At 39.8% G+C, this 138,262-nt stretch overlaps 1 protein-coding gene and 1 non-coding gene across 3 annotated transcripts; both read right to left on the bottom strand.

Moving 5' to 3' along the window:
• Nucleotides 1–26,989: 26,989 nt before the first annotated feature.
• On the bottom strand, nucleotides 26,990–107,161 carry IL23R (interleukin 23 receptor). Of its 2 annotated transcripts, none has more exons than XM_064282110.1 (11): nucleotides 106,942–107,161; nucleotides 105,564–105,635; nucleotides 102,489–102,785; nucleotides 93,640–93,712; nucleotides 85,406–85,566; nucleotides 79,954–80,099; nucleotides 66,388–66,544; nucleotides 51,587–51,655; nucleotides 40,017–40,122; nucleotides 36,750–36,840; nucleotides 26,990–32,750 (listed from the first exon to the last, which is right to left on the bottom strand). In XM_064282110.1, the coding sequence occupies exons 2-11, from the start codon at nucleotides 105,631–105,633 to the stop codon at nucleotides 32,094–32,096; spliced, it is 1,827 nt and encodes a 608-aa protein (XP_064138180.1). In that variant the 5' UTR covers nucleotides 105,634–105,635; nucleotides 106,942–107,161; the 3' UTR covers nucleotides 26,990–32,093. The 2 variants fall into 2 exon arrangements, with proteins under 2 accessions (XP_064138180.1, XP_064138179.1); XM_064282109.1 differs by having other exon boundaries at nucleotides 93,640–93,763; nucleotides 106,942–107,158.
• On the bottom strand, nucleotides 86,316–86,417 carry LOC111751025 (U6 spliceosomal RNA). The gene has a single exon (XR_002786090.2). It is a non-coding gene; the product is annotated as a U6 spliceosomal RNA (small nuclear RNA).
• Nucleotides 107,162–138,262: the final 31,101 nt, after the last annotated feature.

The following is a 138,262-nucleotide window of genomic DNA, read 5'->3' as shown; positions in this document are numbered from 1 at the left end:
TCCCCTGGCAGTGGTGATTAATTAACTTAGGGATAAGTATGTGACCCAGGTTATGCCCAGCAACCTAAATATTTCAATTTGTATAGGAATTACTCAGCTGAGACAATCTCTTTTTCCCTCGGACTGCTAGCAGTATGAGTGGTCTGAGTCTGAAGTTGCCAGGGCCGCTATTTGAGGATGAAAAATGAAGCCAAGCATTGCAGAAGGGCAAGTCAAGAGATGGGAGAAACTAGCTCTTGATGATATCATTTGAGCTCCTGGATCAAACTGTACTTGAAGTTAAATCTATCCCTGGACACTTTTTTTTTTTTAGACTTTATTTTTTAGAGAAGTATTAAGTTTACAAAAAAAAAATTGTTCAGAAAGTACAGAGTTCCCACTTTCCCCTTTCCCTATGCATACTGTTTCTCCTATTATAACATCTCGCATTTTTGTGGCATATTGGTTACAATTGATGAACCAATATTGATATATTACTAGTAACTAAAATCCTTAGTTTACATTAGGATTTACTCTTTGGAATGTCCAGTGGGTTTGACAAAACCATAATGTCATGTGCCTACCATTATAGTATCATACAGAATAGTTTCATTGCCCTAAAAAAGCCCTGTGCTCTCCCTGAGCCCCTGGGAACCATTGATCTTTTTACTATCTCTAGAGTTTTGTCTTTTCCAAAATGTCATGTAGTTGTAATCATGCAGTATGTAGTATTTTCAGACTGGCTTTCTTTCACTTAGCAATATGCATTTAAGGTTCCTCCATGTCTTTTCGTAGTCTGATAACTCATTTCTCTTTTTTGCTGACTAATATTCCATTGTATGATTGTACCACAGTTTATCCACTCACCTACTGAAGAATACCTGGGTTGTTTTCAATTTATGGCAATTATGAATAAAGCTGCTATTAACATTTGTATACAGCTTTTTTTTGTGGACTTAAGTTTTCAACATTCCTGAACTTTTTAGTTACTTGATCCGATAAACACCCATTTTCATTGAAGCTAATTTGCGTCAGGTTTTCTATTCTTGGATACTAAAAGAGCCATCTTGGCTATACCCCTTTTCTGTTCACCATTTACATAAGGTGACTCAGAGACATGTTTTGCTGCCATATTCTGTATGTACCCGTAGATCCATGTTTTGCTTGAATTATCCAATTGGATTATCAAGCTCCAGAAATTCATGAAAAATTAACAAATTTCCACTTCGTTTTATTTTAAATGATACCAATCCTTGATGAAGGATATTTTCCTTTGCGTGTTTTTATTTTCTTCTTTTCTGTACGTGCAATTCAATTGTAACTATTAAAGGAGCGCCAGTAAATTCCAATGTGTAATAACGCGTTTCCTTCTGGGTGTAACTTCCTCAGTTGGTTCACTGAGCCAACAGTGCTAAGAATGAAAAGCTCCTGTTTTCACATCAGAAATACATGGCTAAAAGCGGCCATCTCTGACCAAAGTTCCACAGCCCCCACCCATGTTCAAAGCTTCCTTTTAATTATACCTGAAGTTTTATTAACTCAAGGAAATGATTAACCATGCTTTTTAGAGATACGTCAGACTCCTTTTCCCTTCAAAGCATTCCAAACCATGTCTTATCTCTCTCTGACTGTACCGAAGGTAGCTCGATGGCCTGTGTAGAGAACTTTCTCATTGCCTGCTTGTTGAATTTTGTTAAATTAAGTCTACAGACACTCATACGCAAGGTAAAAGTTATAAAGTTTTTTTTTTTTTTTTGAGATTGCAAATCTAACTTGAATATAGACCATAAGGGGCCTGAGAGATTCTCTCGCTGAATCCCTTTATTCTCTGTCTCTCTCATTTTCAAAAGAAATAAAGCTAAAGCTCTAACTCTACCCTGTCCCTTCTTTCACTTCCCTCCCTAGAGGTAAGATCCATGGCAAAGTTATGTATCGATCCACTGTATGTTTTTGTGTTTTTATAATGTTTAAGTGTTTGAAAATTTACATAAAGGGAAACATTAAATGCATCTTTTTGCTGTGTGCTTTATTTTGTTGTTGTTGTTTTTACTCAGCATATGTTTTTGAGATTTATCCATGTCGATACACATGGATCTACTCTAGAAAATGCTTGCCCATGAGCACAAGGAAATATGTATAAGACTGTTCACCTTGCCGTTGTTTGTAATAGTGAAAACCTTGAAATTGTCAGTGTGGGGGAATGGATGAGCAGAGGTTTATTGGTATAATAGAATCTGATCTGCATTTAAACAAATAACTTCTTTATTTTAGGGAAGAGGGGCATGGTCAAGAGAGGTTATGTGAAATAACAAATGTCACTCAGCAAATAATGGACAATCTGAACCTCAGAATCCAGGACTCCTGGGTCTTAGCCTAGCACTCTTTATTTATTAACCTTGTATTTTGAAATAATTGTAAACTTACAGAAAAATCTTGAAAAAGATACAAAGAATTCCCACATTACCCACTTGTAACACTTTGCCACTGTTCTTTTATTCTTCCTTCCTTCTTTTCTCCCCCTCTCATTTTATCATGATACGTGTGGCTCACATACATTATGCCCCTTTAATTCTTCACGGTGATTTCATATCAATGAAGATTAGCACTTAAATTTCACAGTACAGGTATCAAATTCAGAAAACTTAACATTGATATGTATGTGTGTGTCTCTATATATATATATTCCCCCCTCCCCCAATTTGCAGTCCATATAGAAATTTTGCTGAATGTCAAGAATAGCAGTCTTGATAGCAAATCCCTCCTCTCACCTCCCTCTGGGGCACAGGGACTCAGTCCAGGATCATGTGTTGCATTTAGTGGCCAAGCCTAGTCTTAAAATTATTTATTCTTGCTGAATCTGAACACCAGTTTCACAGGTGTGCCCTTCATAATCGCTCTACTACACACACCTGCTGACTTTAATTAGCACCTACTCCTGGTATAATTGCTATATCCTTGGTGTTGTCTACATTATTGCTACTGTACTGGTTTCCTAGGGCTGTGGTAACAAATTAGTACCAATTGGGTGGCTTTAACCAACAAAACTTCATTGTCTTACAGTTCTAGTAGCTAGTTGTCTGAATTCAGGGTGTTCGCAGGGCCACGTTCGCTCTGAAGGCTCTAGGGAAAGAGGCTTTCTTGTCTATCCAGCGTCTGGCTTGCAGCTGCAGCAAAGCTCCAACTCTGCCTCTGTCCTTCCTCATATGGCAGTCTTTCCTCTGACTCTCTCTCTGGTCTTCTCTTTTTTAAGGATACCATTTAGATGGGATTAGGAGTCACCCTACTCCAGTATGACCTCACGTTAAATTAATTATTAATAACCTCTTCAAAGACCCAATCTCCAAACAAGGCCATGTTCACAGGTATCAGAGGTTAAGACTTTAGATATATTTTTGGGAGACAGAATTCAATGCATCACAACCACCAAGAAGAAGCATCCAGTCTTACGGGGCAAATGTTAACTTACAGACACAATTTAAACCAGGAGCTCATATCCCTCGAGAAAGCCACTGTACCTTACAATGCTTAATAGGCACACAGGAGTGAGGTGACCTATATTCAAAAGCCAGCTCCACCGCTTACCAGCTAGGTGATACTGGGCAAGATGCATCTTCTCTCTGACTCAGTTTCCTTAGCTGTAAAATGGTAATGATAATACCTACTCCACAGGTTGTAGGAAAAATCAAGTGAAACAATGTATTTGAGGTTAATTTGTGTTCATAGAACTCATTTGCAGTAGATACATTTTCTTCAATATGTACACTGAGATTTCATTTCTATCAGGTTGGCATGTGAGTGGTTATGACACGGAATAGCCTTAAAGTCTGTTCACAGCAGACGATGTGGGAGGTGATGCTTAAGTCAGTTCTTCCCCAGCTTATGACAAGGTCACCTGATTTCTACATAAACACAGAGAAGGGTGCTTTCTCTTTACATGCTACACCACATCAAACTTGGTACCGTGCAAAAGATTTTTGCTTATGTAGTCACAGAAAAGGAAATCTGCATCAGTTTGCTTAAACATTTCAGTTAGCCATAGGCTACTCACATTCTGAAACTAGCCATGTAGTTTAGAGGGGTTTTCCTCTTCTGAGATGGCACGCAATGTCTTTATCCAGGTGTAATTGTTGAGATGGAAAGATGATAGTGATAAATATTTATAAAAGTAAAAACACCACAAGTTTAGTTCCCTTTTAGTCTTCCAAATAGGATGCATAATGAATTGATAATGCAATCCAGTGGTCCTTCAGGAGCTTTTAAAAATGACCGTGTTTTCTTCCAATTGACTTGCACTTATTGTCAGTTCTTCTGGCTGTGATTGCAAAGAGGTTGATGTAGGTGGGAGCTGCCAGGATGGCTTGAGATTTAAGACGAGTAACAATTTACTGAAAACAATATCCAATATTTCTTTGTGCAATTGTTCTGGTCCAATTTCAGGTAAATTAGAAGAAAAGATAAAACAAACAAATACCTTCAATCATAGTGTCTTAGTCATCTAGTGCTGCTATAACAGAAATATTACAAGTGGATGGCTTTAACAAAGAAGTTTATTTCCTCAGAGTAAAGTAGGCTAAAAGTCCAAGTTCAAGGCGTCAACTCCAGGAGAAGCCTTTCTCTCTCTGTCCTTCTCATCAATGTTCCCTCAGGCTAGAAGCTTCTCTGCACAGGCCTAAAGGACGCGCTCTGCTCCTAGCACTGCTTTCTTGGTGGTATGAGGTCCCCAACAATCTGTTTGCTTCCCTTTCCTTTTATTTCTTTTTGAGAGATAAAAGGTGGTGCGGGCCACACCCCAGGGGAACTCCCTTTACGTTGGATCAGGGAGGTGACCTGAGTAAGGGTGGTGTTACAATCCCACCCTAATCCTCTTAACATAAAATTACAATCACAAAATGGAGGACAACCACACAATACTGGGTATCATGGCCTAAAACATTTTTGGGGGGACATAATCAATCCATGACACGCACTAATAATTACTTTAAAAAAAATCACGCAGGTTCTGGGAGCAAAATACAAAGCTTTCTTAATTCTGGGAAGCTGTATTTGTTATCTCTTTCAATTATAAATAACAGAAACACAGGCCTAAGTTGGTTAAGTAAAAAAGAAGACCGCGTGATAAAGGCTTCTTCATGAACCGTAAGTCACAAATGTGACTGAACCTTATTAACAATTGAAACCAGGCACTTGAATGCAATTGGGGTTCTCATTCGATCTCTCATCTTTGCTTTCTTGATGTTGTTTATCCGTCTATCCTTCTTGCCATCTGTCTACAGACCATCCCCCTTTGACTCTGGCCACATATGAAAAATCATGACTGACAACAGCTTCTGAACTTTTTTAAATATAAAAAACCGAAACCATTGCCATTGAGTCAATTCTGACTCATAGTGACCCTATAGGACAGAATAGAACTGCACCATAGAGTTTCCAAGGAGCGCTTCGTGCATTTGAACTGTCAAACTTTTCATTAGCAGCCGTAGCACTTAACCACTATGCTACCAGGGTTTCCTTTTTTTCTATATATTGTGGTGAAAATATACACAACAAAACATACGCTAACGCAGTAATTTCTACATATACAATTCAGTGATATCAATTAGATTCTTCAAGATGTGCAACCATTCACCATATCTTTTTCTAAATCATTCCACCACCATAAACATAAACTCAATGCCCCCAAACAAAAACTCCCTCTTTCCCCCCACCTCCAATCCCAGGTAACCATTAATAATCTTGTTGTTGTTAGGTGCTGTCAAGTTGGTTCCGACTCATAGCGACCCTATGTACAACAGAACAAAACACTGCCCTGTCCGGTGCCATCTGCACAATTGTTATTATGTTTGAACCCATTGTTGCAGCCACTGTGATAATCCATCTCACTGAGGGTCTTCCTTTTTTTCACTGACCCTCTACTTTACCAAGCCTGATGTCCTTCTCCAGGGACTGATCCCTCCTGACAACATGTCCAAAGTTTGTGAGACATAGTCTCACCATTCTTGCTTCTAAGGAGCATTCTGGTTGTACTTCTTCGAAGAGAGAGTTGTTTGTTCTTTTGGCAGTCCATGGTATATTCAATATTCTCCGCTAACACCACAATTCAAAGGCATCAGTTCTTCTTCGGTCTTCCTTATTCATCAACCAGCTTTCGCATGCATATGAGGCAATTGAAAAGACCATATCTTGAATCAGGCACACCTTAGTCTTCAAGGTGACATCTTTGCTTTTCAACAATATAAAGAGGTCTTTTGCAGCAGATTTGCCCAATGCAATGTGTCTTTTGATTTCTTGACTGCTGCTTCCATGGGTGTTCATTGTGGATCCAAATAAAATGAAATCCTTGACAACTTCAATCTTTTCTCCATTTATCATGATGTTACTTATTGGTCCACTTGTGGGAATTTTTTTCTTTATGTTGAGGTGCAATACATACTGAAGACTATGGCCTTTGATCTTCATCAGTAAGCGCTTCAAGTCCTCTTCACTTTCAGCAAGTGAGGTTGTGTCATCAGCTGTTAATGAGTCTTCCTTCAAGCTTGGTGCCCCATTTCTCTTCATAGAGTCTAGCTTCTGGGATTATTTGCTCAGCATACATATTGAATAGGTATGGTGAAAGGATAAAACAATGAAAGGATATGACCCTGAAATACACCTTTCCTGACTTTAAACCACTCAGTATCCCCTTGTTCTGTTCAAATGACTGCCTCTTGATCTATATATAGGTTCTTCATGAGCACAATTAAATGTTCTGTACTTCCCATTCTTCGAAATGTTATCCATAATTTGTTATGATCCACACAGTTGAATGCTTTTGCATGGTCAATAAAACATAGATAAACATCTTTCTGGTATTCTCTGCTTTCAGCTAGGATTCATCTGACATCAGCAGTGATATCCCTGATTCCACGTCCTCTTCTGAGTACAGCTTGAATTTCTGGCAGTTCCCTGTCAATACGGTGCTGCAACAGCTTTTGAATGATCTTCGACAAAATTTTACTTGTGTGTGATATTAATGATTTTGTTCGATAATTTCCGAATTTGGTTGGATCACCTTTCTTGGGAATGGGAGTAAAAATGGATCTCTTCCGGTTGGTTGGCCAGGTAGCTGTCTTCTGAATTTCATGGCATAGACAAGTGAGCACTTCCAGCACTGCATCCATTTGTTGAAACATCTCAATAGGTATTCTGTCAATTCCTGGAGCCTTGCTTTTTTTTTTTCAGTGCAGCTGGGACCTCTTCCTTCAGTACCATCAGTTCCTAATCATATGCTACCTCCTGAAATAGTTGAATGTCCACCAATTCTTGGTATAGTGACTCCGTGTATTCCTTCCATCTTCTTTTGATGCTTCCTGCATCATTTAATTTTTTCCTCGTAGAATCCGTCACTATTGCAACTCGAGGCTTGAATTTTTTCTTCAGTTCTTTCAGCTTGAAAAATGCCAAGCGTGTTCTTACCTTTTGATTTTCCATTTCTAGCTCTTTGCATATGTCATGTCTTCTCGAGCTGCCCTTTGAAATCTTCTGTTCAGATCTTTTATTTCATCATTTCTTCCTTTCACTTTAACTACTCAATGTACAAGAGCAAGTTTCAGAGTCTCTTCTGACATCCGTTTTTGGTCTTTTCTTTGTTTCCTGTCTTTTTAATGACCTCTTTCTTTCTTCATGTATGATGTCCTTGATGTCACCCCACAGCTCATGTGGTTTTCGATCATTAGTGTACAATGCGTCAAATCTATTCTTGACGTGATCTCTAAATTCAGGTGGGATATACTCAAGGTTGTACTTTGGCTTTTGTGGACTTATTCTAATTTTCTTCAATTTCAACTTGAACTTGTATATGAGCAATTGATGGTTTGTTCCGCGGTCAGCCCCTGGCCTTGTTCTGACTAATGATATTGAATTTTTCCATTGTCTGTTTCCATAGATATAGTTGATTTGATTCCTGTGTATTCCATTTCATGAGGTCTGGGTGTAGAGTCACCATTTATGTTGATGAAAAAAGGTATTTGCAATGAAGAAGTTGCTGGTCTTGCAAAATTCTATCATGTTATCTCTGGCATTGTTTCTATCACCAAGGCCATATTTTCCAACTTTCACATTCCAATCACTAGTAATTATCAATGCATCCTGATTACATGTTCAATCAGTTTCAGACTGCAGAAATTGGTAAAAATCTTTAATTTCTTTATCTTTGGTCTTAGTGGTTGGTATGTAAATTTGAATAAGAGTTGTATTAACTGGTCTTCCTAGTAGGCGTATGGATGTTATCCTGTCACCGACAGTGTTGTACTTCAGGATAGATCTTGAAATGTTCTTTTTGACAGTGAATGCAATGCTATTCCTCATCAAATTATCATTCCCAGCATAGTGGACCATATGATTCTCTGATTCAAAATGGGCAATACCAATCCATTTCAGCTCACTAATGCCTAGGTTATCAATGTTTATGTGTTCCATTTCATTTTTGATGATTTCCAATTTTCCTAGATTCATACTTCTCACATTCCATGTTCCAATTATTAATGGATGTTTGCAACTGTTTCTTCTCATTTTGAGTCATGCCACATCAGCAAATGAAGGTCTGGCAAGTTTGATTCCATTCACATCGTTAAGTCAACTCTACTTTGAGAAGGCAGCTCTTCCCCAGTTGTCTTTTGAATGACTTCCAACCTGGGGGCTCATCTTCTGGCACCATATCAGACAATGTTCTGCTGCTATTCATCAGGTTTTCACCGGCTAATTCTTTTCAGAAGTAGACCACTGGGTCCTTCTTCCTTGTCTGTCTTAGTCTGGAACTGAAACCTGTCTGCCAGGGGTGACCCTGCTGGTATTTGAATACTGGTGGCATAGCTTCTAGCATCACAGCAATATGCAAGCCCCCACAGTATGGCAAACTGACAGACACATAGGGGAAATCTTTGGTTTCTGTATATTTGCTTATTTCATATGAATGAGATTATACGGTATTTGTCCTTTTGTGACTGATTTATTTTGCTCAGCATGATATTTTTAAGGTTCATCCATGTAGTGGAATGCTTCAGGACTTCATTTCCCTTTATGGCTGAGTAGTATAACTTATGTGTATATGTCACACTTTTTTTTTTTTTATTCATTCTCCAGTTGATGGTTATGGGTAGTTCCCAAGGGGAGTATCAACTAGACTGCTGAAGTTCCCAATTTAAAAGGGGTGATTGGAGTAGGGTGATTTAGTCAAAGGCAATAGTATGTGTGAAAGCCTGGTGGCAAGGGAGAATCTTGCCCAGTATGGAACTCCAAGGATCTTGGTATGGTTGGAATGCAGAGTGTGACATGCAGAGAGGCAAGAGTTGAAGCAACAGAATTCAGCAAATCATTTGTGAAGCTACTGTTATGCCTTGCTGTGGAATTTGTACCAGGGACACTTACAAGAGTTTTAAACGTTCTGCATCCCACTTTGGTGAGTGGCGTCTGGGGTCTTAAACTCTAGCAAGTGGCCATCTAAGATGCATCAATTGGTCTCAACCCACCTGGAGGAAAGGAGAATGAAGAACACCAAAGACACAATGTCAATATGAGCCCAAGAGACAGAAAGGGCCCCATAAACCAGAGACTTCATCAGCCTGAGACCAGAACAACTAGATGGTGCCTGGCTACCACTGATGACTGCCCTGACAGGTAACACAACAGGGAATCCCTGATGGAGTGGTAGAACAGTGGGATTCAGACCTCAAATTCTCGTAAAAAACCAGACTTAATGGTCTAACAGAGACTGGAGGGACCTCAGAGGTCATGGCTCCTGGACCCAAGACTGGAACCATTCCCAAAGCCAACTCTTCAGACAGGGAGTGGACTGGACTATAAAATAGAAAATGATACTGGTGAGGAGCGAGCTTCTTGGCTCAAGTAGACACATGAGACTATGTTGGCAGCTTCTGTCTGTAGGTGAGATAAGAAGGCGGGGGGATAGGAGCTGGTTGAATGATCACAGGGAATGCAGGATATAGAGGAGGAGTGTGCTGTCACATTAGGGGGAGAGCAGCTAGGGTTACATAGGAAGATGTGTTTAAGTTTTTGTATGAGACACTGACTTGATTCATAAACTTCCACTTAAAGCACAATAAATTTTAAAAAAGGGTTTTAAAGAGGGAAGAAATGCAAAAACCGCATGTTAGAAAGACATGTTTTTAGAGAGATTGCAATATGATGTAATACTTAACACATGGAGACCATTGAAAAATCCGTTCAAGTAGTCCAGCAAGAGATTACGGTAGCTGAATTAAAACGTGACAGTAGAAAGGATGAGAAGGAACAGATTTAAGAGATAATTATGGAGTAGCTGGTCAAGAAGTAATTGTTAACTTGCTGGGGAGGAGTGGTGAGAAAGGAGGAGGCTTTGTATTTGGGCATCTGGAGGATGGTGATTCTCCATGGTTGAGAAAACAAGAAGGAGGCCTTAGGGGGAAAATGATGAGTTTAGTATCAGATGAGTGACGCTTGAAATGCTTTTTGATCATCTTTGAGGTGTGTTGTAGAGTATAGGAATGCAGGGATCTAGAAAAAGACCTGGGCTGGAGATACATATTTGGGAATCATCAGTACATAGACAGTAACTGAGTTGGGTAAGGCGTATGATCAAAGGGAAAAAGGTAGGGCGAGAAGGGGGTTGAAGCCAAAACCCTTTGGGACATGAATATTTAACAATTCGAAGAGGAAGAAAGACCCAAAAGAGAGGCATAGAAGAAGTAGCCAGAACGGTAGGAAAAAAACCAGTAGTGTCGGGTATCACAAGAGTCAGGGGAAGAAAGTTTCAAAATGGCAGGTGAGTGAAATGCTTCAGAATTGTCAATTAAGATGAGTCTTCTTGAACCAAAAATCAAGTGTCCTTTGGCTTTAGCTGAAGGAGGAGTTAGTTGATCAAGGAGGAAGGGTCGGGAGGAAGCCAGATTGAGGTGGGTTGGAAAATGAGTTGAAGGGAGGACTGGAGACAGGAGCTTCTCAATGGTAGGAGTGAGATGTTGTAGCTGTTAGGTGCTGTCAAGTTGGTTCCAACTCATAAAGGCCTTATGTACAACAGAAGGAAACTGGTGAGATAGAAGAGTAATAAAGCGAAGTTTAAGGCTGCATCCCACCTTTCCCCAAGTTTGAAGATTTAAGCATATTTCAAATGTGATTAAAAACAAAACAAACAAACAGTAGAGTGGGAAATGATAAAAAATAGCAGAAAGAAAGGGACTCATTAGTGAGTTGAGGCCAGCTCCTAAGGTGGAATGAGACAGTGGGGTCCAGTGCCGGGTGGAGATACGCCTGATAAGAAGAAACATACTTTCTGTTTTATGGGGAAAGGCGAGAGGATGGTTGAAGATGCAGGTAAGCTCATAGATGGGGTGGTGGTGAGGTAAGGAGGCACCCATTGATTGGCATCTATAATATTTTCCCTGAGGAGAAGAAGTGACAGGACAACTGTGGATGCTAACTAATAATGAGCAAAGGCAAAAAGTTCCTTTCCCAAGATCCAGAAGGAGCAATTATGTTAGTGGTTCTCGACAATGGCAGCACATTAAATACCCACGAAGAGCTTTTAAAAAATACCGCTGGGGCTTGGGATGGGGCTCAGGCTTCAGCGGGTTTTTCGTTTACCTTCAAGTTCTCTCAGTGATTCTAACATTCAGGCAGGGCGAGAACCACTGATCCATTTCCAAAAAGTTAATTTGAGGTGGGATGGGACAGAGCACTAGGTGAGGAGTCAGGGGGGTAGGCTCTGCCCTCAGATCTGCCACTCTGGGCAAATCACCCAGCCAATTCCACTTCATTTGGAAAATTGACACACTGGATTGAATTAGATGGTATTGAGAACAATAATAAATAAACAAGTACATTCAATGACTATTTGAAGTAGAATCATATCTATATTTGAAGCAACACATTTCTTTATGCCAAACTTCATATCAGCTACAAGAATGCCTGGTTTTGCAGAATTCCACTGTTGTTTTTCATTTGTAAGATATTTAATTAATGTTCTGTATGGTGATTACAAAGGAGCCCAGGTGGTGCAGTGGTTAACTGCTGGGATGCTAACTGAAAGGTTGTTGGTTTGAACCCACCAGCCGCTCATTGGGAGAAAGATGTGGCAGTCTGCTTCTGTGAAAGATCTACAGCTTGGAAGCTGTATGGGGTAGTTCTACTCTGTCCTACAGGGTTGCTATGAGTCAAAATTGACTCAGCAGCAGTGGGTTTTGGGTTTGAATGGTGATTACGCCTGTTTGTTGCTCATTTTCTTTGATGTGCGGCACCATTTGTCGGCCCCGATTATCAGCCAGACAGCTGTTAAATTAGTGCGGAGGCTAGAAACATTTCCTCCCGAAGAAATGCATGATGTGGTTTGTTCATTGAGGTGTGATTAACTCTGCACTATGAATCCATCTGAAGACAGGATTTCAGTCAAAAGTAGAAAGATGGTTGAAAACCAGTCATGTTGGAATGGTCCCAAAAATAAAAGCTAGAGAGCTGCTCCTATGAAAAGAAAACACAAATTTTTACATAATATCATTGCTTTCTCATCAATTTTATGGTGGCAGTTTAGGGAAAATGTTGATATTAAAAAAATAATGAGCGTTATGGGAGATCTCAGGAAACACGTTGGTATCTTCGGTACCTGCACATAATATTGTTTTCCCTCTCATGGGAAGCAGATGAAAAGACCAGGTCAGGCCATTTTCTATAATTCATTCAAAATTTTATTGAGCACCTACTATGTGCCAAGCACTGTTCTAGGCATTGAAGACTTTTTTTTTTAATTTTATTATGGTGGATATACATAACACAACATGTACTACCTCAACAATTTCTACATATATGATTCAGTGACATTGGTTATATTCTTGTATGGAGGGTTTTCAGTGAACAAAGCAGACAAAATTTCTGCCCTCATAGATCTTACATTCCAGTGTGGGTGACTGACAATGAGCAAGATAGATGAGTAAAATATGCAGTATGTTCAATTTTAGATGGTGGTGCTATTTTAGACTGCTATGAAGGAAGGAAAAGCAGAGAAAGAAAATAGAAAGTATTAGGTGTAGGAAGGAGAGGTTTGCAATTTTAGACAGAGTAACCAAGGAAGGCTTGTATGAGGGGACAACATTAATTCCTGCAGGAAGTGTACTAGTGACCAATGCCAATACCTGGGGGAAGAGAGTTTAGGAAGACAGAACAGCAAGTACAAGGGCCCTGAGGTGCTCATGAGGTGGCAGTGCTGGAGCCGAGTGATTACAGTGAAGGCTCCTGGGGCAGAGAGAGGTGAGGGCATGGGCAAACCAGTTAGGGCATAACTGGTCAATGTAGTGACTTTGACTCTTATTGTACATGGAATAGGAAGACATTGGCAGGTTTTGAACAGACAAGTGTTGTGTTAGCAGGATCATCTTGCTACATCTAGCTACTCTCTTGAAAATGGACCTTAAGAGGCTTTTGCAATAACGCGGGTGAGAGGTGATGGTGGTTTGGACTAGCATGGCTGAGTTGAGGTAGTAAGAAGTCACTCCATTTCTGGATATATTTTGAAGGTAGGGTGGATAGCATTTCCCAACGGGGTGGATATGAGGAGTGAGAGAAAAAAAGAACTTAAGGATGACACCAAGATATTCGAAGAACTGGAAAAAGAGCATTATTATTTACTGAGTTGGGGATGTCTGTGAAAAGAGAAGATTTGGGAAGTCACCTCAGGAGCTCAGTTTTGGGTATATTGGGTCTTACATGACTTGATGATGCACAAGTGGAGATGTCAAGTAAACAGTTGAATATATGAATCTGGAATCAGGTAGATGTTGGGCTATTCTATTGTTGTTGTTAGGTGCCATCGGGTTGGTTCCGACTCACAGTGACCCTATGTACAGCAGAACAAAACACTGCCAGATCCTGTGCCATCCTCACAATCATTGTTATGCTTGAGCCCATTGTTGCAGCCACTGTGTCAGTCCACCTCACTGAGAATCTTTCTCTTTTTCTCTGACCCTGTACTCTGCTGAGCATGATGTCCTTCTCCAGGGACTGGCTCCTCCCGATAACATGTCTAAAGTATGTGAGATGAAGTCTCGCATCCTTGCTTCTAAGGAGCATTCTGGCTGTACTTCTTCTAAGACAGATTTGTTTGTTCTCCTGGTAGTCCATGGTATATTCAATATTCTTCTCTAACACCATAATTCAAAGGCATCAATTCTTCTTTGGTCTTTTTTATTCATTATCCAGCTTTTGCATGCATATGAGGGGATTGAAAACACCATAGCTTGAGTCAGGCATGCCTTAGTCCTTAAAGTGACATCTTTGCTTTTTAACACTTTAAAGAGGTCTTTTGCAGCAGATTTGCCCAATGCAATACATCGTTTTATTTCCTGACTGCTGTTTGCATGGGTGTTGATTGTGGCTTCTCTGGATAGAGGTAAATTTTTTTTTCATAGCGTGTAAACCAAGTGGTTGCTGTTGATTCCTACTCATGATAACTCCTTGTGTGTCAGAGCAGAACTGTACTCCATAGGGTTTTCAGTGGCTGATTTTTTTGGAAGTAGGTCTCCAGGACTTTGTTCCGAGGCAACTCTGGGTGGACTCCAACCTCCAGCCTGCAGTTGGCAGCCAAGTATATTAATTCTTTGCACCACCCAGGGACTCCTCATAGCATGTAGATACTGTTTAAAGCCTCAAGAATGCACGAGATCCCCAGGGGAAGGCAAAAGACCTGAGTCACAGGACCTTTGACAGGGAGACAAGGAACTCAGAACAGGAGAGACTAAGAATGAGGGGTCAGAGAATGAGGAGGAAAACCACGGGTATGTGGTGTCCTCCACGTGAAAATGAAGAAAGTGTTTCAAGGAGAGAGTTGTCAGCTCAGTCAAATTTTTTTAAGCGAGGTATGAAGATCTGTGTTTCTGTCTCAGAAAACAGGACAAGGAAAGAGAATAAGGAAATTCCAGGGAATTACCCAAGGCACATACTTTGCCTGTGGCAGATTCGAAATTCAAAAACCCACCTGACTGTTTAATCTTAATCTAAGCTCTTAAAAGGAAAAAACAAACAAAGAAAAAGTTTAGTCTACCGATTTGCAATGTTGGCCACATTTTGTAGATTCACATGCTTTCCTGGAAATTTGTTGATAAATTTGAATTTCTATTGCTTTAATAAAATAAAACAAAACAAGCAAACAAAAAACACGAGTTTTAAAGAGCATTTTAAAAAATCTTCTCTATTTATTGAAGTGATGAGAATGGGTTGAATCTTTCATCTATTGTGTTCCCAAAGCTTGTGTTATTTTATTTATTATTTTTTTGTACTAGAATAGCCTATCTTTATTACTCTGGGCTTCTGTAAGCCCCCGTCCTTCTCTCCCTGGATTCTGCACATGCTGCCTCTATTCAGTGGAACGGAATCTCCAAAGTGACAAATTGAATGTAATGTGCAATGAATACTAAAAAAGAAAAACAAATCTGCAAATATTTCACAGCTGGCAGCTTCTTAAAATCCTCTAAAAATCTCCTCATTTAATGAAATGTGTTTTTTTTTTTTTTAAGTCATTTCCAATTTCAGCCACCAAGATAAAATAAATCTTCTACATTGAATCTCAAAGTAAAATGAGAGCTGACCTTTGTTTAAATCCAGATAAGAAAAGAGTTGGGATGAATATCACATTGATCATTAGTAAATGAATATCAAATTTTCTATGTTTGTTATGAAATCCTAAACACTGAAACAAAGGATCAGACATATGATAGGATGTTAGGGTTGGTGCTTTAAGAGTTGGACAAGTGCAGTCCTGCTTTACCTAAAAGTGCATGCTTTTAGAGTTTCCTAGCTGTTTCCTCACCTCCTCAACCACAATCCCACTGCCATGTTCTGTCTTTCCTCTCAGGCATCTAGTATTTCCATTCTTGCTATCTCAAAATCTCTCTCAGTGCCTACTATGTGTAAAGCACTCTGCCAGGCCCTCTCATGAATGCTATTTTATTTCGCCCTCTCAACAGATGGCCAGAGAAAGGTATTAATGTGACCTTCTTTTTTCTTTTTTTAAAGAAGAAGAAACTGAATCCTAGAAAAGCTAAGGGTTTGCTAGAAACCACACAGCCAGGAAAGGAGAAAGCAGTATTCTAATCAGATCTGTGAGGTTTGAATGCCCACTGTTTTCCGTTGCTTCACGCCAGCACTGAGTATTCTAGCTCAAAAATATATTTTGCTAAATTTGATACACGGCCTAGATATCATAACAGAAAATAGCAACAGACTGGCTACATATGACTTTAAAACATTTGTATGTCTTTTGCCATACAAATATTTTAAAGTTGCATAACTGATAATATATTTATAACAGAAAAGATTCTATGTAAAGAACTCCTGCAGATGACTAATAGCCAATAACCCAATAGAAAGATTGCCAAAAAATATTAAAAAGGCAAATCAAAAAATAATACAAAAGACCAATAAACATATGAGAAAATGTTCAACCTTATTTTTCCAAAAAAAAAAAAATCCAAGTAAGACATCTACCAGATTGGCAAATATCTTAAATACTGATAATATCAACCTTTACGAAATGGTGGTGGGAAAACAGTCATTCTCATACAGAGTTGGCAGGAGTATAAATTGGTAAAGTCTTTTTGGAGGAATAATTGGTAATATTTACCAAAATGCAAATTCTTTTTATCTCTTGGACTCAGCATTTCCACATTTCCACATTGATCCATTCCACTCCCCCCCAGCACAACCCCCCCCCCGCCCAACAGTAACATATCTGTATAAAGATATTACTAGAGATTTATTACAGGATGGCTTATAATAGTGAAAAACCAGAAACAACCTAAATGTCCATTAATAGGACTTAATGATACATTTATTCTGCAGAATACTATGCAACTATTTAAAAGAATGAAACAAAGTTACATACAATGACATGTAAAGATTTCCAAAATATATTGCTGGATGAAAATATCAAGTCACAGAATATACTATGTCTTACTATTTAAGTAAAAAAAATAAAAACAACTAGAAGGAGAAACACTAACTCGGTGCTACCTTTGATGATGGGGTGGGGAGTGGGAAGCAGAGGCGTGAAGAGGACTTGCCACTTTTTGCTCCATTTACATTGCTATTGTTTTGATATATTAAAACATATTTTCATGGATTAATTGTGTAGTTTAAAAATAAAAATGAAAGAACTGCTTTCCCTGTATTTTAATATCGTATTCTTTCTCTTTTCCTCGCTCTCTTCTAAGAAAGTTCTCAGGCAGGATGCGAAGAGAAAGAAAACGGTCAGGTTTATTGACTTCCGTATCTCACACTTGGGTCCCAGCGTTTGACTATTTATATTTCCTTCCTGTGTTTCTCACAGAGTCACAGAGTACGCCTTTATGGTTAGAAACAGCATTTTGTTTTACTTGAATTTTTGAACGAATGAATCCAGTAAAGAACTACATTTCTGCAATACTGTTGTTTGGTTTAGTTTTTTTTTTTTTCCCTGTCTCATAAAGCTAGGCCAGAATCCTCTTAAGACCACTTAAGAGTGAGTTCTTAATTTATTGCTAAATGCTAATTATGAGAATTAGTAAATTGTATTCCTACATAAGCATGAAGGGAATGCATCTTCAGAAAATTGATGGAAATTCTGCGTATAAAAGATGTGGAGTATTCATCTTAAGTTGAAAAATGAAATTAACAAAATTGCTAAGAGTCCCAACATGAAACATTAATTGGGATTTAATGGTGTAATCTTAGCAGTGGGAAAGAGACATAATAACAGTCTATCAAACCTTTGTTTTAGTTCTTTGTAATTTTGCCTTAACTATGGTATCCGAGAAAGTTGTGCACAATCCATTCCATGAATCAGAATCCAATTATTTTATATTGGTTTTATGCTTCTACCCAAGAGAGATTCATAAATTGTTTTTAATCACTTCTTTTATTTTAAATCAATAATGGCTGCCAAGTGGGTAGGATTTCCCATTAAAACACCACTTCCTATAATTGGTATAATTACTTCATAAAGAGATAAATCGTGGCACAATTTGATACTCTTTGGGTTTATAAAATTGAATTATGCTTACAACATAATATTTTATTCTTAATGATCTCAAAAAGAATATAAAGTTGAACAAAGCCCAGACATTTATGATAAAGTAACTGGAAAGAAACAAGTTAATTAGTGCATATAGTACTGCCTCTATTAACAACTTCTGACAGAAACCTTTTTACAAAGTCATTCAGAGTACAGGAAGGTTTAGGGGGAATTCTGATCTCCTCAGCTTAGATCGGCAGCCTTGTGGCTGAGGTGGAGAGTGAGGTACAATCTTGAGGTTCAGCACCCAGGTGTGGAAGAGATAACCTTCCTGCACTGGATTTTCTTTCTATGTCTATCTCTGCAATCTGCAATCTCTGCTTCAAGAGGACCTTGCTTTTATCTGTCTTACACTTTGGGATTCTGCAACAAATTTCATTTGGAGAAAAGGGATTCGTTGCTAAAATTCGTTTTTTAAAAGCTCTGACCTATGCCATAGTCATATGCCACCTCTATGTCAAAGGAAGGATGACGAGGCAAACAAAAGCTGGGAACACTCTCTGATTGAACCAAGAGGGCCAAACAGCAACCCACATTACCTGACAACCACATCCTAAAACTCATAAGCTTACTTACATCTTCAACGTTACTTCTAACTTTGGTAAAAGAAAAATTTCTAAATTTAAAAAAGGTCAAAGCCAAACACACAAACCGAGAAAAAGTCTCAGAGTGTCAGGTGTGCATCCTTCTGTTGATTCTATGTAGGAAGACACTAGAAGAGGAGGACGTTAAAGCCAGGACGGAGGGAAAGGCCATGGAGTAGAGAGACAGTAAAGAAACTGAAGGCAGAAAAAGAAGAGGAAAGTTAGGGGGAGAAAATGTTAAAAGAGGATTTTTAGAAGTTGCACTGTGTGTTATAACACAGCTCTTTCCTTTGTGTATGTGTGAACAAGATCTTTAGTAAGGTCTACACACTAGCTGCCATTCATCTCTCAGTTTGTCATGCTGTGGTGGCTTGCATGTTGCTGTGATGCTGGAAACTATGGAACTGATATTTCAAATACCAGCTGAGTCACCCTTGGTGGACAGGTTTCAGACTAAGCTTCCAGACTAAGCCTCCAGACTAAGACAGACTAGGAAGAAGGGTCTGGCAGTCTACTTCTGAAAAAATTGGCCAAGTGAAACCTTATGGATAGCAGCAGAACATTGCCTGGTAGTGTAGGAACGTGAGCCCTTAAGGTTGGAAGACACTTAAATTATGACTGGGGAAGAGCTGCCTCCTCAAAGTAGAGATGACCTTAATGACATGGATGGGGTCAAGCTTTCAGGATTTTCATTTGCTGATGTGGCATGACTCAAAATGAGAAGAAACGGCTGCAAACATCCATTAATAATCGGAACATGAAATGTACGAAGTATAAATCTACAAAATTGGAAGGCATCAAAAATGAAATGGACTGCATAAAGATCTATATCCTAGGCATTAGCGAGCTGAAATGGACTGGTGTTGGCCATTTCAAATCAATCATATGGTCTACTACAGCAGGAATGACAAACTGAAAAGGAATGGCATCACACTCATAGTCAAAAAGAACATTTCAAGGTCTAACCTAAAGTACAATGCTGTCAATGTTAGAATAATATCCATACACCTACAAGGAAGACCAGCTAATATGACTATTATTCAAATTTATGTACCAACCACTAAGGCCAAAGATGAGGAAATTGAAAATTTTTACCATCTTCTGCAATCTGAAATTGATCAAACATGCAATCAAGATGCATTGGTAATTACTGATTATTAGAATGCAAAAGTTGGAAACAAAGAAGGATTGGCAGTTGGAGAACATGGCCTTGGTGATAGAACGATGCCAGAGACCATATAATAGAATTTTGCAAGACCAACGACTTCTTCATTGCAAATACCTTTTTCAACAACATAAATTGTGACTATACATGTGGACCTCGCCACATGGAATACACAGGAATCAAATCAACAACATCTGTGGAAAGAGATTATGGAAAAGCTCAATATCATCAGTCAGAAGAAGGCCAGGTACCAACTGTGAAACAGACCATTAATTGCTCACATGCAAGTTCAAGTTGAAGCTGAAAAAAATTAAAACAAATCCACAAGAGCCAAAGTACAACTTTGAGTATATCCCATCTGAATTTAGAGACCATCTCAAGAACAGATTTGATGCACTGACGATTAATAACAGAAAACCAGAGGAGTTGTGTGATGACATCAAGGACATCATACATGAAGAGAGCAAGGGGTCACTAAAAATACAGGAAAGAAAGAAAAGACCAAAATGGAAGTCAGAAAAGACTCTGAAACTTGTTCTTGTTGTAGAGTAGATAAAGTGACGGGAAGAAATGATGAAGTAAAAGAGCTGAACAGGAGATTTCAAAGTAAAGTATTATAATGAAATGGGCAAAGACCTGGGGTTAGAAAACCAAAACGGAAGAATACACTCAGCATTTCTCAAGCTGAAAGAACTCAAGAAAAAATTCAAGCCTTGAGTTGCAATATTGAAGGATTCTATGGGTCAAATGTTGACTGATGCAGGCACCATCAAAAGAAGATGGAAGGAATACACAGAGCCATTGTACCAAAAAGAATTGGTCAACATTCCACCATTTCAGGAGGTAGCATATGATCAGAACCTACGGTTTTGAAAGAAGAAGTCCAATCTGCACTGAAGGCATTGGCAAAAAATAAGGCTTCAAGAATTAACGGAATGCCAATTGAGATGCTTCAACAAACCGATTCAGCTTTGGAGGTGCTCACTCATCTATGGCAAGAAATTTGGAAGACAGCTACCTGGCAAACTGACTGGAAGAAATCCGTATTTGTGCCTACTCCAAAGAAAGATAATCCAACAGAATGTGGTAATTATGGAATAATATCATTAATATCACACTCAATAAAATTTTGCTGAAGGTAATTCAAAAATGGTTGCAGCAGTACATTGACAGGGAACTGCCAGAAATTCAAGGGGGATTCAGAGGAGGACATGAAACAAGGGATATCATTGCCAATGTCAGATGGATCCTGGCTGAAAACAGAGAATACCAGAAAGATGTTTACCTGTGTTTTATTGACTACACAAAGGCATTCAACTGTGTGGATCATAACAAATTATGAATAACATTTTGAAGAACGGGAATTCCAGAACACTTAATTGTGCTCATGAAGAGCCTGTACATAGATCAAGAGCCAGTCACTTTTGAACAGAACAAGGGGACACTGAGTGGTTAAAATCAGGAAAGGTGTGCGTCAGGGTTGCATCCTTTCACCATACTTATTCAATCTGTATGCTGAAAAAATAATTCCAGAAACCGTACTCTGTGAAGAAGAACATGGCATCAGGATTGGAGGAAGACTCATTAACAACCTGTGTCATGCAGATAACACAACCTAACTTGCTGAAAGTGAAGATGACTTGAAGCACTGTCTCAGTTATCTAGTGCTGCTATAACAGAAATACCACAAGTAGATGGCTTTAACCAACATAAATTTACTCTCTCACAGTGTAGGAGGCTAGAAGTCTGTCTGAATTCAGAGCTCCAGCTCCCACGGAAGGCTTTCTCTCTCTGTTGGCTCTGGGGGCAGGTCCTTGTCGTCAGTATTCCCTTGGCCTAGGGCATTCTCCATGCAGCGACCCTTAGTCCAAATGACATGCTCTGCACCCAGCACTTCTTTCTTGGTTGTACGAGGTCCCTTTCCTCTCTGCTCGATTCTTTTCTACATCAAACTAAATTGACTCATGATACAACCTAATCTTATAGATGGTGTCCTGCCTCATTAACATAATAAAGGTTAGTGTTTACAACAGGTAGAATAATCACATCAGATCAGAAAATTGTAGACAACCACATAATACTGGGAATCATGGCCTAGCCAAGTTGACATACATTTTGGGGGTACACCGTTCAATCCATAACAAGCACTTACTGATGAAGATCAAAGATTACAGCCTTCAGTATGGATTATACTTCAACATAAAAAAAAAAAAAAAAATCCTCACAACCAGACCAATAAGCAACATCGTGATAAACAGAAAATACTAAAGTTGTCAAGGATTTCATTTTGCTTGGATCCATAATCAATGGCCATGGAATGCAAAATGACGCATTGCATTGCTGCAATGACCTGCTGCAAAAGACCTCTTTAAAGTTTTAAAAAGCAAAGATAGCACTTTGAGGTCTAAAGTGTGCCTGACCCAAACCATGGTATTTTCAACCACCTAATTTTAATATGCATCCAGGAAATCCTGGTGGAGTAGCGGTTAAGTGCTACAGCTGCTAACCAAGAGGTTGGCAGTTCGAATCTGCCAGGCACTCCTTGGAAACTCTATGGGGCAGTTCTACTCTGTCCTATAGGGTCGCTATGAGTTGGAATTGACTCGACAGCAGTGGGTTTGGTTAATATGCATCCAAAAGCTAGATAATGAATAAGGTAGACCAGAGAATGGACGATTTGAATTATGGATTTGGTGAAGAATATTGACTATACCATGCACTGCCAGAAAAACGAAAAGATCTGTCTTGGAAGAAATAGAGCCATAATGTTCCTTAAAAGCGAAGGTGGTGAAATCTTGTTTCACTTATTTGGATATGTTATCAGGAGGGACCAGTTGCAGAAGGACATCATGCTAGGTAAGGCAGAGGATCAGTGAAAAAAGGAAGGGCCTTAATGAGGTGGATTGATACAGTGGTGGCAACAATGGGCTCAAACATAGCAATGATTGTGAGGATGGGGTAGGACTGGGTAGTGTTTCTTTCTGTTATACACAGGATCACTATGAGTTGGAACCAACTCGACGTACCTAACAACATTGCTATTGCCTGGTCCTGACCCTCTTTGGCTCTTAATGGACACTGGAAAGCTCCATTTGTTTTCCTTGCTGTTTAACACTCCTCTTTCTAATCCAGCCTCCATATAATTGCCCCTGTTCTCTCTCTTAGCATTTCTTTTTGAACTCCCAATCAAACAGTTGAGTTAATCATAATCCTTAGTCCATGGTGTATAATTACAATTGGTCAATTTAAGACTTCTTTTTTTTTTTTTCTTTTTGTTTTGTTTGCATTTCCTCTTCGATCCCCATATCCCGCACCCTCTCCCGCCATAGGCATACCTGTTGCCAACTCATAGCGACCCTGTAAGACAGAGTAGAACTGCCCCATAGGGTTTCCAAAGAGTGGCTGGTGGATTAGAACTGTGAATTTTGGTTAGCAGCTGAGCTCTTAACCTCTGTGCCACCAGGGCTCCAATATCATTATATTTGTGTACATTCTTGGAAAATACGTATGATTATTTCACGTACCATGTATTTACATTTATGAAATGGTATTGTTACATATTTTATTCCATTCCTTACTTTTCATTAAACACTATGTTTTTATGTGTAATCCACATTATTTCTAATACTATATATTGTATATCTGCCACATTGAATGTATCTACTATATATATCCAGGAGTTCAAGTGATAGATCACATTGTTTTTTGGTTGTTATGTGCTGACGAGTCCATTCCAACTGATAGCCACATTATATGACGAAGTAGCACTGTCCCATAGGGTTTTCTAGGTTGTAACCTTACATGAGCAGATTGCCAGGTCTTTTATCCAGCAGAACAGCTGGTGGGTTCGAACCACAGACCTTATGGTTAGCAGTTGAGCACTTAACTATTTGGCCACCAGGGCTCCTTGCTGAATCACAGGGTATACTTAATATTTAATTTGAGGTAGTAGAGCCAGACTGTTCTCCATAATGGCTACATTAATATATACTCTTATCAGTAATGTATGAGAATTCCTAGGTCCCAATAGTTTTGCCAGCACTTGATGTGTTGGTCAGTCAAGGTTATATCAGAGAAAGTGAACTCATTAGGAATAAGGGATTTATTAAAGGGATTTGACTGAATGCAATTGTAGGAGCTGGTAAAACAGTCTTCTTTGTTTCTTCTGTGTCTGGTGTTCAGCCCAAAGTCACAGGTAGGTTTTTAGGAAAGAAAGATGGACATGATGCTGAAGAGCATAGGAACAACTAGAATTCATAAGGATTAAGCTAAGCCTGCATATGTATCTCTCCAGAACTGCACTGGTCTCTCCCTGTCTCCAAGCTGCCAATCTCACTGTCATGGATGACCAGCAGGAGACATGGGCACTCTTGCCACAGAGCCACTGGTGCCCCTGGACTGCCAAGGACTTTGAGAAGCTAAGGAAGAGATCTTACAGATTCTGGAGGAATTTGGGGCCTGACCACTGCACATGCTAATAAGATGAGCCAGACATTGGATCCTGGAAAAATGTATGAGCTGCAAAAGTACCTGACCTATATCGACCTTCAGAGTAAACATAGCTACTGCTTCACTTCCACTTTCCAAGTATCATGCATATTTCTTTTGTGGCCTGATTAGAAACATACAATGAAGGGAATTCTGGAAAACATGATTCATCTTAGTCAAGTTGACACATTACAAAGCCACCACACTTGGTATGATCTGACTTCAGGGTTCTAAAATCCACAGCTGTGTCATGATCCTTGCCAGTTTAAAAACCACCATGCTTGGCTTCCAATGGCTTGAAGGATAAAAGTCCAAAGATTGCATGACACACAAAACATTCTTCATAAACTGAACCCACCTACCTTTTCCCATTTTCCACCTGTGCCCTATATTCTATGCCCTACCATATTACCTGCAGCAGTATGAACCCACCATCCTCTTTCAGATCTATGAACCCTTGTTTATGCCATATTCTCTGCATAAAATTGTCTCCCTCAACCATAATCTTCTGGAAAATCCCTACACACAATTCTTCTGAATTAAATGTCCCTTCTCTAAGAGTCAGGAGAGAGAAACCATACTAGTAATTTGAACAAGGAAAAATTTAGCATAAAAAACTGTTAAGGAGATAAAAGACAATTTACTGTTATGGCTTGAATTGTGTCCCCTCAAGAGAGATGTTGACATCCTAATCCCTAATACCTGTGAATGTCATCTTGTTTAGAAATAGGGTCTTTGAAGATATTATCAGTTAACATGAGGTCAGAGCGGAATAGGATAAGTGCTAATCCAAGCTAAGTGCTGTTCTTATAAAAGAGGAGAACAGAAAGAGACAGACAGAGGGAAGATGGCCATGTGAAGATTTATCTACAAGCTAAGGAACACCTGGGACTACCACAAGCTGGGAAAGACAGGAAAGACTCTTCTCTAGAGCCTTCAGAGAGAACATACACCTGCTGACACCCTGAATTTTGACTACTAGCTTCCAGAACTGTGAAAGAATAAATTCTTGTTATTTAAAGCCTCCCACTCTGTGTTACTTTGTTACCGCAGCACCAGGAAACTAACACAACTACTGAAAGAGGTAAAAGGGACTCTAACTGCAGAGACAGGTACTATCCTTAGGGATAAACTTAGAAACCTAAGGAAAAAATCTGAAGGAAAGAACTGAGAAAACTGAAAAGGGCTCCTCAAGGCTGAGGTTCAGAACATGCTGCTTCCTAGCTGCGGTGAGGATGGAACTTGCTGGAGAGCACCCACCATTGAGTCACAAAGGCTGCTGTGGTAGACACTGTGGGGGACCCTGCACACGGACCTGCTCATCTCCACATGGAAATCCAGAACTGAAAGAAGAAAACACTCCCTCTTCCTCTGCCAGTATTGGAGACTCTTCCCAGCATCCTCAATCAGCAAAATCATAATTCTCATCTTCCAAGCGGAAGACCTAGTTTGATTCTGAGCCAATGCACTTCATTCACAGCCACCACCCGTCTGCAAGTGGTGGCTTGCATGAAGCCATGATACTGAGCAGGTTTCAGTGGAGTTTCCAGAGTAAGACCAACTAGGAGGAAAGGCCTAGGGGTCTACCTGTAAAAATCAACCAGTGAAAATCCTGTGGATCACAATGGTCTGATCCACAAATGATCATGGGGATGGCAGAAGACCAGGCAGCGTTTCATTTCCTTGTGCATGGGGTCACCATATACCCGGGGACAACTAGTTGGCAGCTGACATAACGTAACTTTGAGCCAGCTGGCAAAGAGGAAATGTCATCTTTGAGTCCAGTTTCAGTATCACAAAGCAGAGGGTAAAGAAGGGTGAGTTTGGAGCAGAGAGGCAATAAATTAATGACAGGCACATACCTCAAACCCATACCTTCCACGTTTTCAGAAAATCAGTTTCTCCTGCTTCTAGACTCTCAGAGATCCTAGTAGACACCTTTATTACAGCATCTCTGAAATGGAATAGTAACATCTACCTCATGTAAACCCAAAAACCCTTTGTCGTTGAGTAGACTCCGACTCATAGCCACCCTATAGAACAGAGCAGAACTGCCCCATAGGGTTCCCAAGGTGTAACCTTTACGAAAGCAGGCTGCCACATCTTTGTCCTGCAGAGTGGCTGGTGGGTTCAAACTACTGACCTTTCAGTTAGCAGCTGAGCGCTTAACAACTGTGCCACCAGGGCTCCTTCTATCTCATATAACCCACTGCTTTTGAGTAGATTCCAACTCATAGTGACCTTATAGGACAGAATAGAACTGCCCCATAGGGTTTCCAAGGAGCAGCTGGTAGATTCAAACTGCCCACCTTTTGGTTAGCAGCCACGCTCTTAACCACTGCACCACCAGGGCTTTTCATATAGTTGCTGTTAAATAAGATCAAGAATATAAAGTGACTTGCCCAGGGCTTAGCAAATGTTAGGTGCCCTATTTTTGAAGGTAAAGGGTACACAATAAATACTTATAAATGAATAAATATATGAATAACATTAATACTGTTTATGAACAGTATTACTAGACTAAGTACAGCTTGTTGTAATTCACTGAAAAACAAAACAAAAAACATGAAGTGAAATTCACTAGCGTTCAGTGAGGAAGGGGCTTCATCTCTGAAATTTTAGAGTAAAACAGGAGAGAACTAGAATGGCAAATGGACTAGGTTACTAATCTTAGTTACAGTACTCTCTGTAGATCAGCAGAGGAAAAAAAAAAATATATATATATATATATATACATACATATATATATGACCAAAAACCAAACCCAGTGCCGTCGAGTCGATTCCGACTCATAGCAACCCTATAGGACAGAGGTTTGTTTTTTTTTTTTTTTTTTAATATATATATGAATATTTGAGGAGGGTTTGGCCAAGGCCAAAATGGGAGGATTCTCCCCCTAATCAGCTTTGGTATTGTCCAAGACTATGGCACTCCAGTTTGCTGAGCATTACTATTAATCTGCCTTCCTTTCTTTGTATTTCTCTCCCCCTTCTCCTCAATGGTGCCTTAAGGGTCTTCTTATCCCACTTTCTCTCTTCCTCCTTCCCCTTAACCCACACCAGTAAGCATGACACACGCATTTGGGAAGTAGCAGCAAGATTGTGAGACTCAGAGCAGAACGTGAATAGGCTCAAGGGCTAGACGGAAATATGAAAAGATACATACTTGTCCCCAGAATCCACAGAAAATTCTGGCTGAGGAAGGGGAAGGGACAGTCTGCAGGGGCAACTTGAAAAGAAATGGAGACATTAGCCCCTTCAGAATTTTTCTATAGAAGGGACTTGGAGGTGGCACCCTGATTCTCACATGCTGGCTCCTTCCTGTAGTTCAGATCACAGTGTCAATGCCACCTCCCAGGAGACACCTTCTGTGACCACCCAGTGTGGCTACCGAGCTGCACTCCATCACGTTATCCCATTTTACCTCTACATAGCACTTAATATTATCTGGCATTTTTCTTCTTTATTTGTTCTGCTTCTCTCCATCTCCCTCCTAAGATGTAATTTCCTGAGGGCAATGACTGGGTCCCATCTATTGTCTGTCTCCTGCTTCTGGAATATAAACCCCATGGCAACAGGAACTCCACTGCTTTTGTTAACATCCCTACCCCTTAAAGTGCTCTGCAAACAGAAGGGGCATTCAACACTTAAATAAATACTTGTTGATAAAAGAATTATAGAAAGAAAATCCTTGCCTCTTGTCTTACTTAGTGATGCTGTAACACAGATACCACAAGGGGGTGGCTTTAAAGAAATTTATTGTCTCACAATTCCAAAGGCTAACAGTCCAAATCAGGGTCTCAGCAGTGTCAATTCCTTCCTTGTTGGTAGCACTGGGCAGTGACATCACTAGGAGTGAGGTGCAGACTGCACCAGGTGATACTGTCAGAGGGGGTGACACCAACCTCCCGAGCTGGGTGTGGGGTGTGCGCACCTCCCCTGAGCCTGGCCTGGCGCCAGCGCATCCAGGAATGCCAGAGTACACGCACACACTTGCCCACACGCACACACCTCCTATGGAGCTTAGAAAAAGGGAACAAGGCCCTAGAGGGAAAAAGACTCCCAAGTACATCCCAAGCGGCCCCACCCTCTGGAGCCCTGAACTGAGCAGTTCAACTTGGAGAACTCTGCCCCGCCTTCCCTCTTAGTTCACTCCTGTTTTACATTAGGATTCCATTAGCAATTTAAAATATACTCTTTTCAAAATATGCAAATTATAACAAATATAAATATATTTTAGGATAAACAGAATAGAATTTAGCAGCAGGGCATAAGTTTTTTACACTGTGAATAGTAGTGTTTCACTTTGGGGCAAAATGGCATTAGTAAGTGTTATGAAGTAAAGGGGATTGTCAGTGTCAAGAGAAAGAAAAGATGAATTGCTTACATAAACCAAAAACCCATTGCCACTGAGCTGATTCTGACTCACAGCAGCCCTATAGGACAGAGTGGAATTGCCCATAGATTTTCCAAGGCTTTTTTTTTTTTTTTTTTTTTAATCTTTACAGTAGACTGCCACATCTTTATCCTATGGAGCAGCTTGTGGATTTGAACTGACAACCTTTCAGTTAGAGGTAAGAACTTAATCACTATGACACCCATTACCCATTACCACTGTCCAGTCAATTCCAACTCACAGCAACCCTATAGGACAGAGCAGAACTGCCTCATAGTGTTTCCAAGGAGCCGCTGGTAGATTTGAACTGCTGACCATTTTGGTTACAGCCAAGATCTTAACCACTGTACCACCAGGGCTCCCGAATTACTTACATGCTTGACATTAAATAATCCTTGTAGATGGAGTGACATGACAGGACTTATCCAAACTGGGTTGATTCATGTTCCTGAGAGTAAAAGGGGACACTGATAATAATCACCCTGGGACAATAGACAAAACCAGGGCAAATGGGGTGTATGGTCAAACTCTTCATGGGGGCACTTAATGACCAAAAACAACACTCTTAGTTTTGTTTTGTTTTTTTAAAGAATATAAAACAAAATAGCTAGCTTATTTATTAAACAGGTGATTAGCAACTGATCCTTTTTGATAAACTGCTTGATTTCTTATAATAAAATTAAACTAGTAAATCTGAATATAGATTATTACTTTAGACAACTACAGTAGCAGAAAGAGAAATTTAGTTGGTAACCTAACTATTCTCAAATTGTTTTGATCACTGGAATTTTTTTTCCCCCGTGACCATATAAATTAATCAGAATAGAAGAGTCTGATGGGTACTTTTTCTCAGTTTAAAATGTGCATTTCATGCTTTTAGGATCATCCACCTTTCAAAATTGACCTGCTTGGCAGATAGATTTCATCTCCAGTCCCAGCCCTTGTTGAAAGGATTGGGAGGCTGCTTTTGGGCTTAGCAGAAAGGCATGTGGTGATCAATTGTAATGCCTGCTGGGCACATGGAATAGGGAACAATGGCAGGTGTGGCAGCTATTTGCCATCCCAGATTTGGACAAACGTCTGTTTTAACAATAATTTTCTGACATATATATAATACCTGGTTAACTAAAAAAAAATATACCTTGCTGTTCCTGCATCTTTTACCTCTAATGTGTTCTACTATAGTGTGAATAATACACCAACTACGTCACAGGAGAGCAAGGCCATCACTCTTAACGTGAATGAAAACAGCAATCTCGTGATTTCCACACATGATTACTTTACAACTCTTAGCCCCAAATCAAAATAAGATCAAATCTCTAATCCCTGAATGAAAAGTAATGGGGAAATAATACAGCAAATATGCTAATTAATTGCTCGCCTGTTACTAAAAACCCAAATACTATCCTTTACTTATTTTGTTGTTTGGGGCTATGTTTTTATACACTCAGCAGAATTTTAAGTGATCAAATGAAAATTAAATTCTCTCTCTCTTTGCAAACAAGTGTTAATGAACCAGTTTTAAAGAAATGTTTTCGACATTCATTTCACCACCTGTCTTAGTCTCCTAGGGCTGTTGTTGTTGTTGTGTGCCTTCGAGTCAATTCTGACCCTATGTGACAGAGTGGAACTGCCCCATAGGGCTTCCTAGGCTTGGCTGCTAAACAAAAGGTCAGCAGTTCAAATCCCCCAGCCGTTCCTTGAAAACCCTATGGAGCAGTTCTACTTTGTCCTATAAGTTTGCTATGAGCCCGAATCAACTAAAAAGCAATGGGTTTTAATCTTTATGGGTGTCCCATGGAGCAAGTGGTGGGTTCAAACCAAAAACCTTCCAATTAGCAGCTGAGCACTTAACCATTATGCCACCAGGGCTCCTTCTTCTAGGGCTGCCATAACAAAATACCACCACAAGGTGGGTGGCTTTAAAGAACAGAAATTTATTTTCTCACAGTTCTGGAGACTAGGAATCCAAACAGAGTATCAGTTTACGTTGATTCCTTCTGAGAGTTTTGAGAGAGGAGCTGTACCATGACTGTCTCCTAGTCTCTAGAAATCATTGGCATTCCTTTGCTGGCTATAGATGCATCTGCTTCTGCTGTCACATGGCGTCTGTTCTCCCCTTGTGCATGTGACTGTTTCTATAAAACACCACTCAGAAAGGATTAGGATCAGGACCCTATTCCAGTATGACCTTGTTTGATTTAATGGATAATGAAAGAAAAACTGTATTTCCAAACAAGGCCACGTTCACAGGGTACAGAGGTTAGGACTGTAACATATCTTTTTGGGGGACACAATTCAATCCACAATACCACCACACATTTTAGATTTAAGAGAGCTGTTCTGCCCCTTGCAATGAGGGAAAATACAGAGAAAATAGTCGACACCTTAAAAAAATGAAGAAGAATGGGGCATCAGGATTGGAGGAAGACTCATTAACAACCTGTGTTATGCATATGACACAGCCTTGCTTGCTGAAACTGAAGAGCCCTTGAAGCACTTACTGATGAAGATCAAAGACCATAGCCTTCAGTACAGATTACACCTCAACATAAAGAAAACAAAAATCCCCACAACAGGACCAATAAACAACATCAAGATAAATGGAGAAAAGATGGAAGTTGTCAAGTATTTCATTTTGACTTGGATCCACAATCAACATCCATGGAAGCAGCAGTCAAGAAATCAAAAGACGCATTGCATTGGGCAAATCTGCTGCAAAGGACCTCTTTAATGTGTTGAAAAGCAAAGATGTCATCTTGAAGACTAAGGTACACCTGACCCAACCCATGGTGTTTTCAATTGCCTTATATGCATGTGAAAGCTGGACAATGAATACGGAAGACCGAAGAAGAACTGACGCCTTTGAATTGTGATGTTGGTGAAGAATATTGACTATACCACGGACTGCCAAAAGAACGAACAAATCTGTCTTGGAAGAAGTACACAGAATGCTCCTTAGAAGCAAGGATGGTGAGACTGCGTCTCACATACTTTGAACATGTTAGCAGGAGGGACCAGCCCCTGGGGAAGGACATCATGCTCAGTAAAGTAGAGGGTCAGTGAAAAAGAGGAAGACCCTTGACGAGATGGATTGACAGAGTGGCTGCAGCAATGGGCTCAAGCATAACAATGATTGTGAGGATGGCACAGGACCAGGCAGTGTTTCGTTCTGTTGTACATAGGGGTCACTATGAGTCGGAAGTGACTCAGTGGCACCTAACAACAACAACCTTAAAAGAAAATACGTGAGGTATCCCTAATATTGCTGCTTTTTTGTGACCACAAAGTACGTCTCTTCTTTGGATCTTAATTCTCTAATTGTTAAAAAAGAGAGCAGAATCAAATTCATATCTAAGGGAAGATCCAACTTCAAATAGCAAAGCAGCTTTTCCACATTGATTTTGACCGTACAACTCTATTTTTCCAAGAGTGAAATCCTATTGAAATGTTCTTCCAAAATATTTTGTGGAAAATAAGGATTCATAGATGGCAACTCTTCATTCATGATCCCTAAACAGGAGACAAATTCATCAGGCAGTAGGGTCTGTTCTGGAACAGTTTCATTGGGTGGACCGTTTTCCAGAATCATGGTGGTTTCCCTCTCTATTGAGTTTTGCATGTCATGGGGACTGCGTTCTCCTTGATTTAAAATGAGGCTTAATTCTTCAAGAAATAGTGCGTTGCCTAGAGAATTCATACTCGAGACAGAAAAAGCAAAATTTGGATATTTTTTAAACATGGCATTCTTTCCCAGATCCGAGGAATCAACTGGTGGCTTAAGAGTTGAAGAATCTGTTTCATCATTATTACTAAGAGGATTTCCTCCAGGAAGAAAGCTTGAAATCTGGGGTTTATATCCAGTGTTGGGATCAGGGATGTACACAACTGTAGTATTGGTGAGTAGTGACTCTTGCAGGCAGTCTGGTGTCTCCTGGGGTCCGGTATTATTTCCTTTCTTGTAGCCTGTGGGCTTATGTTCTTCTTGGAGAAAGATTTCTCTTATCTCTGTAATCGTGGGATCATCATATAGGACCTGTTCACTGTAATTATTATTCACAAATTCACTTTTTTCCTAGGAAGAAGAAAACATTTTTTTTTTTTTTTTTAAACAAAAGACATTTAAAGGGGCCAACCAGGCAATAGAATAAGGACTGGAATTTTGCTTTCCTTTGCCCCTCTCTTTTCTTCGTATTCTTTATTTCCCTTATTATTTCCTTCTTTCGCCTTTTATTAGCTTGCTCAATTCCAAATCTTTATTAAATTCTCCTATGAGTGGAAGAAAACCCAGGTGGCGCAGTGGTTAAGAGCTACAGCTGCTAACCAAAAGGTGGGCAGTTTGAATCCACCAGGCACTCCTTGGAAACTCTATGGGGCAGTTCTACACTGTCCTATAGGGTCGCTATGAACTGAAATCGACTCGACTACAATGGGTTTTTTTAATGAGTGGAAAAAAAAAAAAGGAAAGGAATAATAAAAACAATCCGTGTCTTAAGCACATTTCTCGATTTAAAAATTTTAAAGAGAAAGGAGAGTTTCACATGCAGCTACACATTAACATGCATATTGTTTCAGGGCCTTTTACAACACAGAATTTGAAATTTTGTGGAATATTATGGAGTCTTACTATAAGAAAATACTTTATTGGTTAAATAAAAGAAAGGGGCAAGGGAATCCTGCTTAGCTTACACACTGAGAATGAGGCTATGACAAATGCTGTGTGCTGAGGTTCTGGGGGTGTGCAGTTACTCAGAAGTCAGACATGTCACTGATAGTCAGGAGGTGGGTGAGGAAGGTTTTAATTTGTGTGAAAGTTTCATGACTCTTCTGAACAAGAAAGGACTGGAGGTTCCCCAGCTGATGGCTGGCCTCCCACCCGACACAATTACAGAATTATAGTCACCCTTCTGTCTCTTGGGTGGGAAACAAAACTTCATTCTGAAGGCGGCTCCAAGGTTCAACTCCAAGAGTCCAGAATTGGAAGGGAGTTTGGTAAAGATGGAGGACTTCAAATAAAGCAGTGTTTAGTATTTCTCCAAGTGTCTTCAGCCCTAGCCTCTCCAGGGAACTTATTAGGTTCTGTCTGCTTAGGGTGGGGGGACATACATTCGAAGGTTAAATCAAGCAAAGGAATACTAGGTGTGCTGCAGGAAACTGAGTGCAATGTGGCTATGTTCCGAAGAAGGAGCATTTTCCTCACTTCAGGCTGGCGGCTGAGTGGAGAGGCGGTTTGGAGTTGAATCACACCAATGAAGGATACAGAAAAGCAACAGGGGCTCTTCCAGAATGAGGACAGCAAAGGAATAAGGGGATCTGATCACAATGAGGCCAGAGACAATTCTCTGAGCATCTAAAGACCTCATTTCCTAGAATAATTAGTGGGGGATCAAGATAGAATTATTAAATGGAGTTAATACCAAGAGTACAGTATTTATTATCTGCGGTTTGGTGAATATATACTTAGCCTTAGGTTAATTGTTAACTGTGTACTTCATTACATATGTGGGCTCAGACACTGCAGATTACCCCTCCACTGTTACTGTTGTTGTTGTTAGTTGCTGTCAAGTCAATTCTGACTCATAGCACCCCCATGTGTTACAGAGTAGAACTGCTCCGTAGGGCTTTCTTGGCTGTAATCTTAATGGAAGCAGATCACCAGGCCTTTCTTTATTTCTGCGGTACCCTGGGGTGGGTTCAAACTGCCAACCTTTAGGTTAACAGCAGCCTGCAAACCATTTGTGCCACCTAGGGACCTTTCCACTGTTATTAGGCAATATTTAACCAGTTGCCGTCAAGCAGATTCCGACTCATGGGACACCATGTGTGTCAGAGTAGAACTGTGCTCTATAGGGTTTTCAATGGCTGATTTTTGGAAATAGATCACTAGGGCTTTCTTCCAAGGCACCTCTGGGCAGACAGGAACCTCCAAACTTTTGGTTAGCAGCCGAACCCTTTAACCATTTGCATCACCCAGGGACTTCTTAGTAGGCAATCTTACTTCCTCCAGAATCACTCAGTCACGTCCACACCCTTTTTCTCCTTCAAGTATCAGGAAACAAGAAGCCCCCCTCCAGCTCAAGATGAACCTCTCCACCTCACCCCTTTAAAACATCCCCTTCCCTCTTCGTCAGAGTCTTGTTCAATCAATTTCCCTTCTCTTTCCTCTCTCTGTAATTGTCCTACTCAAGTCTGCCTGATATAAAACAAACACTCTCCTGACTCCACATTGCTCTTAAGCTTCTGTTATTCCTTCCTTCCGCAAGTAGGTGAGAGCCTACCATGTGTCAATATGGGCCTTCTCTCTTCATTTCTCCTCTTGCCCAGACTCATCAAAAGAAGTCTGAACACTTCGTCTTCACTTCTTCCCCTTCCATTCACTTATCAAATGAACCTCTGAGCCAGAATCGCCAGGGACCCGCTCCTTGCCATAATCCAAAGACACCATCACACCTATCTTACCAGCCTTTACGAAGCATCAGTACTGCAGATCCTTGACACCTGGCCCACACCACAGTACTCTCATGGCTCTGACCCTCCTACTCAGCCTTTTTCCTGGGGCTGTGTCTATTCCAGTGGAAAACTCTTCAGTGACTCCTAACTATCTTTGGCAATAGTTTAGCAAGTACTTCACAACATTGGCTGCAGAGGGGAACACTTGGGAAGCTTTAAAAAATGTTGATGCCTGTGTCACCCCCTTTGCTCCCTCCTCAGTGAGTCTAGAATGTGGCCTGGGTATGGAGGCACACAACCAAAGCTGAGAATTACTGCCTTAGGACTCTGCTGAGGCTGGGGAAAGAGTTGGTTAATGCGCCTCTGGTTTTCTCTCACCAGAACTTCAAACAGAATAACTTTTGTTTGTTTTACAAATGCTTGGCTTCCTCACATCATTTGAACAAAGGGTTCCCAGGCTAAAAATTAAATAAACAAACAGAAAAAAAAAAATTGAAAACCACTGGTCAACAGAATTATTCCAGCCACTGCTCTTGCTGAACTTTTCAATAAGCAACAGCCAGCAGGCTGTTCTCACCTCTGTGCTTTGCTCCTGCTGTCCCCTTCTACTTTGAACATTCTCTCCTTTTTCTGAGCAATTCCTCTGTCTTTCAAAACGTTTCCTCTGTGCCTCCTTCGATGTTTGGGCTTATTTCCGTCACTGCATTTACATCAATGCATTTTGATGCTTGGATGATGTGTCTGTCTTACTGACTGGGTTATGAATCCCATGAAAGTCGAGCCTGAGTGCCAACAAGTAGCAGGAACACACCTAGCAGACGCTTCCCCTGTATGCTCTGGAGCATCTCCTCCATAACCAGCAAGGTCCCTAATAGCCTCAGGGTCTTCCCTGTGTGCCCTCTTGTCTTCTTCGCCAAAATGGAAACTTGGCCCATCCCTGGTGACACCTTCTCCATAGTCCTCTCATGTTTATTTTCTCACACTCCACTAGATCTCAGGAGCGACGAGGTGAGCTCCTTGGCTCTACCTGCTCCTACAATCTCATATATGAAGAAAACCTTTGAGTATTTAAGGCTTATTCCACTGATCTTTTCTGCCCTCCCCCTTTGTCCCTGAAGTCATCTACTAATAGCCTGGTCACCAGGTAACTCTGGCACCTGGTCTATAATCTTCCTCTTCACTTCTCCGTTTTAAATAGCATTGTTTCTTGCTTCTCTCTTCCCCTCTCCCTCTCCAACTCTATTCTCTTCTATCTTTTAAGTATTATTTGAAATATGGATAATTTTATTTCTACATATGTATATATAACCCAGATGTCTCTGGGTGGTGCAAATAGTTAATGTACTCACTCGGCTGCAAACAGAAAGACTGGTGGTTCGAGTCCACCCAGAGATACCTCGGAAGAAAAGCCTGGCCATTTACTTCCAAAAAATCAGCCATTGAAAGCCCTATGCAGCGCAGTTCTACTCTGACACACATGGGGTCTCTATGAGTCAGAATCAACTTGATGGCAATTAGTTTTTATATACTAATATATACACATATTTATGCATTTGAATGGAAATTCTACTCTAGTTATTGGTCTTAGCTGCACCTCAGTTTTTGTTTGGCGGTGTTTGGTTACCTGTAGCATTTTCACCACATTGCTGTTTTCTATATTGGGAATATCTCCAAGAAGCCATTTTGGTATAAGCAATAAGATTCTTCTTTTAATTCTAAAAACCAAAAATGACACATTAGAAATATTTTACTTTATGATTGATGCAGGTAATCAGTAAAGGAGATTAGGAAATCAACTAGAATGGAAGACATAATGAAAATCAAACTTCCTGATGCAGGAGCTAAGATTTCCACCTCATACTTAAGAAAATTAAGTAGCAAGTTGATTTCAGATTGTACTTCAGTCTTTATCATTCTTCTTTCTAAAGAGCAGGAAAATTTCAACAAACTCATATGAGATTCAAGGTAACATTCCTGGTGGTGAAATTGTACACATGTTAAATGTGACAAACCATTATAAGCAGGAGACGTCAGTGTGGAAACCTGAAAAACTTAAGGGATATTTTATAGAACTTTCCAAGGTGACCATTACCAAATATTAAATATTAAAAATACTAAAGAAGAAAAGGTTATATAGTAAAACCCTATAATCTGAGCTCCTGTAATAATTCCAAAGAGGGGTACAGTGACTGTGACAGCTCCAGAATTTCTTTATGTGGATGGAGTAAAGGCTGAAACTTGTCTTCCATTTAGATAAAAAAAATGATAGCACAGTGAAAATGAGGTCTTTACTTAGCCTGTGTGCTTGCTTATTAAGGATCACTGGAGAGGAGGTGATGAAAAGAAGTTCTGAACGACCGCTTCTCACCCCTAGCTACCTCCTGGCACTGCTGGGGTGTTAATCAAAGCACTTTCTGTGTTTACTGTACAAATTGGTTTGAACAAACATGTTGTATCAGGAACTTAAAAGACCGATTTGATTTAAGGCACATTTTTACATAATGGACCATTAATGACAGATCAGGCTTGTTTTTGTGTTTAAGCAGGCTTAGTTATCTAGTGCTGCTATAATAGAAATAGCACAAGTGGATGGCTTCAGCAAACAGAAGTTTATTCTCTCACAGTCTAGTAGGCTAGAGGTCCAAAATCAGAGCACCAGCTCCAGGGGAAAGCTTTTTCTCTCTGTTGGCTCTGGAGGAAGGTCCTTGTCATCAATCTTCCCCGGACTAGGAGCGTCTCAGTGCAGGGACCCTGGGGTCCAAAGGACACGCTCTGCTCCTGGCACTACTTTCTTGGTGGTATGATGTTCCCTTGTCTCTCTGTTCCCTTTTCTCTTTTATGTCTCAAAAGAGATTGACTTTAGACACAACTTAATCTTGTAGACTGAGTCCCTTCTCCTTAACATAACTGCCTGTATTCCCGCATCATTAACATCATAGAGGTAGGATTTACAACACATAGGAAAATCCCGTCAGATGACAAAATGGTGGGCAATCACACCTGGGAATCAATGCCTAGCCCATTTGACACACATTTTGGGGGGACAAAATTCAACCCATAACACGGGCTTTCTGAGAACTTGTTCTACTAGGTAACAACTAAAATGGCCTAGTTAATTTTGCTAGCCTAATTTGGCCTACTTTAGAGTAAAACTGATTTCTTTATACATATTTATACAATATTTTATGATTCAGCTTTTTCACTAATTCACACTCTTTTTGTATGCCTAAAACCAGGCCAAATTAGTGAAGTTCACAATATTGTTAGAAAAGTTTTTAGACAGCATGCTGATATGGAGAGAACATATTTATGTGCCTTTACCCACTCTGCAACAATGAGCTCAAGCATAACAACGATTGTAAGGATGGCTCAGGACCAGGCAGTGTTTTCGTTCTGTTGTGCATAGGGTCACTATGAGTCAGAACCTGCTCAACAGCACCTAACAACAACACCGCCACCACCCACTCTGGGTTTCATTATATTTGAAATATTTTGCCCTCCATTTTCCAGTTCTGTTTCTGAAGTAAGACTTAATGTATATGTAGTTATATTAAATAACAGTATCTGCTCATATATAAAATAGTTACATGGAAATTATTTGTTTCTTTTATCTTTTTTAAAAAAATGCTTACTTAAGGAATCAAATTAGAATATAATTGTTCTATTTCCATATATGTCATTACCAACTAAAAGTTCATTTTTAGGCTATTTTAGATAACCAAGTTAGCTTTTTTTTTTTTTTAATCTATGTAGGACATCTTTGGATAATAACACAAATATTAATATTTTTATGTAGTACCAGCTTAAACATTAAGATCTCAAGAGGCTTATTTTAAAGCAATCTAAAATAAAGTTCATATTTGTTCACACATCTTGCAAGGCATCAGGGATATGTTTATTAATGTATAATTTAAACTTCCAAGTATTGCTTAGGTTCTGAGGAAAAAAGCTACATAAATAAAAAAAAAATCATTAGTATACTTTATTTAGAACAGCTTACTTAGCCTTTCTACTGTATTTTGATTATAAATGTAAAAGAAAGAAAGATAATCTCAGGAAAAAAATGATGGCAGTAAGATACAACTCAGTACCAGTTTGGCCAAAACGTTAACGTTTGTCAAAATCTGTAATTAAATATACTGGGAGACTGGCCTACCAAACAACTCTGATCTCTTAAAAGGTTGGAAACACTCCATAAATTTAGTAAAATTTAGAAAAGCAAAGACCTTCCTTTCCTCAAAGGCTCACTTTTCAACAACTAGACTGTCTTTGCTAATATCAAGTTGTAAAAAATGACTGCAGGAGGCCAAGAAAGAGGGATTAGGGCTAGATGCTAAAGCATTTGGTCACACAATTGACAGTAAAGTGACAAAGTCAAGTATTGCCTTGGCCCCACTTCTCTTTAGAGATTTGATTTGGTGGGACAGAATTTGATTCAGCTGATTTGTTCAGATAGAATTTGAGGCAGGTTATGACTTAAAGACTCTCAAAAATCCAGGCACTAAAGAAAAACCTGAAGCAAATGAAAAGGCTGTGTAGTAAAAGAGAGAACACGGGCTTTGATTCAAATAGTGGCTGGATTTCTGGCTTAGTGCTTAGTGACCTTGGGCTGACAACTCAGCCTCTCTAAGCCTTGTTGAAATCATCTGTAAAACAGACCATAAAGCTTTTCAGGCAGGGTCAATGTGAGGATTAAATGAATGACATTTCTAAAGAGTTTGGCAGGGGTAGGTACTTGTCAAATATTGTACCTTTTAATTTCCCTTTCTCTGAATAAAAAGGCTAATGGATTTTTTTTTTTTTTTTTAAGCTAGTAACTGAATTGACTTTATGTTTTCGTGGTGCACGTATACGGTCTAAATCAGAAAACAAAAATTCTACAAAAACCTACCCAGTTCGGACCGATCTGTTAAATATCCCAATCAAAGAAAGAATGGACAATATAACAGCAAAGAAGACCATTCCTGATAAAAGTCCAGTGTCTTGTTGCTTATGGTCTGAAAGGAAAGAAAAATAATTTTAGCTAAAAAGCAATAGCACCCGCTTGATGCCAGAATCATTGTTCTATCTACTCTGCTCAAAGCGAAGACCACAGAGCTCATAGAAAAAGAGGAAGAGAGAACAAAATTAACCTTTACCTTGGGCTGCGAAGGGACTGCCCTTCTAAACTGCAAGACTGTACCCCAGGAAACAACCTTTTGTGTGAGAACATGGGCGGTACATATCTGATACCAGTGGGTTTCTAGAAATGCCTCTCTGGCAGCTGTGGTCAGCATTAGACACGTTTCTGAGCATGCATATGCACATTTTATTTAAACAGTTATAAACCTCGCTCGGTTTGCCCAACACAGGTGAGAATCCTAATTGCTTGTCACAGTGTCTAAAGCTGGCCAAAATCAAAACTGTGGTTTGTTTTTTTTTAAATCTTTTGTGCTACGAAAACAGAATTTATGTACGGCTTGTCACCATTCTTCAAAATTTCTTGCTTATGAAATTTTTCCTGCTGAGAAAGGATTTTCGCTCTACTTAGAACAATATATGTAATCATAAAAAAAGAAATAAAATTGCTATTTGTCTTGCACTCACATTTTATTTTACACTGTTTTTTTGCATTTTTGAAATTTAATTAATCACCTGAAATCTTTAAATAATTACTATAATATAGCCTATGTGCGTTACCTACCAGGCTCATCATGTTTTCTCCCTGGTACATGATAAGCCTTGTTTTCAAAAACAGAATATAATTGAGACCTGATTTATCACACTGGAGTTTGCTCCAGAGCCATGCCGAGGGTTGGCTTCTGTGATGGTAAATATTTTGTGCCAATTCGGTTAGGCTCTGGTTCCCAGCAGTTTGGCCATAAACTAGTCTAGTTCCTGCCGTGGAATAGTTACATGTGATTAAATCAGTTAGCCTTGGGTAGAGCAGATTTCCTCATATAATGTAATGTAATCATCTTCCATAATCTAATCAATCAGCTGAGTTCATATCAGTATAGGGTGGCTCCTAAACCTAATCATTTCTGAATTATAAAAAGATCAGAATAGACACAGAGACACAAACACACTGGGAAAGACAGAGGAACTGTGAGGAACGTTACAAGCAAAGGAATGTCAAGGATCACCAGCAGATACCAGAACTAGGAGAGTGGCACACAGAAGGAACTGACATAGCCAAGACCTTGATTTGGACTTTTAGTCTCCAGAACAGTGAGAAAATAAATTTCTGCTCTTTAAAGACACCAACTTATAGTATTTCTGTTATGAGAGCACTAGGTAACTAAGACAGCCTCTCTTCCATTTTCCTTTCTCCCTTCCCTCCTCCCTTCAGCAAATGGAATAGTTATTGGATAGTTGCCATATAGCAGGTATTGTATTGATCCTGCCCTGGTTATTTCCCAGTTGCACCTACCACACACTTGGGTGTCTCCAGGTTGTCTGGTCCCTCTCCTAAAGCCAACTGGGGTGGGGCAGTACAGCTTTAGCTTCCTCCAAAGTCTCAGTGGAGTATGGAATTAGTTTTTCTTAAGGGTGATCAGTTATTACAGTCCCTGGGTGGCACAAACAGTCTGTATTTGACTACTAACCTAAATGTTGACAGTTTGAACCCACCCAGCAGTGCTATTGAATAAAGGCCTGGCAATCTTCTTCCATAACAATTGCAGCCAAGAAAATTCTATGGAGCAGTTCTACTCTGCATCACATGGAGTAACCATGAGTCAGAATTGACTCGATGGCAATGGGTTTGGTTTTTGGGTTTAATGAGCTATTGCTGAAGATTTCAAGAAACTAATGAGCATACCAGCTGCCTCACACCCTTTGGCATTAGCACCTGGAAGAGGATAGGGAACCCCCATGTTAACATGGGGTTGGCAAAAGGGTCTAAGGAGTAGGGCAGAGTGACCAACTGCACAAGTCTGAGATACCTGAGTTCAAATTGACTCTGCCACTTATTTGTTGTGACCTTGGGACGTAATTATAAAATTGGTGAGACTCAAGCTTCCTCTCCTATAAAATAGAGATAATGATAATTCTCTCATAGAACTGTCATAAATTCCTAGCCTCCACAATCTTCACAGAAATATTAAGGTGCAAATTCTGTGTAGACATAGGTAATTATAGACCCGTAGTGCTTAAGAGCGCTAACCAAAAGGGTGCCACTTCGAATCCACCAGCTGCTCCTTGGAAATCCTGTGGGGCAATTCTACTTTGTCCCATAGGCTCCTTACGAGTCGGAATCAACTCCATGGCAACTTTTTTTTACTGAACCTAAGTACCTGGCTCATAATTGATTCACATCTCCAAATTCAAAGTCCTCTTCCCTTGCTTACTGTTTCTTTATAACACTTACCACTACTTGACTTTTTTCTTCCTGTTGTTTGTTATTTTTCTCCTTTGTCTATCTAGAATTAGGCTACCTGAAGACAGGGGCTTTGTTCATGTTGTTCACTGCTGATTCTCCAGCACCCAGAACAGTGCCTGGCACATAGTGGTTGCTTAATTTTTTTTTTTTCCCCACTTTGTCTTTATTGGAATCACTTTTTTTTTTTAATTGTGCTTTAAGTGAAAGTTTACAAATCAAGTCAGTCTCATACAAAAATTCATATACACCTTGCTATATACTCCTAATTGCTCTCCTCCTAACGAGACAGCACACTCCTTCCCTCCAACTCTCTCTTTTTGTGTCCATTCCGCCACCTTCTGACCCCCTCTGTCCTCTCATCTCCCCTCCAGATAGGAGATGCCAACATAGTTTCATGTATCTACTTGATCCAAGAAGTTCATTCTTCACCAATATCATTTTCTATCCCATTGTCTGGTCCAATCCCTGTCTGAAGAGTTGGCTTTGGGAATGGTTCCTGTCTTGGGCTAACAAAAGGTCTAAGGACCAGAACCACCAGGGTACTTCTAGTCCCAGTCTGACCATTGAGTCTGGTCTTTTTATGAGAATTTGGGTTCTGCATCCCACTGCTCTCCTACTGCCTCAGGGGTTCTCTGTTGTGTTCCCTGTCAGGGCAGTCATCAGTCGTAGCCAGGCACCATCTAGTTCTTCTGGTCTCAGGATGATGTAGTCTCTGGTTTATGTGGTCCTTTCTGTATCTTATGCTCGTAATTACCTTGTATCTTTGGTGTTCTTCATTCTCCTTTGCTCCAGGTGGGTTGAGACAAATTGATGCATCTTAGATGGCCACTTGCTAGCATTTAAGACCCCAGACGCCACTCTCCAAAGTGGGATGCAGAATGTTTTCTTAATAGATTTTATTATGCCAATTGACTTAGATGTCCCCTGAAACCATGGTCCCCAAACCCCTGTCCCTGCTATGCTGGCCTTTGAAGCATTCAGTTTATTCAGGAAACTGCTTTGCTTTTGGTTTAGTCCAATTGTGCTGACCTCTCTTGTACTGTGTTGTCATTCCCTTCACCTAAAATAGTTCTTATCTACTATCTAATTAGCAAGTGCCGCCCTCCCTTCTTACCTCCCTCCCCATTTCATAACCATCAAAGAATGTTTTCTTCTCAGTTTAAACTATTTCTCAAGTTCTTATAATAGTGGTCTTACACAACATTTGTCCTTTTGCGACTGACTAATTTCACTCAGCATAATGCCTTCCAGATTCCTTCATGTTATGGAATGTTTCACACATGCATCACTGTTCTTTATCAATGCATAGTATTCCATTGTGTGAATATACCATAATTTATTTATCCATTCATCCATTGATGGGCACCTTGGTTGCTTCCATCTTTTTGCCATTGTAAACAGTGCTGCAATGAACACGGGTGTGCATATATCTATCTGTTCGTGTAAAGGCTCTTATTTCTCTAGAATGTATTAAAAGGAGTGGGATTGCTGGATCATATGGTAGTTCTATTTCTAGCTTTTAAAGGAAGCGCCTAATTGATTTCCAAAGTGGTTGTACCATTTTACATTTCCACCAGCAGTGTATAAGTGTTCAGTCTCTCCACAACCTCTCCAACATTTATTATTTTGTGTTTTTTGGATTAATGACAGCCTTGTTGGGGTGAGAAGATATCTCATTGTAGTTTTGATTTGCATTTCACTAATGGCTAATGATCCTGAGCATTTTCTCACATATCTGTTATCTACATGAATGTCTTCTTTAATGAGATGCCTGTTCATACCTTTTGCCCATTTTTTAATTGGGTTATTTGTCTTTTTGCAGTTGAGTTTTTGCAGTATCATGTAGATTTTAGAGATCAGGCACAGATGGGAAATGTCATAACTGAAAACTTTTTCCCAGTCTGTAGGTGATCTTTTTACTCTTTTGGTGAAGTCTTTGGATGAGCACAGATGTTTGATTTTTAGGAGCTCCCAGTTATCTAGTTTCTCTTCTGCATTGTCAGTAATGTTTTGTACACTGTTTATGCCATGTATTAGGGCTCCTAGTGTTGTCCCTATTTTTTCTTCCATGATCTTTATCATTTCAGATTTTTTATTTAGGCCTTTGATTCATTTTGAGTTACTTTTTGTGCATGGTGTGAAGTATCAGTCTTGTTTCATTTTCTTGCAGATGGATATCCTGTTATGCCAGCACCATTTGCTAAAAAGACTGTCTTTTCCCCATTTAACTGACTTTGGGCCTTTGTCAAATATTAGCTGCTCTATGTGGATGGATTTATGTCTGGATTCTCAATTCTGTTCCATTGGTCTATGTATCTGTTGTTGTACCAGTACGAGGCTGTTTTGACTACTGTGGCGGTATAATAGGTTCTAAAATCAGGTAGAGTGAGGCCCCCCACTTTGTTCTTCTTTTTCAGTAATGCTTTACTTATCCGGGTTCTCTTTCCCTTCCATATGAAATTGGTGATTTGTTTCTCCATCTCATTAAAAAATGTTGTTGGAATTTGGATCAGACTTGCATTGTATCTATAGATTGCTCTTGGTAGAATAGATATTTTTATAATGTTAAGTCTTCCTATCCATGAGCAAGGTATGTTTTTTTCACTTATGTAGGTGTGTTTTGGTTTCCTGCAGTAGGGTCTTGTAGTTTTCTTTGTATAGGTCTTTTACATCTCTGGTAAGATTTATTCCTAAGTATTTTATCTTCTTGGGGCAACTGTAAATGGTATTGATTTGGTGATTTCCTCTTTGATGTTCTTTTTGTTGGTGTAGAGGAATCCAACTGATTTTTTTATGTTTATCTTGTACCCTGATAATCTGCTGAACTCTTCTATTAGTTTCAGTAGTTTTCTTGAGGATTCTTTGGGGTTTTCTGTGTAAAAGATTGTGTCATCTGCAAATAGACATACTTTTACTTCTTCCTTGCCAATCTGGATGTCCTTTATTTCTTTATCTAGCCTAATTGCTCTGGCTAGGACCTCCAGCACAATGTTGAATAAGAGTGGTGATAAACGACATCCTTGTCTGGTTCCCATTCTCAAGGGGAATGCTTTCAGGCTCTCTCCATTTAGGATGATGTTGGCTATTGGCTTTGTATAAATGCCCTTTATTATGGTGAGGAATTACCCTTCTATTTCTATTGTGCTGAGAGTTTTTATCATGAATGGGTGTTGAATTTTGTCAAATGTCTTTTCTGATCGATTGATAAAATCATGTGATTCTTGTTTTTTATTTATTTATTTATTTAATTTATATGATGGATTCCATTAATTGTTTTTCTAATGTTGAACCATCCCTGCATACCTGGTATGAACCCCACTTGGTCATGGTGAATTATTTTTTTGATATGTTGTTGAATTCTATTGGCTAGAATTTTGTTGAGGATTTTCGCATCTAAGTTCATGAGGGATATAGGTCTGTAATGTTCTTTTTTTGTGGTGTCTTTAGCTGGTTTTGGTATCAGGAATATGCTGGCTTCATAGAATGAGTTTGGGAATATTCCGACCTTTTCTGTGCTCTGAAATATCTTTAGTAGTAGTGGTGTTAACTCTTCTCTGAAAGTTTGGTAGAATTCTGCAGTGAAGCCTCAGATCAGGCCTTTTTTTTTTTTTTTTTTTGGTGGGAGTTTTTTTGATTACCTTTTCAATCTCTTCTTTTGTGATGGGTCTATTTAGTTGTTCTACCTCTGCTTGTGTTAGTTTAGGTAGGTTGTGTGTTTCTAATTCATCCATTTTTTTCTAGGTTTTCAAATTTGTTAGAGTACAATTTTTCATAGTAATCTGATATGATTCTTTTAATTTCAGTTTGGTCTGTTTTAATATCACCCATCTCATTTCTTATTCAGGTTATTTGCTTCCTCACCTGTTTTTCTTTTGTCAGTCTGGCTCCTGGTTTATCAACTTTGTTAATTTTTTCAAAGAACCAGCTTTTGGTCTTGTTAATTCTTTCAATTGTTTTTCTGTCTTCTATTTCATTTAATTCTGCTCTAATTTTTATTATTTGCTTTCTTCTGGTGTCTGAGGGTTTCTTTTGTTACTCTGTTTCTATTTGTTCAAGTTGTAGGGATAATTCTTTGATTGTGGCCCTTTCTTCTTTTTGTATGTGTATATTTATTGATATAAAGTAACCTCTGAGCACTGCTTTTGCTGTGTCCCAAAGTTCTGATAGGAAATATTTACATTCTCGTTGGATTCTCTGAATTTCTTTATTCCATCCTTAATGTCTTCTGTAACCCAGTCTTTTTTGAGCAGGGTATTGTTCAGTTTCCAAGTGTTTGATTTCTTTTCCCTGGTTTTTCTGTTATTGATTTCTACTTTTATGGCCTTATGGTCAGAGAAGGTGGTTTGTAATATTTCAATGTTTTGGATTCTGCTAAGGCTCATTTTATGACCTAATATGTGGTCTATTTTAGAGACTGTTCCATGTGCATTAGAAAAAAAAGTATACTTGACTGCTGTTGGGTGGAGTGTTCTGTATATGTCTGTGAGGTCAAGTTGGTTGATTGTGGCATTTAGACCTTCCGTGTCTTTATTGAGCTTCTTTCTCAATGTCCTGTCCTTCTCTGAAAGTGGTGTATTGAAGTCTCCTACTATAATTGTGGAGCTGTCTATCTCACTTTTCAATGCTGTTAGAGTTTGTTTTATGTATCTTGCAGCCCTGTCATTGGGTGCATAAATATGTAATATGGTTATAACCTCCTGGGGTATTGTCCCTTTTATCATTATATAGTGTCCTTCCTTATCCTTTCTGATAGATTTAACCTTAAAGTCTATTTTGTCAGAAATTAATATTGCCACTCCTGCTCTTTTTTGATTGTTGTTTGCTTGATATATTTTTTTCTATCCTTTGAGTTTCAGTTTGTTTGTGTCTCTAAGTCTAAGGTGTGTCTCTTGTAGGCAGCATATAGCTGGATTTTTTTTAATCCATTCTGCCACTCTCTGCCTCTTTATTAGTACATTTAGTCCATTTACATTCAGAATAATTATGGATAAGTATGAATTTAGTGCTGTCATTTTGATGACTTTTTTTGTATGCTGTTGACAATTTCTTTTTCCCACTCAATTTTTTGTGCTGAGTAGTTTATCTTTTTATATTGTCTTTTTCTCTTATTCGTTGTTGTTGATTTTGTTTCTGCTGAGTCTCTATTTTTTTCTTGTATTTCATTTTGATTGTAGGATAGTTTGTCTCCTTTGTGGTTATCTTAATATTTATCCCTATTTTTCTAAATTCAAATCTATCTTTTATTTCTTTATATCGCCTTGTCTTCCTCTCCATGTAAAAGATCTGTGACTACATTTCTTAGTCCCTCTTTATTATTTTAATGTTGACTTCTTTTACATAATAACATTGCTCTTTCCCTGTTTTGAGCATTTTTCTTTATCTTGATTTATTTTTGTGGTTTCCCTTTCTGGGTTGACATCTGATTGCTCTTTCCAGTGTTTTCTAACCAGAGAACTCCCTTTAGCATTTCTTGTAGTTTTGATTTGGTTTTTACAAATTCCCTAAACTTCTGTTTATCTGTACATGTCCCTAATTTCACCTTCATATTTGAGACACAGTTTTGCTGGATATATGATTCTTGGTTGGCAATTTTTTTCCCTCCAATGCTTTATATAAGTCATCTCATTGCCTTCTGGCCTACACGGTTTCTTTGGAGTAGTCCGAGTTTATTCTTATTGACTCTCCTGTGTAGGTGATTTTTCGTTTATCCCTAGCTGCTCTTAAAATTGTGTTTATCTTTGGTTTTGGCAAGTTTGATTATAATATGTCTTGGTGACTTTCTTTTAAAATCTACCTTTTTGGAGTTCAATGTGTATCTTGGATCGATATCTTCTTATCTTTCATGATATCAGGGAAGTTTTCTGCCAATAAATCTCCAAAAATTCTCTCTGTATTTTCTGTAATCCCTCCCTGTTCTGGTATTCCAATCACTCATAGGTTATTTCTCTTGATAGAGTCCCACATGGTTCTTGAGTTTTCTTCATGTTTTTTAATGCTTTTATCTGATTTTTCTTCAAATATATTGGTGCCAAGTGCTTTATCTTCAAGTTCACCAATTCTGCCTTCCACTTGCTCAATTCTGCTCCTCTGACTTTCTATTGAGTTGCCTAATTCTGTAATTTTACTGTTAATCTTCTGAATTTCTGATTGCTGTCTGTCTATGGATTCTTCCAACTTATCAAGTTTTTCATTATGTTCCTGAATAGCCTTTTTAATTTCTTCAACTGCTTTATCTGTGTGTTCCTTGGCTTGTTCTGCATATTGCCTAATTTCTGTATTCTGCATCCAGTAATTCCAGGAAGGTACTTTCGTCTGGAAGATCCCTTGATTCTTTGTTTTGAGATCTTGTTGAAGTGATCATGATCTGTTTCTTTATGTGATTTGATATTGACTGTTGTCTCCGAGCCATCTATAAGTTATCGTATTAGCTTATTTTATGTTTGCTTCCCGTATCCTAGCTTCTTGCTTTGTTTTGTTTTGATATGGTCAAATGGGTTGCTTGAGTGAGACAGCTTATTTTCACCTTTGAAGTTTTGATGTCCTGTCACCAGATGGCTAGAGCTGTTATTAGGTATATCAGTCTAGGAGTCCATTCACTTTTATTGTATGGATTCAGCTCAGGTGTCCAGGTAGCTACTCACCAAGTGTTTGGTACAGGCTCTGTCCTACAGTCTTAGAGGGGCAGGGGTGATTGGTGTAGGTATTGGTACCTGGTTGCAGCAGGGGTCATGCTCTGAACAAGGCGGTGGGCTGAGAATCATCCCCCAAGTGTCTCTGAGGAAAGCACATCCCTCTTCCCTAGAGTGTGCAGGTGGTTGGGTTCTGCAGACAGACCATGGACACCCAAAGTTTTTGGTTTAAAAGACTTGGAAGTACCAGTTATCCTTGCACCCCTATCGTGGGTGGCTGGGTGACCTGAGTAGAGCCACCAGTCCTTAGGCCCCTGATGTGGGTAGATGAGAACCCTGTTTAATAGTCAAAGCGGTGTCGAACATCAAACAGCCACCTCTCCACTGCACATCTGAAATATTTGTAGTCTGCCAACAAGGGCCTATTCTCCTTTAATAGGCCCACACAGGTCCATGCAGGGGGAAAATGTATTCAAAGTCCATGGACCATTTATACCTGGACAGGAGCTGCTTCTGTCCTGAGCTCCCCAGGTTAGTGGAGCTGGCAAATTATCTTTTCCCCCAATTATGAATTTATTCCTTCTCCAAGGCCAGGAGGATGGCTCTAGGTGCTCAACAGGACCTATCTCAGGCCCAGGGAAATTAACAGCTGCTGATGCTGGCTTGAGGGTGGGTGGGATGTGGTAAAATATATGCGTGTACTTAGCTTTTGCTGACAGTGCCGTTCTTCTCTGGTTCTGGAGGTGTGAGTAGGCTGTTGTGTGGCTGGCTGTTTCTCCCTGTGGAAACTGTGGCTGAATACTAGTACCAGTCTGCCACAGCCACTCCCAGGAAAGGTGCCTGAGAGCTCCCACCGATTCAGTTCCAGTAACTCCTCTCCACTTCTGAACTGTCTCTTCCTCCCCCTGCCACTCAGTCCATTTTCTAACTTTGCCTTTGATGTTCAGGGCTCCTAGCTTGTCATAAATATAATTGTTTCACTTGTTTTTTTGAGGCTTTGTTGTAAGAGGGCTTGCCAGAAGAGTCTGTCTATTCCACCATCTTGGCCCCACCTCACTTAATGAATTCTTGTTGAATAAATGAAAGTCCAAAGAGTATTAATACGACCTACAAACATTCTTACAGTATTCCTGCCAGAAGGTAGATGGTTACTAGTGGCCAGTGGTGAAACAGTCATGAGTAAGTTTTTCAATTAGAAATTTCTATTTAACCCATAGCAGAACCTGAGCTAATATTTTTTTATGGTTAAAATATATAGCTATGCTCATTGGTGGAAAAATACTGAGTCATAATAACAAGTGAAATGCAAGGTAGTTTGTATAATGGAAAGAGTACAGACTTCCCCACCCCAGGATTAGAAAAAAAACAGGATCTGAATTTTAGTTCTATCACTTAGCAGCTGTGTGGTCCTGGACAAGTTTCTCACCTTCTCTGCACTCGCTTCCTGATCTATGTCATGGACACATAACAGTAATCTCACAGTATTGTTCTGAGGATTGAAGAAGATGATGCATATAAAACCCCCCCGCACTGACTGGTAGACACAAATAACGTATTAAAGAAAAAAAAAAAGATGAAGAAGTTTTGGGGCCTTGAACCCCAGCACCTATTGAAATGAAAATGTATCTAACCCCTTGCAAAACCTGGCAAAATCCACCTAAACCACTCTTTAAATTCACTTTTAAGCAGGTCTTTGTACTTCATTGATTTTTTTTTTTTTTCATACAGAAAGCTTGTGAAACATCTTATTACCCAGACACTTATGCCTGACATGTGATTTTTCAGTATGGAGGGTATTGTGATTGAATTTTGTCACCCAAACAGATATTTTGAAGTCTTAACTCCTGTACTGGTGAATGTGACCCTATTTGGGAATGGGGGGAGGTTCTTTTGTTATGTTAATGAGATCATACGGGCGGGGTCCTAAACCCTCCTGAATGATGTATTATAAAAAGGGAAAGCAGACACAGAGTGAAATACCTACACTGGGGGAGGAGAATATGTGAAGATCTGTCTACAATCCAAGGAACATCTGGGACTATTGACAAGGGGGGACACTTCCCTAGAGCTCATGCCCTGATTTGGACTTCTAAAAATAAAATAAAAACAAAATTACAGGAAAATAAATTCCTGTTCCTTAAAGCCACCAGCTTGTGATATTTTTTGGTACGGCAGCACTAGGTAACTAAGTCCTGTTCCCATTCCTATTGCCGTGGAGTTGATTCTCAAAGTGACCCTATAGGACAGAGTAGAACTGCCCCATAGGGTTTCCCAGGCTGTAACTTTTATGGAAGTAGACTGCTATATCTTTCTCCTGTGGAGCGGCTAGTGGATTTGAACCGCCGATCTTTCAGTTAGCAGCCTAGTGCTTAACTAGTGGACCACCAGGGCTCCTTGGTAATTAAGACAGAGGGTTAAAGTGGAGAAGTAGTAGAGACTACCCAAAAAGCAAGAGTGGCATCTTCTTACCAGTGGAAGCAATTAGAAGCCCAGAATTCTGAGTCTCATGTTGGAATGATTTCAGTGTGACCTGGGGAACTTAAACAAAAAGAAAACAGTGTCAGCTTCTTGCATTTTATACACAGCTTGTGCAATTTCCTAAGAGAGTTTCTCCACTTGTTTAGAAATGATTAAAGTAAACCAGTAATTTTAATAGACATGAACAATGGAATAAAGGCAATGGCCTTCGAGTGTGTGTCTTTTCTTCTTCTTTAATTGGGTAAATCCCAAAGGAGGAAACAGCACAGAGACTGTAAAAACTACCTAAGGTTTGTAAAACTTCAAGGCGTGTCTACTAATTTCACGAAACTTCTAGGCAACAAACACTTAGGAGCTTTTTTTTGTTGAGCCGGAAAACTGCCACAAGAGCAGGTCTTTACTTGATTCCTTCCAATAAATGATGCAATAAAGAATAGGTTTCCTTAAGAGCCTCCAAGATTTGTCACTTTTGCCTTTGCACAATCTTTGAAATGCTGCTCACCCTCTCTTGGCTCCACATAAGAAGCCCAATTTTGATTAGCAGACACTTTGGGTTGTAACGTACGGTAGAATGTCATTAATGACTTCGCTCGGCTCCTTTCCTGCTGGCAAGGATCCTGGCCAGCCTTGTCTAGTTATCCACAGAAAGGCTGTCAGGATACGGTGAAAGAAAACTTCTGACCGGGGCGGGGTGAGCAGCCTTGGCAGCTACCTCACTTTCAGTCTGAACTCAAAAGGACCCTGGGGCTGCCTTGCTCATCTCCTCCCTCCTGATAATTAAAAACTGCCAGAAGCGACCTCAAGGACATAATGCTTCCAGGTGACAGAAGACATTCCTGAAGATAGTTCTACGCTCTGGATCCCTGACAGTGCCTCGAGCCTATGTATTTATTTAGTCAGTCTGATTTCAGTGTTCAAATGCTACTTTTTGTTTTGTTTTTTAAATTACTTTTGGGGACAGGGAAAAATCAACAACTTGAGGTGTCCTTAATTGCCACCGAGATATCACAGACTTGTATAATAAGCCCTGTGGCCCAGGCAACTCTCTTTGAGAAAAAGATCAGACCTTCTCCATAAAAAAGTTCCTCTAGGTCTTTGGAAATTTTTTTAAAAGGCTGATCTGGGTTCAGGCACTGCTCAATTGAAAGCTAGTTTCCTAAGAACAATGGGTAGGGGATTGTAGAAGATGAAACCATGAGAAAAAAGGCAAAAGTTCTTTCCTATGTTTTTATTCTGCCTTTTCTACAGCAAGGGAAAAATGTTTCACCGTGAACTTGTGACAAATCAGAAATCCTTTTTGGCTTCTCAATGCTCTTCTAAGCCTCTTTTGCTTCCTGGTGGCATAGTGGTTAAAAGCTGCGGCTGATAGGTCGGCAGTTTAAATCCACCAGGCACTCCTTGGAAACCCTATGGGGCAATTCTTCTCTGTCCCTGAGTCGGAATTGACCCAATGGCAACGGGTTTGATTTTTTTGGTTTTTGCTCCCCAGGTCTATGTTCTGAGGGATCAAAGTTATGCCCTCCTGGCCAACAGCCGGGTTCATTCATCTAAATTGGTATTTTATAGGCTCCTGTTCGTTCTCAGGGAGCTCAGGCAGGAGTCTGCATCTACATTATTTTGAAATTTTAAGAATAAATATATTACATCCTAATGTAACATGATTTTCAATTTGACAACATTTTGGGTTTACAGCATGTGCTGCTGGATTATTTTTGTTTTCGCTTTTATTATTTTAAAATGAATTTTTCAAATTTTCATTAAAAGGTAATATATGATTCTGTAGGGAACTCTGGTGGTGCAGTGGTTAAGCACTTGGCTGCTAACTGGAAGGTTGGCCCTTCGAACCCACCAGCTGCCCAATGGGAGAAAGATGTGGCAGTCTGCTTCTGTAAAGATTTACAGCCTTGGAAACCCTTGGGGCAGCTCTGCTGTGTCCTATTGTGTCAGTATCGACTCGGTGGCAGTGGGTTTGGGTTTGATTTATATGGTTCTGTTGGCTTAAAAAAAAAAAAAAACTCACTGCCATCAAGTCGATTCTGACACGCAGTGACCCTATAGGACAGAGTGGAACTGCCCTACAGGGTTTCCAAGGCTGTAAATCTCTACAGAAGCAGGCTGCCACATCTTTCTCCAACAGAGCGGCTGGTGGGCTTAAGCTGCCGACCTTCTGATTAGCAACTGAATACTTAACCACTGCACCACCATAAAAAAACCTACCGCCTTTGAGTCGATTCTGACTCATAATGACCCTAGCGGTTAATTCTGTTGTATAAACTACAGGTGGTTCTTTGTCAGTGAAACTTCAGTTATTAATTTGCATCACATAAAAATAATTTTCACATCTGACTAGGGTTTTATTAGTCTGCTTAGGGAATAAACACAATCTTCCTTTTTAGTCTGTTACCATAATTTCAAATTGACCAGGCGTGTTAATTTAAATTAAATTAAAGTCATTTGAAAGAGATGCTTAATTATCAGAGGGTAATTTCACAAAGAACCAGATAATTGAATTGAGATAACTTATAAACAAAATTGCCAGAGGAGAAATTGAGTCAGTGACAAATTTTTTAAGCACAGGACTGAAAAGAAGCCATATAGACTATATTCTTCATAGCATACTGCCACCAAGTGGCTAGGTTATTTCTTTTTAAATCACACTTGGCATTCTTCAGTATAAAAGCAGTAATTATAATACAGAAAAAAAAATTACCTGGGGGAAAAACAAGGAGAGAAAAAGAACCATATCTCATCTCATCCCCTTAACTTACACACCTAGGGAGAGAGGCCTGGCAAGCTACTTCCAAAGCCAGCCACTGAAACCCTATGGATCACAATGGTCCAGACTGCAACTGACCATGGGGACAGTGCAAGACCGGGCAGCTTTTCACTCTGTCGTGCATGGGGTCGCCTTCAGTCAGAGGTTGACTTGACAGCAGCTAACAAGAAGCACGACCACCTACCCTCTATTAGTATTTTTCTTAGAGTATTTTAACATATAAAAACACTCACAAACAGAACCACACGCACACACACAGAACCTTTACCACTGAAAAACATTGTTTACATCAGCTCTAATCAATAGCATATAGCCTAAAAAAAAAAAAATAGCCTAACGGGCTAGAAAACCTTCATGATACTTGCATTATTTGTTTAATGTCTGTAGTGTTATGCCCACAATGAGACAATTCCATCCCTGCAACCGAATGTTAAACTTATGCCTAGTACCCTCACAGCACAAACTTGAGTATACTCAGAAAATCCATACCATCCCTCATTTGGTAAGAATTTTATATAATTACACACATTGACACTGGCTTTTAGAGTTAGCATTAGACAACGTTTGTAGGGAATTTTTAGAGTGGTTTCAAACAAGAAACGTAGTTTTTTATTCTTGAACAAAACTTAGAACCAAAATGTTAACTACATTCTTTGGCCCACTCCAAATACCAGTCTAATTTAACCAAAATGGTTCAATAGGTCCTGACTTTAACAGTAGTATGTTCCATCTGTATCTTACGTATGATGCCAAGTCAGTCTCCTCCACCTCTTCATTCTGCGTCAACCATGGAGCAAAGGGTGCTGCATTTTTCTTTTTAAATGACCATTTATTGAGCACTATGTTCCGGAGCCCTGGTGGCGCAGTGGTTAAGCACTCGGATGCTAACCGAAAGGTTGCAGTTTGAACCCACCAGCCGCTCCACTGGAGAAAGATGTGGCAGTCAGCTTCTGTAAAGATTTATAGTCTTGGAAACTGCTGGGGGCAATTCTACTCTGTCCTACAGGGTCCCTATGAGTCGGAAACGACTCAAGAGCAACAGTTTTTGTTTCGTTTGGAAATATGTTCCAGAGTCCCTGGGTGGAGCAAATGGGTAACACTCTTCAGCTACTAACCCAAAGGCTGGAGGTTGAGGTCCATCCAGAGGCACTCTAGAAGAAAGCCCTGGCAATCTACTACCAAAAAATTAGCCATTGAAAACTCTACAGAGCACAGTTCTCCTCTGACACAGATGGGGTTGCCATGAGTTGCTGTGGACTTGATGGCAACTGGCTTTAAGTATGCTCCAGGTAATGTAGTAGACTTACACGCCTTCTCTCACTAAATCCTCACAACAGCTCAGTCAGGTAGATAACATTGCCCTCATTTCATGAATGAGGGAGCAAAGGCGTAGAAAGAATAAATACCTTGCCCAAGGTCATCCAACTAGGAGGTTGAAGAGTGAACATTTCCAACTGGTTCTGGCACTTACTTTGTTCAGGTCACTGGCCCCGTTAATTAATAACTTCACTTCCACAGCTGAAAGGCTCAGGGTGGGGTGGCATAGTCAGCCCTGCAAACAGCCTCCTTCAGACAGAGACTGAAACCATTGCTACTCCAAGGGCTGGCCACTGTATGTCAGAGCTACATGGCCTTGCAAGGCTCCATTCCCCACTACTATGGGCTGTGACGGAGCTAACCCATTTAGAACTGATTCTCAGAATCTTCTAGCCTGTATTATTTTCCTCTCAGAACCAACTGTTTTCCTGGATTGTGTAAGCAATGCATGCTAACTGTAGGATATTTGAAAAGTACAGAAGAGTATGGAGAAGAAAATACATTTCCTATTTGCAAACTAGAAAAAAGTCATTTTTTATACTTGTTAAGTCTTCTGTGTATGCTTGTACCCCAGTTGAGATGGTGTTTTTCATTCAATATTATATCACAAGCAATCTCTCACTTTATTAAAAGTTGCTCAAAATCATCATTGTTTTGTAGTTGTTAGGTGCCATCGGGTCATTTCTGACTCACAGCAACTCTATATGTACAAGAGAACCAAACACTACCTGGATGTGCACCATCCCCACAATCATTGTTACGCTTGAGCCCATTGTTGCAGCCACTGTGTCAATCCACTCATTGAGGGCCTTCCTCTTTTTCCCTGACCTTCTACTTTACCAAGCATGATGTCCTTCTCCAGCGATTGGTCCCTCCTGATAACAGGTCCAAAGTATGTGAGACAAGTCTTACCATCCTCACTTCTAAGGAGCATTCTGGCTAGTATTAGCTATTACTATTGTTGGACTTCCAGGTTGTTTCCAAATTCTTGCTTTCAAAATTAACTTTTGGATGAAATCATTGTATATAAATTTCCTTTCCATATCTCTGATTATTTCCTAAGGCTATATTTCTCTAAGTGTAACTACTGGGCCATAGGGTATAGGCTTTTATAAGGCTTCTTTATTGACTTTCATCCTTGCCAACACTGCTGTCAAAGCCACACTAATCAAAGCCCGCATCATAAAGGCTTTGATCAGAGCTGACACATGGACCTTTCTAGACCCTTCCTTTAAAAGCTTCTAGATATTCAAGAGGAGTCATATTAAAATAGTCAAAAGACTTGTTTTTCAAATTATTGGATTTTTTTTTCTGTCATATTTTTCTTAAAACACAGACATCTCCTTTTGGTTTCTCTCTGATCTCCATCCTTTAATGATTCAGTTGTTTCACAGTATTTAAGGCCAGTTTAGCTCTGTGGTTGGAATTCAACATTTCGGGCCAAGGGCAAAGGTTTAACCCTAGTTCATGTCAGTTGGCACGGGCAAAGACAATTGCCACACATCTCAAATTGCACCAGAAGCCTAGGGCAGAGAAAAGGATAGGTCAGAACAAAATCATTACCACTCCTCGAAAGACAAGTCAAATAATGATTCATTTATTGGATTATAGCATCATCCTTGTATACTGGGGATAGCAGGGTGTGCATACACATATTCAAGGAATTGTCTTCATGCTTATATTCCTGGGCTGTAAGTATGTGGCAAGTGTAGGGAGAAGAAAGTAAGAATATACTCAGCCAACATATTGTCAAAGAGAAAGAAGTACGAGGAGGAAAAGGTAAGAAGCAGCAGCCCACCCATCCAGGAGATTTTCCTAAGTGACATGGCCCACACAGAACTGAGGATCTGATGTCCAAGTGCACCAAAGTCTCACATGCAAGAATGAGCAAGAATGAGAATGAGCAGCTTCCAAGTTTTACCTAGTGATCTAGGATTCTTCAAAAGTGCAGGTTTGTTTTCAAGCATAGGATGTCCCTGTTCCTGAGTCACAACTGTCCAGCGGACACTTGCTATTTTTAGTTTCCTGTACGCCACTCCCAGACTCTGAATGTGGAGGACATGACACACAGCTTCAGGAAACCACTTAGAATCCAATATGGTTGCAGCAGCTGGATCCAGGGTCTGGTAACGGCAGCTCCAGTGGTTGTGTCCAGTACACAGAGCTGGCAGTGGCAGTGACCACAGTGCCAGCTGCAAAGTCCTCAACAGGTTTTTCTTCAGGTGTGATTTTGGCACCTTAGCGCAAAGGTGGCTCTGGCTCCTGCTCTCTCTTGTATCCGCCCAGGGTCTCCAGCCTTCCTACTGATTTTCAGCTATCTTTCCAATAATTCCCTTTCTGCTTAAAATAGCCAGATTTGATTTCTATTGCTTGCACTTAATCACCCTGTCTAGCAAAACTTGTAGTTGTAGGTGGTAGGTGTGGGCTGGGGAGAAGTGGTAGGCAGAATAACGGCCCCCCGAAATGTCCATGTCCTAATCTCTGGAACCTGTGACTATGTTAGCTTATATGGCAAAAGAGACTTTGTAGGTGTAATTAAGTGTCTTTAGATGAAGAGATTATCCTGGATTGTCTGGAGGACCAAATGAAATCACAAGGGTCTTCAAAGAAGGGGAACAGGAGATCAGAGTCAGAGAGAGAGAGAATGGAAGAAAATACACCGTTGGCTTTGAACATAAAGGATGGAACCACAAGCAGAGAAATACAGGCACCTCTAGAAGCTGGAAAAGGCGAGAGAATAGATTTTCCCCTAGAGCCTCCAGAAGGAATGCAGCCCTGCTGTCACCTTGCTTTCAGCCCAGTAAGACAGGTTTTGGATTTCTCACTTCCAGAAGTGTAAAAGAATAAACTTGTGCTGTTTTAAGCCACTAAAACCAGTTGCCCTCAGGTCAATTCCAACTTACGGAGACCTCCTGTGTGTCAGGGTAGAAAGTGATTGTGGCAATTTGTTACAGCAGCAATGGAAAGCTAATACAAGACATTATTTCTTCCTTATGAAAAAACATCATCTTTGTTCTCTGTTAGTGGACTTCAAACCTCAGAAAGATTGTGGCACTCTTCTGAATTGTTTTTCATTCTATAGAACACTGGCAGACTATGGGGGACAAAACCTGAAGAAGATTAATTGGCCAGGATGAAGAGTCTAGAATGATTAGACTTTCAAAGAACACTGTGTGACTGTTTACCATTGTTTAGAAACTCGGAATCTACAGATTTATAATACACCTTGGTATGGGTGAATCACAAATCTCTAATTACAAATGACGGAATTTTTCAAAAGTGTGTTCTGGATGCCACCATCTAATTTGTATAATATTTTATACCACCTATATATTTTTTTTTAGTTCCAATGACATAACTTTTTTTTTTTCTGGCTAGGCTTAAGTCATTTGCTTATAGCTAATTGTTGGCTGTGGATAGAGGGAACATCTGCCCCACTAAGGCTTGCACAAGGGGAAGCCCTACATGCCTCTTACCTATTTTAGGAAACCCACAAAGAAGTATGTCTTGGTACCGGGAAACTAAAAATAGGAAGTGTCCACTGGACAGTTGTGACTCAGGAACAGGGACATCCTATGGTTGGAAACAAACCTGTACTTTTGAAGAATCCTAGATCACTAGGTAGAACTTGGAAGCTGCTCATTCTCATTCTTGCTCATTCTTGCATGTGAGACTTTGGTGCACTTGGACATCAGATCCTCAGTTCTGTGTGGGCCATGTCACTTAGGAAAATCTCCTGGATGGGTGGGCTGCTGCTTCTTACCTTTTCCTCCTCGTACTTCTTTCTCTTTGACAATATATTGGCTGCGAGTATATTTCTTACTTTCTTCTCCCTACACTTGCCACATACTTACAGCCCAGGAATATAAGCATGAAGACAATTCCTTGAATATGTGTATGCACACCCTGCTATCCCCAATATTCAAGGATGATGCTATAATCCACTAAATGAATCATCGTTTGACTTGTATTTTTTTTTAGTTGCTAAAGAAATTTCTCAGCTTAGAAATCCTGAAAATCTAACAAGAATCTGCATTGGTAGTGCAATAGTATTTTGTGAGAACACAATAAAATGTTTAATATCTTGTTCATACTTGCCTGCCTCTGGAGAATTGTCAAAAAAGAATAATGTGACTTCTCTGGGAAACTTTTCTACTGCAAGCAGCAATTTGGGCAAGTTAATTAGTCATTATGAAATGTGACTGCCCTTCCCTCAGGTCTCTGACTTCTCATTAAAGGGATTAGAGAGCCTGTGCATTTTCCTCATGACAACGGAATCTGTATTGCTGTGCAGAACTGAGAAACACCCCTGCCTAGAAGCCATTGTTTTACTTTTTATATGGCAGTAGAGAATCTAGGGAACTGACTTCCCCATTTTCAGTGTTGGTTTTCTACATTGATAAATTCTCTTTTCCCCTTTGGGGCTCTTTTGTTATTGTCTGAAGACCCCAGAAATGTTGACAGTGACTGTCAAGGTTGGGGAGTCCCTGCATGGCAGAAACGGTTAAGTGCTCAACTGCTAAACAAAGGTTGGCAGTTCAAACCCACCCAGAGGCACCTAGGAAGAAAGGCCTGATGATCTGCTTCCAAAAGGCCACAGCCTTGAAAACCCTGTGGAATAGTTCTATTCTGCACACGTGGGGTCACCATGAGCCAGAATCTGCTAGCAGGCCACTATTTTGTTTTCTATCAAGTTTGGTGGGCTAGACTGAAACGTCAGCAGCACTCAGTGGTTCTCAGACCTTCACCTGAAACCTCACGTCCAGAAGCAGGGAGGGTCTCAGCAGGCAGGGGAAATGTGTGATGCGATGGTCTACTGGGGCTACAGTCTCGCATCCTGAGCTTTCAGGGATCCTGTGTTCTGAGTTAGGCTGGGGTGGTCAGTGACTCATGAAGCAGTGGGCAGGAGGAAGAGGAAGCAGAAAGGTGACCCAATAGTGCAAGAAATAAAGGGCTGAGATTCTCAGGTTTCTGCCCTTTTCTTCCCCTCCCCCCCCACCCCCAAATCACCATTACTAAGAGGATACCATGGGTGCTTAGGTGATCAGGCCTCCTCCTCTCTGGCCCCACTTACTGTCCACACTCTCTGCTGTCCTTCCATGACACTTTGCCCTCTTAAAGGGTGTGTCGGACCTCTAGAGCATTTCACTTGCAGAAACATCACTGCATTTTCAACTAGTACTCAACTATTAACTAACACAGAGGTCCACAGGCCTTACTCTGAGAAACCCTGGTTTCTAGACATTTTACTGGACAGTGTCAGCTAGAAAAACACAATATGAGTGGCCCTGGGGTGGTCCTGTCTTGGGCAAGGCCATCTTCTCTGTCTATACTTTATCGTCATCTCAGGCAGCCCCTTTCCTATCCCATCCCAAGATTTCTGGGGCCCTATGATTTCATTCCCATTACCCTAACACATGCCGAAGGAGAAACAGTTGATAACATCTTATAGTTCTCTTTTTCTCATGCATTTGAATTTTAATAACAAACACTGAATTTAAAAAAATGTTTCTTTTTTTTCACCTCGTTTTATTATTACCTAACGTGTAGAGGAGAATTTGGTTAGGTGGCCAAGGGAGTGGGGGGCTGTCACACGACTCTTCTAGGTCTCTTAGGGAAGAGACCGGTAGAGCTATAGAGTGTGGGTGCTAGAATCTCACGGCCTGGGTTATGCCAGCTTTGTAACATTTGGCAAAACTGCTTAATCTCCCTGGGCCTTAAATTCTTCATCTGCATGGTAGGAATAATAATTAGACTCCTTTTATATGACTGCTATCAATCAGAATTGACTCAAAGGAAATGGGTTTATAGGACTGTAGTGATAAGTAAAGGACAATTCATGTGTAAATTGCTTATCACTATGCCCAATATGTAGTAAGCTAATATATGTTAGCTAAAAAAAAAAAAAAAAATTTTTTTTTTTTAATATTATTTATGGGGCCCTGATGGCATAGTAGTTAAGAACTATGGCTGGTAACCAAAAGGTTGGCCATTTGAATACACTAGCTGCTCCTTGGAAAACCCATGGGGCAATTCTACTCTGTCCTATAGGGTCACTATGAGTCGGAATTGACTTGATGGCAATGGGCTTGGTTTTGGTTTAATATTATTTATAAAGAGCTCTATTGGCACAACAGTTAAGTGTTCAGCTGCTAACTGAAAAGTTGGTGGTTTGAACCCAACCAGTGTCTCCACAGGAGAAAGGCCTGGCAATCTGCTCCTGTAAAGAGTACAGCCTAAAACATCCCTACGGAGCAGTTCTCTGTAACATGGAGTCACTGAGTTAAAATTGGCTCGATGGCACCCAACAACAACAACAATCACCACAATATTATGTATTATCCTGAAATGACCCTGGGGTTAGTTATATAATTGGCCACTTGCTATTATACCAGGATATATGAGTTTCCTACCCCAGAGAAACTTCCCCTGTGCATTTCCTAAAGGCTGACATTATCTTCTGAGAGACTGATTTTTTTCTTTCTTTTTTAATATAAGATTGTGTTTTCCATTTAAATGTAAATACATTAAGGAAGGAAAAGGGAGTAAGTCTTGTAAGTCATTTAACCCTTACCATGAATGAATTGGAAACCCTGGTGACGTAGTGGTTAAGTGCTGCAGCTGCTAACCAAAGGGCTGGAAGTTCAAATCTGCCAGGCACTCCTTGGAAACTCTATGGGGCAGTTCTACTCTGTCCTGTAGGGTTGCTATGAGTCGGAATCGACTAGACGGCACTGGGTTTGGTTTTTGGTTTTGGTATGAATGAATTGGAAACCCTGGTGGCGTAGCGGTTAAGATTCTATGGTTGCTATCCAAAAGGCTGGCAGTTTGAATATCACCAGGAGCTCCTTGGAAACTATGCAGCAGTTCTGCTCTGTCCTATGGGGTTGCTATGAAGTCGGAATTAACTCAACGGCAATGGGTTTTTTTCTTTATGAATTTGTTTGATTTCCTTTCGAGACCAGGTTTTTAAAGGTCAAGGAAGATACTATGCAAAGGGAAAGCAATACAGAAGAGTGCTGGGGGCCGGAAGGACAAGCCATATCTACTTCATGGTTTGCCCTGCAGCTTGAGGGGCATCATTTCGAAACCACATAATTTTGAGATGAATCAATTCAGTGGTACACACATAAACATTAAAAAAAATAAAAGGTAATTTCTTGCATGGAAGGAGCATTGTTTTCCGGACTGTGCTTCTTTATAAAAAATCTTTTGTTACCAGGCAAGTTTGGCTGGCCAAAAAGGCTCATTATCAAACAAGTTAACTAAAATATTACAGATCTTGTATCTTTTTATTTTTTCAATTATGAAGCAATTCAAACTTCATTTATGAGGCTTGGCTTTTACTGTTCTTATTTATATCTTTAGTTATCATGTTGCGTAATACATTTATTTATGATGTTTGTTTTTTTATTGTACGTCTTGTCTGGAATTAAGTGTCTAGAAGGCAAGGAACTTTGTCTCCTTTGCTCACTGAGATTCTGCAAACACCTAGCAAAGCCTGGCACATGGTAGAGGTTAGATAAATATTTGATGAATGACTAAATGAATAACTGTCTTTTCATGGATATTAAAAAAAAACAATTGAAATTATAGATTTATTATAAAGCAATTTGGCTACATGAATTAAGCATCTTAAAACGTGCTTAACCCTTGATCCAAAAATTCTTCTTTGGGCCTAAAGAAATAAGGAGAGTTTATATACAAAACTGTTTAAAGAAGTTTATTTATAGTGAAAGAAATGGAAACAGCCTAGAACTTGCTTAAATAGGGAAACTGTTAAATTTTAGCGCATTCATGAACTGAAAAAAAGTGCATAAAAAACTAGTGCATTTATTAAAATGTAAATAGCAGTTATTTATAGGTTTTAGAATTACACAATTCCATTGCTTTTAAAAACAGGTAATTTTTAGGAAGATTTAATACTAGTACTTTCTCTACAGAAGCCCTGGGGACACAATGGTTAAGGGAAAGGCCAATGGTTTGAACCCGCCAGCGGCTCCACGGAAGAAAAGACCTGGGGATCTTCTTCCATAAAGATTATATCCTAGGAAACGCTATTGGGCAGTTCTACTCTGTTATATAGGGTCACTATGAGTCAGAATCGACTTGAGGGCACCTAACGACAACTTTCTCTAACACACTTACAGTGTTTCTCATATAAAGTGTCTTACAGAAGAATTTGCACCAAGAGAATAGTTTATAGTTCTTCTTAGGCAACATGCTGATTTGAATAGATGCAACTTTTCAGGGGCATTTTATTTTAACTAGGATTTTTTCCCTTAAATTAATTCCTTCCCCTCCCCTTGGGAAACCAACAAAGACTTTAAATTTAGACTTGTTGTAGAATAGTTGTGATGTTCCTATCCCTTATAGCTGAGGTTTAAGACTTCTATCTTTAAAGATGAGATTTGTGGTCCTATAGTTAATCTGTTGAACATATTTATTAAGCTATTCCTTGACTTTGATGTAATTTTTTTTAAAAAGTGGGGAGACTGCTGTGGAGTTTGTGGGGAAAATGCACAGCATCTCGAGTAAGAAAACTTGTGTCCTAATTTAGGTACTACTGCCCACTAGTAATAATGATCCAGGAAGCTGGACTATATGAAGAAGAATGGGGCATCAGAATTGGCGGAAAACTCATTAACGACCTGCATTATGCAGATGACACAACCTTGCTTGCTGAAAGTGAAGAAGACTTGAAGCACTTCCTGATGAAGATCAAAGACAGCCTTCAGTATGGATTGCACCTCAACATAGAGAAAACAAAAATCCTCACAACTGGACCAATAAGCAACATCACGATAAATGGAGAAAAGATTGAACTTGTCAAGGATTTCATTTTACTTGGACCCACAATCAACACCATGGAAGTCAAGAAATCAAATGACACATTATATTGGGCAAATCTGCTGCAAAAGACCTCTTCAAAGTGTTAAAAAAGCAAAGATGTCACTTTGAGGACTAAGGTACACCTGACCCAACCCATGGTGTTTTCAATTGCCTCATATGCATGTGAAAGCTGGACAATGAAGAAGAGCTGACATCTTTGAATTGTGGTGTTGGAGAAGAATACTAAATATACCATAGACTGCCAAAAGAACGAACAAATCTGTCTTGGAAGAAGTACAACCAGAATGCTTCTTAGAAGCAAAGATGGCAAGACTACATCTCATGTACTGTGAACTTACCAGGAGGGACCAGTCCCTGGAGAAAGATATTATGTTTGGTAAGGAGAGGGTTAGCGAAAAAGAGGAAGACCCTCAATGAGACGGATTGACACAGTCACTACAACAATGGGCTCAAGCATAACAAGGATTGCGAGGATGGCGCAGGACTGGGCAGTGTTTGGTTCTGTCGTAGGCATGGTTGCTGTGAGTCAAAACCGACTCCATGGCACTTTAAACAACAACAATCCACTAGCAATGTGGTATTTAGGAAGTCATGCTTCACTTTCTTCATTTGTAAATGGTGCTAATTATACCACAAAATACAGCTGGTGTAAAGATCAAGTTTATACTTAGCAGTACTTTGTGAATAGTAAATGTTAGTTATCAATTAGAACAATCTTACTTTACAAGTCTAGATTTTATTACAAAATAATTGGCTGCCAAATAAATTCTGACGATTATAAAATGGCGTATAAGTCCTCAGATTTTGTTGCAGTACCAACGTAAAGGAGGATTTCTTAAAAATCCTGCTAAAAAAGAGAACTGAAACATAGTACTATGAATGAGTATCTTAATAACGTATTTCTAAGATTTGGGCATTAGGGGGCGCCAAAAGAGCTTTGCACCTAGTCTGGCTCTTCACTTCCTCTACTTGCTTGGAAGGCATCAATACCTAAAACGGATGTCTAAGCATTTTGAAAAACTTAGGACACAATTCCAAGGTGTTATGCTATAATAGTAATGGTATTAAGAATACTGTGATTGAAATTAAATCCTTTAGTCCTGAAGATAAATATTTTTAATCGAGTGTATAAACAAACTACCTAGAGGGGGTAGAAATGAGGCTATTATGGAATATGATGACAATTCATTATGGAGTATTGAAGTCTATTTGGCTATGACTTTATTAAATTACATGTGTGAATAAATATAAATTTAAACTAACAATATTAAAATATCTGAAGATAGACAATAGAGCAGCTAGACTCTGATGTTGAGGAGAGTTAATCCCATGTTTAAATGTTTTAACTCTTTCTGACAGATTTGCATACAGTATGTAATCAATGTTCACTGATGTGATTTGATTTGTTTCTCATTTAGGAGAATATATTTACCAGCATGGCCTAAAGGATTGAATGCAACTCTTGCATGTATTTTTCTTCTTTAGAATAACATTTTTCAAAGTGAGGTCTTAGATTTATATATGCCTCAGAATCACCTAGGATATTTGTGAAAAATGCTGACTCTTGAGCACCCCAGCCCCTTCTAACCTGTGGAATCAGACAATCTGGGAACAGGGCCTGGGAATATGCATCTTAAACAGTAACCCCAGGTGGTTTTAATGCCCAGGAAAGTGAGGGCCATTACTTAAATTGCAGTCAGTCTTAACAAAATCAAAGCAAAATGACCATTTAAATGTTACCATCTGCTTTGTTAGTTTTGTTAGAAATTTTGGAGAAAAAATACTTAGAAGAAAGACAGATATCAAAGGAAAAGTCAAAGTAAATAAAATATATAAATACACTCACCTGTCTGGGGTGTTGTATGAAAAAAGGGTGAACTCCACGACTGCCAGTACCTTTTACCTGTTCCTTGACATCTCACTTGAAATACGTACTCAGTGTTTGGCTCCAGGTGGAATTCCGATCGTTGCTCATGTGTGAAATTGGTGTCAAATGCTTTAACCTAAAGTGAATGAATAACAATAACAAAACGATGCAGTATGCTTCTAGAATTAATAATATTCTGGACTTCCAGCCGACATGGCACCACAGAAGCACCACGCAGACCCTCTACCCAACCAAAAAAAACCCCAGTGCACAGCAGACCCAAAAAACTAAGTAAAACAGAGAAAAATGTGTTTCCTGGAAACTGAAGTGTCAAATAAAGAGATAAGAAATTGACAGAGGACAGAGAGCAAGGAGAGATATGTGTGGCGTGGGTGGGTGGGGGGCGCACGGCTAACAGAGCACTGATCTGCCATCTTGGACTCCTGTTGGGGATCAGCAGACAGGGAGCACGGGAAAGCAGCTTTGCAGAGCTCCCAGCAAGAGAAAGAGCACCGGGTAGCCAGCGACACATGCTTTCCCACCCCCCATCCTCTCCCCGTGGCTCTACCTCTGAGCGTCCTGGCTCGCTGGGTGGCTCCGCCAGCCAGGAAGTGCAGTGTCCCTGCTGCTTGGATTCACCCTACCCACATCAGAGATCGGTGGGCACAGAATACAGGAAAGCAGCTTCATGAGGTTTGCAGCAGGAGACAGAGCACCCAGTAATGAGCGATATACACTTTCCTAGCTCCTCCCTTCCTCCCCTCTTCAGCTTCCTCTGCTTCCCACCAGCCACAGTCTCTTGGCCGGGAGGCAACTGCTTTGGCCTCAGGCTGCTTGGATTCACCATGCCCACACTGGCTGGGCCCCTGAGCTGGTGTTGGTTCTTTTTGTCTCTTTTGATTTCTTCTGTGCCTCCTACCACCTCCCCCTCCTTCCTCTGGAACACCTGGCTCTGGTGTGCCATCTTTGCTTCTTCTTGACAGGCCGTGAAGCCATGCTCCACTGGGGAACCACTCCCCCAGCCCATGACACCAGGCTGGTGGGATCCCTGTGGCTTTTTTTTTTTTTTTTTTGCCTTGTTGTGTTTCGTTTGTTTGTTTTCTTTTTCTTTTCGAAGCTTGGGATCCACTTCTAGCCAGGCTGCCCTGCACGGCTTAGGAGCCACTCCCCCAATCTGCGCAGCCGCGTAGTAGGGATCCTTGGGGGCATTTCTCTTTGTCTTTTCTTTCTCTTTTTCCCTTTCTGTCTTTCCTCATTTCTCAGTTCTCGTCTCTCTATACTTATCTTCTTTTCCTGACTCCTGAATTCCTGGTGCTGTGTGACATCTATACCCCCTCTAGCCAGGCTATACCACACAGCCTGGGAGCCACTTCCCCAGTCTTGGAAGTCCCACCAGTTGGACTCTGGGACTCCTGGTGGCTTTTCTTTTCTTTTTTTTTTCCAAATTTTTATCCAGTTATTTTCTTTCTTTTTCCCTTTTTCTTCTTTTTGCTTTTCTCCACTTCTCAGTTTCTTTCCTCTTCACTCCAATGGCAAGCTCCCTTAGCACTTTTTTTTTCCTTTCTTTGCCTGTTTCTTTTTTAGCTCCTGTTTCTCCCTCCTCTTTCCCATACCCCCATTAGCTCCACACATCACAATCTCCTCCCTCTTTCCTGCCTACCTGCACAGTGCACTGAACATCACACCCCTGAGAAGCACAGGCATGGCCTACTGGAACCTGCCCAGCACTGATTCCTGGCCAGCCCTGTCGGCCCTAGTACATGCCACAAACAACTCATCCCAGCAACTCCCCTTCAGCTGGACCTGCCCTACTGCACCATAGCTGATTGACTGACCCTGCCCTTGGACAAGGAGGTGAAAAGTACTGTGACTACAGATGAGCAAACAACAAAGAACACACAGCCCATCCACTCAGACATAACCAAATAAAATGAAAAAGTAGGATGAAACAAACAAATCTACAATCAAGAAATGAAGAAAATAACTACTGAATGTCCTGAAGACAGCAGACAAAATCAAAACATAAAAAAAAAAAAAAAAAAAAGACAGGATGGTTCCAGTAGGCAACCAAAATAAAACACCGGTTGACTTTCCAGTAGAAGAAAAGGCACTAGAACTGCCTGATAGGGAATTCAAACCTCTCATATTCAGAGCAATCCAAGAGATGAAGCACAAAGCAGACAAAAATGAGGAAAAATAGACAAATTTATGGAAAAGGCAGACAAATTCATGGAAAATACAGACAAAAATATGGAAGAATTCGGGAAAGTAATACAGGAAAAAAAAAAATGCCAAAATAAACTCACAACTAGAAATCATACAAAAAAAAAAAAATTAGAAATCCAAAAGATAAACAACAAGATTTCAGAAATGGACAGTGTCATAGAAGGGCTGAGGAGCAGGTATGAAACCATGGAAGACAAATTCAGCAAAATTGAAGACAAACTCTTGGCTACAACTCTGTTAGAGGAAAAATCAGAAAAAAGAACAAAGAAAAATGAAGAAACCCTGAGAATTATGTGGGATACAATCAAAAGCAAAAATTTATGAGTGATCGGAGTTCTAGAACAATGAGAGAAAATGAAAAGCACAGAGATCATTGAAGAATTGCTGACAGAAAACTTCCCTAATATCATGAATGATGAAAAGGTGACCATCCCAGAAGCTCAACGAACCCCATATAGGACAGGCCCCAAAAGAAAATCACCAAGGCATATCATAATCACACTAGCTAAAACCAGAGATAAAGAAAAAACCCTGCGAGCAGCTCAAGAAAAACAAAAAGTCAGAACAAAGGAGAAACAATAAGACTAAGCTCTGATTATTTGGTAGAAACACATGCAGGCAAGAAGGCAATGGGATGACATATATAAAACCTTGAAAAAAAAATTGCCAGCATAGAATAATATATCCTGCAAAATTTTCATTCAAATGTGATGGTGAAATTAGGACATTTCCAGATAAAGCGAATTAACAATATTCCACTCAGCAGAAATCTACAGAGCACCCACTACTTTCCAAGCACTCTTCTAGACCCTGGGAAAACAAAGGGAAATAGACGCTTTATACACAGCACGGCCATAAAAAAATCAAATTCACATTAATAAACATGAAAAGTGAAATATTTATTGTTGGTGTTTGAACACTCTGTCTAGTTTTTAAGTCTCAAGAGATCCTAAAATGTAATATACCCTTAATTTTGGAAAAGTTGATTTTAATGGAGTTGGGGCAAGGGACCTAATATCAAGTGTTTGAGTCATTCTGTCTGCATTAGATATTTAGATCAATAATTATTCCTATATAATGAAATAATTTCACTTGTTAATGATGATTTTTGGAAAAAATTGCTCATAAGCTAAGCTGTTAACCAAAAAACAAAAAAACAGACCCATAACTGTCAGGTCAATCCTGACTTACAGCGACCCTACAGAACAGCCCCATAAGATTTCCAAGGAGCAGCTGGTGAATTTGAACTGCCAACATGTAGGTTAGCAGCTGAGCTCTTAACCACTGTGCCACCAGTATTCTAGATTTATGGAGTTACTACAAGGCCTAATATAGATGCATGTGTGAGAAAGAGAAAAACAAAACATTTAAGGATGTTGAACTGTGAAAATCCAACAGAAAAGAAGCAAGAAAATAGACGAAGAAAAAACGCATGAATCATTTTTCTGGGGCGATGTGCTATACAATCTGCTATAAAACGTAATGAAAAACAACCCCAAACAAGCTGGTTTAGTTGAGAAAGAGAACCTAAGACATTTGCACAGCCCTGTCAGTAAGTTGTAGTAAGTGATTTACCGAGAAGAGGGAAGCATGACTGAAAGGCAAACATAAAATATGTCTAGAAATGCATTTATGTGGCAAACCACCAAGATTAAAAAAAAACACAAGGTATCAACCTCATTCGGGGATTCTTCCCTTAAAAGCCAATCTTAACATAAATCTTTAAAAGATGCAATGCATTGAAAATACAAAATTCATGTAAATATTTGTGTAAGTTTTGAAAACGTCATGTTCCCCGAAAGATATCATTCAGACTCTCCATAAGTCACATCTCTGCCCGCAGTGCTCAGAATTTTCTGCTGTCTAGATATGACTAGTCTGCATTTGGGGTCTCCTGGGATCCAGGAGAGTTTTTACTTATTGCGCCAAATATTTGACTTCCAAATGCACTCGACTTCGTATTAGCTTTTCTTGTAAGGGAGTTGCTTTTCTCCAATGTGGCTCTTGCCATTATGTTTACAGAGAAGCCCTCAATACCCTCAAGTACAGCCAGAATTTCAAAATAAAAGAATTTTACAAAACTGCTAACACAGTTGTTTCTACACTGAGGCAAAGCAGGTGATCTTTTAGGGCCTTGCACACACAAAAAGCCTCAAGATGATCCCTTCGGAGAAAAAGACGAGCACTGAGAGAGCTAGACCACTGCATACACCTCATTCTCACGAGTGCAGTTTCTACAGCGAGACAAGCAAAACCTACACGTATTTTCATTGTTTCATTGTTAAAATATACTTGGAGGCATTTCATCAGCAAAATCCACTAATTGAACAATGTTATTTATTGGAGCAAATTTTTTAAATAGGTATTTCTTTTGTAAAATATAGTTCATGTCCATTACTACCCCTGTAGTGGTTACCAGCACAACCAGCACCACAGGTCAACACTGGGACAGTCAGGTGAAAAATGAATTCAATCAAACTAAGCTATTCAGTGACACCCTGATCCTACCAGCCACCCACCAGAGTTCTCTCCTTCTGATGGCTGTCAAGCGTGCAGAACAGAAAATGCAGGAGTCATTGAAGGAAGCAATTGAAAAAGTATATTGCCTATGGTTAATGATAAATGGTTAGTAATGAGTTTTAAAGAAAACAAAAATCTTCACAACTGGACCAATAAGCAACATCATGGTAATCAGAGAAAATATTGAAGTTGTCAATGATTTCATTTGACTTGAATCCACAATCAATGCCCATGGAAGCAGCAGCCAAGAAATCAAATGACATATTGCATTGGGCAAATCTGTTGCAAAAGACCACTTTAAAGTGTTAAAAAGCAAAGACATCATTTTGAGTACTAAGGTGTGCCTGACCCAAGCCATGGTATTTTCAATTGCATCATACACATGTGAAAGCTGGACGACGAATAAGGAAGACCAAAGAAGGCTCGATACCTTTGAATTATGGTGTTGGTGAAGAATATTGAATATACAATAGACTGGCAGAAGAATGAACAAATCTGTCTTGGAGGAAGTACAGCCAGAATGCTCCTTGGAAGCAAGGATGGTGAGACTTCATTTCATAGACTTTGGACATGTTATCAGGGGGTACCTGTTCCTGGCAAAAGGATACCATGCTTGGTGAAGTAGAGGGTCAGCAAAAAAGAGGAAGAATCTCAACGAAATGGATTGACACAGTGGCTGCAACAATGGCCTTAAACATAGCAACAACTGTGCAGATGGCAGAATTTCGTTTTGTTGTACATAGGGTTGCTATGAGTCAGAACAAACTCAATGGCACCTAACAACAACAACAACAAATGAAGTTATAGCCATTAGGAGAAAAAGTCCCTAAGCAGAAGAAAATCATGACAAGGGCAGAACTTTGAATCAGATTAAAAAAAAAGATGAACATTCACGAGGAGACAAGTTGTTTGCCTTAAGATAGCTCTCTAGACTCCTCTTCATATTAAGTATTTGGGTGAAGGAGTGGAACATTTCAAAGGCTTCAACCTTGGGTGCTCCATCGATAAGCCCTTACTGAATGCCTATACGGAGAGTACAATTTCAAGAGTTCGAGAAATAGAACTATTTTTTATAGCAGATAATTTCTATTTAAAGCTTCAGTTCTGAGGAGGAGAGTGTGTGGAAACTTAACCTCTACTAGTTTGAGACACTTTTCTTAGGGTTGCAGCTAAGCTCTGGGGAGCATCCTTAGGTGGAGGCAAGGAAAATCTCCAACCTATCAAGAGAGTTCTATAATCCCCGCTTCCCCCTGCTCCAAACCTGGGGCCTGACCCCGGGTAAAGGGGCCCTTTTCAATAACCCACCAGTGTCTAAACTTTTTTGGTCCCCCTCCCCAATCTCCTCTTTTTTTGCCCAGGTAGACTTTGGCTCACTTACTTTGTACATGTCATCAGGAAAGACCAATTGCTGGAAAAGGACATCATGGTTGGTAAAGTAAGTAGAGGGTCAATGAAAACGAGGGAAACCCTCAAAGAAATGGATTGACACAGCAACCACACAATAGACTTAAACATACCAACGATCACGAACATGGCACAGTACAGAGCAACAATTTTTTCTGTTATACATAAGGCCACCCTGAGCCAGAGTCAACTTGACAGCAACTAACAACAACAGCAGCAATCTATTTAGTGTTTGGCAGGGAAGAGAAGGAGACTTAGTTGTAGCTAAGCATATGTTCTTCTAAATCTTTGGTGTTAAACCAGTATTGAGACTTTTGAAATGCAAAATGCAAGGATTTGACCATTTGCTATCTGTCAGATGTTCTATCAGTTCTTCCCTGTGAAGAATGGATGCTTCACAGTCTAGCTCAGAGGTCTACAAACTATGGCCTGTGTAGTTTTCACATTTTTAGATGGTTGAAAGAAAATAATAATATATCATGACTCAGAATTTATATGAAATTCAAATTTCAGTGTCCAAAAATAAAGTTTTATTGGAACCCAGTCACACTTATTCATTTACATACTGTCTATGGCTTCTTTCACAGTACAAACACAGAGCTGAGTGGTTGAGAGAGACCTATAGCCTGCAAAGTCTATAATGTTTACTACTTGGCCATTGAAGAAAATGTTTGCTGATCCCTTGGTCTAGCTTAATTGGAGAAATAAGTAATTTTTAGTCTATTTACTTGAACTTTCAGCCAAGATTTCCTGCTTATACTATCACCACCTACAAAATAAAAAAGGGCACCATTAAAAGCAAATAATAATAGATAATGTTTCAAAATGTTACATACATTAACCCACCCACTGCCGTCAAGTCGATTTCAACTCATAGCAACCCTACAGGGCAGAGCAGAACTGCCTCATAGGGTTTCCAAGGCTGTAAATCTTTCCAGAAGCAGACTGCACATCTTTCTCTCATGGAGCAACTGGTGGGTTGAAACCATGGACCTTTCAGTTAGCAGCTGAGTGCTTAAACACTCTGCTATCAAGGCACCCTTCTACATTAATGAGGCACTATAAAAATCAATGGTGGTAATATATATATGATTATGACACAGCCCTGCCCTCCAGGAGCTCATGTTAAAGGATGAGGAAATAGACATGTACATAAGTAAGTATCCACAATGTGCCAAATGTGCCAAATTCTATAATGTTGTTACTGTCAGCAGCAGCTGAGTCAGCCCTGACTCATGGTGAATCTATGCACAATGGAATCAAATGGTTGTGATCCATAGGGTTTTCATTGGCTGATTTTTAAAGTAGATCACCAGCCCTTTCTTCCTAGTCTTAGTCTGGAAGCTCTGCTGAAACCTGTTCAGCATTGCAGCAACATGTAAGCCTCCACTGACAGACAGGTGGTAGCTGCACTTGAGGCAGATTGGCCTGGAATTAAACCCAGGTCTTCCACGCGGAAGATGAGAGTTCTACCACTGAACCACTACTGCCCTCACATGGAGATATTTATATGGTGGGATGCTGCTGTTCTTGAGATAGAGCACCCAGAATTGGGTATGGATTGCTCCTGGGGATTGTGAGTTCTGTTTTTGAAACAAGTTTGAGTGCCAGAGAGACAGCCCAGGAAGATAACCAACAAGTAGCTAGAAATGGAGGTGTGATTCAGGGAGTGCTGTGAGGGCTCCAAGCAGGAGCCTACCACTGTAGCTGATATCTCGGCAGTGGGTGAGAGAATCAATGTAGTGAGGAGAGAGAGACAGCAGAAGTGAAGAGAACGTTCATGTTCAAAGAGCTGGCAAAGAAAAGGATTTACCAAGGAAAGGGCAGCCAGAGATATGGGTAGAGAACTAAGAGATTTCTAATTTTTCAACAGTGTTGAATGCTAGAATAGGATGGGAGCTGCCAAGGTCCTTGGCTATTGTTGTTCATGAAGATAACGGTGTCTTTGAAAGAATTGGTTTCAGCCCAGTGGGAAGAATCTAGGTTACATTTTGAAATAGATTGCAATAACTGCTCCGTTCTTTTTTCCTACAGGAGACCCTGAGTGGCAAATGTTTACCACACTTAGCTGATAACCAAAAGTTTGTGATTTGAGTCCATCTAAAAGCATCTCAGAAAAAAGGCCTGGCAATCTACTTCTAAAAAATCAGCCATCGAAAACCCTATAGAGGAAAGTTCTACTCTGACACACATAGGAGTCGCCATGAGGTGGAAGTGACTTCATGGCAACTGACTACACCCACTCCTCACTTATCAGCATGATTAGGTTCCAAAGACCAGGTCATTATGCAAAAATTGGCATTATGCAAAAATGGTGGGTGATCATATCATATCACAAAATGGAGGATGACTACTTCACTACATAACTGCCAAATTACATCATTACATAATTGACAAACCACTGAGAATCATGGCCCAGCCAAGCTGACATGAAACAACCATCATAGCCACCATTATTCTTGTCTTGCAACTTGGCATATGTTACTGCCAGACATAGGTCGTTAATGCACAAAATAGTCAGATAGTAGATTTTTTACCGTTGTCGTAAATTCGAAATGTTGGATAACAAGATAGTTGATAAGTAAGGAGTAGGTGCGTTTTTTTCTTTTTCCTGCTCTGTCCTTGTAGCTTTGAGTGCCTTACCACTAGTTCTGGGTTTGGCTGCATGGCTTGCTTTGGGTCAATGGAATGTTGGTCAACATAAAGCAAATAGAGCTTTGAAAAGCACTGGAGGGATTGGGCATGAGTGCTGTTGCTTGCTGCCGTCACCATAAGAAGGACATGCGCAGGCTAGCCCATTGGTTCCTGGAAGAAGAAAAGAAAACATGCAGAGGATAGCCTATTTTCAGACGTATGAGTGAGCCAGCTGAACTGGAAAAACATGTCTGATCCCAGGTAAGCCCAACCTGTATCAGCTGATCCCCACTGACAGTGAGAAATAAATGTTTATTGTTGTATGTCATTGAGTTTTGTGCTTTGTTATATGTGATTGTAGCAGTAGATAGCTGATATACACTTTAACAATGTAATAAAAAACTCAGCAAAGGATTTTAAGTATTGAAACTTCTGTATTTTATGGGTAGAAAGAAGGGCTACTAAAATTTTGCTACTTAGAGTGGAATCCAGTATGATTGCCCGCTAAATAATGGATTTGGGGATGGCATTGTTTAGCTATGTAATTTATAAAATGCTTTTTGGTGATGTAGCATTTGACCTCACTGCTACAGTACATGTATTTCTTATAAGGGGTGCTCACTGTATTGTTTTCTGATATTGTGGTCCTGTTGAGGCCCCAGGTTCTTAAGTGGTACAAACAATTTGTACTGGACTACTAACCTAAAGGTTGGCAGTTCAAACCCACTCAGTGGCATGGTAGAAGAAAGGCCTGCCAATCTGCTTCTGTTAAGATTACAGCCAAGAAAACCCTATGGAGCAGTTCTATTCTGTAACACTCAGAGGGTCACCATGAGCCGGAATCGACTCGACAACAGTGGGTTTGGTTTGGTTTTGGTTTTGGTTGAGACCCCAAGATAAAACACACTTGCGCGTCTGTGTATATGCACAACCATGTAACTTCCCTTGAAGAGGTGGGCATTCCTGGTGTCAATCATCTGTGTAGGAAGAGTGTTCTTAGACGTAATTAGAATTTAGAAGTCATGGTTTAAACAGAAAAGGATCCTGCCTTTCTATGGGAATTGCTTTCTTGAGCCTACAGTCTAGAAAAGGAGATATATAGGTAGAAACTTTTTGTTGAGATTATTAAGATGATATCCACTGCATAGAAGAAAACCACGAGCTAGACAGAGCCTACCAACTTTAGGGAGCCAGTCGTATTGTGTAGCCCAGATTAAGTAGTAGCTGGCTTTTCTCTGAGATGTTTGTTTTTCCCTTGCTATCCCTGAGCCTTATTAATTCCTTACGTGTTCCATCCTGGTCCAAGCTACACAGTTGGAGAGCCGAAGAATGGGTTGAGGTAAATGAGATGCTGGTAAATGTTTCCAAAGGAGTAAATTAAATCTAAAGCTGTATGTCAGGGTTGTATCCTTTCACCATACTTATTATTTATGCTGAACAAATAATCCAAGAAGCTGGACTATATGAAGAAGAACATGGCATCAGGATTGGAGGAAGACTCATTCACAACTTTTGACATACAGATGACACAGCCTGGCTTGAAGCCCTTACTGATGAAGATCAAAGACTACAGTCTTTAGTATGGATTACACCTCAACATAAAGAAAAAGAAAAATCCTCAAAACATGACCAGTAAGTAATATCATGATAAATGTAGAAAATATTGAAGTTGTCAAGGATTTCATTTTACTTGGATCCACAAGTAATGCCCATGGAAGCAGCAGTCAGGAAATTAAACAACATATTGCATTGGGCAGATCTGCTACAAAAGACTTCTTTAAAGTGTTAAAAAGCAAAGATGTCACTTTGAGGACTAAGGCATGCCTAACCCAAGCCATGGTGTTTTCAATCACCTCATATGCACGCGAAAGCTGGAGAATGAATAAAGAAGGCTGAAGAAGGATTGATGCCTTTGAATTATGGTGTCGGTGAAGAATATTGAATATACTGTGGACTGCCAGAAGAGCAAACAAGTCTGTCTTGGGAAATACAGCCAGAGTACTCCTTGGAAGTGAGGATGGTGAGACTTCATCTCATGTACTCTGTTATCAGGAGGGACCAGTCCCTGGAGAACGACATCATGCTTGGTGAAGTAGAGGGTCAGCGAAAAAGAAGACACAGTGGCCGCAACAAAGGGCTCAAACATAGCAATGATCGTGAGGATGGCACAAGACTGGGCAGTGTTTCATTCTGTCATTCTGTTGTACATAGGATCTCTAAGAGTCAGGACTGACTCGAAGGCACCTAACAACAACAACAACAAGTTTAATAGCAGCTGAGTGCATTAACTATTTGCATCACCCAGGGACTCCAGAGGTTAAGATAAAGAATAACACTAACAGCTATCATTTACTGAGCATTATCACCGTTCTGAACTCCTTGGTAGTTAACATGCTCAGCTGCTAACAAAAAGGTTGGAGGTTCATATCCACTCGGAAGAAAGACCTGGTGATCTACTTCTGGAAAACCTGATGGAACACAGCTCTACTTAGACATACGCGAGGTCGCCATTAGTTCGAATCAGCTCAATGGCAATTGGTAGGTTAATTCTTCTATTCCAAGCACTGGGCTAACAGTTTTACATTATTTGATTTCCACCACCCCCCTGGCACCATATGAGGTAGGCGCTTTTCTTATTGTCATTTACATACAATGAGGCACAGAAAAGTCAAGGAACTTGCCCAAGGCTGCACAACTAGAAAATGGCAGAGGCAGGCTGTGAACTCCAGAACCTGTGCTCTTAGCCATCAGATGTTCTTGCTAGTAGCCTCCTGCCTCTTTGAAGTAAAGGACTGCCCTCTAGCAATATCTCATGGAGTCGATGCCACCACAGAGCTGAGGCGGAAAGAGGAATCTGTAGTCCCTCATATCCTCCCACTCTCCTTGTCTCTGGTAGTACTTATGCCAAGTGAGAAGTTTACTAATCTCAGTATTGCTCAATGGCCGTGATACTACATACAGAGCCTCAACTATCCTATTACAGTAAAACCCCATTAACTCAAAATTCAATACCTAAATTCCATATATGCAAAAAGAGTGACTGTGGAGTTTTGTTGTGCATTTTCCTGTGTGTCCCAGGCTTTAAGTGTGGGCTCGCTATACACACTGATACTGTAATTACTTAGTCAAGGAGCTCCAGCAGGACCTGCACTGGGCCGTTGGCCAAATGATGCCGAACATGGACTCCCACCTAAAGGTAATCCAGACAACTATAAAGTTCACTTTTGTGATCGAAGCAAAGGTGAATAAAAAAGTTCACATCAAGAATTTATTTTTAAAGAGCAATCTTTATGGTATGTCATGAAATTCATATAGTTTTATCCCCCAGCTTCTCGATGCTCTCCAGACAACATTTAAAAAAGCTGCTGTTGAGTGGATTCTGACTCCTGGCGACCCCACGTGTGCCAGAGTAGAACTATGGTCCATAGGCTTTCAACAGCTGATTTCTCAGAAGCAGATCACGAGGCCTTTCTTTTGAGGCACCCCTTAGTAAACTCTAACATCCAGCCTTTCAGTTAGCAGCCAGGCTCTTAATCGTTTGCACCACACAGGAACCCCTCAAGCTGACTCAAATACATTACTCTGCAGCAACACCTGGTTTTCAGAGTGTTGAGGCCAAAGCAGTAGAAGTTTTGGAGCCACACAAATCACCAAGGAAAATTAAATAACGTTCAGTATATTTTTCAGTGTGAAATACGTGTCATTTTATTTTAACTCCCTGAAAACTGGTAATCTACAAATGATATGTTACTCTTAAATAAGCAAAGCCAGAAACGCCATTCCTTAATTATTTTGCCCAAATGGCAGTTTATTGTACTTGAAGATAATAAAATGACATTTCTTTTAAAATACACCAAAAGCGGAACTTTCTCCTGAGTCAGACTAGTGTCCCCCCATAGTTCACAGTAGTGAGTTCTCATCACATTATTCACAGCCCTGTTATGTGATTTGATGTTAGTAATGAACCTTGTACTTATCTCGCTCCTAAGATGCTTGATAACACAAACACTCAGTGCTCAAGGACGGTGAGTGTGTTCGTCTACAGATATTCGCTTTTTACCTTATATTCATCCAAGCCTAGGATCTACACTAGTAGTGAATCTTCCATTTTGAATTGCAAACTTTCATTTAAAATGAGACATCCATATACCTAAATTCTCTTTTTTGAGCAATTTTTATCTCCCTAGAATCCTGTTAAATTTCAGCATAGAATGCTTAGATTTTATTTCCATGATCACTCATGTAAGTTTCACCCTAAGAGACACTGAATTATAAGGAGCTAAATCTATGGAGTCCCTGGGTAGTGCAAACAAGTTAAGCCCTCGACTACTAGCTGAAAGTCTAGCTGTTTGAACCCACTCCGAGGCACCTCGGATGACAGGCTTGGCCATCTGCTTCCCAAAGGTCACAGTCTTGAAAACCCTTATGGTGCAGTTCTACTCCGCACACATGTGGGATCACCATCGGTTGGAACTGATTCAACAGCAACTAACAACAACAAATAGGTGGCTCCCTCTTAGTTGAACATTGTCTATTTAGCAATTTACAAAAGGCAAGAGGATAGTTTCAGGAAACAGCTCTTTGTTTGGAAGCATGTAGCAATCATTATTAAAACTAGAATTGCTTGAATATCATGTAAACGATCAGATTAAAGACATGTAAAATGGATCATTGTAAGTCCACTATGACTACAGTCAGTTGGTTGCCTTTCCTTTTAAAATGCTTGCTCATATGCTATAGAATAATGAATGTTTAGCTTACATTCCAAGTCTCGTTTGTTGCAACCCTGTATCTCATTTCACAGGAAACCTTTTCAATGGTTGTTTGACTATTCCAATGAATTATGGTCTTGGGCACGGTAGCATTTACATTTTCAGCCCTGGAAATGATGGATGCAGAAGGTATCACTAGGGGGCAAAAACAAACAAACCAGAGGTTTAAAATTTGTCCAGGAAGAAGTCAGATTAAAAACAGGTAAAATACTCCAAGTATATTTTTAAAAATCTCATTATCTAATTAACAGCTAATGAATTTTTTCTTGTTTTCATATATATTATGTAGGAGAAAAGAGCCCTGGTGGCATAGTGGTTAAAACAGTCGGCGGCTGCAAACCAAAGAGTTGGCGATTGAAACCCACCAGACACTCAGTGGGAGAAATGTGGCAGGCAGCTTCCGTAAAGATCTACACCCTTGGAAACCCTGTGGGGCAGTTCTACTCAGTCCTGTTGGGTCATTATGAGTCAAAATTGACTTGAGGGCAATGACATGGTTTGTTTTGTTGATGTAGGAGAAAACTACTGCTATTAAGTAAAATTCTGTTCAGCCCACTCTCCACATTTTTTAAACCGAACTCCAGTAAACTTGCTCACCATCACCTAACCCCAATAATCCTCACTAATGAAATTCCAGAGCTTATGCTTTACTAACAAAGGAATCTAAAAAAGTTAAAGGAGATAGCTCCCCTTCCCTGCGTCTGCGGAGGGAGAGATGTTCGTTTCCATTCTGAATTTAGTTCAGAGACTCTGATTTGATAAGATGTTAATTTGAGACCTTTCACAATAATATCATTCTTGTTTTCTTGTGTAGTAGGGAAACTGGTATGAATACTTACACCATTAGCTAACTTGTTTTTTTCTCCATTAAAATGAATCTGTCCTTGAAAGGATAATTTGAACAAAGCCAGTCTCATAAGACTCTACAAATTGTTGTGTTTGTTGTATGATAATAACCTTCAAAAGGTAACTGAAATTCTGATTTGTTACTTATTTGTTGTTTCATTGTAATAGGAATAGGGGTATATTTCTAAACTGTATACAAACTCTTGTAAGGTTCTTCTCTCTGATCAGAATGGAATCACTGGCACTCTCCATTTTTCCCAGATACGTGATGGAACAGTGAAAACCTATGACGTTTTGGATGCATTATTTTACAAAGAACTAAGAGGCTATATGTATGTTTTTAGGAACCGTTGTTACAGCTTAATATTCTCTATTAGTTTTCATTTCATTCATTCTAGCTTATAAAGTATGCTTTGGGAAGATTGGAAACCCTGGTTGTGTAGTGGTTAAGTGCTACTGCTGCCAACCAAAGGGTCAGCAGTTCAAATCCGCCAGGCGCTCCTTGGAAACTCTATGGCGCAGTTCTACTCTATCCTATAGGGTCGCTATGAGTCGGAATCGACTTGACGGCACTGGGTTTGGATTTTTTTTGGTTGGGAAGATTGTTGTTTTATTAGCAATGACTGCTATTATTTAAAATCACGTGCACAGGTAGGTGACTTATGGAAAAATACAAAAAATGAAAGGTTTGATCTCTAGTAGCACCAAAAAACCCGTTACTGTTGAGTCAGTTCCAACTCATAGCGACCCTATAAGACAGAGTAGAATGGCCCCATAGGGTTTCCAAGGAGCAGCTGGTGAATTTGAACTGCCAATCTTTTGGTTAGCAGCTGAGTTCTTAACCACTGCACCACCAGGGCTTCTGTAGTAGAGCAGTCCTACAATACAATCTTAGGACTAAACTTTGCATAGGACAGTAGTAGCAGAACTTGTCTAAGAGTTCACTGTACTTAACTTTTATCACTTGAATCCCATAGCTGACTTCCTTTTGCTAATGTAAGCATCTTATAATAAAAGCAGTACTTAGAAAGTTCTAGAGTCAGGGAAATGGATCTCCAGAGCTTCAAGGACCAGTTAGGCACCCTCAAAGTGATAAATTACCACCAAGGAGCTCTGGTGGCACAACAGTTAAGCATTTGCCTGCTAACCCAAAGGTCGGCAGTTCAAACCCACCTAGTAGCTCTACAGGAGAAAGACCTGACAATCTGCTCCTGTTACAGCCTAGAAAATCTATGGGGTGGTTCTACTCTGTTACATGGGGTCACTAGGAGTCAAAATCAACTTGACAGTACCTGAAAACAACAACTATCTCTCCCCCTCCTGAGTTTGGCCTAGCCATCGGGAGAACAGAACACACGAACACACATTCTTTTGCAGAAAGACAGATTCTGGAGAGGAAGCAAAAACCTGTTTAGTCCTATGAGAAATGCAGGCTGCCCAGTAAGTCAGGTTTAAGATAGGGCCTTAGCACAGAGCAGATCACCTCAGTAGAGAGCTGGGCCTTTAGTTTTGAATGAGCTCATAGTTTTGTAAATAAAAATACGTCATATAATATGCAGTTGAATCTGCACTTTGTTACACAAGACTCAGATGTTGAATTTTTGTACTCGTTGCTTAGGTTTCAAACATTTCCACTATATCTTACATTAAAAAAAAAACTGTCAGATCGATCATAGATGTGATATTTTTAGTTCACACTTGTACTGAAAAAAAGAACCAGATTGTAGTTGTTTTGGTACCTTTTCAGCAACATGTATTTATCCACATTTACACAATGGGGAGAATTAACGTTCAAAGTGACAGCAGAAGGCATTGCCCTTTCTGTATTGAAACTTATTTCTCTTCAAAAGAAGTTTCTAGCATTCCTCTCACAGGTCATCCTGACACAGTGTTACTAGAACCTCTACCCCCTCTTCCAGCGCTGACTTCCTAGGGTGATTAAAGCCCAGGCCTGTAGCTGATATGTGGGAATTGCTCCAAGGAGACCCCTCTGTCCTCAGCTTCATAGAACCGTTCATTTATTTAACTTTCTATATCCAATTCCAAAAGTGTCTCAAATGGAAACAACTCATCTGTTTGTTAATAATCTGGTGGTTTTGCTGACCAGAGCGTCCTGAAAAGTCAATCTGTGTTTTTCAATGGGAGCTTCTGAGAGTCCATTTTTGGGATGATGAGAGAGAAGAAAATAGAGAAAAGAGAAGGAAAGAAGACAGAAGGGAAGGGAAGGGGAGGGGAGAGGAGGGGAGGGAAGGGAAAGGAAAGGAGTAATTCTCAAAAACGGGCCCCCTGGTTTACAGTATGAAAGGTCAGATTTGGAGGTTGTAGCCAGGTGAAACTTTCCCTCCATGGAAAGTGGGGTGTGTAGTGGTTACCAACACTGGATCTTGGAGTCAGCAAGTATGGGCTCAAATCTGGCTGTCTTCTTTACTATGTGACCTCAAAGCAAAATATTTTATCTCTTTGAGTTTTAGGTTCTCATATTTTTAGTTTTCTCATCTGTAAAATGGGGACAGTGGTACCATGTATTGTTGTTTCCAGAATTAGATGTGATGTTGTATGTTAAATATCTGGCACACAGTAGGCATGGAGGCAAGGATTTTAAGATCATAATGATAATTACAACAGTAATATTACACTAACAGAATTTTAGTGCTGAAAAGGACACTGCCAAAATGATGCCCAACATAATAACCTAGAGAACAGAGTAGAACTGTCCCACAGGGTTTCCAAGGAGCAGCTGGTAGATTTGAACTGCCAACCTTTTTTATGGTTAGCAGCCATATCACATAACTACTGTGCCACCAGAGCTCCTGATAATCTTTAAACATCGTTAATCCATCACCAGGAACCCTTTTTAAGAAAAGGGCATGTTTCTTCATCTTATTGTTCATCACCATAGTCAGCAGTGTTTGTTTTCGAATCCAATATTCAGAGCATAAGGTCAGAGTTTTAGACCCATCGCTTAAATCCTATTCTAAAAAAAAAATCCATTGCTGTGCAGCCGATTCCAACTCATAGCGAACTTATAGGACAGAGTAGAACTGCCCCCAAAGGGTTTCCAAGAAGCAGCTGGTGGATTTGAACTGCCAACTTTTTGGTTAGCAGCCAAGCTCTTAACCACAGTGCCACCAGGGTTCAAATCCTATTCTAGGTTAGTTGACATAGAAGACCCTAGAAATTCTCAGTGTGTACCTGTGTGGCACACCCGAGAGAAGGCTTCACATCAGCTTCACAACCCCTGGGTCATTAATCAGCAGGAAAGTTGTCAGGCGCATTGGAGTCTGTTTTTTTTCTCCCCATAAAGACTGAGGATAGGAGCCAAGGATATTAGGATTAGAAGCTCCTTATCTCTACCATCTGAAATTTTTAAATATCGTTAAGCCCCAGGCATATATTATAATCTTTTCCACAAAATAGGGTTGTTATGAAGGTTAAATAAGATAATGTATGTAAAAGCATTTAGCACTTAAGAAATTGCTCAATAAATGTTAACTTACTGAAATCATCCTTAATAATTATCATGATAACAATGGGAATAATTAGGGCTAAGATCGCTAAATAAAAATTAATTCATAATTGGTGCTCTTTGGCTGCACTCTGGCTTTAGGACAAGGATGTAATTGTAAAAGGCTCAAGGGCAATTGTACTTTTTGGAATTTATCTTAAGGAAACAACAAAGAAATATGCAAAAATTTAGCCACCTGTATATTCATGGCAGTATAGCTTATAACGGTGAAAAACGGAAAAGGGCCTAAACCTCCAAGTAGAAGGGATTGGTTAAACTAATATATGTTCAGACAACATCAAAAGTAGTATTGTGGATTAAATTAATAGAAATGCTTATTATATTTTAAGTTAAAAAAGTCAGAGTCTAAAAATATCTGAAGCAAAAAATGTTAACATTTGTTAAATCTAGCTAGTGAACATAGAGATGGCTACATAATTCTCTGCTGTTTTCTATGTATTTTGCAAAACTTTTCAAAATAAAAACAAACAAAAGCATAGGTTCCAAAATAGCGTATATAGTATAATTCTTTAGCACCCTGTGCTTCTCACAATCTAAGACCCATTAAAACAAAACAAAAAAGCCCATTGCCATTCAGTTGATTCCAAGTCATAGCGACCCTATGGGACAGGGCAGAACTGCCCTATAGGGTTTCCAAGTTGCGGCTGCTGGATTTGAACTTCGGACCTTTTGGTTAGCTAGCTGTAGCTCTTAACCACTGCATCACCAGGGCTCCATAACACCTATTATACCTTTTTATAATCCCTGTTTCTTTCTGTCTTCCCTGGTAGATTGCAGGTTATTTTAGGGCAGGTACCTTGTTTATCTTATTCTTCCCAGCACTTAGAACAATGCTTGGCACATGAAAAGCTCTTAATAAAATTTGTAAAAATACACACACACATAGAAATAAGATTGGAAAGATATACAACAATTGCGGCAGTATTTCTCTCTAAATTGCCTCTGGGAGGTAGAATTATGGGTAATTTTTTATTTTTTTTCTTATGATCTCAAAAACCGCAGGGGGCTTCACCAGCACAAATTAGTTGTTTGCTGTTAGAGACCCATAGAGTTTTTTTTTATTTTTTACCTATATCATCCAGGTTAATTGGCAGCTGTTCCGATTCCTCCATGCCCAGAACGTTTGCAGCTTGAACCCAAACCACATAGTTCTTGCCACCTTGTAATGAGTCAGTGGAGATGTTAACAGAGCTTAAGGTGAGATATTGTTGCTCTTCTTTGGTCTCTAAACTTAAAAAAAAAAAAAAAAGAACACAAATTATGTCCGGTTTGAATGAACTACATGACTTTTTTGATGCTACCTTTTTTTAGCCTGCTTTCAGACATGTAAAATTTTTCCAAAAAGGAATTGAAATTAATACCATTTTGAGCATTTTTTAAAGCAAATTCAAGACTAGCCAGGGCCACCGCCTGACTTTCATAGCCCTTAAACACTTTTGATTTCATAAGCCTCCACTTTACCAAACGTGATGTCCCTTTCTAGTGATTGGTGTTTACTGATGACGTGTCCGAAGTAAGAAAGACAAAGCTTCACCATCCTTGCTTCTAAGGAGGAAACCCTGGTGGCGTAATGGTTAAGTGCTATGGCTGCTAACCAAGAGTTTGGCAGTTTGAATCCACCAAGTGCTCCTTGGAAACTCTATGGTGCAGTTCTACCCTGTCCTATAGGGTTGCTATGAGTCGGAGTCAACTCGACGGCAGTGGGTTTGACGTGGTTTTGCTTCTAAGGAACATTTTGGTTGTATTTATTCTAAGACTGATTTCTTCCTTCTTCTGGCAGTCCACAGTATATTCAGTATTCTTCGCTAAGACCATAATGGTCTAGACCCTATATTATCTGTTTAGTATATTATTTACATACTCCTAAGTTAATTGTATTGCACCGTGAAACCTATGTTGATAAAGATATACTAATTAAGAAAGAAAATAACCTTGAAATTTGAACAATGGTGGAAAACCAGACACCTTCCATTATTTTTAACAAATGGAAATGATTCAGAGATTTGCATGTCATCCTTGATCAGGGGCCATGTCCATCTTCTTTGTACTGTTCCAGTTATACTATGCTGCTGAGGCAAGCACTGACCTATTTCTTTATCTAATACCATCAACATCACTCTGTCCCAAAGGACTGCCTTGATAGGAAGGAGTTTAAAAATCACCAGCATTCCCATCAGTAGGGCTCCACTCCAGGTCCTGATACTAGTATGTGTCCGTTCAGCAACTCCTGAATTTCTTCCCATTGACATTGAGTTGATTCTGACTATATCGACCCTAGAGGACAGAGCAAAACTGCCCCAACTAGGATTATAAATTACCAGCCACTTAGATCTTCCACACATCCAGAGACATTCCTGCTAAGACACAGAACTCGAGAGAGGAAAAGAGGAATCAACCTTATAGCTATCAAACAATAAATGTATTTATGAATCAAAATACTGTAGAATGATGCCCCTCTGTGTCATTTTTTTTTTTAATTTATTGCCACTACCAGCACAGGACAACCTCAGCCACTGATCAAGGAATCTCTCTAAGGCTAACAAGGCAGTGGTAAGGGGAATTACATACCATGCAGGTAGCAGCAGCTACTTTAGTTCACCTCAGGTTTTAAGTTCCCGTGGTGGTACAAGTGGTTAACGTGCTCACTTGGCTAACAAATAGGTTGGAAATTTGAGTCCAGAGGTGTCACGAAAGAAAGGCCTGGCAATCTACTTCCAAAAAATCAGCCATTGAAAATTCAGTGGAGCACAGTTCTACTCTGACATACATGGGGTCACCGTGAGTTGGAATCGACTCAACAGTATCTGGTTTATTTGTACATTTCCCAGTGCACTCTTTCATTCTAGTATACATAAGGTTGCCAAGAGTTGGAGCCGACAAGACAGCAACTACCAACAACAGATCTCTGTCCTCACACCAGCAGTGAGATCCCTGTGAACACCATGAGAAGGCAAGTCGGAGAGGCAGCACATCGTGGTGACTAAAAGCATGTTGTTCTTAGTTGCTGTCAAGGCTAAAAGTGGCCTTTCAGAAGGAGATCACCAGGCTGTCTTCTGGGTGCCTCTGGGTGGGTTTGAACTGACAACCTTTTGGCTAGTAGTGGAGTGCTTTTAAATATTTGCACTACCCGGGAACCCCAGGATTGGGTTTCAGAGACAGAGTTATGTTCAAGTCTTGACTGCCACTTGTTGGATTTGGAGCAAAATGCATAACCTCTATATGCTTCAGTTTACTACTCTGTGAAACAGGGAAAATAACAACATTGTTGTTATCATAAGTAAAGGAAATAAGAAAGCATGTGGCAGTTGGCTTTACAGATAATAAAGGATTCATTAACCTAAGCAATCGTTATTAGGAATTAAAAGTATGACATCTGTCTTTAATACACTCTAAAGAATATAGATGAAACCTTTAAAATTGTTATATTTCAACAAATGGAATTTCCTCTATATTGCTCATCTCTAAAGTCAAATCAGGCCATTACATTCAGGCATTTACCTGGTTGTCTTACATTTTTTCTGAAATAAGGTGGAGCATAAATAAATTGAGAACTTATTATAAGGTATACTAACCTCCTGCTGAATAAGAATTCAAATGTGAAAATAAGAAAATGGTGACTATGTGTGAGTAGTAAGTAGGGCATCTCTGAATATTTTCCAGTTAGAGAAAACCACATAAGTACATGTTCTTAATTGGTTTGTGGCTAATTCTTACACCATACATGTTGAGACCACAAGTCAAAATGGAAATGTATTCTCAAGCCTACATTAACCATAGTTACCAGGTGATTTAACTCTGCTTTTTTTGAAGTCTGCCTTCATATTAGCACCTAGACCACAAAGCACTATTTTAGATGAAGAAATTAATAATAACGACTGACTATAGGACAATTTTTACGTACAACTGTATATTATACCAAGCCTTGGTGGCGCAATGTCTGAAAGCTCAGGCTGCTAACTGAAAGGTCGACAGTTCGAATCCACCAGCCACTCCTTGGAAACCCTATGGGGCAGTTCTACTCTGTCCTATAGGGTCACTATAAGTCAGAACCAACTCGATGGCAATGGGTTTGGTTTGAATATGTTACACAGATTTGACTTTTTTGTGTATGAGTGTGTTCTAATATATAACAGAGTATTTGTTGAAGGGAATCCACATGGCTTATATTTCTCTAAAGTTTCCCCTGCACCTAGCAGCATTTCCAGGGAGTGGCTGGTGGATTCAAACTGCTGACCTATTGGTTAGCAGCCGAGCTCTTAACCACTGCGCAGGCTCCAGATAAAGATAATAACAGGTCCTAATATAGAGCTCAGGGTCACTATTAGTTTGCTAGAGAAGAAGCAGATCAGCAAAGAAAGCTAAGAAAAACCACCCAAGAAGGTAGGAGGAGAACCAGGAGAAAGTGGTGCCGTGGAGGCTGAAAAAGGAAGGGAAGATCTGGGTTAAATGCTCCTAACAAGTAAGATCAGGATGGAGAATAAACTAATGGATTTGGCAATAGGGAAATTACCAAAAACTAGTCGCCATCATGTCAGTTCCAACTCCATTGTGTCAGAGTAGAACTGTCTTCCACGGGGTTTTCAATGGCTAATTTTTCAGAAGTAGTTGGCCAGGTCTTTCCTTTGAAGTGCCTCTGGGTGAACTTGGGCTTTCAACCTTTTGGTTAGCAGCTGAGCATGTTAACTGTTTGTACCACCAAGGAAGAAGTCACTAGTGACCTTGAAAAGAGGTGTTTCAGTGGAGTAGTGAGGGCAAAAGTTTGACTAGCCTAAAATGAAGACAGAATGAAAAGAGAAGATGTAAAAACAGAAAAGTACAGACGAATTTTTTGAGTTTTTACTACAAAGGAGAGCAGAGAAATAGGGTGACGTAGGGTAGGCATCAAGGGAGGGCTGTATTTTCAAGAGGGCAGATGCTACAGCATGTTTCACTGCTAATGGGAAAGATTCAATAAAGATGGAAAAGGTTATGATACAAAAGAAAGAAAATTTTTTCTAGCAATGTTGAGTAGGCAGGAGGGATAAGATCTACTACACAAGTGTAAGTTGATCTGAGGCCAATGGTAGTTCATCTACAGACAAGAAGGGAAAACCAAGGATATGGGTGCAGAGGTCAATGTGTTACTAGATGAGGGAGGCTGTGGTATTTGTGGACGTTCTCTTCTCATTGCTACTGTGTTCTCAGCGAAATAGGAAGCAGGTCATCAACAGAGGGTGAGGAGGAGGAGGAGAAGATGTTGGAGATTAGAGGAGAGAGAATGAAATAATCATTTGCTATAGTGGGAGAGTGACCTGGATAATGAAATATAGTAAGACTGCTGGGCAGCTCTAATGAGGTTGCCCATTCAGTTGATTCTGACTCATAACAACCCTATAAGGCAGAGTAGAACTGCCCCATAGAGTTTCCAAGGAGCCAAACTGCCGATCTTTTGGTTAGCAGCCATAGCTCTTAACCAGTGAGGTTAAACCCACTAAAAACCCACTGCTGTCGAGTCGATTCCGACTCATAGTGAGGTTAAAAAACCAAACCAAACCCGTTGCTCTCGACTAGATTTCAACTCATCGCAACCCTATAAGATAGAGTAGAACTGCCCTATAGGGCTTCCAAGGCCGAAATCTTTACAGAAGCAGACTGCTACATCTTTAACCCATGGAGGAGCTGGTGGGTTCAAACTGTTGACCTTTCGGTTAGCAGCTGAGCCCTTTAACCACTGTGCCACCAGGGCTCATCATGTCATGAGGTTAGTGGTCATGAATGTAAACTGGGGTCAGTCAGCAAAGGTTGTGTTGGTTCCCATCACAATTAATCTCTAAGTGCAGAATCAGTGGAGAAAGGGATTTTCAAATATGAACTGAAATTATATTGAGTCCTAAAAGAATTACTGAAACATAGCATCACAGTGTTAAAAATATTTGGAATCATAGTATCTAAGAATTGTTCCTGGTTATTAGGAATATGCATGTGGAGTAGATAATGGGGTAAAAAAAAAGCCAGACTTATAAATTGGCAGAATAGGCAACTGATTTTAGGGAAACTAAAACTCTACTGGTTTTCCACAGTGCCTAAAAATTCTACCGTTGGTATTACTCTAAAAATTAATGAGTTCATCATAGACAGGGATGGTATCTATTTTTTTCATCCCTAGAGTTTAACATGGTGCCTAGAAGGTAAACCAGTTGCCATCACGTTGATTCTTACTTATGGCAACCGCATGAGTGTCAGAGTAGAATTGCTCTCCACAGGGTTTTCAATGGGTGATTTTTTGGAAGTCAATTGCCAGGTCTTTTTTCCAAGGCACTTCTGAGTGGACTTGAAACTCCAGCTTTTTGGTTTGCAACTAATGTGTTAACCATTTGCATCACCCAGGAACTCCACCTAGAAGATACTAAACGTTAAATAAATCATTTTTAAATTGACTTAAATGGAACAGAGTGAAGGGTCATCATTCATTTTCAATCAACAGTATTTACTGAATAGAACGTACTGTGCTATCAGTATTTCCAAGATAAAGAACCAGCGTATGTACATGAAGCTGTTGGGGGAGGTGGACCCCTGCTGGTAGATGCTTATTAGCATAGGTTCATTTTATTTTCTGTCACAAGCCACGTACACAGCAAAATACAGAGGAATGAAGAAGGGTATGTGAATGGCTTTGTGGCTCTGTCTGGTGGGTCACCACAAAGTGCTGGATAGAAAAAGGAGGAGCTCTTGAATTAATAAAAACACAACTCCTCTACTTTACCACTTCAACTCTGAACCAAAACGTCCCTGATGGCTCCTTTGCTGATGTGAGGGAATGGCACTTTACTGCCACCGGTTAGCAAGTGAGCGGAACTGAAGTAAATCTCCTCTCTGTGTATGTGATTTTACTGGAAAACAGAACCACGAGAGCCAGAAATGAAACTTTGCAAATGCTGATTTCTACCTATTAGCCAACGTGGAAAATACCCTAATAACTCAGGATCTAGAAGAGTTGCTTTAAGCCTGATACTTGATACCTCAACCACGAAATTCATTATTGTAAGTCATCCGTTTCATGGGGGGAAAGACCTTTTTGGTAGAGTACTTGGCTTTCTCATCTCTAATTTTTTTCGATTCGTGAGTGTACTGTTCATTGTAGGATGAGTCAGTGTTCGTTTCCCTTTCCAATTTGCCTGTGCTTATAGGAGCTCATGCTTTGAATTTGCCACAGGAGAATATCCATTTTTATGCTACCTTGACATCTTTTATGTCTCCTTTAAAATACAGTAAAATTCCATTAACTTGGACTCCATCAATTCAGAATTTGGGTTAAATTGGTCTGAGTTTGCCTATAATTTATTGTTAAATTTCAGGAAAGACAGTGGAGAAAAACAAATTTTAAATTATATACAATCTTGTAAGCCCCTGGGTTGTGCAAATATTTAACATGCTCAGTTGCTAACTGGAAGGTTACCTGGAGGTCCCCCACAAGAAAGGTCTGGTGATCTTCCAAAATATCAGTCATTAAAACCTGCAGAGCACAAATCTACTGACACACATGGGTGTTGCCATGAGGCGGAATCGACTTGACAGCAGCTGGTACTAGTATTAATTGTGAAGAGACAATGCAGAAAGTGTCTATTTCTAGTAATCAGTTAGAATAATTATTCAGCAAATATTTACAGAAGACTTACTATGCACCAGTCCCCATTCTAGGCTCAAAAGATACAGCAACGGACAGTACAAACAAAAATCCTTGCCTTCATTGAGCTTACATTCTAGTGCTGAATGAATGAGTGAATTAACTACTGGCATATATAGAATAGCAGACAAATGAAACTTATTTAATAAAGCACATTCAACGTCTCTTTCTAGGTAGTCATTAGCCCAAAATTATTCTCTTACTTGAAAATAATGCCAATAAACTTATTTTTTACATTGCCCAATAAATGATCATTTTCATGGTTTTATATTAATCTCCTTTCTCTCCCAAATCCATCAAATTTTGATGCAAGAACAAATCTAACTAGTCTAACCAGTTTATGTACTAAACGAGTTTATATATCTCACATTGTTGTACTGGGGAATTAAATGAAGTTAAGACATGGAAAACTCTTGGCCCAATGCTTGGCAAACAGTAAGAGCCCAATTAATGAATTTTTAAAGTAGTTTGTGAAAAAATTTGGGAATTACCAACAGGAAATAAGTGTGTCTCAAATAGACTGCGAAGGCTTTTTTTTTTTTTAATGAGCTTTACTTTAAATTTAATTTAATGAAACAAGAAACATGGATATAAATAGGGTTTGCCTATTTTGCCCAAGACTTTTCTGGTTTTAAAACTAAAAGTCCTGCATCCCAGGACAATTGTTTGGCCTACATAGACACCAGATTTAAGACTTGGGGTTATTCATTATTAACAATTAATAAAAAAAAAAAAATAGCTTCCATTAATTTAGTGCTACGAAACTGGTACTGTGATATACACTTTAAAAGACAAATTCCATGTAAATAATTAGAACAAACCTGTGTGTTAGTCTATTTGTAGGCCCTCTTTAAATATAAAGGAATGTAAGTTGCCTAAACACTAGAAGGAGGATAGAGCCGGACTGAGGCTAAAGTCCTTTTAAGACTGTGCTGTGCTGCATAGCCCTTCAGGCCCCTGCCTACCAGTTAACCTATCAGTGGTGAATCCAACAAGCAGGTCAGTCACCCTCTAGTCTATTCTGACTCATGGCAACCCCATGTGTGTCAGAGAAGAACCACATTACATAGGGTTTTCGAGACTGACGTTTCAGAAGCATATTGCCAGGTCTTTCTTCTGAGATGACCTGGGGGGGTCTGAACCCCCAGCCTTTCGGTTAGGACTATATTTTTACACAAATAACATGTTCCTTCTATGTTTGTTTGCCAACCGTGCACTCCCCTGCAAAGTATTGTCTTAAGTGTGCTATGCTAATTTTCTATTACAGAGACATGTAAAAAAAAATTGGCATAGCAGCACTTACCGAAATACCTCACAGAGGGAGACCATAGTTAACAAACAAATGCAGGAGGTGAACATTATTTGTGTAAAAAATGTGGTACCCTAGCGCTTAACTGTGCCTCCAGGGGACTCAACCAATGATAAGGACAGAAATAATATAGAAGGCATTGTCCCACAGAGTGAAGACATTTACGGTTCAAAAGGGCATTGTAGCTTTACTGATTATAATGAAGAGGGTGGGGGATAATCAGGGTATATGTTTCATGGTTTGAAGCTGATTTCTTGGATCTATACTGGATATGGAACACTGGCCGAACTAAGGTGCAATTGCTTATGTTAAACTGCTGAAAGCAACCTACCTCTTCACATGCACCGTGTATTTTGTGTCTACGTAGGTGAGCTTCCCGATATCCCAGGTGCAAGTCATGTTGCCTGAATATTCATAAATGACACAAGTTACATTGGCAGGGACATCTGGTGGATCTGCAACAAAATGTATCACTTATGTGTCACAAACAAAACCGTAAAATTCTTCACAAAGTATTTAGTTGATAAACTGTCAGTATATCTGGGAGCCACTACCCGTCTGTCGGTTTGTTGGACTGCAGTGGCTTGTGTGTTGCTATGATGCTGGAAGCTATGTTACCAGTATTTCAAATACCAGCAGGGACACCCATGTTGGACAAGTTTCAGCAGAGTTTCCAGGCTAAGAAAGAGGGGTAAGAAAGGCCTGATAATCTACTTCTGGAAATTAGCCAATGAAAACCCAATGAATCACCGTATAATATTGTCTGATAAAATGCTGGAAGATGAGTCCCCTAATTTGGAAGGCACTCAATATATACAAAACTACCATGGACTGAAATATAAAAAAAAAAAAAAAAAAGCAATGATCAAAAAGATGGTTTAGAGCCAGGCAACATTATACATTATACACAAGGTATATGTTATACGACATTATTCATAAGGCTGCTATGAATCCAAGCCAAATTGATGGCAACTAACTTTGGGTAACAATGATATATTTGGGAAACCAGCCTAACTGGTACCTCACAGCTCTGTATTCCATCTCTACTACCACACCTTGCAAAACATTTTGCTATGAAATATTGCTTCTGTCCTTCATACACTTTGCTATGTTTTCACTCCTTTGGGAATATTAATATAATCAAGTTCCTCACAACCAAAAGAAAAAAAAAACCCACCTTCTCAAATCTCAAATTCTGTCTCCCGTCAGATTACCTCCTTTCCTTAGCAGTCAAATTTTTTAAGAGTCCATTACCCTCATCTATTTCTTCATGTCCCATTTACTCTTGAACCCCAAACAGTCAGTATTCTGCCCCTACAATCCCACAAAACCACTGTTACTTAGATCATGAATGGCCTTCTCTTCAACATACCCACAATCTCTTTTCAGTCTTCACTGAGCTTGACCTCTGCAGTATTTGATATTTTAGTCACTTCCTCCTTAAAACCTCTCTGCCTTTTGGCTCCTGTGAATTGGCTCCTCAAAGTTTCTACACTACTCTGGTAGTCTCCTTCTCCAGCACTAACTTTGTAAAAGATCAAATAGACTACTCTATGTACACATGCATATAAACATGGTATTTCTTCATGTGAAGTTATGTAAGGACAGAACTGTGAGTATGGTTATGAGAGTAATCATAAGACTTCATTGCTAGGCTATTGAATGTCCAAGAATAAAAACCTGCATCCCTGGGTGGTGCAAACAGTTTGTGCTTGACTACTAACCTAAAGGGTGGTGGTTGAAACCCACCCAGCAGTGCTGCAAAAGAAAGGCCAGGAGATTTTCCATAAAAAGTATAGCCAAGAAAACCTTATGTGACAGGAGGGGTCACCATGAGTTGGAATTGACTTGACAACAATGGGTTTGAGTTTTTGGTTTATACAGTCAGATATTAAAGAATACACTGAAAAGAAAAAGGATGAGGCTTAATTTTCTGCTCTTTCCTACCAATTTCATCCCTTCCCTTTTATTGGAGCACCCAGTAATCACAGACCAGGTTTCTCATTAACTCAGAATCCAGCCAAGGATCGTTTTCTACCACAAACTTCTTGAAGGCAGTCTCTGGCTTCCTCTTCTTTGCATTTCTAGATAGTTACTGGTGACTGGAAAGCAAAAGTTGGAAACAAAGAAGAAGAATGGGTAGCTGGAAAATATGGCCTTGGTGAAGAGAAACAACGCCAGAGATCGCATGATAGAATTTTGGAAGTCCGATAACTTATTCATTGTAAATACCTTTTTTCAACAACATAAACGGCAACTATATGACTAGACCTCGCTGGGTGGAACACACAGGAATCAAATCAACTACATCTGTGGGAATACCCACCACCACCCACCCAGTGCCATCGAGTCGATTCTGACTCATAGCGACCCTATAGGACAGAGTAGAACTGCCCCCATAGAGTTTCCAAGGAGCACCTGGTAGATTCAAACTGCCAGCCCTTTGGTTAGCAGCCATAGTACTTAGCCACTACGCCACCAGTGTTGCCTGTGGTCTCTGTGGGAATAAATGATGGAAAAGCTCAATATCATCAGTCAGAACAGTATCATCTGCCAGGGGCAGACTGTGGAATAGACCATCAATTATTCATATGCAAGTTCAAGTTGAAGATGAAGAAAATTAAAACAAGTTCACCAGAGCCAAAATATGACCTTGAGTATATCCCGTCTAAATTTAGAGACCATCTCAAGAACAGATTTGACCCACTGAACACTAATGACCGAACATCAAAGGAGTTGTGGAATGGCGTCAAGGTTATCATATGTGAAGAAAGCAAAAGGTCATTAAAAAGGAAAGAAAGAAAATTCCAAAATGGATGTCAGAGGAGACTAAAACTTGCCCCTGAACGTAGAGTAGCTAAAACAAAAGAAACGATGAATTAAAAGAGCCAAACAGAAGATTTCAAAGGGCAGCTCGAGAAGACAAAGTATTGTCTTAGTCATCTACTGCTGTTATGACAGAAATACCACAAATGAATGGCTTTAACAAAGAGAAATTTATTCTCTCACAGTCTAAGAGGCTAGAATTCCCAATTCAGGGTGCCAGCTCTAGGGGAAGGCTTTCTCTGTCAGCTCTGGGAGAAAGATCCTTCTCATCAACCTTCTCCAGTAGAGGAGCTTCTCAACTTCTCAGTTCAGGGACCCCCCCCCGCCCCCACTTTTGGTTCTTGATGGTATGAGGTCCCCCTGTCTCTCTGCTTGCATCTCTTATGTTTCAAAAGAGATTGCCTTAAGACAAAACCTAATCTCGTAGACTGAGTCCTGCCTTGTTAACATAACCACCTCTAATCCTGCCTCATTAATACCATGTTGTTTTTGTTTTGTGCCATGGAGTTGATTACGACTCTTAGTGATCCTATAGGACAGAGTAGAACTGCCCCATAGGGTTTCCAAGAAGTGGTTGGTGGATTCAAACTGCCAACCTTTTGGTTAACAGCCGAGCTGTTAACCACTGCACCACCAGGGCTAAAGGTAGGTTTTATAACACATAGGAAAATCACATCAGATCACAAAATGGTGGACAACCACACAATACTGGGAATCATGGCCTAACCAAGTTGACAAGCATTTTGGGGGGACAAAATTCAATCCATGACAAGTATTATAATGAAGTGTGCAAAGCCCTAGAGTTAGAAAACCAAAAGGGAAGAACACACTTGGCATTACTCAAGCTGAAAGAACTGAAGCAAAAAAAATTCAAGCCTCAAGTTGTAATTTTGAAGGTTCTGTTTTTTATTGGCAAATAGGAAACCCTGGTGGTGTAGTGGTTAAGTGCTATGGCTGCTAACCAAAAGGTTAGCAATTCGAATCGGCCAGGCACTCATTGGAAACTCTACGGGGCAGTTCTACTCCGTCCTATAGGGTCGCTACGAGTCAGAATCGACTCGATGGCAGTGGGTTGTTGTGGTTGTATGGGCAAATAGGAAACCCTGGTGGCATAGTGGTTAAGTGCTACAATTGCTAACCTAAGGGTCGGCAGTTCAAATCTGCCAGGCGCTTCTTGGAAACTCTATGAGGGCAGTTCTACTCTGTCCTATAAGGTCGCTAGGAGTTGGAATCCACTCGATGGCACTGGGTTTGGCTTAGATGGGCAAATAATGGATGTTTGCAGTTGTTTCTTCCCATTTTGAGTCACGCCATATCAGCAAATGAAGGTCCCAAAAGCTTTACTCCATCCACGTTATTAAGGTCGACTCTACTTTGAGGAGGCAGCTCTTCCCCAGTCATTTTTTGAGTGCCTTCCACCCTGAGGGGTTCATCTTCCAGCACTATATCAGACGATGTTCTGCTGCTATTCATGAAGTTTTCACTGGCTAATGCTTTTCAGAAGTAGACTGCTGGGTCCTTCTTCCTAGTCTGTCTTAATCAGGAAGCTCAGCTGAAACCTGTCCTCCATGGGTGACCCTGCTTGCATCTGAATACCAGTGGCATAGCTTCCAGCATCACAGCAACACGCAAGCCCCTACAGTACAACAAACTGACAGACACATGGGGGAAAGAAAGAAAAGACCAAGATGGATGTCAGAGGAAACTCTGAAACTTGCTCTTGAGTGTCGAGCAGCTAAAGCAAAAGGAAGAATTGATGAAGTAAAAGAACTGAACAGAATATTTCAAAGGGCGTCTCGAGAAGACAAAGTAAAGTATTATAATGACATGTGCAAAGAGCTGGAGATGGAAAACCAAAAGGAAAGAACACGCTCCGGGTTTCTCAAGTGAAAGAACTGAAGAAAAAATTCAAGCCTCGAGTTGCAATAGTGAAGGATTCTATGGGGAAAATATTAAACGACGCAAGAAGCATCAAAAGAAGATGGAAGGAATAGGCAGATTCATTACACCAAAAAGAATTAGTTGATATTCAACCATTTCAAGAGGTGGCATATGATCAGGAACCGATGGTACTGAAGGAAGAAGTCCAAGCTGCTCTGAAGGCATTGGCGAAAAACAAGGCTCCAGGAATTGATGGAATATCAATTGAGATGTTTCAACAAACAGAGGCAGTGCTGGAGATGCCCACTCATCTATGCCAAGAAATATGGAAGACAGCTTCCTGGCCAAATGACTGAAAGAGATCCATATTTATGTCTATTCCCAAGAAAGGTGATCCAACCGAATGTGGAAATTATAAAACAATATCATTAATATCACACGTAATCAAAATTTTGCTGATGATCACAGTATTTTTAGTCACCTCATATGCATGTGAAAGCTGTACAGTGAATAAGAAAGACAGAAGAATTGATGCCTTTGAATTACGGTGTTGGTGAAGTATATTGAATATATGAACTGCCAGAAGAATGAAGAAACTTGCCTTGGAAGAAGTACAGCAAGAATGCTCTTTAGAAGCAAGGATGGTGAGAGTTCATCTCATGTACGTTGGACATGTTATCAGGAGGGTACGGTCTATGGAGAGAGACATCATGCTTGGTGAAGTAGAGCATGAGTGAAAAAGAGGAAGACCCTCAATGAGATAGATTGACACAGTGGCTGCAACAACGGACTCAAGCATAATGATTGTGAGAACGATCCGGGGCTGGGCAGTGTTTTGTTCTGTTGTATCTCGGGTCACTATGAGTCAGAACCCACTTGACCTCGCCTAACAACAAGAGCAGTTGCACTTTATTGGTACTTAGGAATCACTCAGTGAGGTTTATTCAATTAATTTATTGGCTTAATTAACAAGATGATAATGAGAAGGATCACTCTGGGATTCCTTGCTCAAGGAGAGCATGAGCCAGCCTAGCTGTGCCAGTAATGATAATTAATAGCAATACTAAAGATAACGAGTCTAGTTTCATCACAGTAAATAGAGGTCAAAGATGGTTCAAATTTAGTTCAAAGATAATTAAATTTTTAAATAAATTATTAAGTGGAAACTTAACTTTGTGTATAGTTTATTTTACATTTGATATTTTTACATGAGTAAAGATATCTTGTACTGTTTTATCCTGTGATTGTTTGGGCCTTAAGAGAACAAGCTTCCCATAGTATGTGTGTAATCATAGGTAAGAATCTAATAAGTATTTAAGATGATGGCTAGAAACGGAAATTTTAAAAAAGAGTTTTCGTTTCACAGATTACACATTCGAGCATGACACCTTTTAAATACTTTTGGATATCTTTTCAGGGAAAGCAATGACTCATTTATCTCCTCTCTGTCTTTTATGACTTGTCTCCAGTATAAAAATACACCACATTTTGTTCAAAACAGTGATGATAAATTGACATAGTGAAGTTCACTGGACAAATATCCTGTGATCAAAGAGATCCAGTGTAACCATTGTGATTTCTAGGGTGCCACAAAAACCCTCAAAAACCATTTCTTGACCTACTTAAATAGGAAGTTTCGTTTGCTAAGAACGCAGAACCCGAGGACATACTGAGCTTGAATCCAGGGGTGTGAGTAAATTCTCACCTAGCAGTTATGTTTTCACATTCATAGCCAGGGGTCTACGCAATGAGTTAAATCTCACATAGTAAACAAATGGAAAGAGTGATGTTCTTTTTAAGTAGCCATCAGCACAGAATATTTCTATTATGTTGTCCTAGAAGGGAGGAAAGTCCATTTCCTGACCTTAAACTTTGTGTGGCATTAGCTTTGGGGGCAAGGCCCCTATGCCAACGCTGGGAGCGTTGTTGGGTGTAGTCAGTTATACAACTGCAACCAGGGAAGGAGGCTGTGCTTCTTTAGCCTCCCTTCTTCCTTTGGATTAAGTTAAAAAATTAACCTTTCCCCATAACTATGGAAGTTGCTTATTTACCCTCCAAAGAACTGATATATTACCCCCCACCAAAGGAAAATAGCATTTAAGTATTAAGGGTTCATTATGTTTCCTGAGGATGTGGACAAGCTAAAGAGCTTTTATATACCAGATAAGACGTCTGCTTGTGGTTTCGACTCCCACAATCTAGGACAAGTTTACAATGTTATTATTAGCTTAAGGCACACGTTGACCAACTTTCTTCTTTGACTTCAAAACTTACTACTTTCCTTCCTCAACTTGCCTCTATCCCCTCCTATAGTCCTCTCTTTTCAAAAGTTTGCAAGATCAGTCCACCAGAGACAAGTAGGACAAGCCACCTCACTCTAGAAGAAGAAAGCCTCTTGATGTCTAGGCACACCACCCTAGGGCACAGGTGGTGGTGGTGACACGTGGTCTGGCTCTTGTGGTCTGGAGGAGAGGATGAAGTAAGGTGATTTAAAAACTCAAGTTTAATTCTCAAATGTATGGAGGAAGGGAGCATGGCCAAGACCCAGAGTCCTCCATCTTCCTCCAAATGTGCCCATTTTCATAGAGAATGAATCTCTGGGTTAAAATGGAGCTGAAATTATTTACCTGGCCTTCAAAATAGAAGAATCTAGAACTAAGTATAATTATACAAGTCAGCCCATGTTATTGCAGTTACATAACATAAATACCTTTGAATACTATGAAGGCAAATCGATTTTAGCGTATGTTTTTAAGATTACTAAATTTTTTCTTAGTTAGTAATCACAGTAAGAGACACAGTGATTCACAATGGGGGCAGTGGGATTAGGAGCCAGGAGACCGTATCAGAATCTCCTCATGTTTTATAAAAAGGTTGCATCTTTTGCTTTCAAAAAATTATTGAAATTTGACACTTTCTGCACCAGTATTATTAGCCTTATTTTACAGACGGGGAATTGAGACTCAGATTGTTTAAAATAACGCCCGAAGTCACACAGCTGGTGAGGAGCATAGCAGGGACACAAAGCTAGGTCTACAACTGCTTTACTTAATAAATCTTAACGTCGAAATTTCTCAATGGGATCTACTTCAAGGTTGATAATATTAATTCAGAAAACAAAACAAACAAAAAAACATAAGTGAAACAACAGATGAAAACAGAAACGTTTTAAATCTGAGGGTACTGAGGTGGGGCTCAGATATGCCCTAGTTGGCCAGACTGGTGTTTAAAAATGCGCTCAGCTGCTAATAGAAAGGTCTGTGATTTGATCCATCTAGCAGACCTAAAGATCTGCTCCTGTAAAGATTCCCGTATTGAAAAAGTATGGTGAAATGATACAACCCTGATGCACACCTTTCCTGATTTTAAACCACAGAGTATCCCTTTGTGCTCAAACAACTGCCTCTTGGTCTATGTACAGGTTCCACATGAGCACACATAATTTGGACATGCCATCAGAACGCATCAGTCCCTGGAGAAGGACATCATGCTTGGTAAAGTAGAGGGGCAGCGATCCATCCCTCAACAAGATGGATTGACACAGTGGCTGCAACAATGGATCAAACACAGCAACGATTACAAAGATGGCACAGGATTGGGCAGTGTTTCATTGTGCCGTACGTCGGGTCGCTATGAGTTGGAACTGACTCAATGGCACCTAACAACAAAGAAGTTTCCAAACCCTGGCTCCAAATTCTGCCTCATAGTGACCCTATAGGAAAAAGCAGAATTGCTCCATAAGGTTTCCAAGGCTGTAATCTTCACTGACACAGACTGCCACATCTTTCTTCTGTGGAGCTACTGGTGGGTTTGAACCACTGACCTTTTGGTTAGCAGCCAAGTGCTTTAACCACTGCACCACCAGGTCTCCTCCTGTAAAGATTACAGTCTAGAAAATCCCATGGGACAATTCTACTGTTATATAGGGTTGCTATGAGTTGGAATCAATTTGACGGCACACAACAACAGTGTTTAAAAATGATCTTTTGAAGGCATTGACGATATTTTATAGCTTAGAGATTTTATATGAGAAACTCCAATTTTTTACTTCTTTTGAAGAATCAAAAGATGTAGGAGTACTGGGCCATCATAAATGCTAGAGCTGGGTAGTAGACAAAATACACACTTTCCTTTCTGCACAATTCCCACCCGTATCCTTAACTCACCAATCTGATCCCTGAAGACATTTGAGTTAGCAGCCCTTATATTAAACTGAGAGAAACCCTGGTGGTGCAGTGGTTAAGCACTTGGCTGATAACCTAAAGCCCATCAGCCACTCCACGGGTGAAAGATGTAGCAGTCTGCGTCGAGTCAGAATGGACAGCAGTGTTTTTTGTTTTTGTTTTTTTTAATTCTAACCCAATGTAAGAAGTGAACAATATCACGGTGACTCTATTGTAGACAAGACTGGTAAATACCAGTTAATCGTTAGACTCACTTCCATTTGGATTTTGAATGCACCCGAACACTTACATCCAGAAGAAATGTCTTTCCCACATATCAGTGTCTCTCGACGATATCCAGGACAGTCAGCCGTGCAGTACATAGAGGCGCGCGGCTCCAGGAAGTTGTTATACCAAAGCTGAGCTGTTGTTTTATTTATCCTTGTCACTTGAAATCTTTCTTTGATGCTATTCTTATAAAAATTAATTTTCCTTGGTTGGCAGTTCTTAATTGCTGCTTGGCAATATACAGAAATATTCATACCCATCTTAAAAATTGTGGCTGGTTCTACCCAGATGTGGCCAGAGCAGTTTATATTTGTAATTCCTGGAAATAAAAGGATAAAATAACAAATTCTGTGTAAAACATTAAAACAGAATATTCAAAAAGAACATGCTGCTGCATTTTAAATATATTCTTTTCTATTAATTAAATGATTTCCATTGAAAGAAACAGTTGTAGAATGAAGTGTATTTTTTTCAACTGATGAGTTAATCACAGTGTATTTTTATCATGATTCTGTTGACTTTCAGCAGTGTAACTCAAGACTAGATTCAGCCTTTAAGCTTCCCTAATTGCCTAAAGAGCAAATATGATTAGCTCTTCTAATTTGAAGCAGAGAAATGGGGTGTTATTGGGCTAAACCATTTTTCAAAGGTAAGATTAGAAATAACTGTGAGCACTGCAGAATCCAAACCCCATTCTACATTAAATGTTTTAAAACCTTAACAAAACAGTGATAATTAAAGGTCAGCATTTGATTTAGAAAAAATAAAAAAAAGGTCCTTGTCTTTAGAATACAAAGTTTAAAGAATTAACTTGTTGTGTATAATATAAATGTAATTGAATATTTCCATTTATGTAATAAACATTTATGTACGAATTATAAACATTTAAATGTTGAAGTAAGGAGCGCTGGTGGCACAATGGTTAAGCACTGCTAATGAAAGGACATCATGCCTGGCGGAGTACAGGGTCAGCGGAAAAGAAGAAGACCTTCAGCATGGTGGATTGACACAGTGGCTGAAACAATCAAGCCAAGCATAACAACGATTGCAAGGATGGCACAGGGCCGGGCGGTGCTTCGTTCTGTGGTGTATAGGGTCACTGTGAGTTGGAACTGACTCGGCGGCACCTAACCACAACAACAACAGTGAAAGGTCAGTGGTGTGAACCCACCAGAAATTCTGTGGGAGAGAAGACCTGGTGATCTGTCTCCATAAAGATTACAGCTTAGGAAACCATATGGAATAGTTCATACAGGGTCCCTAAGAGTTGTAATGGACTTGACAGCACACAACAACAAAAAATGCTGAAATAGCAATCAAAATAATTCTGTCATCATCGATAGGGAATTGCAGCCATAGACAGAAATAGAAATTTTAAGAAAGCACCTGGCTACTTCAAATAAGTCCCATAATTCAAGTTTAGATAAACTGCAGCTCCAATGCCTTAAAGAAATACGTGGACTCTGTCGTGGAACCACTGCGAGTAGTCTTTGAGAATACATGGAAAATGGTAAAGATGTCAAAAGACTAGATTTGGGCAAATATTGTCCTGGTTTTCAAGAACGAAAGAAAGAGGAACCTCAGAAACCCTAGACCATTAAGCTTCACAACATTCAGGAATGGATTAATAAGTTAATGATTTTTCAGTATAAAAAAAGAATAATCATAGCTCAATAGGAGTCAACACAGATTACATAAACCATACCAAAAATACAAATTTGCCTTTTTAGTGGGGTTATTAATTGTTCACAGGAATGCTAAACATAGCATTTCCATTAAAAAGGGGTGATATATTCTAATAGAAAATTTGGAAAAAATGTAGTCTGGATGACATTAAAAATATTCATAGCAGATTGAATAACAATATCTAAAACAATTCCTAATGGACACCTGTAAGGTCTTTAATGTCATGTCACAGGGGCTTGTCTTGTTTCTCTATAGCTCTCTATCAATCGTTTGAACGTATAAACAGAATTCCTGTTTATAATTTGTAGATTTCAAGAATCTGGGAAAGGCAGCTGGTACCTTATTTCCCTTAAACCTTCTTGGACAGTTGTTAGTCTGACTTGGGAAGTATTCCAGACCACCCTGCTGGAAGAGTCCCAGTTCTGGTGATGGGGCTACATCTCCACCTCCAGAATACTTGTGTCCCAACCTAGAGAAGACGGTTTTGCTTTTGTCACTATTCTGAGTAACTTGAGTGATCTGCAAAACTCTCTTGAAGGTCTGCAACCCTATCTCTGTGTGGCTTGTCTCCCAGTGATTGAGTCCCTTCTTCCTATGCAGGACATTATTTTTTTAAAAAATCAGCTGATGTCTAGTCGACTCCAGCTCATGGTGACACCATGTGCACCAGCATAGAAGTGTGTTCCACAGGGTTTTCAATGACTGAGTTTTCAGAAGAAGTTTGCCAGGCCTTTCTTCCAAGGCACCTCTGGGTGGACTTGAACCTCCAAACTTTCAGTTAGCAGCCGAGCATGTTAACCATTTGCACCACCCAGGAACTCCTATTAGTCCCAAAAGAAACTCTCAAAAGCCAACTGCTGCCCTGCCATAACTTCTGATGATCCCCTTCCTGGATTCCTCAAAACTGCTTACCCCTGTCTCTCAGGACTGTATGCTACTTCATGGTGCCAGATGTTTGTAAGCATTATAAAATAGGAATATTCACAGCACATAGCAGTACTGCACCAGGCTGTTGTGAGAAATAAAAGGCTGAGAAGAGTGACAGTATGTAGTAATCATTAATAAAAGGCTTGTTGAATTAAATTCAAATTTTTGATGGGTTATCTTATAACAGTTAAAATAGTTCAAAGAGAGAAGATGAGAACTTGAAGTAATAATTTCCTTCATGGAAACGCTCACATAAGGGTTAGAGGGCCGTCCATCAGGGCTGTTTTATAAAGAAACCATGCATATTGAACAAGGTTGGACCACTTTTATCACGTTTCTTATAAGTTTTATGTGCATACAATTTTTCCCAATCTAATACTTTTTGTATTCATCAGAGATCCTAGCATAACGACTTGACAATAATAAACACTCAATATTTTACTTGTTGAAAAAAAGGTAAAGATAGTTACACAAAATACTATACCTCCATGACACCAGTTGAAGAGAATGTAAAGAGCTATTGCCACATCCCATTGAATTGTGACCTGATTCATGCCTGAAAGCAGAAAAAAACATTTATTTCTCTCTGAAAAAAAAAAAGAAAAATGTTGAAATTGTATTCATTTGATAGAATAATGATAAAATAATGAAAATATTTACATTTTTTCCCCATAAGTTATTATTCTCTTTAATGAGAACATTTGTTTAGCAAGGAGGAAAGGGAGTAAGGAAGGAAAGGAGGCAAAGTAATGTCACTAGTGTATGAGCGGGTATGATAAGAAGTGGATAAGTAAAGCAAGAAAATGGAATTTCATACGTTCAAAAATCACTATGAACTCTCTTGGTAAGACATACTGACCCTTGCTAAAATACTTCTAAAAACTAGTCTTTCTCATCAAATGTCCTTTCCTTCTTCTTTAACTTCTGATGATGAATTTTTCTCCTGACCAGAATTATACACCTATAATTACACACCTCTAGAAATATCAGTTTTTGATGAGAAAAAACAAAAATTTGAGAACTTCCAGAAAGGATTTAAAAAGAGGAAAGATGAAGTGAGAGCAAGTATACATGTGCTATCACCATTTAACCTTACAGAAAACACTTTTACCTGCAGAGATCTCAAAAGAAACACATTATAGAAATTCAAAATGATTTTGCCCTTAGTTTACAACTGGAGTTACATTATTCAGTTAGTTATTCTATTGAATAATTTGCTTATTTAATAACCCATTGCCATTGAGTTAATTCTGACTCATAGCAATCCAATACTTAATAATCAACACTAGTTATATTTATCTATTTAATAAAACCTGAACCCGAATAGTTCATATAAAACAATAACAAGAACACAAAACTCATGGCTTATCAAATAGCATAAAACATCTGATAAAATATTAAAAACTGGGAACCCCATAGCTTATGCACATAGGGTTCACTTTCATAATTTGTTAACAACAGTAGTCTTGTCTTTAAAATTCATAGGCAAAGCAAGCTCTAAAATCTTCCCAGTTAGAAGTTAACTACTTAATAGGACATATGCAATAATTGTTAAAGTGATATCAAACAATATTAGAGATCCAACTTTCATCAGTATAAAAGAAAGCAACTTGGCCCACATACTTCCAAAAGGAATCATAAAACCAAAAAAACCCAAACCCGTTGCCGTCAAGTCAATTCCAACTCATAGTGACCCTATAATGCAGGCTAGAACTGCCCTATACGGTTTCCAAGGAGTGCCTGGGGGGTTCGAACTGCCAACCTTTTGGTTAGCAGCTGTAGCTCTTAACCACTACACCACCAGCATTTGCAAAAGGAAGCATAACTATCTTTAACGACTTGAGTGGCCATTGTCTCTTTACCTTTCCACCCGTTTGAAGCACATAATTCCTCTTCAGAGCCAGGCTGCTGCTCTTGTTGGCTGTGTCGTGGTCTTTCCCTGCTGTCTGCCTGTCAGTGATCACTTGAGATTTTCAGCTATGAGCAAATGGAAATGTCAGCAGAGCCCTGACCTACATTTCAGATTCTTGAAGAGAAACTCAAACTGTCCAATTTGAAATGACTGGCTCTCATATCACTCTTTGGGAAAACCCAGATTACTTAAAATGAACTGCTTTGTCAGTACTTTTTTCTCAGCTTAATTTAAAATTATTTCAGTTCTGCAAGAAATAGAACACACAGGTGTGCTTTATTTGTCAAAATTTTTAAGACTTCATTAAAAACCTGATATTTAGTTTTAACTTGGAACCAACATTGTTATTGATTATAAATCTGTTTTTAAGAACAGAAAGTTTAAATGCTACTATTCATTCATTCGTTTAATCAAACAGCATGTTTTTGAGCATCTATTATGTGCGTGCCAGGCAGTGTTTTGGGCATGAAAAAATGGTGATTAATTGCAGGTCAGCTTCATTGTTCTCTTGTTTACAGTGATTAAATACAGATGAACTCTTTTGAACTGTTGTTCATGTTTAGCAAGATTCCACAAGCAAGTAAAAAAACTACCAATATTTATTTATAGTTGAAACTGACTCAACAACAACAGGCGTCACTGGGACCTTTCCTAGTGTACTCTTCTTCCCCTTCCCCCCCGCTTTTACTTGTTCAATATGTGAGCCTTTTCATTCCATGTGCTCGCTTCTGCTGTAAATGAAAGATCACTTGTCTCCTCTACAGTCAGCTTCCTGAAGCCAGGAATTTTGATTTGTCTTCTCAATTTTTATATATGCGTACCTAGCGCATTAGAATAATTTGGAGGACCATTTCAAACATTTCTATACCTGGACTTATTCTAGACAATTAAATCAGAATCTCTGTGGGAGCTGGGCATTGATATTTTTTAAAGCTCCTAATTATTTTAATTATAGGGAGCATCCAGGGTTGAGAAACACTGGATTATCTGAATAAGAGTGTCTTTAAAGACCTCACAGAAGAAATGGCTGTCAATTGGATTTTAATCATTACTAAGATGGCACAGGACCAGGAAATGTCTCCTGTTAATACATTAAAGTTGCCAAGAATCAGAGCCAACTCTATGGCAGCTAACAACCAAAAAAAAAAAAAAAATTGCCATAATTTTCTAAGCTGTGAAGAAGAGGGTGTGGGAAAACATCTCAAATACAGAGAACAGAATATGAAAGTTAGGTGGGTATTTTGGAAATGGAAAGCGGTTTCTCAAGATTGAAGGAAGTAAGACAGGGAACAGAGGGGCCCCCAAATCTGCAAACAAAGTACAGGAAATGGGCCAGGGCGCAGAAACAAAGCCATTCCCCAGAACAATGGGGCAGGGTATCAGAAAATAACCCGCAAACTTCTTTAAAGTTGTCTTACAGAAGCAGCTGGATGAAACCAGCTCCAGGGACTTGTGCAGAACATCCACCTGTGACCTCTGTGTGACCTTCCACCAGGGGCAGTGAGGGGCTTCAGCAGCACCCAGGGAATCGAACTCGGGGGAGTGAGAGACTGCGCAGGTGTGACATAATAAGTCCTGCTATGAATCTGAGATGCCTCCAGGACAGGAGCCACCTTAAAAAGCTGCTGCAAGTGCACCGTAGTTAACATATCCCCACCTATGCCTATGAATAAACATGAATCTTTTCCCTCTCAAGAACTTTAAAAAACCCAGGCAAATCCTTTTTCTATGAGACTGGGGTAAGCATTGCTTTAGGCCTCCCTCGTCTCTACTTGCAAGCCTCTTCAATAAAGCTTTGTTCGTGTGGAAAACTCTACAAGACTTACCTGCCCATTCTTGACCAGTGAGAGGCAAGAACCTTATTTGATTCTGGTAACAGAAGCAGGGTTTGAGCAGGAAAATTAGGTCAGTGCCAGAATGAAATGGGCTGAGTAGTTCAATCTTTATCTTGAAGGTAATGAAGAGATATTAAAGATTGTTCAGCAGAAAAATAACATAATCAAACTAGGTTTTAGAAAGATAATTCTAATTATCATGTGGAGAATTGACTGAACCTGCAGAGCTCACTTGAAGCTATTGAAAATCAAGAGCTGATGAGGGCCTGAGGCAAGGTAAGGCAGTAAGAACTGAGAGGCGGAAACAGAATTTAGAGCTATTGTGGTGGCAGACCTGACAGTTTATTGTGACCAATAAAGCAATAGTGTCAACAGGATTGTGTAGTGAACAGCCTGTGTGGGAGGTTAAGGATTTAAGAACACAAAAAATGACTCCCGTGACTCTTTTTGCTGACTGGGTAAATAATGGCATCAGCTGAGCACACAAAAATAGGAGGAATGTGAGGATGGGGGAGGTAATAAATTATGGTTTGGGCATATTGCGTTGGAGCGGCTCACAGTATGTCCAGAGAGAATAGTCTTGTAGGATAATTGTTGTTGTTGTTGTTAGCTGTCCTCAGGTCAGCCCCCGGCTCGGCTCGGAGCAACCTCATCCTGACTCTGTGTGGACCGCATATGCAACAGAATCAGACTGCTGTGATCCATAGGGTTTTCGCTGGCTTATTTTCTAATGTAGGTTGCCCAGGCCTTTCTTCCTAGTCTGTCTCAATCTGGAAGCTCTGCTGAAACCTGCTCAACATCATAGAATACACAAGCCTCCACTGACAGACAAGTGGTGCCTGGGCTTGAGGTGCACTGGTGAAATCAAACCCAGGTCTTCCACATGGACGGCAAGAACTCTACCACTTGCCCACATAGGCCGTTGTGGACACCGGTAAATAACTTGAAAGAGAAGTTTGGGCTGAAGATCTAAATTGGGACGTTTCAGGATGTCGATAGTATTAAAACTAAGATTGGGGTAAGAGAACTTGGAGCATCCAGAGAGACAAGGGAACCAGAAAAAGTTGACATAAAGGCCACGAAGGAGAGATTGAAGAAGGAGTGTGTGGCCAGTGTCAAATTAGGTTAGAGATTAACTATGGTAAGAAATAAAAAGAAGATTTTGGTTTTGACACTAGTTGGTCTTCCCTGAGAACAATTTCCATAAAGAAGTGGAGGTAGACAGGAAATTTAAGTCAGTTAGATGAGAAAACAAGGAGAGGACATTGGTTAATATTTTAGAATTCAGGCAGTGGAGATGAAACGGATGGAAAGCTCAGTGCCAATGAGGAAAAATTTTTAGTGGAGGTTGGTGGTGGTAGTTTCTAAGTATCTTTTCATGTGTTTACTTGCCATGCATACTGCTGCTTTGGTGACGTGTCCAGATCTTTTGCCCATTTTTATTGGGTTATTTATTTTCTTATTGTTGAGTTCTGAGAGTTCTGTACATATTCTGAAAACCAGTCCTTTATCAGATACTGTTTCGCAAATATTTTCTCCCAGATGGTGGCTTGTCTTCATTTTCTTGTGTCTTTTTTTTTTTTAAATTGTGGTAAAACATACATAACATAAAGATTACTGCTTTAACCATTTTAAAGCATACTATTCGATAGCATTAAGTAGAGTCACATTACAGTCATGTACCACACTATGTCCATTAGGGTAATGTCGCCCTGCATACATGTCCATGGTCCTTTATAGCTCTGGTGTGTATATACGGTTTATGCGGCTAAGTAAATACATCTAAGTATGTACATTTGTCTGGATCCAGGAAAAAAGGAGCAGAGAGGGGATGAAGAAAAGAGGGAGGGGAGGGCAGGGAGTCCCCTGGAAATGCAGGGACAAATCACTGGGGGTTAGTGAACCTTGACAACTCAGGCCAAGTGGTTGAGCAGCTACAGGGCCTGCTCCTACTGCGCAGTGAGTGAGTGGCTGCTGTTCCCAGTTGGGTTAGTGTAGCCTGGCTCCCCTGAGGCACAGGGCTTGGGAAGATGGTGTGCAGGAGAAAGTTCCAAGAGGCAGGGGATGCGGGAGGGTTTAGGAAAGGGCATGGAGTGTGGGATTTTGGACCAGAGAAGAGGGATCGAAGAGGTGCCCTGAAGAAACCATTGAATCAGGAATGGAAGCATATATACTTTGCTAAGAAACAGGGTGTTTGCACAAGGTTCAAATCAGATAACATCCTGTTTCACAGAACTTACTGTGGATATTCAGCAATTCATGACTGTATTGTGCAGCCATCATCCTTTAATTTCAGAACTTTTCCATCACCCCTAAAGGAAATTCTGTACCCATTTATCAGTCACTCCCACTTCCACAGCTGCTGCAGAAGTCAATGGGAAAAACACAATTTAAATCTTGCTTATAGCAAACATTTCAGAAACACGTTAGTTCTCTATAGTGAATTCAGTAAAGTCTGAACCTTAAACGGGGTAGTCAACTAGTCACATTATTATCTTCCCCATTTTAAACTTTGAGGTATTCATATAAAATCTGAATTCATAGTGTGACCTGAGGAGAGTCATGAAGTGATGTCTTCAAAATTCCTACGTAAGGTCTACCTTTTCTGATTCAAATTTCTCTGCTAATATTTGGTAAATGCACCTTATTCGTCCTGTCACAACATCTTAAGTATATTTTTTAAGCTGTGTACATTTAGTATGGAGCCCTGGCAGTGCAGTGGTTAAGAGCTCAGCTGCTAACCAAAAGGTCAGCAGTTCAAATCCACGAGCTGCTTCTTGGAAATCCTATGGGGCAGTTCTACTCGGTCCCATAGGGTTGCTATGAGTCGGAATCCACTTGATGACAATGGGCTTGATTTTTTTTTTTTTTACATTTGGTATATGGGGATGTCACAACTGAAAGGGGGTGATACTGGTAGTGTATTTGACAGGTAGTGTTAGATATGCTGCAAAAGACCTCTTTAAAGTGTTAATAAGCAAAGACGTCACTTTGAGGACTAAGGTGTACCTGACCAAGCCATGGTATTTCCAATCGCCTCATATGCGTATGAAAGCTGGACAATGAATAATGAAGACTAAACAAGAATTGATGCCTTTGAATTATGGTGTTGACAAAGAATATTGAATACTCCATGGACTGCCAGAAGAACAAACAAAGCTGTCTTGGAAGAAGTACGGCCAGAATACTCTTCAGAAGCAAGGATGGTGATACTTCAACTCCCATACTTTGGACATGTTATCAGGAAGGACCAGTGCCTGGAGAAGGCCATCATGCTTAGTAAAATAGAGCGTCAGTGAAAAAGAGGAAGACCTTCAATGAGACGGACTGACACAGTGGCTGCAACAATGGGCTCAAGCATAACAATGATTGTGAGGATAGTGCAGGACTGGGCATTAGTTTCATTCTTTAGTACATAGGGTTGCTATGAGTCGAAACTGAGTTGATGGCATTGAACAACAATACTTTGTGCTATTGTGATTATACATTTTATTTTTACATGTGTTATATCTCCAAAATACATTGTTACTATTTTTGTTTTATATAGTCAATTGTATTTTACAGTGATTAAGAATAAGAACAAATACCTTTTGTATTTACTTTCAATTTTTACCATGCCTAAGACTCTTTATATCTTCAGGTAGCTCTTAGTTTCTGTCTGGTATCATACACCTTCCACAGGCACGTTTATTAAAGCACCAGTAATTTTTTTAAGTTACCAGTGATTTCCCTCAGTTTTTTGTTTGTCAGTTTCACCTTTATTTTTAAAAGATATTTCACTGAGTGTAGAATTCTGTGTTAATGATTTTATTTTTTCAAAACTTTAAAGATGCTTCTTCACTGTCCGCTTGCTTGCTATATAGTTGCTGATGAAAAGTCTGCTGTAATTGTTGTCTCTGTTATTCTCTTTTTAATCTCTTTTATCTCTGGTTGCATTAAAATTTTTCTTTATATATAATTTTTTTTCCAGTTTGTTTATGACAAGTTTATTTCTTTTTTATCCTGGTTGGGGTTTCTGAGATTCTTGCATCTATGAATGTTTGCCTTTCATCATTTTTGGATAATTCTTGGCCATTATCTCATCAAATATTATTTGTCCTATTTTCTGTTTCTTCTCTTCTTCTAGGAGTCCAGTTATATGTATGTTGCACCATTTGATACTGTTCCACAGTTCCACCATTGACTTATTGGTTATGATTCTTTTGAAATTATACAAAAAAAATGAAAGGTTTGCAAATCTCTTCTTCTGTTAGGACATTAAAGGTGGGGAGGGGAGTTGAATCAATTTAGTCAGAAATTTATCTGGGTTTGCATTTTGTTGTTGCTACAGTTGCCTCCAATGGGCAAAATGGTTTCAGATTTTTTCTAGGAGAGGGTTACCTTTGCCTTGTGCTATGCATGGGTGATGGAGAGCTTTACTCAGTGTTAGTGCTCCACTCCTATCTTTCTGCAATCTCTGCACATCTTAACTATAGACTGGGAATCTCTTCATGCTCTTGCCTCTCCCTGAGTGGTAGACTGCTATTGCTTGTTACCCTGTGCTAGGCTTGTGCTGGGAGAGGGTGGGATCTCTGTCCTGGTCTAGCATCACTCTTAGGGAGGCCTTTTGTGCCTGTGCTTCAGAAGTGAGATATTCTTAGCATTCCTGACTCCCCTCCCAATGTCAGCCTAACTTGTCATTTGGTCTTGGGCACTCCTAGCAGTAGGAGACTTCTCCTTGTATAATTGTAGGATCCTAGGCCCAAGACAATTTCTGCTTCTCCCCTAGGTGTACACAAGAATATAAAATGCTAATGGAAGGGTATGAAAATGGTTAAGGGAACAGGGAGAAAGAAGAACAGCTTCAGAGCCACACTCATTCCTTTTTTTCAAGCTTCAGCCCCAAATGCCAACTCCTACAGGGCAAAGCCCATCTGATCTGGATCAATGACTCAGGCTCAGTTTCCTATCTGTTTCCTCCAATCAGGACTAGATTGTAGCTCTGAATTAGACTTCATGGTACCTGGAACTGAAAGGGGCAGCGTGGGAAAGAGGGCATATAGGCCTAACATCCTGGGCATTATGGTATTGTTTTTACCTAGCTTGCATAGTTAACTTTTGCACACCCCAGTGATTTTGTGATTTTGTGGTTTCCTTCTCCCCCCGTCCCCCACCCCTTGTCTTTTCCAAGATCCTATAAAGTTGAAAATTAACCTGTGTTCCTCTTTGGGAGGTAGAACAACAAGCGATAAATCTGGAAGAGAGAGAGACTAAACAAAAGGCCAGTCTTATGACTGGAACCAGGATGGCGTCAGAGGATCTTTGAGAATACTCGCAGAAGGTCAACATGCCCGGAACACAGTCATCATGCCCACCTCAAGGGGGAACTAACAAATTCTTCAGACCCCAAACCCATCCCTATAAAACCCTCCGGTCAGCATCCAGCAGAGGGCAGATTTTGGAGGAGCCCATTCCCTTCTGTCTCTTGTAAATGGGTATACAATAAAGACCCTCTTGCTGCTGAACTCACCCGTCTCAGTATTGCCTTCTGCAGCAGGTGGCTTCAATCCATGCTTTGCAGTAACAGAACCCTCTTCCAAAGCAAAGATGTCACCTTGAGGACTAAGGTACACCTAACCCAATCCAGGATATTTTCAATCACCTCATATGCATGCGAAAGCTGGACAATGAGTAAGGAAGACCAAAGAATTGACAACTTTTAATTCTGGCATTAGAGAAGAATATTGAATATACCACAGACTGCCAAAAGGACAAACAAATCTGTCTCGGAAAAAGTACAACCAGAATGTTCCTTAGAAGCAAGGATGGTGAGACTACGTCTCACACACTTTGGACATGTTGTCAGGAAGGATCGGACCCTGGAGGAGGACATCATGCTTGATAAAATAGAAGGTCAGCAAAAAAGAGGAAGACCCTCAAGTAGTTGGACTGACACAGTGGCTGCAACAATGGGCTCAAGCATAGCAACAATTGTGAGGATGACACAGGACTGGGCAGTGTTTAGTTCTGTTGTGCATAGGGTTGCTATGAGTCGGAACCGACTGGGTGGCACATATCCACTTTGCTTTACCCAGCTCACTGACCAGACCTGCCCTACCTTTCACCACTTACAACTCTGAGTAATTAAGAAAAGTATAATTTAAGCTCCATAGCTTCTGCTTAAGAGGTTATTAATAATACAGAAAATATTATTCATTTCAGAAAACTTTTTATCAAAAACATTGAATTATTTTTCTAACTTCATGACCTTGAAGTTAAGCTCTCATTATCTTGATACGTTTACCTGGAAGCATTCATTCTTCAAATATGCCATGTAAATGACGTATCATTTTATTTTATTAATTTTCTCAGTCTCAGAATTAATAGCCCCATTAATCGTAAAGAGCTATGTAGACTCTTTGAAGGGAAACAAATACCACACATCTTTTGGTTCATCTCGAGGATGGTACCCTCATGCAGCACCTTGATTCTTCCCAGTGTTGAGCACCTTTGGCTCTTTCAGCTCTGTTGGAGGAAAAGGTGCTGCAGGCTTAATCATCGCCACTTCCTGTTGCTCCAAGTGAAGTGTATATTAAAGGTCAACTTTGCGGTGCGTGTGTTGCCTTACCTCCTAAGAGCTTGTTAGAGACTAAAGAACACGAAGACGTGGAGGTGAATTCATAGCCTTCAATGTACAACACTAGATCTTGGAGACTTGCATGCACGCTTTTAAGAGAGACAATTTCCAGGTTCTCAACTTCCTAAAGTTGATTCCTACTTCCTAAAATTGATTTCTCTGAGAACGAGCCTGGGTTCACAGCAGTCATTCTCTCACTTCATAAAGAATGGCACCCCTCTTCGCCACTCATCCCAAATCTTAATATTGGGTATTACCCTGAGTGTAATAGCTCCAAGGCACCAAGCAAAGGAATAAATAGAAATCTTGATTTCAGGAAGGCCTCCTTAAATAATTAATCCAGGCACTTTAAACCCGTAAGGTTTTTAGTTTTTCTTAACCTTATATATTTTTTTAGAAAACTGGAGCTTTCTAAAATACTTCTGATTTAGCATATATTGGGATATTCTGAATTTCTGTCAATGTGGGGGTATTTGGGTCCAGCCTTGAATAGCCTGTATTCAGGGCATCAGAAGCAATTTGAGGGACTTAATGCTATCCTATTGAATGTAAATGGAATTTTTGAAGGACTATCATATTTATGTCTAGAAACATTTGACAAAACTCATAAAATTTTACTTGATTTCTTTTGAATTTGATCTACTTAATTCAATAAGGAAGTTAAAGTCTATTTTATCAAATATCATGGCACGTTTGTTTCTATTATAGTGTATCCTCACTTATTTCATCTTATAAAATGTTCAATACTATCACCTGTTTAAGAGGAAATAAATGTATCAGACTTATGTTGAATATGTTAGATGTTAATTTTAAAACCTGCAAAGGGACATGTAGTTTTTAATGCTTCTTTTAAAAACTTCTTTCCTCATATGAGGAGAACATTCAGAAGACCACGGCAGTAAATCACAACCACACAACAAACAAAACCACACATTGAAAAAATACACCAGAATAATAATAGCGCTTTTCCTTGCATTATAGGATTATGATTATTCTTCTTTGTTTTGCTTTTCTGTAACTTCCTATTTTTTAGGATGAGTGTGTTATATGTGATTGTTTAAAAACATGTCAAAAATACTAAGCACATTAAATAACAGGGAAAACTTTAAGGAAAAGGGCATAAATGGGAGTCTTCTTCCAAGTAGTTTCCAGAATTTGAGACAGCTGGAGGAAATCTTGATGAATCTACTCATGAACACATTTTTCTTACGCAAATTCAACTGTAAATTGAGGGGGAGAGAATTTTTATCCCATTAGACTCCTCTTCCCTCTTCTTCTATTCTTTTCAAAACACACCTTGAGCCTTCACTGACTCAAGGAAAAGAAGGCTATATCAGAAATGTGATTAATAATAATTATTAATAGCTATTTTTTTATAACTATTTTATAACTATGGTTATACTTAATTATTATTATTATTTAAGGAGTCCGTGGATGGTGCTATGGGTAAACTCTCAACTATTAGCCAAAAAGTTGACAGTTAGAACCCACCCAGAGGCACCTCAGAAGACAGGCCTGGTGATCTTTTGAAAGTTCACACCTTTGAAAACCCAGTGGAGCGCAGTTCTACTCTGCACACAGAGGGTCACCATGAGTCAAAATCGACTCCACAGCAATTGGTTTTTTAACTGATTTTAACAACTGCCAGCTCCTCAAGCTTACATTTCAATTTAGTGCTGAACTGAATGTAGAGTTAAGCTTGAAAATTCAGAATGTAAGGAAACGTGCTAGTGAACCACATCATCCATGTTATACGTTCTCATGAACAGTTACGAGAGAAGATTCAGTTTCCTGAAGGTTTACGACAATCACGAGCAAGACTGAGTACTGCTCCCGGGATTTCCGTGGTCTGCAGACTGCCACAGCTCTACCTGATTTACGCCCATCCAGAGAAGTCACACCTGGAAAATCACAGTTGTGATATGCTAGTTATGTCTTTTCTAATACACATTAAAATAAGCACCAAAACAACAACAACAAAACAGCTGCCATTGAGTCCATTCCAACTCATGGCGACCCCATGTGTTTCAGGGCAGAACTGTGCTCCACAATTTTCCAACAGTTGTAACCTTTTGGAAGCAGATTGCCAGGCCTTTTTTCCAAGGCATCTCTGGGTGGATTCAAATTGCCAACCTTTTAGTTAGTACCCAAGAGCTTAACCATTTGCACCACCCCAGGGACTCTATAAGATAAAAAAAAAAATTTTTTTTTTTTTTGGCATGTGGTTATTAAAATGAAAATGTTTATCTGTGCACTATCCAAAAATATACCATGCCCTGACCAGAGGCACACAAAATACACTGCAGGAAACTGGCTTAGAATAGCCTCTGTAGCAAACTAAATTTTTGTAGGATAAAATGAACTTTTTTTGCTTTACTTTGGCATGTTTTCTCGCCATCCTCCCCATTTTTTTGAATAGGAAAATGAGAGGATTTTTTATTAACAATGTAAAATATACCAATCAATATTTGCCTTTCTATAAACATGCATTGAGTGGTATAACTCAGGCGAAAGGAGAATTATTCTTTGTCAATTTTTTCTGTCCATATTTGTTCTGACCTTATGTACTCTTACCAACTTTTAGAACATTCATTTATTCAAGAAATGTTTATTTATTGAGTACTGACTATGTTCCAGTAATTATTCTAGTGCTGGGGATAAGGAGGTAAACAGAGGAAAATCCTGCCCTCATGGAGCTTGCATTCTAGCATGAGGAGACACAATAAATAAATAAGTAAAATATAGCATTAGGTGGTGATAAGCGTTTGGGGAAAAATAAAATGCGAATGGCAGAGAGAGTTCAGTGTGCTCAGAGAAGGCCCCACTGGAATAGGACATTTGAATAGTGATCGGGTAGAAGTGAGGGAATAAGCCATGGAGTTAATTTGGGGAACAGCATTTCAGGCAGACAAAACAATGAGGGCGGAGGAAAGGGAAAGGGGCCCTGGGGTGCAATTGAGGACCAGTGTGGGAGAAGCAAGTTAAGCAAGGGGAGAACAGCAATAGTGTAATAAAATTAAAAAAGTTGCTGTCAAGTCACTTCTGACTCATAGCAACCCTAAAGGACAGAGTAGAATTGCCCCATAGGGTTTCCAAGGAGCAGCTGGTGGAACTGGTGGATTTAAACTGGTTAGCAGCCACACACTTAACCACTGTGCCGTTAGGGCTCTAATAGTGTGATAGTGTAAGGTTTTTTGGGTCTCCTGATGATTGAGATGGGGAGCTATTGGAGGATTTTAAGCAGAAGAATAAAGATTTGACTCTAAGGACTCTGGCTTACACAACCAGAAATATTAGATAAGCGACCATCAATTGAGATGGGGAAAACTTTAAAAAGAATGTATTTTGCAGAAAAATGGGGAAGGGAATGTGATTTTGAGCATGTTAAGTGTGAGATGCCTATTACATATATAGATAGGATGTTAAGTAGGAGGTTAAATATATGAGGCTGCAATTCAGGGGAAAGATACAGGCTGAGTATATAAGCTGGAGTATCACTATAAATGGCATTTAAAGCCATAAGCCTGGATGAAATTACCAAGAGAATAGATACAGACAACAGAAAGAAAAAGGAAGAAGTCCTAGGGCTGACTACAGAACATTCCTGTGTAAAGACATCCGGAAAAATAAACCAAGGCATATTTTCTACTAACTCTCCATAAGAAACTTACCAGGAAATTCACTTACTTCTGATTGGAAAAATAGTTAACTGTACATATCACAAAACCATAGAATTTTGAGCCTAAAGGAGACTTTAACTTAAAGGGTGATCAAATTCAAGTACTTGGCTCTTTGGCCACAAAACTTTGACCTTTCAAAAACTAGCTGGCTGAGTCATTCATCTAATTTCAAATTAGAGATTTAATGTCAGTCAAATGCTGCAGCAATGACTGAAAAATGAACCTCCAGTATAAAGTAGGCATTTACAGTAAATGCAGACTTGTTCAGGCAACAGAGGGGAATCTAGTTCAAGAGATCAGCTCAAGGGTTTGGGTAGGGGACTATCTCAGTTCCACAAATATTTATGGAGTGCCTATTTTATGTAAGACACTTGATGGGGTACTTTGGAAAAGAAAAAAGGTGAGACACTGCCCTTTTCTTCAGAACGGTGACAGCAAAAAAAGGGGCGGGGGGAATAAAATAAGTAAAACATGAGGCAAAATGTGATAAAAGCCATAAAGAGAGAAAAACACGTTATGGAGATTCAAATTCAAGAAAGCGATTTTTTTTTTTTTGCTGGAAACATCTGAGAAGGCTCCAGAGAGGATGAGGCATTTAAGATAGCCCCTAAAATAGGGATGGGAAGGGATTTGGACAAGTTGAGCATATAGTATGTATGGGCAAAAGTCCTGGGGTTGGCAAGTTCAGGTGTGTGTTTCACTGGCGACTGTTCATGCCCAAAGACCATCGATATCGTCACCCATACTCATTCCATTGTTTTCTCTCAAATTGGAGGAGGAGAGAATACACAAATAATTACTGATTTGAATAGATCAAGAAAATATGTGTGCCAATACTAATTCATTTGTAAGGGACCAAACCCAACCAAACTTGCTTAGGCAAAAAAGAAGAATTGAATTGGCTCACAGAACCTAAGAAAGGGTAAAGATGCAGCTGGACCCCAAGAATAAGAAAGTGTCCTTGACGATTCCAAGTTAATCTCTCTTTCTTTTTATAGCTGCTTGCTTAAGAGTAGGCCCTGCCTTAAATTTCTAATCTAGTTTCTTTATGTTTGTGAAACAAGGGCAGCAGTAAATGGGAAAGAGAAAAATTCTGGAGCTAGGGAGACCTGAGTTTAAATCCTAGCTTGGCTATTTACTAGTTGAAAAACCTTGGTCAAGTTGCCAACCTATTTTAGCATCAATTTTCTTTTCTGTAAAATGTAGATAATAATATACTCACTCTATGGTAGGTCGCGGGAGTGGGTGTTTAAATGAGAGTGTGTCTATAAAATGCACATCACAGTGTCTGGCACATGAGTATATAAATGTTATATACTTTATATAAATGTTAGTGTCTTGGTTATGAGGCTAACAAATGAAATAAGGCAAAATCCCTATACTGACTTCAGTGCTTTGCTGTTTCTGCACTAAAAATCTAATACCATTATACCCAGCCCCAGTGCCGTCCAGTCGATTCTGACTCATAGTGACCCTATAGGACAGAGTAGAACTGCCCCATACAGTTTCCAAGTAGCACCTGGCGGATTTGAACTGCCAGCCCTTTGGTTAGCAGCCATAGCACTTAACCACTATGCCACTAGGGTTTCCAATACCATTATAGAATGGAAAAAAAAAATATCAAATGAAATGGAGCACAAGTTTACATTAAAAAAAAGGAAAACATCTAAGTCATCGACATTATATTTGAGATGAAAATTTTATTAAAAAACAAGTTAAAAAAAAAAAGCACTTGGTTCTACTAATGAAACCTTCAGGGAATCTGTGAGAATTTTCATTTCATGCTTCAGTCAGTAGCGAAGCTCATGTAGTTTATTGTTAAATTCTGTACAATAAATTAAATCTGAAGAACTTAACACATCTTTCACCATTCACAATTTGCAGGCATGATTCAGTTGTTTTAACTAAGAAGAGATTTTAACTTCATAGTCAATAATCATAGTCAGTAGCCAGTACCTTTCTTTTTCAGAATGTTTCTTTTATATACCTCATTTTCTTCACAGTATTGGTAAAGCATTCACAAACAAGTTGTAAAAAGACAAATTATAGTATAAATCAGGTTGTCAAATTTCCACTTTCTCATTTAACAGAGCAAATCTCAGATGATGAATTTAATTGTCTTCTTTGACACCCCTATGGTGCCGTGATTAAGAGCTTTGCTGCTAACCAGAAGGTTAGCAGTTTGAGTCCATCAACCACTCTTTAGAAACCCTACAGGGCAATTCTATTTTGTCCTATAGGGTCACTATGAGTCGAAATCGACTGTACGGCAATGGGTTTTTCGGTTTTATAGTTTGCATGGAGTCTCTGGGTGGCCCAAATGGTTAAGCGCTCAACGATTAACTGAAAGGTTTTGGAAGTATGAACCCATGTAGAGATATCTCAGAAGAAAGGTCTGGAGACCTTCTGAAAGGCCACAACCTTAAGAACCCTATGGAGCCTAGTTCTACTCTGCAATGCATGGGGTTGCCATGAGTCAAAATCGACTCTACAGCAAAGGGTGGTAGTAGTTTACAATTTTCCTACATGATCCATGATCCTTGATGTGGCCTTATTTATAAGAACCCTCATATTTTGCTAAAGTTTCTTCTTACTAGTCAGTTTTTAAATAGAAGATCGGTTCAATATGTTAAATTTTTATCCATGCTTCCTATTACTATTCAATAGTAAAGAAACCCCAAAGAGTTTTATAACTTTAGATTGTATTGTGTATGTTTTTATTGGTAAATGAAAAAATTACAGAAGCTTCTTTTAAAAAGCCCCAAATTTCAAACTAGAGTTGGAAGCAAAACCAGTAAGTCTGAGTCAACTTTTAAAAATTATCTTTACCCCAACAACACCTGTATTTTTAATAAATTTCCCCCATTATAAAAAAACTTTGAAAGTCTAATTTCCTCTTCTCGAGCAAGTCATTAACCTCATTTGATCATAGTAACCACAAGGTATAAATAGCACATTGATTTCTTATTAGATAGCTCTTAATACACTGTACCTTCAACTATTTTTATTTTAAGCCATTTCCCATGATGAATATAAGCAACTTAGAGATAACTTAAAAATAGAAAAAAAGGTTATTTTGATGTGCTTGTATTTGCAATAGTCAGTGTGATGGTTAATGTTGTGTGTCAACTTGGCTAGACCATGATTCCCAATATTTTGTAACTCTCCTCCATTTTGTGCTTTTGTGTAATTATCCTCCCTTTTATGTGTTGTAAATCCTAAACTTCTATATGTTAATGAGCCAGGATTACTGTGAGGTGTCTCTTGAATCACACCCTTACCCACGTCACCACCTTACTCAAGTATCTCATGTAAGGGGAGTTTCCTTGAGGGTGTGACCTACATCCAACTATATATGGACACTCTGGAAAACCTCACCTTTGCTCTGGATCCTGCATTTGGCTCATCATCATCTGACCTCCAGTTCTTGAGACTTGAACCTTTCATGTGACCTGCCAATTCTGGGATTTGCCAGCTTCTGCAGCTCTGTGAGCTAGCTGCCTGCCATCTGACTTGCCGATTTGGGGATTCTCCAGCTTCCACAGACCCATGAGCCAAAAGCCTACTGTATGACCTGTTGATGGTGGGTTCATCAGCTCCTGCTACCATGTGAGTCAGGAGAAGCCACTAGCCTGATGCCTGACCTACAGATGTAGGACTTGCCAGCCTCCATAAACATGTGAGCCATTGCCTTGAGATAAATTGCTCTGTATTTATTTATAACCGTTGCCATTGAGTCAATTCCGACTCATAGCAACACTATAGGACAGAGTATAACTGCCTTTTAGGGCTTCCAAGGAGTGGCTGCAGGATTTGAACTGGTGACTTTTAGGTTAGCTGCCAAACTCTTAGGCACTTCACCATAGAGGAGCCTAGCCTAGCCCAGCCTAGCCTAGCCCTAGCCCTAGCCCTAGCCCTAGCCCTAGCCCTAGCCCTAGCCCTAGCCCTAGCCCTAGCCCTAGCTCTGGTCCTGGCCCTGGCCCTGGCCCTGGCCCTGGCCCTGGCCCTGACCCTGGCCCTACCCTAGCCCTAGCCTAACCTAGCCTGTAACCACTATGCCACCAGGGTGTTCGTTTATCTTTTAGCAGCCTGTAAAATCTGTCCTGAGTCACAGACAAGATATTCACCCTGTCTAGGTTTTCCCTGTGAAACACATGCATAGCCTTTGATTTTGTTACACTGAAGAAGCGTGGAAGGAGCCGAGGCTTTGAAATGAAATATACTTAGCCTCTCACTATCTGTCATGGATTGAATTGTACCCCCACAAAATTTGGTTAGGCTGTGATTCCCAGTAGTATGTGGTTGTCCTCCATTTTGTGATCATAATTTTCCTATGTGTTGTAAATCCTGCTGGCGTAGTGGTTAAGGGCTACAGCTGCTAACCAAAAGTTTGGCAGTTCAAATCCCTCAGCTGCTCCTTGGAAACCTTATGGGGCAGATCTATCCTGTCCTATAGGGTCACTATGAGTCTGAAATTGACTCGATGGTAGCAAGCTTTTTTTTTCTTTAATCCTAATCTCTGCCTAGATTATGTTAAAGAGTATTAGAGTGGGATTGCAATACTCTTACTGATCTAATATGAAGCGAGTTTCCCTGGAGCGTGGCCTATACTACCTTTTATCTTACAAGAGATAAAAGGAAAGGGAAGCAAGCACAGAGTGGAGGATCTCATACTATCAAGAAAGCAGCACTGGAAGCACAGAGCATCCTTTGGACCCAGAGGCTCACTGCACTGAGAAGCTCCTCGATCAGGGGGAGATTGATGACAAGTACCTTCCTCCAGAGCTGACAGAGAGAAAAAGCCTTCCCCTGGAGCTGATGCCCTGAATTTAGATTTGTATCCTACTAGACTGTGAGAAAATTAATTTCTCTTTGTTAAAGCCATCCACTTGTGGTATTTCTGTTATAGCAGTCCTAGACGACTAAGACACTATCTAAGTAATTTTGTCAAGTTATTTAACCTCTTTGAGCTTCAGAGGGATAATTGCACCTACCTCATAAGTTTGTGAGGAGGGTTAAATGAGGTTAGGGCTACCATACAGGATCCAATTAAACACAGTTTATTCTTAAATTAAGTAACATAGATAAAGCACCTAGTGTAACACATCACTCATGAATTCTCCAACCCACTTTCTCCTAAAATTTTTGCTGGCTTTCTCTGAATAGCACTGTTACGAATTGAAGTATGTCTCCCCAATAGATGTATTGAAGTCCTAACCTCTGTACTTTTGAATGTGAACTTGTTTGGATATATGGTCTTTTTTTGAAGATGTGATCAGTTAACAAGGTAATACGAGAGTAGAGTGGGTCCTAGTCCCTTCTAAGTGGTGTCCTACAAAAGGAAAAAACAAACTTGGTGTGATGGTAAAGATTGTGTGTCATCTTGGCTGGACCAAGTGTTTTGGCAGTCGTGTAACATCGTGATCATTTTCCTGTTGAGATTTGATACGTGATCACCCCCATGCCCCCATGATGTATCTGCTGTGAGTTGGTACTGGTGGGGGCGGGGCCTGTGGTGGCTCATCGCCCCCTTCAGCCTTCATCTCTCTGTCCTCTGTCTCCTCATTTCTTCCCTCTCTCCTTGCCAGAGCTTTTTCTTGTTCTGGATCCTGCAGTTGGCTCTTGTTAGTCCGACCTCCATTTCTTGGGACTTGAGCTAGTGGCTTACCTGTGGTCTTGCCTGCTGATCTTGGAATTCATTGATCTTCACAGCCTGTGAGCAACAGCCCTGCTCGCTGGTCTGCTGATCTTGGGTTCACCAGCCCCTGTGGCTATGTGAATCAGGAGAAGCCTCTTTCATGACCCACGGACTTGGGACGTTACAGCCTTGTCATGGGTTGAATAGTGCCCCTGCAAAATATCTGTCATCTTGACTAGGTCATGATCCCCAGTATTGTATGATTGTCTACCATTTTGTCATCTGTTATGATTGCCTTAGGTGTTGTAAATCCTATCCCTATGATGTAATAAGATGGATTAGTGGCAGATATATTGATGAGATCTACAGGATTAGATAGTGTCTTAAGCCAATCTCTTTTGAGATATAAAAGACAAGCCAGCAGAGAGACAGGAGGACCTCATACCACCAAGAATGAAAAGCAGGACCGCACGTCCTTTAGATCTGGAGTTCCTGCACGAGAAGCTCCTCAACCAGGGGAAGATTGATGACAAGGACCTTCCTTCAGAGCCTGGAAGAGAAAGCCTTTCACTGGAGCCAAAGTCCTGAATTTGGACTTGTAGCCTACTAGAACGTGAGAGAATAAATTTCTCTTTGTTGAAGCCATACACTTGTGGTATTTCTGTTATAGCAGCTGGAGATGACCAAGAGGACCCTCTACAACTGCATGAGCTATTTCCTTGATATAAATCTCTATGTATATATACGGACACCCTGGTGGTGCTACAGCTGCTAATTGAAAGGTCAACAGTTCGAACTCACCAGGCACTCCTTGGAAACTATGGGGCAGTTCTACTCTGTCCTATAGTGTTGCTATGAGTTGGAAGTGACTCAATGGCAATGGGTATATATATATTTATACACTTTACTGGTTTTGCTTCTCTAAAAACTCAGCCTAAGACATTCAGAGACAGAGTCATATAGGAGGTTGAAAGATGCCATGTGAAAATGCATCTAAAAGTCAAAGAAAGCCAAGAAACACCCAGGATTACCAGAAGCTGGATGAGACAAGGAAGGATCTTCTAGAGCTGACAGAGAGAACATGGCACTGCCAATGCCCTGAATTCAGACTCTTAGATGCCAGGACTAAGAAACAATAAATTTCTGTTCTTTAAAGCCACCCACTTTGTAGTATTTTATTAAAACAACACTAGGAAACTAAGAAAAGGACCAAAAAGAAGCAAATAACAAGTGTACTATCTAGGGCATATCTTTTTTTTTTTTACATAATATTTTATTTTCTTTTTGGTGCAAGTTCACACAGCAAATTAGGTTCCCATTTAATAATTTCTATGAATATTGTTCAGTGAGATTGGTTATATTTTTCACAATGTGTCGACATTCTCATTTTCCTTTTGGTTGTTCCATTAATTTAGCATCCCTGTCCCAACCTCCCCCCCGCCCCCCCCCTCCCGCCCCACATTCTTGTCTTTGCACTAGAGTAAATGTTGACCACTTGGTCTTATATACATGTAGTTGATTTTTTTTTTTTTTGACAGCACAGTATTCATGGGTGATGTTGTTCATTTTATGAGCTAATCTGCTATTTAACTGAAAAGTGACCTCCAGGAGTGGTTTCTGTTCCAGGTTTAAAGGGTGTCTCAGGGCAGTCTTGGAGGTTCCTCTGATCTCTACTGGCCCAGTAAGTCTGCCCTTTTTTAAGAATTTGAGTTTTGTTCAACATTTTTCTCCCATTTTATCCAGGTTCATCTATTGTGTCCCTGGTGAGAACTGTCAATAGTGGTAGCTGGGCACCATCTAGTTCCTCTGCTCTCATGATAGATGAGGCCGTGATTCATGTGGGCTATTAGTCCTATAGAGTAGTTTCTCCTTCGAGTCATCAGTTTCCTTCTTTCTCTTTTGCTCCGGACGAGTAGAGACCAATAGTTATATCTTAGATGGCCATTTGCAAGCTTTTAAGACCCTAGACACTACTCACCAGACTAGAATGTAGAACATAAACTTTATGAACTATGTTATGCCAATTGACTGAGTTATCCCGGATTCATCTATGTTATAATATGTTTTGGGAACTCATATTATTCTTTATAGCTGTGTATCATTCCATTGTATTTATCCATCATCTGTTAAAGGGCATTTAGGTTGTTTCCATCTTTTTGCTATTGTGAATAAAGCTGCAATGAACATAAGTGTGCATATGTTTATACATGTCACTTCTATTAGATCTCTAGGGTATATACCTGGAAGTGTAATCATTGGATCATAAGATATTTCTATTTCTAACTTTTTCAGGAAGTGCTATACAGTTTTGCATGGTGGTTGTACCATTTTACAATCCCACCAGCAGTGGATCAGGATTCCAGTCTCCCCACAACCACGCCAGGATTTGTTGTTTTCTGTTTTTGTTTGTTTGTTTTTTATCAGTGCCATTTTTGCAAGAGTGAGATGTATCTCATTGTGGTTTTGATTTGCATCTCTCTAATGGCTAATGGTAGAGAGTATCTTTTCATGTGCTTGTTGGTTGCTTGAATGCCTTCTTTGGTGAAGTGTCTGTTCATGTCCTTTGCCCATTTTTTAATTAAATTGTTTGCTTTTTGTTGTTGAGTTGTTTAAATTTTCTATATATTTTAGAGATTAACCCCTCATCAGATACTTTGTTCCCAAAGATCTTTCGCAGCCTATAGGATCTCTTCTCACTCTTCTGATAAAGTTTTTTGATGAGCATAAGTATTTAATTTTTATGAGGGCCCAGTTACCTAATTTGTCTTCTATTGTTCATGGGTTTGTAATTGTGATTGACAATCTATGTCTAAAGTAATTAGGTCCCATAGTTTTGTCCGTGTATTATCTTCCAGGAACTTTATAGTTTTAGCTTTAACATATAGGTCTTTGATCTATTTTGAGTGAGTTTTTGTATATGGTGTGAGGGATGGGTTCTGTTTCATTCCTCTGCAAAAGGATATCCAATTTTGCCAGCACCATTCATTAAAGAGACTGTTTCTTCCCCATTGACTTTGACCCTTTGTAGAAAATCAGCTGCCCATAGATGGATTGCTTTACTTCTGGGTTCTCAGCTCTATTCCATTGAGTTACTTGTCTTTCATTAAACCAGTACCAGGCTCTTTTGGTTACTGTGGCTATATAATATGTTTTGAAATCACGAAATGCAAGGCCTCCTGCTTTGTTCTTTTTCTTCAATATTACTTTGGGTATTTGGGGCCTCTTTCCTTTCCATATAAAGTTGATGGTTAGCTTTTCCATTTCAATAAAGAAGGATGGTAGAATTTGGATCAGGATTGCATTATATCGATAGATTGCTTTAGGTAGTATTGACATTTTCACATTGTTAAGTCTTCCAACCCAAGCATGGAAAATTCTTCTATTTATGTAGGTCTCTTTTAGTTTCTTGCAGTAGTGATTTATAGCTTTCACTGTATAAGTCTTTACATCTCTGGCTAGGTTTATTCCTAGGTATTTTATCCTTTTGGGGGATAGGCATATTCTTATTTGTACCATTTGTACCTCTCCCTCAGAGGCTTTTCATCATTTCTGATGACTAAATATTTTGAGTACTTTCTAAACCAAATACAGTAGGTGTGTAGTGAAGAATGTGTCCTTGCCTAAAAAGAAGTTCTGGCCTTTGCCCTAGGCTTCTGGAAGGTAACCTCTGAGCCCTTACATGATGTTATGCCTGGTAAGAGTGTCTTCGTTTGCCTGGGATCCAATCTAACAATGGTGATTTAGGGCAGTGGCTGGTCACACCTACATAGTCTTAGAGTAGGGGCTGTTCATTCAGAAACACCAACAATGTGATTTAGCCTGGGTCATACGGTATCAATGGACCTAGAAACTGAGATTAACTATGTGGACCATCAATCAATCATGCCTACGTGATCACACTCCAATAAAAGCTCGGGACACTGAAGCTCAGGTGCATGTCCCTGGTTAGTAATACTCGTGTGTATTGTCACACATTGATGCCAAAACAGCAATGGGTCCTGACTCCATGCAGAGTGTACAACAGAAGCTCTGTGTTTGGTACTTTCCCTGGACTCTGCCATATGGGCTTCTTTCCTTGGCTGATTTTAATCTATATCTTTTGGCTATAATAAGTTTAAATGTGAATATAACAGCTTTCAGTGAGTTCTGTCTGTCTTTCTAGTAAATTATCGAATTTGAGATTAATTTTGGAAATCCCCCTCTGATGGTTAATTTTATGGGTCAACTTGGCCGGGTTATGGTAACCAGCTGTTTGGTCAAGCACTAGTTTAGATGCTGTTATGGCGACACTTCATCTTACACACTTTGGACATGTCATCAGAAAGGACCAGTCCATGGAGAAGGACATCATGCTTGGTAAAGTAGAGGGTCAATGAAAAAGAGGAAGATCCTCAGTGAGATAGATTGACACAGTGGCTGCAACAATGGGCTCAAATGTAACAACTATTGTGAGGATGGCGCAGGACAGGGCAGTGTTTTGTTCTGCTGTATTTGGAGTTGTTATGAGTTGGAACCAACTCCACAGCACCTAACAACACCTAACAATGTGCAGTAATTACATGTCATTAAATCAGTTGGTCTAAAGTAGATAATCCTCCATTTTGTGGGTGGCTCTTATTCAATCAGTTGAAGGCCTTAAAAGCAAAAAGGGAGTTTTCCCTAGGTTGTATTCTGCCTCCAGACTATAAATAGACTTCTTGCCAGAACTCCTCTGCTCTCCACTCTTTCTGTCACATGACCTACAGACTTGGGAACACAAAACTACAGGAATCTCCAGCCTGTTGCCTGACTTACAGATTCTAGATTTGTCCAGCCACAACAATCATGTGAGCCAAGTCTTTAAAATAAATCTGTCTTTCTTTGTATACATAGATAGGTAATAGGTAGACAAATAGATAGACAGACAGACATACACAGTTCTGTTTCTCTAGAAAACCCTAAGGTGTCCCTGAACTTGTATTTGGTCTCAGAAGTCAGGGTGGTCTTGGGAAATGTGACCTCTAACTTTGTAGTTAGCTTAAATTCTTCTCAGTAGAGAAAAGTCTGCAGATACTACACTCTTTGCTTTCCTACAAAATAGAGTTGACATTTCAAAAAATTTTTATTTTTAAAAATAAAACATTCATTAGGTCTTTAACCCAGTGTTTATTTATAACAGATTCATGAACTTATTCAGTAAGTATCAGTTGCATTTAACTAAGAACAATTAAAGTAGTTAGAAGATAATTCACGTAATTTGTTTCTGGTGCACATCTTACCAAAATTTTATTAAAGAAAAAATACTGCGTGATATTGGTAAAATTACATACTTTCTTTGAATTTGAGTCTAAAATTGAATTTTAACATCTCTAAAATTGAAGATAATACCTTTCTCATAAATACTAATTAAGAATTAATGAAGGATGAAATGAGATGTTATTTAAAATAGCTAGACTAGTATCTGGCATGTAGTACGTGTTCTACAAATATTAACTGGGACAATGATCATAATATTCTAAGAATTTTATTTAAGATGTATGCTTTGGTTTCAGGGGACATCTAAGTCATTTGGCATAATAAAATCTATTAGGAAAACATTCTGCATCCCACTTTGGAGAATGGCACCTAGGGTCTTAAATGCTAGCAAGTGGCCATCCAAGATGCTTCAACGGGTCTCAACCCACCTGGAGCAAGGAAGAATGAAGAACACCAAAGATACAAAGTAATTATGAGCCTAAGAGACAGAAAGAACTACATAAACCAGGGACTACATCAGCCTGAGACCAGAAGAACTAGATGGTGCCCGCCCACAACCGATGACTACCCTGACAGCGAACACAACAGAGAACCCCTGAGGGATCAGAAAAGCAGTGGGATGCAGACCCCAAATTCTCGTAAAAAGACCAGACTTAATGGTCAGACTGGGACTAGAAGGACCCTGGAGTCCATGGTCCCCAGACCTTCTGTTAGCCCAAGATGGGAACCATTCCCAAAGTCAACTCCTCAGACAGAGATTGGACTGGAATATGGGATGGAAAATGATACTGGTAAAGAATGAGCTTCTTGGATCAAGAGACACATGAGACTATGCTGACATCTCCTGCCTGGAGGGGAGATAAGAGGACAGAGAGGGCCAGAAGCTACCCGAATGGACACGAGGAGACAGAGTAGAGGGAAGAACTGTGCTATCTCATTAGAGGGAGAGCAATTAGGAGTGTATAGCAAGGTGTATGTAAATTTTTGTATGAGAGACTGACCTGATTTGTAAACTTTCACCTAAAAAAAAAAAAAAGCACAATAAAAATTAATTAAAAAAAAAAAGATTTATGCTTTTATGAATTTTATTGACTAAAGATTGATAAACTCAATTTTTACTTAAGAAGCTAATTTCGCCTTTGTGCAACCTCAGGAGCCAAAGGAATTATAATAATCTTAAGCAAGTCGCCACTATCAGCTAGATTCTGGTTACCAATTCCATAGAAATTACTTGTATCTGAATGTATATGGCTTAAGAATATGATAGACTCAAACTACCTTATGCTTTCTATTACTATATTTCTTATATTTTAAACTGGTTCAGATGTGTTCATGCATTGACTATGAATAGCAATTTCTTGCTAAATTTTTGATTACTACATAGCTACACATTTTTTTTGCAAAGTTGCTATCATTGCCACTAACATACTTGTGTTGCCTATGATTAATACTGTTTTTAAAAGCTTTTTTCTATTTTGATTTGCATTAGATAAAGTACATTTTTGAAATGCTTACCAACATAATTTTTGGCCAGAATTTAATCAATGCTTAGAAATTCCCTACCATTCTTGATCAAATACAAGTCTGTTTGCAAGTCAGTTATCTTTGGATTATGGTGAGTGTAAGTGGGTTGTACGTGGTGCATCTGTGTGTCCAAACCTGCTATACAATTTGTATAATACAAGGGTGATCTCACTAGCCATATGGTGGTTTCTTTGCCTTGGGAACGGAAATAGGTATTTTTTAAGTTATGAAAACAATCTTCCATCAAATACTCAACTTCCATTCTGATCTGTTAGCCGCATGGAGGAAAGAATTACAATAAAGGGAAGCAAGAGTCACTGCTCCCTGGTTCTTTTTACTTGATCATCTCCTTTCCCTAACCTTTCTCCCCTACCACTCCTTCAGCATAACTGGTTTTACAGCTGTAACTATGTGATGAGTCACTTTGGCTTTTTGTGACAAAAGTATGTGGGCGAAGCCCCTCTGAAGAGAGAGAACACCTGCCTGGAACAAACCCCAACTATCACTGTTCTCAAGACCTTTTCAAGGCAGGAAGAGCTGGGGAAACTGTTTCTATGGATTCAGGGTGTGTAGTTAGGAGGTTAAAGGAGGAAGGAAAAAAAAAAAAAAAAAACTACCAGAGCCAGAAGAGAAAGGAAAGATCTAGAAGCGGTTTGTTTTGGGAGGCAGAGGCATTAGAAAAGCTGGAAATTAAAAGATTTGCATGAGGGATGGAAATAGAAAAAACATAGTTTTATTAAAACAGCTTTTTGTCTTCCCCAACCAGTTGGTGGAAATTGATCCAAGGTGATCTGGGGTGGGGAGAGAGTATGGGTGAGGATTCAAGAGGTATAATGTTAAGCTGGGCTGCTTGGTTGGTTTGCCATTTCTTCAGGTGATTGTGAGAAGCAGGTGGAAGGTGGGGTTTTTCCAGGTTCCTGAAAAAAAGAGAAGGAGGGAAAAGGGTTCTTTGGAGCCCTGGGGGCACCCTTCAAGCACTCAGCTGCTAAGCGGAAGGCTGGTGGTTGGAACCCACACAGCGGCTCCACGGGAGAAAGACCTGGCCAGACGCTATGGAGAAGTTCTACTCTGTCACATGGGGTCCCTATAAATGAAAATCCACTCCGTGATAACTAACAACAACGTAAAAAAACAACAACAACAACATACTTGATATTAATTAGTGTGACCCTAATACTCCCCAGTATGTTTTCACTTTTTCAAAATGGGCGACTGAGAGCTTCACATAACTAACGCCATGATGAACCTGTAAGTTTTTCTCCTTCTTCTGCCTTCCTCCTCCTTCACATACCTTTGTTAATGCCTTTGTTTTGACCAAATGTTTAATGACTTTGTTCTTTGTTTTAATCTGATGCAGATAACTTTATTTCTTCTGTCCAACCACCTGTGACTTACAACCCCCCCACAGGAAAATCAGAGCCCAGGTGTGTCTGATATGTATATTTCTAGTCTGATGAAGAGCCTTTTGTCACTATCTTGCAATGAATAACTCCTCTGGCCAGGCCATCTTCCGACTACAAGGGCCCTTCTAACCCTTGTAAGATTCTACGTAAGCTCTAATGTGAAATTGCTCTCCGGAACTCCATAGAGACAGCCTGTGTTGCTGCTGGGTCCCTGGTGATATATACATCTCCTTAACAAACTTTCTTACTCTTTCCGACTTGGAGTATGTTTCATTGGCTCGACTGCTCCAGGGCATGGACCCCCTAATCAGGTAGCAATTAGTTTCCTTAATTGTGCTCCCAATTCTGGTTTCATATTATAGGAATGGGAGGCATCGAGTGTGTTGGGCTCCCTATTTTTCAAGGTTCCCCACTGCGGCACATACCCACTCCCTTGGGTGGGGCCGCCACGGAACAGGTAAAGTGGGGATGGGCAGGAGTCGCGAGATGAGTTCAAGGGTGCATAATTCGTACATTTTAAACTTCTGGCAACAGAAGGAAACTCTGGTATCATAGTAGTTAAGTGCTACGGCTGCTAACCAAAAGGTTGCCAGTTCGAATCAGGCAGACACTCCTTGGAAACTCTATGGGGCAGTTCTACTCTGTCCTGTAGGGTCACTGTGAGTCAGAATTGACTTGACAACAATGGGTTTGGTTTTTTTTGGAGACAGAAAGATCCTGGAATGGGCGGGGGTGGGGAGGGCTTGCTCACTTCTGCTCTGACTTTGGGGTGATTCTGAATTTCCCAATAGATTCCTTGAGTTCTTTAACATCCTTGATATTTTTCCTTAGAAGCTTCTCATCCAACCACAAGTGATGACAGAAAAATTGTAGTGGAGTTTCAAAATGAAGAGTACCTTCATCTTTTTTTCCCTCTCTCATAGAAAAAAAAAGGGACCAGTAAATACATGGTATGGGGGCATGTTTAATAGTTTTATCTTTTAATAATGGGTTTTTAAATCATTTCTCACGGATTTGAAGGCCATTTATTAACATTTTAGAATAAAAAAAAAAAAAACAAGCATTCCTTTGTGTCTATACATGGAATGTGAGATGGAGAAAATCATCCAGTTATCTCATGTTCAGATAAAAATTAATTATGTAACAGATAAAATGAGTGCTTGCTATGTGTTCGATACAGCGCTTACTAGACTGAGTAGATACAAGAGTAACACATAGGCCTTGACTTCAAGGAGTTTATAATGTAAACATTGGAAATGATAACGAACATCTGAACAAATAATAGAAATAAATTTAAATTTACCCCTCCATTTTTTAGATAATTGATCAGTATTGCTCTTCAGTTTGTGAGTTTTGAAGTGTTTTCCTTTTCCTGAGCTCTTCCTTTAACAGACACTTAGAACTTGCTGAAGAAGCCTTCTCAGCAGACCCTATTATGTTGGCAGCATTTTTTTTTTTTTAGTCCCAAAGGTGCTGTTAAAATGAAATAGTGCTCTTAAAAGTAACTTTTTAGTTAGATATTGTTATTTTAGTAATGACTCAGCCTCAGATGTGTTTATAATGTTGGCTCTACAACCCCGATATTGTTCTTGGATGTGACCAAGGCTTTGCAATGAGGCCTGTGGATGATTTATGGTGAGAGTGACGGCGAATTTTAGTCTGCTTAATTGCCAAGTTCTTGATTTCATTGTGCTCTTTTTCAAAAAACTGTCACTTCAGAACTTATGAGCTGGTAATTAAGAACATAAATCCATGTGCCTTTTGAAAATAATTTTGCTGAGTTTAGATTTGGCAAGAGTCACATTTTATAATAATTCACTCCACTTTATATTTCATCCCTCGAGTAAATCATCAGGAACTAACATCATCCATTAGAGATAAATTGGGATTACTCTCCCTAAAATGCTACGTTCAGAGATATCTCCCACTTAAATAGTAATTTTCCAATTCCTGTTAGGTGTAAAACGCTTTGCCTGGTGCTGAGATTCAGAGGTGGGTTAAAACGATTCTTGCTTTAAATGAGCTTTCAACATGTGAAGAAAAGCGAATCTCCATAGCACAATGTAGTACGTGCTAGGTGCTATAATGAAGGACAAAGTGCACACAAGAAAAAGAGACTGTCACTGGGACAAGCGATGGTAGAATGCAGAGGAAATTTTCATAAAAGAGGTACCCTTAAATCAGGATTTGATAAAGGGTAGGCTTTTGGCTGTTAGACATGTTGTTTTAGTTGCCACTGAGTTGATTCTGACTCATGGCAGCCCCATGTGTGCAGAGTAGAGCTGCCCCATAGGGTTTTCTTGGCTGCAATCTTAACAGAAGCAGATCACCAGTCCTTTTCTTCCATAGTTCCACTGGGTGGGTTTGAACCGGCAACCTTTAGGTTAGCAGTTGAGTGCAACTGTTTGCACCACCTAGGGGCCTTGGGTTAGACAGGAGAGGACATTTCAAATGGAAGGAAAAACATGAGTGAGAGACATGCTTGGGAAAGGGGCAGGATGTGCCCAGGGGACAGAAGTGGTAGAGTGTGGCAGGGAGTGGGGTATGGTGGGAGATGAACTGGAAAGATGGAACGAGCCAGATCCTGGGTGGTCTTTTCCTGAATGGTCTTGTATGTGAACCTACATTCCTGGAGACCTCGAGTGTTATTCTGTACCCCAGGTTTGTGGGTAGGAGCTGCACCTGATCAGAGTGCTGGTTAAGTAAGATAGTTCTGATGGCATTTTGAAGGGTCAATATATGAAGGATGAAGAAGGTTAGAGGCAGGCAAATTAGAAGGGAGTGTAATGTGGTGAAGGTGCAGGTGTGGCACAAAGAGTTTGCGCTCGACTACTAATGTAAAGATTGATGGTTTGAACTCACACGGTGGTGCCATGGAAGAAAAGCCTGGCCATCTGCTTCTGTAAGATTATAGCCAAGAAAACCCCATAGAGCAGTTCTACTCTTTAACACTTGGATAGCCATGAATCGTAATCAACTCAAAGCAATGAGTTTGTTTTTTTGTTTGTTTATTTAATAATGCAGTAAAAGGAGGCACCGATGGTTCAGTGGTAGAATTCTTGCATTCCATGCAGGAGACCAAGTCAGTGCACCTCATGAGCAGCTACCACCTGTCTGTCAGTGGCGGCTTGTGTGTTGCTATGATGCTGAACAGGTTTCAGTGGAGCTTTCGGACTAAGATGAACTAGGAAGAAAGGCCTGGCAATCTACTTCTGAAAATCAGCCAGTGAAAACCCTATGGATCACAGCAGTGTAATCAGCAACTGATCACGGGAATGGCACAGCATTTCATTCTTTTGTGAAGGGGTCACCATAAGTCAGGGGCTGACTCAACAACAGCTAACAACAACAATAAAAATGTAGTAACCCGCCCCCCACCAGAAAGAAAAACCAAAAGCAGTTCCCATGGAGTCAATTCCTGCTCATATCAACCCCATGTGTTTCAGAGTAGAACTGCACTCCATGGGATTTTCAATGACTGTGATCTTTCAGAAGTAGATCACCACGCCTTTCTTCCAAGGGCCTTCTGGATGGATTCTAACTGCCAACCTTTTGGTTAGTAGCCAAGGGCTTAATCATTGGTGTACTCAGGGACTGTGTAGTAACCCACGAGAGAGGAATGAAAACCTGAAGTTCCGAAGTAGGGCAATGACAGTAAAAGCAAGGATCAGAAAGATCTTGTCCTGTTTGGGTCACCATAGCCCCCATTCTTTGTGGAATTATATGAGAGACTGTTAATCCATTATAGCCTTAAGATTCTATGAGTCAGAGGTTCTTTGACAACATAAGGAACCTACATTCCAGATGAGAGCATTTCCATCCAACTGTAAGTACATATAACAATGATCTAGATGTATTTACACATATTTAAGAGCTAAGATTATCTCTCCCAACCCCAGCCAACACATTAATTGAAAGGGGATGATCATACATATTTATTTGGGTACAACACCAATTTTTTTATGAGACTCTGGTATAAAGAGATAGTAATGTCTATCAGAGTAGCCTCTGTAATATTTACAATGTCTATAAGACCTATATTAGTGCTTTATAAGACAGTGGGTTTCAGTTTCTATTCACTGAACTCACAATACAAATTTAATAGAAAATTCAGAAGTCAAAATATGAGTAAATGAGAAAAGGAAACAAGATAATCCGATGACATGGTGCGGAAGATATGAATTGCTGGATACATTTTCGTTGTTTTCCAGTTTCCAAAGTGGTTGCATCTAGGCATAACTGAAGATACATATTGTGAGGGAAGCAATAGGCAGTTAGACACATGAAGACCATTGGTGGCTGCATGGAGGCAGGTATGGCAGAAAGGAACGAAATGGTACGGATATGGGGAACACGTGTTTTGCAGCATTTATAGGTAACTCACACATCTTATCCCTAACTGAAAAGTGTATCATTACTTAGATTCGTTTATCTACCAAACACTTAGAGGTCATTTACACTCAGTTAAGTCTCATGACAACTGCATGAAGTGGGTACTTTTATCATCCCCATCTTATAGATGGGGCAACAAGAGATGTTAAGCAACTTGCCCACAGTCACACAGCTGGTAAATGGTAGAGCCAAGGATTTAAACCCAGGCAGACTGGTTCCAGAGTCCATGTTCTTAACCAGTACATTATGCTGCCTTTCTAAGTTTGAAGGTGGGAGAGAAAGCAATGTTTGCTACATTGAATTTATTATGACATTCTGTTGCTTTAGCTTCTACTTCCTTTCAGCCAATTTTCTCCTCCTCCTCCTTTTTTTTTTTTTTTTTTTTAATGCTATGGGTCAGTCTAGAAAAATCTCAACAGGACTCTGCGGAAAATTTGTGCATACTCATGAATGTAAAAGAACTCATTTCCAATTGTCCATTTCTTCTGTGGTTGATAATTAATTCATTCAGATTGTTAAGTACTGATGTGTAAAGATGAATTAGACATGGTTCCTGCCTTAAACGGTCATATAGTATAGAGGGAGAATAAGATAAGTATATCTAATGCTTTAATATAGCACTGGAAGTGCTAGAATAGCAAAACACATAGAATGTTGTGTGAGCACAGTCACTGGGCCCCCATGCCCTGAATCTCCCCTTTCCAACTTGCAACCTAAGGTTACATGGTTTTTAACAAGACGCATTATCTGCTTGCAGCCCCAGGGCCCAGAATTTCCTCTGCATCAAGCCCTTTGTCACTTTGGACTGCATCATGGGATGGAGGTGGAGTAACTGGATGTTGCAGCATGGCAGAGGGCATGCTGGGATGGGTGGGCACTGTTACAGCACCAGGAACTCACACTCAGGGCACTATGTGGTGAAGGCAAGAGAGCTGAAGCAACCAAGTA

This window comes from Loxodonta africana, chromosome 3 (assembly GCF_030014295.1).
Source record: "Loxodonta africana isolate mLoxAfr1 chromosome 3, mLoxAfr1.hap2, whole genome shotgun sequence".
Classification (NCBI taxonomy): domain Eukaryota; kingdom Metazoa; phylum Chordata; class Mammalia; order Proboscidea; family Elephantidae; genus Loxodonta; species Loxodonta africana.
This window is presented reverse-complemented; position numbering and strand designations above follow the sequence as displayed.

Coding starts and splice junctions, on each gene's coding strand:
- IL23R (XM_064282109.1), bottom strand. CDS start 105,633: ATGAATCAGGTCACAATTCAATGGGATGTGGCAATAGCTCTTTACATT. Junction 93,764..102,488: donor GAAAGACATTTCTTCTGGAT/GTAAGTGTTCGG, acceptor ATTTTGTTGCAG/ATCCACCAGATGTCCCTGCC. Junction 36,841..40,016: donor AACAGATCGGTCCGAACTGG/GTAGGTTTTTGT, acceptor TTTGGTTTTTAG/AATTAAAAGAAGAATCTTAT.